The 144,179-nt window shown below is 46.9% G+C and overlaps 1 protein-coding gene across 1 annotated transcript; it reads right to left on the bottom strand.

Annotated features, from left to right (window-relative positions):
• Window positions 1–62,054: 62,054 nt before the first annotated feature.
• On the bottom strand, window positions 62,055–128,117 carry LOC147709796 (uncharacterized). Its single transcript, XM_086928263.1, has 5 exons — window positions 128,008–128,117; window positions 105,630–105,733; window positions 69,078–69,137; window positions 67,375–67,401; window positions 62,055–66,820 (listed from the first exon to the last, which is right to left on the bottom strand). Exon 5 carries the CDS (start codon window positions 66,407–66,409, stop codon window positions 64,367–64,369), a length of 2,043 nt encoding a protein of 680 aa, XP_086784389.1. The 5' UTR covers window positions 66,410–66,820; window positions 67,375–67,401; window positions 69,078–69,137; window positions 105,630–105,733; window positions 128,008–128,117; the 3' UTR covers window positions 62,055–64,366.
• Window positions 128,118–144,179: the final 16,062 nt, after the last annotated feature.

Genomic DNA, 144,179 nt, shown 5'->3' with positions numbered 1-144,179 from the left:
AGCACGTGACACACTTCAAAAATACGACACAGAGATTCATGCACGCATAATTTATTAAAGAGAGGCCTAGGAGGGCCCCGTGACGCAGGAGGAAAACATATTACAATCAATAAGAATAGAGGCCTGGGAAGGCCATGTGAGGCAGTAATAAATATTAAAAGTCATGGGAGAATTAGGAGGGAGCAAATACGATGAAGCAGAAAGCACATACCCCACAAAAATAAAGCAAAGCAGAGCTGAGAGGGCCACGTGATGCAGAAAAGAATACCATCAAGCACATAAAATTTATAATAACAGAGACGAAAGCATGTGACACACTTCAAAAATACGACACAAATTCATGCACACACAACTTATTAAAAAGAGGCCTAGGAGGGCACCGTGACACAGAAGGAATTAAATATTAGGATCATCCAAGTATGATCAATAAGAATAGAGGCCTGGGAAGGCCACGTGAGGCAGTAATAAATATTAAAAGTCATGAGAGAATTAGGAGGGAGTAAATACGATTAACTACAAAGCACGTACCCCACAAAAATAAAGTAAAACAGAGCTGGGAGGGCCACGTGATGCAGAAAAAAATACCATCAAGCAAGTAAAATTTATAAGAACAGAGACCAAAGCACGTGACACTTCAAAAATACGACACAGAAATTCATGCACGCACAATTTATTAAAGAAAAGCCTAGGAAGGCCCCGTGATGCAAAAGGAAATTAATATTACGATCATCCAAGTACGCTCAATAAGAATAGAGACCTGGGAAGGCCACGTGAGGCAGTAATAAATATTAAAAGTCATGGGAGAATTAGGAGGGAGCAAATACAATAAACCACAAAGCACGTACCCCACGAAAATAAAGCAAAACAGAGCGGGTAGGGCCACGTGACGCAGAAAAAAATACCATCAAGCACGTAAAATTCATAAGAACAGAGACGAAAGCACGTGACACTTCAAAAATACGACACAGAAATTCATGCACGCATAATTTATTAAAGAGAGGCCTAGGAGGGCACTGTGACGCAGGAGGAAAAAAATATTACAATCAATAAGAATAGAGGCCTGGGAAGGCCATGTGAGGCAGTAATAAATATTAAAAGTCATGGGAGAATTAGGAGGGAGCCAATACGATGAAACAGAAAACACGTACCCGACACAAATAAAGCAAAACAGAGCTGGAAGGGCCACGTGACGCAGAAAAAACATGCCATCAAGCACGTAAAATTTATAAGAACAGACACAAAAGCAAGTGACACACTTCAAAAATACGACACAAATTCATGCAAGCACAACTTATTAAAAAGAGGCCTAGGAGGGCACCGTGACACAGAAGGAATTAAATATTATGATCATCCAAGTAAGATTAATAAGAATAGAGGCCTGGAAAGGCCACGTGAGGCAGTAATAAATATTAAAAGTCATGAGAGAATTAGGAGAGAGGAAATACGATGAACCACAAAGCACGTACCCCACAAAAATAAAGCAAAACAGAGTTGGGAGGGCCACGTGACCCAGAAAAAAATGCCATCAAGCACGTAAAATTTATAAGAATAGACACGAAAGCACGTGACACACTTCAAAAATACGACACAGAAATTCATGCACGCATAATTTATTAAAGAAAGGCCTAGGAGGGCCCCGTGATGAAGAAGGAAATAAATATTATGATCAATAAGAATAGAGGCCTGGGAAGGCCACGTGAGGCAGTAATAAATATTAAAAGTCATAGGCGAATTAGGAGGGAGCAAATACGACGAAGCACAAAGTACATAGCTCACAAAAATAAAGCAAAACAGAGTTGGAAGGGCCACGTGACGCAGTAAAAAAAAAAAGAATACTATCATGCATGCACAATTAATAAGAATAGAGACCAAACCATGTGGCGTACCACAGAAATACGACACAGAAATTCAAGCACATACAAAAGATGCGTGGCTGCTGGGCATGGGTTGAGGATGGGACTGCCTGAGAGTAGGGGCTGGGCCGCTGAGTCTGGCGTGGACTGGGCCTGGAGCGGAGGCTGATGGTGTGACAGCTTCTCCTACCTTTGCTTCTGTTGTCTCTGGTCTGGTCTTCAAAGGCTGGGTCTTTAGCTGGGCCTGAGGCTGGGCTGGGCACAAGCGCCACCGCCACCGCCACCGCACCTATGGTAGCTTGGCAGTGCGGCAGCAGCAGACACACCACGTCGAGCGTCACGAGTCCTTCTCAGCTCCAGCAAACAGTTCGTAGTACAATCAACGACGACGAGAGTCTGTCTGTCACCGCAGCACAGGCAGGCATAATAGAGCGTGCTCACGTCAGTGCCCGCATTATATGACAACCGCAGGGGCTAACCAAACAATGCCCAGGGCCATCATTGGTAGCGTTTTCGCACGCTACAAGGATGACGGCCCTAGGGGACCTCCTATTGGCTAAATTTTTGGCTTCCACGCTTAGTAATAGCAAGAAAGCTCGGTGGTGACATCTAGGGAGTGTGGGCGGGCGTGCAGCGCGCATGTGCAAGTGTGAGTGTGTGCACCAAAAAATGAAAACAGAGTCAGGGGCAGGGCTATCATGTGCACAGAGGCAGGTCCAGAATCGGACCTCCAATGAGTGACCACTTTTAACCACTTTCGTTGCGCGCTTTCTGCTCGGATTTGACACTGAGAGGGTGTGATGGCATCACACCACGGTATCCTCTTGTGGGCGCTCCCCAAGCCATTAAATTGCGCACAAACACTACAATGTAGTCCAAAAACTAGCCCACCGCTAGGCATGGGTTTTTCCCGCACAACTGGGGGAAAAAAGTCACCCTAGTATGTGGGAAATAGCGCAATCTGTTAACCTTGTCTACAAAGATGCGATGTTACTTAAAAGTTTACTTGTACAAGGATGGGAGGTTACTTATAACTTAGGATGACAGTCAATGGTTAACCAATATGTTCGAGGGTTTCAGAGCTGTGATTGGTCAAACAGGATGTCAGATTGATGGACGGCGCACAGTGCCTTTTCTAAAAAAAAATACACGTAAGCGCACAGTGAGTGCGACCCTTTGGGTTACACACCCAGATGGAGGGGCAGATATGGCGCCTATGGACACAACATCCTCCGAAACATGTAGACGGAATGCATGTGCAAAGTGTAGGGGGTACACAGCTAGATAAGGTACACAGTTCGATAGAACACTGTCTCCCCCGACGGTCTCCAACGTTTCAGTTGAGCCCCGAAACATTCTGGTACTGCTATTTTAGTATTGTAGTGAGTCATACAGCAGTATGTTCTTATGTATGCACTGTTCTAAAAGTGAAGGTGCTATATATTCAGCCAGTTTCCTTGTAGAACTGTAATTACTCAGTTGGTTCCCAAGTACTAATACACCTTAGTAGGCCTTAGGGCATGGACTGCTTCAAATCCCTATAGACTATGTATCCACTGTTATATACACTGGACAACTTGCCTTTTATACTTTCAATTCCCGAATCTGTATTGTTAAACTTTCACCAAACACTCTCACACTACTGTTTCAGGATTTGTAATGAACCATACAGTAGTATGTGCTTATCTATACATTGTTCTAAAAGTGAAGTTGCTATACATTCAGCCAGACACTCTCCTTGCAGAATTGTAATCATTCAGCCAGTACCCAAGTACTCATGATGCAAAGTGGGCCTTAGGGCATGGACTGCTTCAATCTCCTATAGACTATGCATGCACTGTTCTATGCACCCGGAAATTTGCCTTTTATAAGTTCAATTTCCCAATCTCAATCCTTACACTGCCAGCAAACACTCGGTCACTCCTGTTTTAGTTTTGTAGTGACTCATTGATCAGTGTGTAGTAATCCATTCACTACATTAAAACACTAATCAGCAGATATACAATAAGTGGTACATCGCCAGAGATATGCCAGTTATTGTGCACTTCGATATCAGCACCATTGATGCACCATATTTACAATGTGGTGCACTATGTTAGGTTATGTTAATAGCTATTTCAAGAGCGCACGTACACCCATAGTTTTGATGGCGGTATTTGTACACGACACTAGGTACAGTTCTAAGCGTAAGCCTGTTGGAAAAGCCACGTTTTTAAAGACTTTCGAAATGCCAAAAGATCATTGCTCTGTCTGATAGGTAGCGGAAGGGAGTTCCAAAGAGAGGCGGCCAGATAGTAGAAACCGCTGCCACCCTGACGTTTCTTCTTAAATGGAGGGACAGTTGCAAGGCCTAAGTATGTAGAGCGTAAATTGCGCTGTGGCTTATAATTAGTGATAGACTTCCTAATGAATATAGGGCCATTGTCGTGTAGTGCCCTGAAAGTAATACATCCTGCTTTAAAAGCAATTCGCCGGGCCACTGGAGTTTGCCCAGCCCAGCCCTAATTGATTGCCACTTGGGTTTTTTCCAGATGAGCCTTGCCGCCTGGTTTTGGACCATCTGGAGAAGTTTTAATAGGCCAGTTGGAAGGCCCAAATAAAGACTGTTTGAAAAATGCAGGCGGGAGAGTACAAGGGCTATCACTACTTGAATAAGTGCTGAGTGTGTTAATAGGTGGGCTATTTTCCTGATCTTTCTAAGTTGGAAAAAACTGGAAGAGACCACCATTCCTACCTGTCCTTTAAGAGATAGATCTTCATTAAGAATGATCCCTAGACTTATAACCGAGTGGGTCTGTGTGGGGGGGACTCCGATATCGGCTTGCCAAAAATGCTGACCCCAGCTCAGTTCCCTTTCCCCGGGCAAGATCAATTCTGTCTTAACGGGTTAAGTTTGAGATGATTTAGGGTCATCCATCTCTGTATATGTGACATAACAGCCAGGCATTCGGCAGCTGAGTCCGATGTGTTTAGAGGAATGATTAACTGAAGGTCATCGGCATAGTTAAAAAGAGTAATTTTATAGTTTTTTTAAAAATAAATCAACGGACGGAGATATAAATTAAATAATAAAGGAGAAAGTGATGAACCTTGAGGTACCCCACAGGTAGATGTCATCCTGGGGGCTGTGAAAGTCCCTAATCTCACTGACTGTGTCCGATTTGTAATAAAAGAGGCAATCCAGTTCAGCGAGGGGCCTCTGAGGCCGGCCTGCTCGACACGGCTAATCAGAATGTTATAGTCAACCGTGTTGAACGCGTCCGACAAATCAAGGACCACCAGGGCCTGGTGGACGCCCTTATCTGCATTACATCTTAACGTATCCTGGACAGCCAAAATTACAGTTTCTGTTGAGTGAGATGGTCGAAAACCCTCTTGGTTTGGTTCTAGGTATTCAGAGTTTTCGATAAAATTGGACATACACCTAGATACATGAGCCTCAAGGAGTTTTTAAAAAAAAGGGAGAAGGGAAATAGGCCTATAATTGGCTGGGTCTAGGGGGTCTGCTCCTGGTTTTTTCAAAAGTGGGATCACAGTGGCATTTTAAAAATTGTCGGGGACCTTGCCTTGTACAAGTGATTCATTCAAAAGAGAAAGGATTCCTGATGGAATGGCTGAACACACCTCCTTTAAAATATGGGGTGGGCAGCTGTCGTTGGGCGAGCCAGATTTGACACGAGAAAGGAGTTCTGAAAAAATCTTTCCATCAATAGATGGAAATGCATCTAGAGTAGCTGGATTATAACGGATATCTTCAATGGGATCCCAGCAGGGAAGGCTTTGAATACTCTTTTTTATGGTGACAATTTTGTCTAGGAAAAAATCGTTTAGTGAATTGCAAAGTTCCTGCGAGGGGGCCAAGGGAAGAGCAGTTCTTTCGCTATTACACAGATCATTCACTATATTGAAGATGTCTTTAGATTTATTTGGGGAATTTAAAAATTTTCCAGAGAATTAATCAGTTTTACTTTGTAAAATAATCTTTTGATAGTTTCTGCAAGCAACAATGTATTCCTCCTTGTCTTGGGGCTTATATTTTGCTCTCCACTTTCTTTCTTTCTGGCGCACCTCAAGCTTTAAATTCTTAAGATCTGAGGAGAACCACTTATGAGCATCCATGTTACGTGCGCGAGTGAATTTTACTAAAGGCGCGTGTGTGTCAGTAGCCTTTAGAAGCCATTGTGAGATCCCCTCCTCCATAAGGTCTACCTCCTTACAGGGTGCTGGCAGCGTAGATGCCCGTGTTTTCATAAAGGCAGGACTATTAATAGCTTTCCATTTCCTGGTTTCTCCGCCCACCAGGGGCGGTGGTTTAGTGTGCCCACTAATAGTTATTGTGAACTAAATTAAAAAGTGGTCAGACCAGATGCAGGGCATAATGGAGAGTAATGAAAGAGGAAGATTGTGGGACCATACTTGGTCCATAGCAAGACCTTTTACATGAGTAGGAAAGTGGATAAGCAGAGTCAAATTGATGTCTGAAAGTAGTTCTGAAAGTTCCATTGCCTGGGGATCGCCAGTGGTATTATCAAGCCAGTAGTTTAAATCACCGACCAAGAGTATTTTCAGATAGTTAGTCACAAGAGAAGCAATCTGTTCTGCCAGGGACATGGGAAAAGTAGTCATGGTTTGAGGAGGTCGGTAAAGCAGGACAAGTAATAAAGCCCCACTAGCCGTGTCAATTTTAATTACTACATTCTCTGTGTTATTCAAAATCAGAGAAGGCAGTAACACAAATTTGTAGTCTTTACGAATAATGGCTGCTACCCCCCACCCCTTTTGCCCATCGGACGATTCTCTGCTATGATGTAATACTCAGATGGAAGAGCTGCAAGAATGTCCGGTAGTGAGTCTTGGGTGAGCTAAGTGTCTGTGACCAAGAGGATATCAGGTCTTTCGGTGGTGATTAATAGAAATATATCCGTTTGGTGCTTAACCATAGATCTAGTGTTAAGGTATAAGCACCGTAGTTTTAGTTGAGGATCAGTCAAAGACGGAGTATTATTATGTTTAGTGTTTGAGTGGATTAGTGTATCCTGAGAAATGCCTCAAGTTGCGGTACGTCTCAGTATATGAGGAGCAAGAGAAGGGCAAAGGTGGGGAGGAGGTCTAAGAAAAAGTAGCTTACCAGCCGGATATGTGTATTTTTGGGCATAGTCCATGGCCCCAGGTCCCAGTCGGGCGCATACGGGCTTGCCTTAGGCGCGCCATCGGCGCGCCCGCTGCGCTCATCCGCTGCGCGTAGGCGCCGTGGTGTCTATGTACGTATGTGGCTGGTCAACCACTAGAGCGCCACCCTGCCACAATGGCCTCTCTGCGCGGCTCCACCAGGAAGTGAGTACCTCCCTCCACACAAACAGCACGAGATTGCTGCGGTGGACCGGGGAGAGCAGTCTGATCAAAATACACGCTAGCACAAAGTATACAGGTAATTTCCAAAAAAGTATTTTAAAATAAGCATTAAACATACAGCAATTTAAAAGTATCACAAGCGGTTTCAAGTTCGTGGAGCTAGCGAGCGAAGTTGTGCTTTGTTCTCAAGAGCGTCGGCCCGTCTGAAACTTTAAATACTCTAAGGCTGGTCGACCACTAGAGCACCACCATGCCACAATGGCCGCTCTGCGCGGCTCCACCAGGAAGTGAGTGCCTCCCTCAACACCAACAGCACGAGATTGCTGCGGTGCACCGGGGAGAGCAGTCTGATCAAAATACACGCTAGCACAAAGTATGCAGGTAATTTCCCAAAAAGTATTTTAAAATAAGCATTAAACATTCAGTAATTTAAAAGCAGTTTCAAGTTCGTGGGGCTAGCGCGAGAAGTTGTGCCTTGGGTAAAATCGGCACAGATATGTGATGTATTTGTGTTGTGCAGGCGGCACCTTGCTTGACCTGCGTTGCAAGCGCAATGCAGCTCCAGCAATGCTCTTGGGGCCCTATGCTCAAAATGCTGTGTAAATCCTTACACCTGCTTCAAGCAGGTGCAAGGTTTTGACGCAGCATAAGTCCAAAAGTGACTGAATGAAATCTTATAGATTTCACTCAGTCACTTTTAGGAGGCGTTCAAACGCCAGAACACCCCGCCCCCTATAAATACTACACACCATGGCACATCTTTTGCACCAGCGCTACGTCACAAAAGTGACGCAACAACTGTGTAAAAGAGGCACAAGGGGGTTGTAACTCTGCCCGTAACTCATACAAATTCACCCAAGTAGTTACGCCAGCAGTGCAAATTGAAGCATAGACTTGTAACAAATTTATGTCCATATGTTACATTCAAGTGCTACGGAGGTACTAAAATATACTATAGGTAAACACTTTATAGATTTATACTGTAGTACTTCTTTATAGTTCTGCACTTTCACATTCACCATACACTACTAATGTATTCATTTATTCATTTATGCACTACACATTCATTCAAAGTTTTACATAGAAATGTAGCTCTTTCTTTGACCAGTGGAGGTAGTACTGACAAGAACTGTTTTTTTTGTCTTTTTAGTTTTGTATTATTTTGTATTTTTTAACAAGTTTTTTTTTTTTTAAAGAACCTTAAAAAAATGGAACTGGAACCAAAAAACTGTCCAACAAGGATAAAATGGAATGTGAAAAAATAACTAATGACGAGGACAATGATGCTCACGCTTCCTGCAGGTCGATAGACTGTTCCCTGTAGCATAAAAGTTCATCACAATAAATGCAAAGGAATTTAAGTTCACCAAAATCAGGTTTGATCTGTGGGTGTGGACTGCTTCCCACACGTGGTGGTGGTGCAGTTGATGTACTTACTACAGCACCAGATGGATCCTCTTACAACCTCCGTGTTGCAGCTCTCACAAAATTGTTGGGGTGCAAGTTCTTCACGTGCCGCACCATACTTGCAGTGCCAAATGAGTATTTTTTGCAGGATTGCCCCTGGAAAGTGTTGTTTGGCAATTTTACAGTTCACAAGTGGAGCATTAACCTTTTTTTCCCCTTCAGGGAAAGTAAAAAACTTTCATACAAGTGCCTCTTTTTTCTTCCTCCGAGGTGATTCTGCAATGAATTCTCCATCAGAGGAATGACTGGATGAAGAGTCCATAGGTATTGTCATGTTTGTCTTCCTTCTAGTTTGACAGGCTTCAGAGAAGAGATGCTTCTTCTTAGAAAGTCAAAGTAGAATGTCTAAAATAGGAGGGGTTTGATAAACAGTTAGAATAGGAAGTGTTATGAACCAATCAAATCTTTTCTTTTGAAGTCACATGGCTTTGCGTACACTTACGGAGCGCTTACAGTTCTCTTATGCTGCAAGTACGAACGACGTACCTCTGTGATTTGCGTACTTGCTTTTACAACTAATATACGGTTATTAAAAGTTTGAGTGATGTAATATGTGACGGCATCAGCAGTGCATTGTGTGCGCGCGAGTTATAGTTAGCTGAACTAACTATAACAGGGGAATTTCAATGGTTTTGTATGAGTGAAATGTCTAAGCATGGGCGGAAAATCCGTTACGCTCGCGGATTTCCGGTAAGTTCGCAATCCGCGAGATCCGCGAATTTCCCGCAAAATCCGCAAATTTGCACGCAGCAGATTTTTTGCTGCGTGCGGTGTAATTTCGCAATTGCGAACTTACACAAAACCCTCGCGAACTGGCAGAAATCCTTGCGAACTGGCAGAAACAGTGACACATTAATAAATCAACCCCAAATTAATTCATGTCAGTTGAAGCAGGCAGGTGTGCTTGCTTTTCCCCCCCCATAATCTACAGTGATGATGAACCAGAGGGTGGCATTGATGCACCAGAGGATGGCATGGGTAAAACAGAGGGTGGCAGGGGTGAAACAGAGGGTTCTGGGAACCTGTGATGATGAACCACACGTAGAAACAACATAATCGTGACCGTTGCGAGCCGACATATAAGTTCGCAATTGCGAACTGGTACAAAACCCTTGCGAACTGGCAGAAATCCTTGCGAACTGGCAGAAATCCTTGCGAACACAAAAAAAGCATTCAGTAGGTTCAAAAGTTCAAACTCATCATTAGTAACCATTCCCTGTAGTGCTTCCTGACAAGGGCCCCTCCAGAGTTCAGTTGCTAGTTGCAACAATTATATGACCCTGCTCTGACCCTCACAGCAGGCTCATAGAATAGCTACAAGTAGGCCACAAAGGTCCTGGAAAAAAAAATTGCACTGCAACAGAAAGCAAATTACAGATAAGGAAGCAGGTGCCAGACTGGAATTTTAAAACAGTGACACATTAATAAATCAACCCCAAATTAATTCATGTCAGTTGAAGCAGGCAGGTGTGCTTGCTTTTCCCCCCCATAATCTACAGTGATGATGAACCAGAGGGTGGCATTGATGCACCAGAGGATGGCATGGGTAAAACAGAGGATGGCATGGGTAAAACAGAGGGTGGCGGGGGTGAAACAGAGCGTTCTGGGAACCTGTGATGATGAACCAGACGTAGAAACAACATAATCGTGACCGTTGCGAGCCGACATGTAAGTTCGCAATTGCGAACTGGTACAAAACCCTTGCGAACTGGCAGAAATCCTTGCGAACTGGCAGAAATCCTTGCGAACACAAAAAAAGCATTCAGCAGGTTCAAAAGTTCAAACTCATCATTAGTAACCATTCCCTGTAGTGCTTCCTGACAAGGGCCCCTCCAGAGTTCAGTTGCTAGTTGCAACAATTATATGACCCTGCTCTGACCCTCACAGCAGGCTCATAGAATAGCTACAAGTAGGCCAAAAAGGTCCTGGAAAAAAAATTGCACTGCAACAGAAAGCAAATTACAGACAAGGAAGCAGGTGCCAGACTGGAATTTTAAAACAGTGACACATTAATAAATCAACCCCAAATTAATTCATGTCAGTTGAAGCAGGCAGGTGTGCTTGCTTTCCCCCCCCATAATCTACAGTGATGATGAACCAGAGGGTGGCATTGATGCACCAGAGGATGGCATGGGTACAACAGAGGGTGGCAGGGGTGAAACAGAGGGTTCTGGGAACCTGTGATGATGAACCAGACGTAGAAACAACATAATCGTGACCGTTGCGAGCCGACATGTAAGTTCGCAATTGCGAACTGGTACAAAACCCTCGCAAACTGGCAGAAATCCTTGCGAACTGGCAGAAATCCTTGCGAACACAAAAAAAACGCAAATTCGTGAGAATTCGCGGATTGCGAGTTCGCAAATTCGCAAAATTCGCAAACGCCAGATTCGCAAAATTCGCCCATGCTTAGAAATGTCCAGCTAACTAGGACATGTGTGAAACCTGTTTTTTTTAGTGAATTTTTAAGGTGTTTTAAATGCTAATTCCTAACTATAACGTGTGTGAAACCGATGTTTTTTTCAGTGAATATATAAGTATATATATATGCCTTTCATTGTTTATTTAATGTTGGTGTGCACTTATTCAAAACAACGATAGTTTGTTTTTTATGTCTATACACCATGTGACTCACTGAGAAGGTGGAGCATCACATAGCAAAAAAAGTGTATAAAAATGTTTGCTGACCAGGTGGGCGGTGTGTGAACAAGAGCACTAGTTGCTCGAAACGCGTCACCTGAGAGGTTGGAATTAAATCTCCCTTACTGCATCCTTCTGGGTCCGTGTCTTCATTGTTGGCAGGAGTGTGCTGATTGAAGATTTGTTTGTACGTTTCACAGAGGAAAGCTGTCCCCGTTCACGGTACCCGCTCGTCAGCAAGAGGTCTGGCTGTCTACAGCTAACTGCGCTTTTTTCCGTGGAGGAAACTTTGCCTGACCCCCTGAACCGAAGAAGAAGCCTCGTGAGGTGGAGGACGAAGACGCACTAACGGCTGGTCTGATAGGCGAGCTGAAAGTGAGTGGCGTCCAACCGCAGCTGAGGTGTTATTCCGGGATTTTCAGGTGACGAGTGTGAGGCGTGCAGTAAGGAGACCGATAGTGGCGTTAGTCATCGGTGCAACATTTAAATCAAAACCCTCTCGTAAAGCACCATGTCAGCAAGTTTGGAGAGAGACGCAGCGGAGACGCTTTTTAACAATATACGGAAAAGCGCTTCAAACACTACCGCGGCCAGCAGTCAACCGAGCGGTGCACATCAGGACGCCAAGCAGTTACTCAAAGTACTGGAAAAAAAGACCAAGTCAGAGATCACTAAATGGTGGGAGCACAAATCGCTCACCAAGTACGTGGAGGCAGGTCGGGTTCCGCGTGGTCTTCGGATCATGTTGGCACCTAGCTTCGAAGACCCCAATCCGGCAATGTTAAAGGAATGGGGAGAGTTAAACTTGGATGCATCAATGAACCTGGTGAAAGCCCTTATTAAATATGCTGTTATAGATCGGGAAAAGCTGTTGGAGGACATTAAGGGCTTGAATGAGCAGCTGGATGCTATCACTGAACCTGATATTAAACTTTTGATAACAGCTACTCGCAAGGAGATAAGTGAAAGGCTGCACAAACACGAAGAGCGCATTAAAATAAGAAAAGTGCATAAATTTGCGAGGGATTTAAAGGACTATGAGACCGGTCAGATTTACACATTCTCCCGCAAATATGACCGAGCCAAGCAGGTTAAACTAACCAAACAAACAGCAAGCGGTGGTGGCAGCATGGTTAGAACCAACCAGCTGGAGGAGCCTAATGAAAACTCTAATGCGGAAACAATCTCTCTGGCCAGTACATCAAGTACGTCCCTCTCAGAAATCAGTAATGTGGAGGGCCAAGCAGGAAGAATATTAGATCTCGGAGAAGAGATTGATTTTTTAGTGGAGGACCGGCTGCAAACATTGCGTCCGAGACTGAGAAAGAATCAAAACGCAAAAGGCGCAATGCAAGACGTCACGCAAGACGTAAGAAAAGAAAAGCCTCAGCAGCAGCAACAAAAAAAGAAGAAGCAATGGTTCAACAAAAAGAAACAATGAAGGATTGCACCATTACTAATCTTTCCGATGTAACATTAACAGCAGCAGAAGAACAATTACTAGCTTTAGGACGGAACTTTTGCCCTGAAAGTTCATTTAATTACACCAACACCAGAGCGGATGTCTTCAAGTTTATTCGCAAATTAAAACTAAAAAAGTTTTTTTCTTCGAAATCCTTATCCAAAGAAAAGGAAAGTAATGCCAAACGGAATACCAAGATGGTGACCAACGTTACAGCCCCAGCAGCACGAGATGCTAGGCTGCTACTTACCTTATGTGATCTGGGGGAAGCTGTAAATCCAATGCCAAGCAATGGAGCCATTCCGAACACACAGAGTGAACTCTTCAATGTGGATATTTGCCAAAAAGGAGCTGGAGAGAGTCCGTTCAAACCGGTAAGCACGTTTATGCCTGTTATGCCAAAAGACGCGGTAGACATATATCACAAATGTGTTATAGAAGATCTGAAAATGTTAAACCGTGTGGTGCAGGCACAAACACACAATAACAATGCCATGGTGAATCAATACAATATGCTAATGAAAAAACTGAGTCAAAACCAGGAAGTGGTAATAAATAAATCGGACAAGGGTGGGAATATTGTTTTATGGAGGAAGGATGATTACACTGCCGAAGCCATGAGACAATTAAATGACCCTAATTGTTATGAAAGATCGAACGGGATGGCATACAAGAGAGCAAAAGACGATTTGAAAAAAATGCTTATCTCATACAAAAGAAACAATTCGATCTCACAAACTGAATTTGACTATTTACATATCGAACATCCTGTGATACCCATTTTGTATTTGATCCCAAAAATACACAAACAGAAAGTTCCTACACCGGGCCGACCTATCATAGTGGCAATCAATAGTGTTGGAGAAAATATTTCTCGCTACATTGATTTCTTTCTGCAGGACATTGTAAAAGACTTACCTAGCTATCTCAAATATACAGGGGACTTTTTAAACAAACTGAACTCCATCCAGTGGCAAGAAAATTGGTGTCTGTTAACTCTTGATATAGAGTCATTATATACATCAATAGATCACTCTAAGGGTCTGGAAGCTATTAGACACTATCTTGGTTTACGATCTTGTGAATACTATACACACAACAAAATGTTATGTGAACTAGTGCACTGATGCCTTCATAATAACTATTTCATGTTTGCTAAAAATGTATGGAGACAAGTCCGAGGTGTGGCGATGGGATCGTGCTTCTCCCCCAGCTATGCGTGTTTACACGTAGGCTGGTGGGAGGAGCGCGGTCTCATCAACACACCGGGATTTCAACATGTTCAATACTGGAAACGGTTTATTGATGACGTGTTCTGTATATGGGAGGGGGATGAGGAAAGTGCTCGTTCCTTTGTTGATGCACTTAACAAGAATAATGAAAATCTTTTCTTTACGGCTAACATCAGTAAAGTGCAGGCGGACTTTTTAGACGTCCATATAACCGTTGAGAATAATGCTGTCACTACATCTTTATTTCTCAAACCTACGGCTGGTAACAACATACTTCATGCCAGTAGCAAACACCCACAACACGTGATTGCGAACATTCCATACGGTGAGTTGCTGCGTGTTAAAAGGATCAGCAGCACTCCTGAATTATTTGAGCAAGAAGCTCAAAATACTATCAGCAGACTTAGAGCGAGAGGCTATAATGAAAACATTTTGAATAATGCCCTGAGACGTAGCCGTGACAAACCTAGGGAAGCGCTACTGAGATCAGAAACATCAGAGCTAGAATCTGATAACAATGCCCCTCGCATGATTCTGACCTACAGCAAACAAGAGAGACAAATCAGGTCTATTGTTAAGAAACATTGGTCCATCCTTATGACGGACGGTTTCTTGAGTGATATACTTCCCAGCACTCCTACAATAACTTATAAGAGGGCCCCTAGTATGCACAACAGTCTAGTCAAAAGTAGTCCAGAGCTAGGTAGTGGCAGTGCCTGGCTTAAACAGAAGGGTTTCTTCAAATGTTCCTCGTGTAGGACGTGCAAATTTGGTGTCCACACATTACAATACACCATTCAGTTCCATCAGAAAAACCATCCGGGGTAACTATAACTGTCACAGTGAGTATGCAATATATGTCCTGACATGCACCTGTGGCCTTCGTTATGTGGGCAGTACCAAACTACAGGTGCATGTCAGGATTTTGCAGCACCTACGTGCGATAGTGAATAATGACAATACTTACCCGGTAGCAGGCCACTTCAGGTCTACCCACAACAATGACTTGTCCAAGTTAACATACTTTGTCATAGATGTGGTACCTCCCCTCAATCGAGGAGGAGACAGAGAAAGATTGTTGAGGAAAAAAGAAACCGAGTACATAATGGAGCTGGACAGCAAATATCCCAATGGATTAAATACAACGGAACATTTGCATCACTTGTTGTGATTTTGCACATGATCATTATTATCTGTTTGTTCATCTGACAATATTTCACTAATAAGATATAGAGTGAATATTTATGTGGTCTTTCATGTTTATTTCTTTCAAGGTCTTGCAGAACTTAAGAACAAGTACAAACACAGAAAATTCTAACTGCGCTGAAGTTGCACCCTGTTTGAAACATGTTAAAATATTTTATCTTATATGATCTAGATAAGAATATATTTGTCTTTGCAATTATTTGTCTCTCATGCAAACTTCATGTATATATTGTTGATGAGCCAGTTTTGGGTATCAACAAAGGTTTTTTTGCTTTCACTATTTCACATTATCACTTATATGTAAAAATCACTTATGGGTTGGTCGTATGAGTTGAGGCACTGGTAGCATACACTCTTTTTTACTCCAGTCACAAGTCTAATTCCCTCCAATGAATTTTGTGACAATTTGATGTATTAAGTATTTTGATACTGGGTTATGGAGTCATGATTTTTGAAAGTTGTAAATAGCAATGTAAATAGATTATATGTAAATCTTTGTACATAGGATATGAGTATATATATATTTATATATTTTTCTATGTGTAAATACTTATTTTTGTATTTAGGTTGGAGTATTGTCCCAACTAATTTATTTTTGTCATGACTTTACATACCTGGAGTATTTGATGTCAAAGTTAGTGTTTTTGCATTCATGCAGCTATATATTTTTTCAGTGCCTTTCATTGTTTATTTAATGTTGGTGTGCACTTATTCAAAACAACGATAGTTTGTTTTTTATGTCTATACACCATGTGACTCACTGAGAAGGTGGAGCATCACATAGCAAAAAAAGTGTATAAAAATGTTTGCTGACCAGGTGGGCGGTGTGTGAACAAGAGCACTAGTTGCTCGAAACGCGTCACCTGAGAGGTCGGAATTAAATCTCCCTTACTGCATCCTTCTGGGTCCGTGTCTTCATTGTTGGCAGGAGTGTGCTGATTGAATATTTGTATATATATATATATATATATATATATATATATATATATATATATATATATACACATACGGTTCACAGTCCTGCTCCGCTACTTCAGAAAATGGACAAGAAATCCAATCCGCAACCAACGGAACCCACAGGTACAGACCACTCCACAGCGCAAAAGTGAATTCAAAGGTGGTTTATTCACACGCAATCGCCAGCATGACGCGTTTCGGTCACTACACGGTGACCTTGATCACATGCCAGACAAAACCAATGAGAGTGCATTTATAGGGTGACTAATTAACACAGTGGCAGGGCGTACATATAATAGTAACTGAAGAAACACATAAATTGTAGTTCATCCACGATAGAAAACAGACCCATATTTACAAAGATTAAAAATGATTATATACAATCTGAAAATAACCAAAGCATAAATGCAATACATTACCAAAATTATATAATGTTTTCGTTTACCAATTTTTACAATTTATACAGGCTGCAAATCTGCTAAATTCATAACTATTTACATATAGCATATATACATTTGTGATTCGATATTTGAATACCTGGTCTGCAGGATGACAGTGTGTTACGCTTGGAGCGGGTTGCGGCGCAGGAGAGATAGGTAATAGGCGTGCTCTTGGTAAGGTAGGCTTTATTGTGGCATACAGTTGGTCCGTACAGCTTTTACGGGCGGGATATTTCCTCGGTGACCTGCTTCTACTCCTACGTCTGTGGACGGTCTTTTCTTTCTTCCGTGTCCCTTCTGGTCTTCGGACAGGCGGCTCCTCCTCCTCCGAGTCCGTCCCGACTGACGGAGTAGCTCTCCAGCGATCACACAGCCCGAAGGAAGGAAAGAGAGAAAGAAAGTGTCAGGGGGCTGTACAACTTCGCTCACGGTGCAGGGTAGGGGAAGTGAGGGGACTCCCAGTGCTCAGTTTAACGCGTGAACAGCAGTGAAGGGTAATTGACAAATTCCCGTTAAACTATACGTCCCTCGGGGTTGTACCTAACGTACGCCGACCTCCTACCCAGCCCCTGAAACGATCACGTACCTGGAGGAGCCACGCACCTCCCCTGGGTGAGTGGCTGGGCGGCTCGTGGAAACGGTGGCCTCCTGGCTTTCCTCCGTCCTGGGCAGGCGCCGACTCTGCTCGCTTTTCCTCTCCAGTCGTCCGACTCTCCACCTCTTCTCCCGGTCCTTGGGTCTCAAGGTCTTCCGAGTCGTCTCGCGCTATCTCCTTCCGATCGTCGATGTTCCTCCGTTCTAATCCTTCCTTCTCCCGAATCTTCGTCCTCCTTCCTCTTTCGCCTTCCGTCCTCCAGGTGAACAAGCACACCTGAGAGGCTTCGGATTCTCCTTTTAATGGGCAGGGCTGAAATGCGGACTCCTCCCACTCGGTGTTGTCCTCGCAGTTAAAGGGCCAGTCCATGGGGTTCGACTCAGTCCATGTTGTCGCTGGTTCCTGTGGTTGAGACAGAGAGAGGGGAGGGGAGGGGACAAAAGTTAAGTCGGACCTCCCCTGGTACGTTCCCGTGTCGATGGGTAGACCCGCACCGATATCCTGCTGTCCCCTACTGTACACCCCGTTACACACCTCCCCCCTAGGACGCTCCCGATCGGGGAGCGGATGGCGAGACAGGAAGTCCGCATTAATGTTCTCAGTCCCCTTTTTATGGTGCACCGTAAACGAAAACGGCTGGAGCGCCAGGAACCAGCGCATGACCCTGGCATTGTTGGACTTGTTCCTAGACATCCATAGGAGGGGAGCGTGGTCAGTGTACAGGTGGAACGGACGGCCCTCGAGGTAGTAGGCCAGTTTATCAATAGCCCATCGGACAGCTAAACACTCTTTCTTGATTGTAGCATATTTCAATTCTCTGGGGAAGAGTTTTCGGCTGACATAAACTACAGGGTGCTCCAGCCCGTCCTTGCCTATCTGTGACAGAACGGCGCCTATGCCGTATTCTGAGGCGTCGGTATGGAGGAGAAATGGGACAGAGAAATCCGGGGAGGCGAGGACAGGAGTCGTAGTAATGATGCGTTTCAGGTGGGAGAAGGCATCGGTCATGCACTCAGTGGGCTTAATGGGAGTGTTGGATTTCCCTGTATGTCGTAAGGCGTCTGTAAGGGGTGCTGCAATGTCTGCAAAGAGAGGGATGAACCTTCTGTAATATCCCACCAATCCTAGGAAGGCCCTCATCTCCTTCCTGGTGGAGGGGAAAGGGGTGTCTGCTATAGCCCTGACTTTCTCAATCTGGGGCTCGATCATGCCATGTCCCAATACATATCCGAGGTACTTCACCTTCTGGAAGGCCAATCTCGATTTCTTGGAGTTTATTCTTAGTCCGGCTTTCTCAAGTTCCTGAAACACCAGATGGATGTGTAGTAAATGTTCCTCCCAGGTCTTGCTGTGGATGACTATATCGTCTAGATAGGCGGATGCCATGGAAGCTACAGGGGCGAGAACGGTGTTCATTAGTCTCTGAAAGGTGGCGGGAGCCCCGTGTAGCCCAAACGGGAGGACGGTAAATTCATAATGCCCTTCGTGGGTGCTGAACGCGGTCTTTTTCTTGTCCTCCTCCCGTAATGGCACCTGCCAATAGCCTTTTGTAAGGTCAAGTGTCGTGATATATCGGGCTTCTCCAAGGCGTTCTATGAGTTCATCCACACGTGGAATCGGGTAGGCGTCAAATTCTGAAATTCCATTGAGGGCTCGGAAGTCCATACAAAAACGCCGACTACCGTCCGGCTTTGGAACCATGACGATCGGACTAGACCACTGGCTGGTGGACGGTCTTATTACCCCTAGTCCCAACATATCCTGTACTTCCTTCTTTATGGCATGTCTTCGGGCTTCGGGAACTCTGTAAGGTTTGATGTTAATGACTTTTCCGGGAGGAGTGTTTATTCGATGTTCGGCCAGGTTGGTCAGTCCGGGCTGGTCTGAGAACAGTCCCTCATGTCGGTGGAGGACGGTTTGAATATCCTTCCTTTGGGCTTGGGTTAACTCATCATTGATGTTCAGTTGGTCTTGAGTGGACGGCGACGTATTACTGCCAGTCATGACTCGTACGTCGGATGCGGGCGGGGCTCCCAACCATTTTTTTAGGGAGTTGATGTGGTAGGTTTGCGTTTTTCGGGGTCCGATTTGTAGCTCTTAGGTGGTATTTCCAATGGTACGTACGACTTGAAATGGTCCTGTCCAGCTGGCACGGAACTTTTGAGTGGAGGAGGGCAACAATACGAGAGCCCATTCCCCTATCCTCAACTGTCTCCACTTCTTGCCTTTATCGTAGCATAGTTTTTGTTTCTGTTGACTGTTTCCCATGTTCGCATCTGCCAGGTCTCGGAGCTTTCCTAGTTTGGATTTAAGGCTCCGGGCATAGTCCAGGGTGGCTGAGGTTTCTTCTGGAACCTCGTTCTCCCACGCTTCCCTAGTCATCTCCATCAGGGAGCGGGGTTGTCGACCATACAAAAGCTCAAATGATGAAACGCCGAGACTGCTTTGGCGTTGCCCTCTTATCACATATAGAGCCAGGGGAAGTATCTGGTCCCATTCGCTCCCATTCGCTTCCATCATTTTCCTCAGTGTTGTCTTTAAGGTGCGATTATAGCGCTCTACGAGGCCATCCGTCTGCGGGTGGTAGGCTGAGGTCCTGATTTGGTGCACGTCCAGACACTTGCACACTTCTTTCATCAGCCGTGATACAAATGGGGTCCCCTGATCCGTTAGTAGTTCCTTTGGGAATCCCACACGGCTAAATAGTTCAATCATTCTGTCCGCGACTTGCTTCGTCGTGGTAGCCGTGAGGGGGAAAGCCTCGGGAAACCTCGTGGCGTAATCCACCAGAACCAATACATATTGGTGTCCTTTTCGGGTTTTTGGTAATGGACCGATGATGTCCATACCGACTCGTTCAAACGGTTTCCCGATAATGGGGAGAGGTTGGAGAGGCACTGCCGGTGGTCTGGTCATGTTCATGGTTTGACATATGGTGCACTCCTGGCAATAGCGTTGAGCGTCCTTATATATACCGGGCCAGTAAAAAAACCGTAAGATCAGCTGAGTGGTTTTTTCGCTCCCGGTGTGCCCCGCTACTAGATGTGTGTGGGCGAAAAAGAGAATTTGTTCTCGGTAAGATACCGGCACCAAAAGTTGTTCGGGTTCGTCCTCCTTAGCCTGCCGGTAAAGTAGCTCTTTGGAGATGAGAAAACGGGGGTATCTGGGGTGAGGGTCGTCCATCTCCCGGTGGGCCTGCTCCCATGCATTAAGGAGGGTGGTGTCATTAATTTGTGCGAACTTGAAACTCCGGTCCATTACCCAGGGTTCAGGAGTCAAAAGGGCCGGCTTCACTGACTGCATGCTGTGTTCCCCTGTTCCCAGACTCTGCCTGAACCAGTGAAGAAAACTCGGATTGTCAGTACCTATGATCAACGGCTCTGGGAGGGTATTGAGAACACCTACTCTCACTCGCTGTGGGGGCCCTCCCTTGGGGACTATGGGAATCAGGGCAAGGGGGTATGTCCTAACATCCCCATGTACGCATCTTATTGCCACGTTTTGTTTCTCGAGGTATTGAGACTTTAGCACATGAGGGGCCTGAATAACGGACTGCCTGCACCCCGAGTCTAAGAGGGCCTGAATAACCGCTCCGTTCACCTGCACACTCACCCTATAAGTGCTCCCCATCTCCGCGGAGTAAAGCACGGTCCGTGGCAGGTATCCCACCTCCATCGGTTCCTCTTGGGTCTTCTTCGTGGGGCAGAACCGGGCGATGTGGCCCCAGTTCCCACAATCAAAGCATTGGGGTCCAGAGCTAGATGGACCCTCAGGTTTCCAGCTACGGGGCTTCGGGGGGTCGACGGGTCGCTGGACGGGGCGTCTCTCATGTTTCATGGGCGGCTTTGGGTGGCGCTCATTTTCCCACCCGGTGGAGCGGGGTTGGGCTCGGGAAAAGGTTGTGGCCATCTCCACGGCTTCCGCAGTCGTCAGATTGTGGTGTTGTCGAAGCCAACGCTGCGTCGCATAGGGAAGGGCCTCCAGGAATTGTTCGAGATATATACGGTCCATAATCTCGGTCTTGGTGCTAGTGTTAGGGGTCAGCCATTTATCGGCGGCCATTTTCAGCCGCACGAATAGGGTTTTAGGGGTCTCTCCTGTGGTGCCCCGTTCTTTCCGAAATCGTATTCGGTAGGCCTCAGTGTCTAACCCTAAGTGATCGAGAATAATCTTTTTTATCTCCTGGTAGGCCGTATCCCCGTTAGGATTAGCGACCTGGTAGGCGGCTTGGGCCTCCCCTGAAAGGAGGGGTGCCAGGAAGAAGGGCCATTTGCTGATGGGCCAGCCACAGGCCCTTGCGGCCCTTTCAAAGTTTAGCAAGAAAGCATCTGGGTCGTCTCCGGTATGATACTTCTGTAGAGCCACTGCTGAGGAGCTATGGGGAATGGTTCCTTCACCTCTAGTGCCCCCGGTGGCGACGGGATCTACCCAGGGCTGTTGAGACTCCTCTCGGGCGGCTAGGGCTTTCTTTAGGATCTCCCGGTCGGCCTGGGCCGAAGTCAGTTGCTGTTCCGCCACCCAGCCGAGCTTCTCCTGTCCTTTCACGAGTTCTTGTAGTATGGTTTCCATCTCTGTGTCGAGACTCAGACTGCCCGAATTCTCCACCACTGTTACGCTTGGAGCGGGTTGCGGCGCAGGAGAGATAGGTAATAGGCGTGCTCTTGGTAAGGTAGGCTTTATTGTGGCATACAGTTGGTCCGTACAGCTTTTACGGGCGGGATATTTCCTCGGTGACCTGCTTCTACTCCTACGTCTGTGGACGGTCTTTTCTTTCTTCCGTGTCCCTTCTGGTCTTCGGACAGGCGGCTCCTCCTCCTCCGAGTCCGTCCCGACTGACGGAGTAGCTCTCCAGCGATCACACAGCCCGAGGGAAGGAAAGAGAGAAAGAAAGTGTCAGGGGGCTGTACAACTTCGCTCACGGTGCAGGGTAGGGGAAGTGAGGGGACTCCCAGTGCTCAGTTTAACGCGTGAACGGCAGTGAAGGGTAATTGACAAATTCCCGTTAAACTATACGTCCCTCGGGGTTGTACCTAACGTACGCCGACCTCCTACCCAGCCCCTGAAACGATCACGTACCTGGAGGAGCCACGCACCTCCCCTGGGTGAGTGGCTGGGCGGCTCGTGGAAACGGTGGCCTCCTGGCTTTCCTCCGTCCTGGGCAGGCGCCGACTCTGCTCGCTTTTCCTCTCCAGTCGTCCGACTCTCCACCTCTTCTCCCGGTCCTTGGGTCTCAAGGTCTTCCGAGTCGTCTCGCGCTATCTCCTTCCGATCGTCGATGTTCCTCCGTTCTAATCCTTCCTTCTCCCGAATCTTCGTCCTCCTTCCTCTTTCGCCTTCCGTCCTCCAGGTGAACAAGCACACCTGAGAGGCTTCGGATTCTCCTTTTAATGGGCAGGGCTGAAATGCGGACTCCTCCCACTCGGTGTTGTCCTCGCAGTTAAAGGGCCAGTCCATGGGGTTCGACTCAGTCCATGTTGTCGCTGGTTCCTGTGGTTGAGACAGAGAGAGGGGAGGGGAGGGGACAAAAGTTAAGTCGGACCTCCACTGGTACGTTCCCGTGTCGATGGGTAGACCCGCACCGATATCCTGCTGTCCCCTACTGTACACCCCGTTACACAGTGCAAATTAGCTTTTACCATCAATGTCGCCCTCTAAAGTGCTAGTGTTAACTGGTTTTATCCCTGAAGTGCAAAAACCATAGTGCAAAGTTTAAAGTGCTAAGTGCAATTTCAGCCAGAGTAAGAGTCAGATCCCTGACCCTTAAGTACCTCATATGTAGCTGGCCGAAATATTAAATAGAAGAAAACAGGAAAGTTAGGGGGAAAGCTCAGGCCCAACCATGTTACACCATTTAGGAGGTTTACATGTTATGGAACCATTATTAAAGACTACCTACAACCCTATATAAACACTGTAAATACAATGGTTTACATACAAGTATCCTAAAATCATATTGCAAATCACATGTGTTTGTGGGAGCCAACATTAGGACATAGTGCCCTGATAATCACCCCAATTGGATACTGAATGTGAACTGAACGATACAACCCAGAACGGATCAATCACACCCTCTCTTATGAAATATTCTGTACCTATTAGTTTAAAAATGTAGGTAATCTCAAGACGGGGGAAATGGATTACAGACAACGGTTGTGCAAAGCAAACAACTCAACCCAAAATAGATACCAGGAGAATAATCCTCCAGTTTATTTACAGAGTTACTAGATAGTCCTCCATAAGGTCATACCAGGATTATAGCTGGGCTTGGGGAGGATTGTACCTAAGTTACAGATGGAAGGCTGGCCTATAAGGTTGTCTGGCCAGACTTAATGAATAGGTTTATAGGAAACAGTGAAGGTCCTCTCCCGTGTTTAACCCATTAGGGATCCTCGTATCTAGTAGCAAGATATACTTGCTCTCCAACTGCCTGAGGGATTTTTCTCTGTTACCACCTCTGATACTCTTGGGGACTCCGTCAATGATAAAATAGCTTAAATCATTCACATTCCTCTGATGGACCAAGCCAAAATGTCGCGCAACCGGGTATTTTTCATCGGAATTGACAATGGCCCTGAGATGTTGGAGGATGCGGTTGAAGGCTGTAGTTTAGTGCTACCAACGTACTTGAGCCCGCAAGTACATTGGAGCACATAAACTACAAAATCTGATCGGCAAGTGTAATGCCCCTTTATCGTTAGGTTGGAGTATTGTCCCAACTAATTTATTTTTGTCATGACTTTACATACCTGGAGTATTTGATGTCAAAGTTAGTGTTTTTGCATTCATGCAGCTATATATTGTTTCAGTGCCTTTCATTGTTTATTTAATGTTGGTGTGCACTTATTCAAAACAACGATAGTTTGTTTTTTATGTCTATACACCATGTGACTCACTGAGAAGGTGGAGCATCACATAGCAAAAAAAGTGTATAAAAATGATTGCTGACCAGGTGGGCGGTGTGTGAACAAGAGCACTAGTTGCTCGAAACGCGTCACCTGAGAGGTTGGAATTAAATTTCCCTTACTGCATCCTTCTTGGTCCGTGTCTTGATTGTTAGCAGGAGTGTGCTGATTGAAGATTTGTTTATATATATAGATCGTGAGCAAGGGAGCGTGACTCCCGAAACGCGTTGATGAGGATGCTTAATAAATAAGCTTTTTTACAAAACCTGTTCGTGAGTGCCTGGATGCTTTTGGTGTAATCGTGGATCTGAAAACTTATTTTGGATATATATACATATATATATATATATTACCTACTGGCGGTCGCCAGTAGGTATATATATAGTTAGGATTTTTTCTCTATGGGACTTTTGAAAATTCTATGTCTAATAACTTTGGCGTTTGTGGACGGAATCGGCTGAAATTTTCAGGAAAATGGCACATTTTGTTTCTGAACAGCCCTCAAAAATTTGGGGGGGTTTCGTCAAGGGGGGGCCGAGAAAAAAGGGGGGTCCCAAAACGCGTTTTTAACATTGAGTTTTCCATAGGGCGTTTGGCTTCACTTTTAGCTCGAACGGCTGAATGGATTTGCACGAAACTTGGCAAAATTGTATGGACTGTTAGCCCGATGTGCCTTTGCTGGGTCTCAATATATGTGCTCCAGTGGATTTTGAGAAATTAACGTTTAAAAAAACAGATATATCTGTGACAGCGTTCCGGGTAGCGCTCCGGTTCGCGAACTTTTCGCGTAACGGAGTTTTGCGAAGCGAAGCTGATTGGCTCTCCGGTGTCTGTCAACATTCTAAACAGTCCGGTGCGGCCGCCATCTTGTCTCTCGGTAGGATCGAGAGACAAGAAGAGGAGAAAAACGAAGGGGGAATTTAATGAAAGGGGGCAAGGTAGACCCTTCTTGACCCCCTAGGAATGATGTTGGGGTTATTAAAGGGTCCCGTGGGGCAAATAAAAAAAATTTGATTTTTTGCTGAAGAAGCGCTTTCCGGTTCGCGAACCGGGTAGCAAATCGGGACGCGAAACGGGAATTCGCCATTTTGTGTTTCGTTTTAATTAAATTACAAGATGGAGGAAATGGGTATAAGGGGGTACGGGAGACGTATCCTGACCCCCTATGTTTTCTGAGGGTGGCTGAGGATGCTCATATATGTTGATACTTGTCTTCCAGCAGCTGCGCGTGAGCGTTTTTTTTTTTTTTGCTGCGTGACGTCTGATAACGTTCCATTCAAAGGAAATCAGGAAGTGTTAACCACCATTTTGACACTGCGAGTAAATATATTGTTAAAAATAATTGTTATAAATTAATCCGTATTGATAAACATTGTCTGCGCCATCTTGCTTTTTTTCCAATGCCACACTTTTGTCGTGCACGGCAGCCATTTTAGATGCCTTGACCAGACCCACTCTCTGCACGCCGCCGATCCTCAGCATGGCTCCCCACCCTCGCAAGCATCTCCCCCACGCATTGGTCACCCCCGCTCTCTCTCTTATGCATGGGCCATAAACCTCCCCCCATCTGCGCTGCTCTTCCCTGAGAATCACACCTCCCTTTCACCCTATTCACTACCGCACCCTCTGACACTCCTCTTCCTTTGTGTCTGATTGTCCAGGCCGGTCTCAGGCTATCACCTAGCCCTGCGAATGTAGTTTATGGCCTCAACTGTAAAGAATCACCTCTCTTCAAAGGAGTTACAGTAGATCAAGGCCCCCACCCCAAGAGATCTGTCACACCACACGCGTTCCTACTATCTGATAACGATCCTGTATTGTGATGGGGAGGGGATTCTCACTGTGAGGGTGTGTGGGACCGAGCCTGAAAAGGAAGATTCCAGGGATGCCTTTTTGTACATCAAAGTCTTCACAATTATGGGTCACATTAAAAATATATAGCACTCCAACAAAGTAGTAGGATTATAACACTTTAATAACTTATAAATATATACAAAGCACCAAAAACAGTAAACACGTTAAAAAAAAAATAAACACAGCAACAATGGTCAGTAGCGGTCTGTTGTGCGAATAGTCCGAAGGCAGCACAACGCGCCGAGATCTGGACGGCACCCCCTTGCCATTCAGCGGTTTTCCGCCCGCTTTTCCTGCACTGTGTTTTGTCAGTAGCGGTCTGTTGTGTGAATAGTCCCAAGGCAGCACAACGCGCCGAGATCTGGACGGCACCCAGGTGATGTCCTTTACTTGCCGCACTGGTTTTGGCATCCTACAATGCTGCACCGAAAAAAGGCGTGGGGCGCCACGGGGGGGGGGAGGCGGCGTGAATGGGCCTCCCCAGGTGGAGGTTCGTCTGCTGTAGTGGGGCGCCCTTTTACCGTTTCAGTCACCAATCAGCAGTTTTTCGCCCGCTTTTGCTGCACTGTGCCTCATCCGCCATTTAGCTGTTTACCGCCCGCTCTTGCGGCTACAGCGTCTCGCTCACCATGTAGTTGAATTGCGCCCACTCTTGCGGTGCAGCGATAGGCGGCTGCCACAGGACTCTTAAAATGGCGGCCGGCTCTTCGGATTTGGGCCTGGTCCACTAAAATGGCCCTGGGACACCTTGGAACTCGGACGCTTGTCTGCTAGGGCTTGGGCCCCATTCTCGAAAGCGTCCCCTCAGCCTTGAAGATTCTACAAAAGTCTTGGGGGCCCCCGACTCCCGCAGGCTTCCGGTGGGGAGCGGCTGCCATGATTGCTTGCGGAATGGCCACGACGGAGCTACGGGATGGTGGTGCTCTCATGCTGACGCCAGCTTCAGTCTGAAACATCCAGAAACACTGTTGACTATCAATTCTATGACTTCCGGTGGAGCCTCAACGTGACCCGGTAGGGAATATATTGCCCTCCCCTTTTTTGAGTGATGGTTCTTGTTGCCTGTCCCCTCTGTTGTCATCTAACGGAACCTTTTTGGATTGCCGAGTGAGAAAAAAAAAGGTGGGGCTTTCATCGTTTGGGAAAAAAAAAATGTTTCAATCCAATGAAAAGTGTTATTTTTAGGTCATATGATCAAGCATTTCATTATTAGGAAACCAAAAGTAAAATAAACCAATGAAAAGTTTTATAAACAAGTCACATGACCTGTTATGCGGCTTTGGGCTATAAAAAGCCTACAAAATCCGTTGGCCTGTGAGGCGGTGTCAGTAGCAGACCGATGTGCGAATAGGCCGAAGGCAGCACAACGCGTCGAGATCCGGATGGCACCGAGGTGGTGTCCAGCAAGTTGCCGCACTGGTGTGGCTATCCTACAATGCTGCGCCGAAATACGGCGTGGGGTGCCCGGGGGTGAGGGGGGGAGGCGGCGCAAACGGTCCTCTCCCGCCTCCCCAGGTGGAGGCACCTCATGTGCAGTGCGGCGCCCTTTGCCGTTTCACTCGCCGTTCAGCAGAGTTGCGGCCGCACTTGCGGTACAGTGACTCACCCGCCATCCAGCTGTTTTCCTCCCACTCTTGCGGTACAGCGACTCACCCGCCATCCAGCTGAGTTTCGACCACTCTTGCGGTACAGTGACTCACCCGCCATCCAGCTGAGTTCCGCCCGCTCTTGCTGTACAGCGACTCACCCGCCATCCAGCTGAGTTTCGCCCACTCTTGCGGTACAGCGACTCGAACGCGCCGTGATCCGGATGGCACTGAGGAGGTGTCCAGCAAGTTGCCACACTGGTGTGGCTATCCTACAATGCTGCGACGAAAGACGGCGTGGGGTGCCCGGGGGGGGGGGGGAGGCGGCGCAAACCGCCCTCTCCCGCCTCCCCAGGTGGAGGAACCTCATCTGCAGTGGGGCGCCCCTTAGCGTTTCACTCGCCTTCCAGCTGCATTGCGCCCGCTCTTGCGGCACAGTGCCTCACCCCCCATCCAGCTGAGTTGCGTTTACTTTTGCGGTGCAGCGAAAGGCGGCTGCAACAAGACTTTCAAAATGGCGGCCGGCTCTTTGGATTTGGGCCTGGTCCACTAAAATGGCCCGGGGACACCTTGGAACTCGGACGCTTGCCTGCTAGGGCATGGGCCCCATTCACGAAAGCGTCCCCTCTTTTGACTGATTGTTCTTGTTGCTTATCTCTTCTGTTGTCATTTAACGGAACCATTTTGGACTGCCGAAAGGGGTTCTGGTCCGACCGCTGATTGGTGGAGACGTTTTGACTATATCCTGGACTTGCCCGGCCTCGCCCAAAATGGCGCCGGTATAAATGGGACTCGTAACTCCTTGTTGTGTACTGGTTGCCCAACCTTGATATCACGAGATACATATGCAGTTTGAAGCACATGGCGGGCGGGGACGAGTACTGATTGAACATTTGGACATCCCTATTGATATTAAGTTCTGATGTGTTATTGATTACTGTACTATTGAAAGTTCGAATTAACGTCACCCATGGTACTTGCCCGCAAATGTATATCTAGATAATTTTATTGTAACTGGCCCTGTCGTACTCTAATTATAAAATGTACGTCCATCGATTCCGCAACTGTTAGACACCTTACTTCTTGCAACCTAATGGCCCGCCCATTACGTTCTTCTACAGTGTAAATGTCCCCTCATCATATACGATTACAGTTTGCTCCGTGGCCGGCCCACGTGGTTATAGGCCCATATTTGTATACTGACATTTTCACAATAAAGGTTTTTAAAACAAAACATGGTAGTAGTACCTTTTTTGGTGAAGTTTTGAATAATAGCCACTGTTTTCGAATCAGTAAAAGGCAAGTGAAATAAAGCAGCCCGATTACATGACGGTTAAAAGGTATAATACGCAGGAACGCAGTAAAGATAAATGGTCAAGGGCTGTTGTGTTTTCCACTCCTGCAACATAAAGTGATTGATAAGAATCCGATATTCATGCCTATCAGCGACTAAGACAGCAGGCCGAGCCTCTTTTGCTCAACGGCTCCCTCATGGGACGAAGAAACGCCCTTTTTCTCGAAATAGGAATATTTTACTTGCAGGACAGTTGTAAATTTCCCGGGAAAATACATTAGCCTGGAACATTGTTAGTGATAAACTGTAAATGCATCTGGGTCCTTTGCTTTACAAGTCAGAGCGAGAAAAAAAAAGGTGGGGCTTTCATCATTTGGGAAAAAAAATGTTCGAAAGCAATGAAAAGCGTTATTTTTAGGTCATATGACCAAGCCTTTCATCATTAGAATAACAAAAGTAAAATGAACCAATGAAAAGTTTTATTAACAAGTCACATGACCTGTTATGCTTACGTTAAGCGCTGCGCGCCGCGCTCTGGATCGTTTCCGGGAAGCTGCGCCTTGCGCACCAGAGCACTTCCGGGTGCGCTAACACGGCGCGTCATATGACGGATTACGCGACAACGCAGGTCCAGAATATAGTCAAAATGTCTCCACCAACCAGCGGTCAGAATACAACCCCTTTCAGCAGTCCAAAAAGTTCTGTTAAATGACAAGAGAAGGGACAGGCAACAAGAACAATCAGTCAAAGAGGGGAGGGCAAGTTCTTCTCTACCGGGTCACGTTGGGGCTCCACCGGAACTGATCGAATTGGTAGTCTACAGTGTTTCTGGATGTTTCAGATTGAAGCTGGCGTCAGCATGAGAGCACCCCGTGGCTACGTCGTGGCCATTCTGCGAGCAATCATGGCAGTCGCTCGCCACCGGAAGTCTGCGGGAGTCGGGGGCCCCGGTGACTTTTGTAAAATCTTCAAGGCTGAGGGGACGCTTTTGGGAATGGGGTCCATGCCCTAGCAGTCAAGCGTCCGAGTTCCAAGGTGTCCCAGGGCCATTTTAGTGGACTAGGCCTAAATCCGAAGAGCCGGCCGCCATTTTGAGAGTCCTGTTGCAGCCGCCTATCGCTGCACCGCAAGAGTGGGCGCAACTCAGCTGGTTGTGTGAAGCGCTGGGGTGTACCTGAGAAACCTCCACCTGGGGAGGTGGGGGAGGCTCGTTCGCGCCGCCTCTCCCTTCTAGTGCATCTCACGCCGTCTCCTGGCACAGGAGTATGTGATGGGCGGACTAGGGCACCGCAGGACGTGTCTTCAGGTCAAACGGATTGTGGGACAATGTTCAGAATGGAAGAGTCACCAAAAGGAAAAAAGTTCCGCTTGACCCCGGGAGCAGGCCGCCTATGTCGGGGGCGATCTCAGGCCACACCAGGGCAACAAGACTTGGGGAGGGGGTCGGCGCCATCACACCGCCCCTCGGGGGCCTCCGTCAAGCGGTTCAGGGCGGGACCGCATCACATTGAATTCCAATGCAGTCAGGTCCACAAACACCCCCACTTACTTTGAGAATAGTGAAGCTGCAGCAGGTGCAAATAAACTTCAGACAGTGTTACAAGCGCTGCTCGGAACCCTCAACTATGGCACCCAACATCCAGGACTTATGCCATTTGTGCAAGGCAGTGACATCGAAGTAACTCAGGGACCAAGGAACATACCATATCCAGAGTCCCTCCCACAGCGTCTGCCTTCCTTGTTACCTAGTTATGGTTCTTTCACTCCCACTCCAGGCTTTTAGTCTGTGGATGGAAAACCATGAACCTACACTCACGTATGAAAATGTTACTATTGATGCTTGACTGAGGCCAAGGAGATCAGAGTGCATGAGTCTCATGCTCGATCAATTGAGCTAGCCGAATCAGGCAACAAAAAGGTGGTGGTGGGGGTGGCGGCATCAGCAAGGCATCCTCACACACAAATAAATGTCAATAGTTATTTATTAAAACGTTTTACCCTGTTACTTTGCTGGTGTGTTGTATATATTTATAATATTTGCATAGGGTTTGTCGTTATTTTGGGTGGGGTGGGCGGCGGAGCCGAGCTGTCTTGCAGCCATCATGGTGTCGAGCTCAGTTCCTCTCACTAGTTTCGTATTTGTCATGAGGGGTTGTTCATAATGTTTCTATTTTAGCGAGGTCAAAAAGAGATCCCATTAGTGGCCTACTGATTTTGCTTGATTCCTTTTGTTTTTTTAACGATTTTTCACTATCTGCAAAGACTAAACAGAGTATTGCGACTCTGTGCTTGTTTGTAAATAGAGAATGAACCAAAGAGAACCAATTCCAAAACAATAAATGCTAGGATAACAATCAATCAAATGGAGAGGGAAGCAGGCACGACGGATTACAACGGGGGCAAAGGCCTGTGTTACCTACCCTTCACTATCTGCAAAGAGAGAATACTCCTAAAGGAAAAGAGGAGGGGGGGGGCAGCGTTCAAAGCACATCAACGTGCATAAATATGAAAATGTTTTTACCTACCACGTACTTGACATTTTACAGCTTTTGATATTTGCTATTAAAAAACCATTGAAATTCACTGAAAAAACCATAGGTTTTAGACCATATTTAGTTAGGAATTAGCATTTACAAAACCTTGAAAATTCACTGAAAAAACCATAGGTTATAGACCATATATAGTTAGGGATTAGCATTTACAAAACCTTAATTTACTCGCACAAAACCATTGAAATTCGCATATATAGTTAGTTGCACTAACTATATATCGCGCGCCCGCAATCCACTGCTGATGATGTCACATATTACATCATTCATGACATGGTCAGTGACATCACTGATGACATCACTGATCACAACATCCAGTGACTGTATGTTTCTGTAAAGTTAAAATATGTCTTACATATTGAAGAATGAGTGGATGTATAAGTGTCTGGATGAAGGATTTAGTAGGTGCATGACTGACTGTATGAGTGAGTGATTAAATGTGTCTCACTGAGTGCATGGGTTAGTGACTAAACTATCTTAATTTGTGCATCATTATGTCTGTTGTTCTGTAAACTGCTGCATGTGTTGATCAGTAGCTATATGAGTAACTATATGGGTTATTGATTGGTTGCCCAAGTATTTGTATGGGAGACTGAGTGTGTGTGTGGGTGGCTGGGAGGTGTGTGACTCTGTGCATAGATGTGTGAGTAGTTGATTCACTATATGTATGGGTTCAAAAGTGCATGTGGAAACAGCTGTATGGGCGGTTGACTGTCTGCATGAGTGTATTGGTGAGTGAATGGATTTGTAAAACACAGTACATGTGAGAGTTGACATATATAAATAACTGTGCATAAGAGCCAGTGAATGTGTGAGTGGCTGTAAGGATCATTGTGAACATGTATCAGGGATTGTATAAGAGAGTAAATATGTGTTAGTATATGTTTGAATAAGTAAGGTGTGTATAACTGTATAGTTGAGAAAATGGAGGTGTGATTGATTCTTTGCATGACTGACTAGGTGTGTGAGTAACTCCAAGGATAAGTGACAGTCTGTGAGTGTCTGATTATACTGATTGTATCTAAGGTTATATTAGAGTCTGAAGATGTTCATTGTATTATCACATAAATGATATCATCAGTGATGTGATCAGTAATGTCAAATGAGATGTCATCAGTGATGTCATCAGTGATATCATTTGAGATGTCATCAGTGATGTCATCAGTGATGTCATCAGTGATGTCACTGACCATGTCATGAATGATGTAATATGTGACATCATCAGCAGTGGATTGCGGGTGCGCGATATATAGTTAGTGCAACTAACTATATGTGCGAATTTCAATGGTTTTGTGCGAGTAAATTAAGGTTTTGTAAATGCTAATCCCTAACTATATATGGTCTATAACCTATGGTTTTTTCAGTGAATATATATATATATATATATATATATATATATATATATATATATATATATATATATTAAAGCTCCAAAGTTACCCACGTGGCGGGAGTGCACTCAGGAAACAGCAAATGCTATGTAGTTGCCACCAGTTCAGGAAATGCAGCCTGACGCGTTTCGAGTACAATCTCTTTTTCAAAGGCTGTTTGTCCGCATCCCACTGAGTGCACTCCCGCCACGTGGGTAACTTTGGAGCTTTAATATGTACGCGGCATGCCCGGCCGCGGGGAGTGCACCACCGCTAGCAACGAAGCGGAAAAAGAGACCAGCGCTGGAACCCAGATGCCCCGGCTCAGGAGGCCCATCCAGGGCATGCATTTGTGACTCTGTACTCCTCGACACCTATCCAGGGTTAATGTATGCCACACTACAAGGACCACAATCCTGTGGGATAAGCCAGCCTATCAGAAAGCTGCTGATCGTCCTTTAAGGTGTGGCTGAGTCGTGGGATGCGGACAAACAGCCTTTGAAAAAGAGATTGTACTCGAAACGCGTCAGGCTGCATTTCCTGAACTGGTGGCAACTACATAGCATTTGCTGTTTCCTGAGTGCACTACCGCCACGTGGGTAACTTTGGAGCTTTAATATGTACGCGGCATGCCCGGCCGCGGGGAGTGCACCACCGCTAGCAACGAAGCGGAAAAAGAGACCAGCGCTGGAACCCAGATGCCCCGGCTCAGGAGGCCCATCCAGGGCATGCATTTGTGACTCTGTACTCCTCGACACCTATCCAGGGTTAATGTATGCCACACTACATATATTCACTGAAAAACCATTGATTTCACACACAGTTTTTTATAGTGCAAGCCTCAGCCCCACGACACCCTTCCTTGATCGAAGCACGTGATATAAACGTGGACTAATTACGTCCAAGCCTGAAAAGCAGTCAAGTTCATATTTGCAAAAAAAATGATTCGCTGTTTAATAGAAAGCAGTAACTAAATAATAAAGAATAGGTAGAAAAATCAGAGTCTTAATCCAACAGCGTATAAGCACAGTATGTAGCGACAGCCCTCCAATTCAATGGTGGGAATGAACAGACATGTTCCTCAATGACCGGAGCCTCTACCATCATTGGAGGAAAACTGGGATCTTCTTCAATGTAACTGCTTGCCAAGAAGTCATGCGCCACTGCAAAAACATTCCAACGTCCCATTATTCCATGTATCGCTGCTAAGGCCATAATCCCTCCCCCAGAACAGAGCAAGTCATGAACCACTAAGGGGCTCATCAACTGGTTATAATCCGCAATGAGAGATACCGTACTGCAGAGAAATAAATCCAGGGCCCAGTCGAAATCGTAGCTCAGGCAACGGAAGACAGGTTCAACGCATGTGAAAAAGGAAAATCAAAACGATAATCCATAAGCTGCACTCAATGTAGCCAGAGGCAGCGCTCCGTGATAAGTAAGGATTCGGTTGCACACCAGCAACAACCGAGAAATATTGTCGTGTGCTGCAGGATGTGCATTCATATTTAAGTAAACAAATTAATAGAAGCACACCTGCAACTAATGCGAGTATTAAGGGGAATCCACCAATGATGCTGGAAAAAAATCGAATGGAAAAATGCAGACAAGACACGAATATAATTTGAAAAGAAGTCACAAGGCCACTGCTTATAACTTAAAAAAAGTAAAGTAACTCCGTAGTTAAGGACGCATTAAAGATAATCTAAATTAACTCCCCAAAATACAAGGGCAGGTCAGCATTTAATGATGCATGTACTTCAGTGCGGGTATTTGCCACATGAAGGACAAATGTTTCTCTACCAGATTTTAGAGCGACCTCTTTTTGAAACAATAGCACTCTTATACGGCTTATTTGGTTGACTCTGCTTTCAAGGTTGGAATCGAATGCCAGATAGAAACATCCAGCTTCCCATGCAGAGGAGTAAACACAACTTTTTTATAGCAAACGACACGCTCACTTACTGTAATCATGTAACTGATGCCTGCTAACATTGCACAACAATCTGCATTATTTCAAATTAAATAACTCATGTTTCCAGTAAACTGAACACTGGTATGATAGCAGGTGTCAGAGTGCCTTTCAAAACTCAGGCCAAATTAGGCGCATCTAGTACGTGTCTACAAATTAAGGTGTGGTCTGGTGCTATTGTGCAATCCTCGCCATTCAGATAGACTTCTTTTCCCTCCCTCAGGCACCTATATGTAAATCATAATAACCAACCTTCATGGAGATAAGCGCTGCCTAAAGATCCATATCTGCCTATAGCATACTATTTCATGTAAACCTCAAACTTAAACAGACTAAAAAGTAACGTTATGATACCGTGGATAAGCCAAATATGGAGCAACACGTTAAAAACCTACACCCCTACAACTTTGCTCGAGCTGCAACACAGAGGTTGAAGGACAACCCACCTGCTACTGCACCAAACACATCAACTGCTGCAGCAGCATTTTCAGCAAGCACTCCACACCCACAAATTAATCCTGACTTTGGTGAAGTTAAAATTCTATGCATTTATTGCAATAAACTTTTATTTTATGGGAAACAATCTATTGACCTAATAAAACGCAGGAACCAGGAGCATCGCTGCCCTCGACATTAGTTTTTTTTCATTCCTTTGTTCCTCTTGGACACTTCCAAGCCCCCATTATAGAAAAAAATTGCCCCTGGGATTTAGCCCTCCGGGAGCTAATTAAGGATAAAATGGACTTCAATTTTTTTTTACACCGCGTACGAGTACAATACGCGTACCATGCATTTTTTTTAATTTAGAAAAAAAAAACCATTTGGGCCTAAAGATCCATGTGGGACCCCCTAAGCAGGCCTAGAGGATCAACATGTTTCTACCCTGCCCCCTTTCCTTATTTTTCAACTTTCTTTTACTGTTTTCTTGTGACTCGGTGCTACCGAGGCACAAGATGGCTGCCAACACTTCCTGGTTTGGTATATATCAATCAATCTGCCTTCAAGAGTGAGTGGATGTATAAGGGTCTGAATTGAAGATTTAGTAGCAATGTGATTGTCTAAGTGACGAATTTAAAGTATCTTACTAAATATATGGGATGGTGATTAAACTGCGTGAATACATGTATCACTCTATCTCTTGTTGTGTAAACTACTACATAGGTTAGTTACTAGCTATGTGAAAGTCTATATTAGTTATTAATTATTGAAGTGAATATTGGTATGGGATAGTGAATGAATGTGTGTAGTTGTGAAGTAATCTAATAGCGATTAAATTAAGCGTTAGCAAAAGACATTCTATGTATAACTGTCCCGACTGTTAAGTTGACATAAATCGAGCCTCCATTTTTGTATTCGTGGCGGCCATTTTGTCTGCCCTGTGCTGCCTCGTATCGACCATGTGCTTTGTCCTATGTCTCTTCCCATGATACTTGAATCTGCCCAGCGACAGGGAATTTGCCCAGCAACAGGCTATTATTAGCTTCCTCGTGTTCTGCCACTGACCGTTAGGGTCCGCATCTTTTAAAGGTTAGCCTAAGATTGGAATGTGTTAGCCGAGACCCCAAGTCTGTTAACTCCTCCCACTGATCGATCATGCTTCTCGATATTGCCTTATATGTACATAACTTGTGCTCTTGTGTTCTGTACCACCTTCTTTCTGACCCCTGTGTGGGTATAAACAAAGCATGCAGCCTTTGTTCCGTGTGCTACTTCTTGCAGGACCGAAGGGTGCTGTTCGAACTGTAGCACCACCTCATGAGGTGTAATAAACGTTTATGTTTTGTATTTCCAGTTTCGGTGCCAATCTCTTCCTTTCGAGTCTGAGGACTCTTGTGCACAGAAGGGCAAACCCCTTATACCAGCGGGCTTAGCTGAGGCCTGCACGACAAAGTGGCGCCCGTCGCATGGGGCTCATCGGCGACTCGGTTGCCCAAAGGATTGGTTGTGACGAAGGTTTGGAATATCGCCAAGGAAGCGTACGCTGCCAGAGGAGACCCAAGTATTGGCATCGGAGGCGGTTCTTCCCTTCTTTTTGATCTTACCATCCAGGTGGCGCCAGTCCTCGACTGAGATCTCTTCTGTGGGTTAGCCGTATAGTGACCGTTTGGTCGAATTTAGAACTTGGCAGTTGGATTCTGGACAGCCTATGATTGGTAAGAGCCGTTTTACGGTGCCTATCGTTGGTTCTGTATCGGAATTAGACTAGTCTGAATCTGAATCTGAATGTATATATGTGTTGCAACTCATATAGGCGGGCATGTGAAGATATTTCTTCATTTATCTGATCTGAACGGCGCAACGTACTAAGAAAGTACCTTAAGTGCTACTTTAAGTATAATACTGCATATCTTGCATTATTCCTGACATGCCTGTTTTTAGCGCACTTCGAATGTTGTACTGCTTCTGTAATGGTACCAATTTGCGACTTGAGGAATCACAGCCGGCTCCCCCGGAAGGGACGCCGAATAGAGTTATGTATTTAAAATGTGGTCTTTCTGTCATAATGTACAGCAATTGTGGCACAAATATACCAAAAAGGATCCTGAGTTACGGTGGCCATTGCATGGGTCGTTTGGTGTGCGAAAGATTGAGTGTGTGGAGCGATGTATGTTTGAGCAAAAATCTAGACATGATATGTTTGAATGTTTGCGTATGTGGGAGAAAGAGGTGCAACAGCAAGAGAAGTGTGAGCAAGCGTTGATTGAGAAAGAGTTGCGAAAGGATGAGTATGAGAAAGCAGGGAAGTCAAAAAGAAAGAAGAGAAGGAGAAAAAGGAGCGAGAGGAGAAAGAACGTTGGTAACAGGTAGCTGGCCAGTATCCTGTCCGACAACCTCTCTATCCTGTCCTTAATAAACCGCAAGATGATTTTTTGTTATTAGATCGATCTCCGCCTCCGTATGCCGTTCCGTTCGCTCCAGCCGCTGGTGACAAGGATTCTGATACGGACAGACAAAAATCACGGGACACGCGGTCTATGTTGACTACTGGACATGCAGCGGATCTTCGACAAGCTGCTCGTAAAGCATTGCGTAGTGTTGATTCTGCCTCTGACCTATTTGCTATGATAAAGGGTTGGTCAGAAAAGGAACAGATATATTTCACTTCGACATTTGCTGATGAAGTTGTTGACGTGTTTCGTAAATATTCCCCAACACTTGAACCTAATGACGTAGCAAATGATTGTAAACAGCTTTGTGACGGTACTTTTGTTTATTCCCAGGTCGAAGACACAATTAGACGACTGGTTAAGGTACGAGGTGAAGCAGCCCATTTGAAGGAGCAGAAAAAGATTGCGGATAAAGAGAAACAGCCCAAACCGACTGAAGAGAAGCAGTCTCCTATCTTCGTGACGGATAAGATTATACCAGTTGAAATGAGACCTATGCGGGAAGCCGCACCTTTGTATGTCCCTCCTAAAGGAGCGGATGATAGTGATGATAAATTTTCTGGGGATGCGAAGGGGTATTTCATTTATAATTGGGTGTATACTCCCTGGAATAGAGCAGATGTCATGGCACTTAAAGCAGCGTTGCCTGATCCACGTAAAAATCCAGCAGCCTTCTATGAGGAAGTTGAGGGCGCCTTAAATTCGTGTATTATGACTTTAGCTGACATAGCTCTGTTCTGTGGGTTAATTTTGCCTCCAGACATGTGGCGGACTGTTTGAGAAATTGATGATCATGCTATTCTGGGCGCCGAATGGAATGATTTAGAACAGGTAGACGCATACAGAGAGCCCGCCCAAAAGCCACATAGGTTGATATTAGATCTTCCTGCAGCGATTCTAGTTAAACTTAAGACGGTTATACCGCCTAAAAAGATTGACTGGACTGTTTTAGCTTCCTGTAAACAGAAAATAGGCGAATCGGTTTCTGACTTTTTAATACGTTTCGAGGTAGCCTTTCATGACTTTAGTGGACAGTCTTTAACGGACGATACGGGTAGGCATTTGTTTGTTGATAAATATGTTACCAATCTGTTACCCGAGATAGCCAGCCGTTTAAAAGCTAGTTAGAGTTCTTGGACTACATCTTCCCCAGCATCTGTTTTGACAATGGCTCAGTATTACGAACGATTGGAATTAGAAGCAAAAGGTAGCGAAGACAAGAAAAATAAAGAATTAAAGACAAAAGCATGCTGGCTCAGGTTTATAGACCGCCCTCTAGAGGTCCTGACAGAACGTATGATAGAGGGTATGAGAAAGGCCGACGAGGATTTTCAAACACCCCTTATGCTCGTACGGTTTTGCACGTAAATCAGTGTGCGTATTGTAAGGAGTTTGGTCATTGGATGAGTGCTTGTCCGCTGCATGTTCAGCTCACGACGAGAGGGCGGGGACAAATGAGAAATCGCTCAGGGTTTTCGGGATCTAGAGGGATGATTGATCGTGCCCGGTTTGATGTGAATGGACGTGCGCAGAATGGTCAGAATACTTTTGATAGAAGAAATCAATGTAGAATGTCTGATTCTGACCAGCCTGACTTTTAGGATTCTGCTCATGCATAGGATTGCGTAGGATGGGGTAAGGAATCAGGTGAAGTTCCAGTAGATCAGACGGGTCCCTATGTTACAGCACATGTTTTGGGTACTACTGATCAGTTTCTGGTTGATACAGGAGCTACTCGTAGCGCTTTGTCTCAAAAATTGGTTCCGAGGGCTCCCCTGTCTGGTACAACTATTACTTCGATAGGATTCGATGGAACGTCTTCCCTTAGCCCATTATCACAGCCACTCCCACTGCACATTGAAAAATTTAGTGCTCCATTCCCATTTTTGCTTTCCCCTAATACACCTGACAATATTGTGGGTTTGGATATGCTAAAATATTTCAGAGCCACAATACGCTGTTCTCCTGAAGGAGTACGTGTCATATTAAATGATAATTACCCGGAACCCGACAGAATGTGCTTGTTCAAGAGGATGTTGCCTTAACCTCTCTTCCTAAAATTTTGTGGGCCACTTCCGATACTGATGTGGGCCGGATGGTTATCCCGCCGGTTCAGATACGGGTCAAGGAGGGTGCTGTGCTACCTCGCCTGCCACAATACAGGATTTCACAGGAGGGTAAAGAAGCACTCATACGAATTGTACGTGATCTTATCACAGTTGGTGTTGTTGAGGAAGTCCCATTTAATGTTTGTAACAGCCCAATTCTTCCGATCCTGAAGAGAGACACTGATACACGTGTCTATCGGTTTATTATCGATTTGAGGGAAATAAATAAGATTGTCATACCGCAATACCCTGGGGTTTGTGACATTACCACTCTCCTTACTTTGGTCCCTCCGACTGCTACTACATGTTCTGTGATTGATTTGAAGAATGCCTTCTTTTCAATCCCTATTCATCCTGACAGCCGATATTTGTTCGGTTTCACCTTGAATAATCGATCGTATAGATTCTGTCGAGTTCCCCAAGGCTATACTGAAAGTCCGAGCATTTACAGCCAAGCATTGAAAAGAGAACTTGATTCCTTTGTCTTGCCGGAGGGTGTGGCTCATACAATATGTCGATGACATCTTGTTGGCGGCCGACACCCCCGAACAGTGTGAAGAATGTACATTGTCTTTGCTTTCCTTTCTTGCTCTGCATCACCATAAAGTTTCTTGATAAAAGTTGCAATATTGTAGATCAAAGGTAAGCTACCTGGGTCACCTTTTGTCTAAGGAAGGGCGTGCACTGACATCAGATCGTATACAAGCCATTTTAGACGCACCAGTCCCTACTACACAGAAGGGAGTACATGCCTTTCTGGGTCTTACTTCCTTCTGTAGACAGTGGACTCTGGGATTTTCACACATTGTTAAGCCCTTGTTAGCGCTTTTGACGAAAGACACTCCAGTACCCCTTCCATGGACAGAAGAGTGTGAAAGTGCTTTTCGACAGTTGCGGCAAGCTCTTTGCTCAGCACCAGTGTTAGGTACACCAGATTATACAAAGCTCTTTACATTGTATGTCCATGAGAAAGATGGATGCGCTTTATCAGTTTTAGTTCAGTTACATGGTGATAAGCAACGTCCTTGTGCTTATTTTTCAGCAGTACTTGATCCTGTTGCTAGAGCATTACCTGGGTATTTTCGCTCAGTTGCAGCGACAGCTGTGTCAATACCGCAAAGTGAGGGAATAGTGTTGTCACATAAACTATTAGTGTTAGTGCCCCATGCTGTTGATGCCCTTTTGAATCAGACAAAGACCTAGCAAATAACTTGTGCGCGTCTGACAGGATATGAATTGACACTGTTAGCTCCCCACATTACATTGAAGAGATGTGCAACTTTGAACCCAGCTACTTTGTTGCCGTATCCGCCGACTCAGCCTCAGTCGAAGGAAACGCATGATTGTATTTTCTTGACTGAGGAACAGACAAAGGGTCGCATTGATCTACAAGATACGCCCTTTCCAGATGTGGATGGCGAATTGTGGGTTGATGGGTCCTGCTTGAAATTATCTGATGGTACGACGTCAGCTGCGTATGCAATCACTACGCTTGAGACAATAGTGGAGACAGCTCGCATACCACAGAAATCGGCTCAAGCAGCCGAATTGATAGCTTTGACACGAGCGTGTGAGCTTAGTGCTGGTTTATGTGTAAATATGTATACAGGTAGCTGCTATGCTTTTGGAGTAGCGCACAATTTCGGCCTGCTCTGGAAGGAAAGAGGCTTTCTGACATCTCATGGAATGCAGATAATGCACGGAGAATTAGTGCATAGGCTGTTGATTGCATTAACATGCCCAAAGAAAGTAGCCATAGTGAAGTGTAGTGCACACAGAAGGTGACAGACAAGGTTGGACAAGGAAATGCCTTTGCAGACCATGTGGCACGAGAAACTGCAATGCAAAGAAATACTACTGCTATGTACGTAGTGAAGTCACAGGCTGAGAGATGGCATGATGCTAGGCAGGATGTACGAGAGATACAGAGGACAGCCTCTGACCAAGAACGTGAGAAATGGTTTGAAGAGGGAGAGCTGGACGACTAAGGTTGTTGGAGGAATAAAAAGATGGACAGATGGAAGCTGCCTATAGCTTTCGTACAGCCTATGGTTCAGATGGCACATGGACTAGCACATGTTGGAGCTTCCGCAATAACGAAAATGCTTACGCAAGTTTGGGAGCATCCTGAGATTGCTAGTACAGCTAAAAGAGTAGTACAATCTTGCTTGATTTGTTTACAGTATAATCCTGGAAAAGGAACGCGAGTTCCGTCTGGAGGTTTTGCTACACCGACTGCACCATTTGAAGTCCTGCAAATGGACTATATTCAGCTTGAGCGTTGTAACAGCCTGAAGTATTTTCTGGTGGTGGTTTGCACTTTCAGTAAATGGATTGAAGCATACCCCACGAAGGACAATACTGCTATTACTACTGCTAAGGTGATATTGAAGGAATTCTCCCAAGATTCGGTGTTTGCAGGCTCCTATGGAATGATAACGGACCTCATTTTGTTGGGGAAGTTATCAAGTATGTTTTGAAAGGATTAGGAATCAAGCAAAAGTTCCACGCGGTGTTCCATCCACAATCAGCAAGATTGGTGGAGAGGTATAATGCTACTCTGAAGCTAAAGATCGCAAAAATTCAAGCCTCTATACGCTTGACTTGGCCAGATGCGTTGCCATTGGCTTTGATGTCCATTAGGTCAGTGCCTCATTCCAGAAGGGGTCTTACCCCGTATGAGGTAGTATTTGGGCGTCTGAAGAATATTTGGGGAGTTCCGAAACCGAGCTCTGTGTATGATGTACCTTGTATCTTAATGAGTGACTATTTGGCACAATTAACTGACAGTTTGGTTTCTATTCACCAGCAGGTTCGAGAAGCACTCCCTGATAGATCCGAAGGTGAAGGCTATGAGCTCCTTCCTGGTGATCATGTCATGGTAAAGGTCTTTGAGAGATCCAGCAGTTTGAAACCGAGGTGGCGTGGACCAGAGCAAGTCCTCCTTGCAACGAGGACGGCAGATCGAGTCACCAACAAGAAAAACTGGGTGCATGGCACCCATTGTCGCAAGGTGGAACCTGCCGTGCTGACCGATCACCGGGAAATCTTGACCGCGGAGAAGGGCCCTGCTGTATCACCTGATGAATCTGAGGAGTTCTTCCCGGACCAGACGACTTCTGGAGCAACGCGATACAATCTGAGGCCAAGAAAGTGATTCGTAGTTTTGTTTTTGGAGCAAGACTGGTTGAGCAACCCCCCTGGATAGTGGAAACGGAATGCCAATATGACAAGGGAGGGGGATCAGCTCTGCGTAGTGTAGCGACACCTGTCTTGATCTGTGGTGAAGAAATCAACATCTATCCTCGGGTTAAGAGCTCATTGACTATTTTTCATTTTTGTTTTTGTAGTATTTCCAGAGACAATAGACAATTGGCTTTGCTACTATGATATCTACTAGGAAAAAGATTTTTAGGTGTGATAGGTGTTTTTGTTGGTTTGACCATTATAGCTGTAATTACTTGGTCTATTGAGGTGATGATTCCGGCTCGTGAAATTCTTGTAGTGTCCACTACTCCCATCCCAGAGGAGCATCTGCATTTCACTCTTCCGTATCATGAACGAAAACGTAATAATATGTTTGTTCAAATGCTCCACCACACTCACAATGCAACTAATGCCACAAATTGCTGGATATGTGGTATGATTCCAGCACATCAGAAGAAAGGTGGAACGCCGTTTATTCCACTTCCTTTTTCACATAATGGTTCTTGTCGAAATTAGTACACTCTTATTTTTGCAACTAGAAAACCTGCAGTAGGTGGACTTCTTTTCCGGTTGAATAAAGTGTGTTATCAAGATGAACATGGGTATCCTCAAGCAAATGGAACTATATGGGAGTGGGAAGAATACCGACTGGACAATGTTTCTACGCCATATGTTTTCACCCATACAAGAGACTCTACCACGATTAATGAATCTGTAATTGTTGTTACACGGACTAAAGCAGACTTTTGCGTACAAAGCACTGGACGAATTCCAGTTGGAGTCAGTGACTGTATTACTGTATTAAATTTAGATGGAATGAATGATAGTTCCTTTTTGTTTCACATAACACATATCTAGTATGTGGCAGTCATGGTTATCATAAACTGCCAGTAGGGTGGTCTGGTGTATGCTATGTATCTTTTCTATTGCCTCCTGTTTTCCTGGCACCTGCTTCATAACATCAAGATTTTAAATGGTTGAGAAATATATCAATGAATCGTTACAAGAGAACTGTAAAGATTGATGAGGTAGATCAGACTGATACTAGTTTGCAACAATATATTGATTTCAATCTAGGTCTGTTCTCTTTTGTGGGCGCTGCATTACATAGTAGGAAAATTTGACGACTAACTAGAGTTGTGGAAGCTGTCACCAATTAAACTGCTGTAGCCCTTGCTAATATCACAGAAGAGTTGCAAATTGCTAGAATTGTAACTCTCCAAAATAGAATGGTATTAGATGTAATGTTAGCCGATAGAGGAGGAGCATGTAAAATTATTGGTAGTAGTTGTTGTGTATTTATTCCCGACAATTCGCCTTCTGTATATGATGCCATCCTGAAATTGCATAAAATAGCCACAAATATTCATACCAAAAATGGAAGCTGGACTTTTGCTGGGTGGTTCTGGTCATTAGCTTCTGCTTGGGGTTGGAAATTATTGACTGTATTATGTATTGCTATTGCATTAATTATTTCTTGTTGTGTATGTATTCATTGCGGTCCAATGCTATGTTCTATGTGTATAACTGCTTATACACCCTCCAAGAGAAGTGCTGCAAAAGTACAACAGACCTTGGATAAAGAAGTTGTTGATATGATGAACATAGATATATGAGATGTGAATTCAGATTACCCTAAGAGAGCATATGTCTTTAGCTAACGCTAAAAGGGTCGTCTGAAGTAATCTAATAGCGATTGTTGACTTTAACCGAGCCTCCATTTTTGTATCCGTGGCGGCCATTTTGTCTGCCCTATGCTGCCTCGTATTGACCATGTGCTTTGTTCTATGTCTCTTCCCATGATACTTGAATCAGCCCAGCGACACGGAATTTGCCCAGCAACAGGCTATTATTAGCTTCGATTCGAATGTGTTAGCCGAGACCCCAAGTCTGTTAACTCCTCCCACTGATCGATCATGCTTCTCGATATTGCCTTATATGTACATAACTTGTGCTCTTGTGTTCTGTACCACCTTCTTTCTGACCCCTGTGTGGGTATAAATAAAGCATCCAGCCTTTGTTCCGTGTGCTACTTCTTGCAGGACCGAAGGGTGCTGTTCGAACTGTAGCACCACCTCATGAGGTGTAATAAACGTTTATGTTTTGTATTTCCAGTTTCAATGCCAATCTCTTCCTTTCGAGTCTGAGGACTCTTGTACACAGAAGGGCGAACCCCTTGTACCAGTGGGCTTAGCTGAGGCCTGCACGACAGTTGGGTGGGACGTGTATGACGGTCCAAAGATGTTTAAATAGATCATTTAGTAGGTATATGGGGTTAAGAGTGTATGTGGGAACAGTTGTTTGAGTGAGTGAATCTCTTTATGGGTGTAGTGATGAGTAAATATATTGTTGAATAATATAGATCCTAGAAACTAGAAATATAAAAGGCAGTGTATGTGACAGTTGTATATAAATAAGTGTATCTAAGACTCAGTGATTGTATGAGTGACTGTATAGATAACTGTGTACTTGTAATAGTGATTTTATAACACACTAAGTATGACTATGAATACATTAAGTGGTGTTTGTGTAAGTGTATAGCTTATTACATTTTAGTATGAACAATTGTTTACATGAGTGAGTAGAATATCTGCATAAGTGAATAGGATGTGTGCTGGTGTGTAATGTTGATGTAGGTATATAAGTATATTTAATAGTGTTCTATTGATCTTTGTTAGCATGTATGAGTGAATCTATATGTAAGTGTTTAGAAGTGTGTGTAGATTTAGGAATCACTGAGTGGGTGTTTAGAAACTTGTATTGGTGTGTCAATGGGTTCAAATATGGTACTCCATATTTTATAATGAGTGTTGAAAGGCTATACTGATAAGATGTATTAGATTGTCACGTGGATGATGTCATAAGTGAGGTCATTTGAGATGTCATCAGTGATGTCACTGACCATGTCATGAATGATGTAATACGTGCCATCAGCACTGGATTGCGGGTGCGTTAGGTATAGTTAGTACAACTAACTAGAACGGGGGAAATTCAATGGTTTTGTATGAGTGAAATGTCCAACTACCTATAACACCCCCAAAAACCTATGGTTTTTTCAGTGAGTTTCCAAGCTTTTTTAAATGCTAATTCCGAACTATAATCTGTCCGAAACCTATGGTTTTTCAGTGAATTTCAAAGGTTTTGTTAATGACAATTTTTAAATGTATTAATTCTTATATATTTATTTTTTATACTGATTTACTAAATTTGTTAAAACTTAATTTTTAGATATATTTTTTTTTTTAATTACATTATACATTACAAAATATACTTTCTCAGAATTAATTACTTTAGTTTAAATACTTTGCAAATAGGCAATAGAGTTTTAAGTACAGTAGTTACAGTTGTTGCAATGGACAACACAATTTCAAACACAATGCAACATTGGGCTAAATGTCAATTTCTAGTTAAATGCAATTAGTTGAGTCTCATTACAGACTCATACATAAATACATACATGAGAGAATTCTTCTTCCTAGTACATTTAAACCTATCTCACATTATTATAAAAGGGAGCACAGGTTACATTTCCTTTTTACCTCACAATTACTGACCTGTCCATAACACACCGTCACATTCATTCAGTCATAACCAAGTCCTGGTTTAAGTTACAAAAGACATTTCAGGATGAGTAAATTCCAGAGACAAAGTTGTGTCTCATTACAGTCTCATACATAAATACATGCATACATACATACATACATACATACATGAGCGGATACTTTAATTTTTCTTCCTAGTACATTTACAACGATCTAACATCATTGAAAAAGGCAGCACAGTTTACATTTCCTTTTTACCTCACAAGTACTTACCTGTCCATAACACACACTGTCACATTCCTTCAGTCATTACCAAGTCCTGGTTTGTTTAAGTTACAAATCACATTTCAGGACGAGTAAATGCCAGAAACAAAGTTGTGTCTCATTACAGATCATACCTACATACATACATACATACATACAGGAGAGGATACTTTAATTCTTCTAGTATATTTAAAATGATTGAACATTATTAAAATAAGCAGTACAGTTAAAATCTCTTCCACTTAAACGCGTATGACGCTCTTGTGGAAAACCTCTTAGACTCTTTCAGAATATGCATGCAGTCCTGCAGAAGATTTAAGTGTCTGTATTGTAGAACCTCAAGAGCGATGCTGCCAAGTTCAGTGAGGGACGGCTGGGATGGAGAATCTTCCCGCCCATTTTGGTCACTAGGTCCGCCCTGGAAGGTAGTCTCCTGTGGGGGAGTACCGACAACTGCCGGAGGTCCGGGTACCACCATTGATATGGCGGGTCTGGATTTATCAGAATCATCTTCATGTTGCATCTGATGGGCTTGGACACCACCTTGAGAATCAGATAATACATGGTGGCCGTGTTGTCTGGATCCGGATTGAGTCGGATGTGATCGACAGACAAAAAGCTTTCAGAGCAAGATGGACTGCCCGCAACTCCAACATGTTTATGTGGTAGGACTGTTCTTTTGCAGACCATAGGCCCTGCATTTGAAGGCACCCCATGTGCGCTCCCCATCCTTGTAGAGATGCATCCGTTATCAACAATTACACTGGGACTGGTTGATGGAAAGGGACTCCCACTAACAGTTTTACTGTTGAGTCCACCACATGATGGATAATTTTGCTGCTTGTGATAGCACAATCTGATCCTCCCAGCGACCCGTCGATTGGTCCCATTTGTCCTCTAGATCTTGTAGCAATGGTCTCATCCTTAGCCTAGCGCAGGGGATGAGAAATATGTAGGAGGCCATTGACCCCAGCACAGATGTCACCTGCCGGACTTCTGGCTAATCTGTCTGAAGCAGAGCTTTGCATTTCTGCTGCATTGAGGAAAGTCTCTCCTCCGAAGGGACATAAAGGCTGCATTTGATTTTTTTATTATAAGTCTTAGAATCAGTCATACTTTTCAACAATAATTTTCAAAACTGAATGATTAATATTAAAAAAACTTTCACTTACCAAAAGTATCCAATGAACTCCTGTTTTTGTCAGACAAAGAATAGTACCCTTCAATAGATTACCTTTTACGCTCGAGTTATTAGGCGTCAACATGTCGAGCTTATAAGTTCTACCTAATGGCAGGTTGCTAGCATTGAGTAAATTTACACGATTTCCTTGCACTCTGGCAATACTGTACGGTCCAGTAAAGTTATGCTCCAAAATGCCACCTTTTCTCATTGTTCGCCTGCAATTTTTCAAAAGCACTAACTCTCCTTCTCTGAAGGTGCACGATTTATATTTCTTGGAAACTCTTTTTATATTTTACTTTCTGTTTTTCCTGGACAACCTCAATATTCGGCTTTGTCTGCTTCTGCAACTCTGCTTTCCTAATTTTCTCTTCTGCGATAATACCTGCATGTTCGCTTTCTGTAGGTAGTACAAACTCAAGCTAATAAAGAAAACATTCACAAAAACAACATTCAGCTGTCCATTCTGGGTGATGACACCCCCTTCGCCTATCATTTATTCAAGTCACGAAGTAAGGTGACTTCTCCTTTTGTAGTTAGTTCTCAGGTGCACGCTCAGGGCCTGCATTAAATCGGATTGACCACAACAGCACCTTGGACAAAAAGAAAATGTGGTGTATGTGGAGGGGGCGGGAGGGTCATTATGGAGTGACAGCAGAAGGTGCGAGGACAATGGCAGGAGAGAAGGAAGTTGATGGGGTGGTAAAAATTACAGTGAGGTACATTAAGGGATGAATCCAAAGTCTATAACGGAACCCCATTGAGAACAGGTGAGATGCTGTTTGTATGACATTCAATCAGGCAGCTCCCTGCTGCGCCCCTCACAATATTGTGGCCTTTGGCTTGCCCAACTCACTCAAGCACAAGGCCTGCACTGTATAGTAAGCAAGTTTCCCTATTGAATTTGCTGATATATAAGAAAATCTCTCTCTGGAGATTTTTGATGTAGGTGAGGAGATTGATTTTTTTAGTGGAGGCTCAAATGCAAGCACAAGGCCCTCGGACACGCTCACGCAATGCCGGAAAGGGAAAAACGCAAGGCGGAGGGCAAGAAGAAAGCGCGCCAAAAGAGCCGCAAGTGCAAAAAAAGAAATGGTTCAAAAAGAAAACCAGCAAGCAATAATTGACGCAAGCACAATAGTCAATTTATCGGACATGACGTTAACCACTGCTGAAGAACAGATCCTCAAATTAGGTTTGAACTTTTGCCCGGAGAGCTCTTTTAATTATACGAACACTAGAGCTGATGTCTACCTCTACATAAGAAAATTAAAATAGCAAAAATTATATGCAATCAAATCAAAATCCGACACCAGCACATTGGACTCTAGTAAAAAAGCAACCACTGAGCAGAGTCCCACCCTGGTACCTGCCAATGATGCGAAAACTCTCATCACCTTGTGCAATCTGAGCAAGGCCAATCCAGCAATTGATGATACTGATGCAGATGTTCCTGACACCCAGAGGGAACTACGTGAAATTGATGTCCCCCAAAAAGGTGCCGGTGAAAGTCCCTTTAAACCGAAGAGTAAATTTGTCCCCGTCATGCCGAAGGACGCGGTGGACATATATCATGACTGCATTGTGGAAGATCTGAAAAAACTCAATAGAAAATTCCACTATACTAAGGAAACGCCCAACTTTCCAACCAAGGAATATCACAATCTAATGAATAAACTGTCAAAAAATCAGGAAATCATTGTCAGTCCCTCAGACAAGGGGGGGAACATTGTGTTGTGGCAAAAGGAGCAACACATTGCGGAAGCAAAACGCCAGTTGAACAACGCAAATTGTTATGTACTAAGCAATGGCGTTCAATACAAACAGGCAAAGGAGAGCATCAAAAAAATGTTGTTAGGCTACAAAAGAGACAGCCTAATCACCTCCACCGAATGTACATTCTTACTGAAGGAACATCCAGTTATCCCGCACTTGTATTTAATCCCTAAGGTGCACAAGAAACAAAATCCAACCCCCGGGAGACCCATTATCTCCGCAATCAACAGCATGGGGGAAAATGTTTCTAGATACATAGATTTCTATCTACAAGAACATGTCCAGGGATTACCCAGTTACATCAAGGACACTGGTGACTGGAAGCCATACCATGGCAAAAGGATTGGTGCATAATAACCCTGGACATTGAATCTTTATATACGTGTATCTAACACCATACAGGAATTGAGGGCATCAAACACTTCCTGGGACGCAAGTCATGTGCATACTACAGCCACAACAAAATGATTTGTGATTTAGTATTGTGGTGTCTACATAATAACTTTTTCTTGTTTGGCAAGGATATATGGAGACAAATACGAGGTGTAGCCATGGGTTCCTGCTTCTCTCCCAGCTACGCGTGCTTGCACGTGGGGCGGTGGGAGGAGCAGGAGCTTCCAGGCATTGCAGGTTTTGAGCATGTCAAATATTGGATGCGTTTTATTGACGACATTTTTTGTGTGTGGGAGGGTGATGTCAGCAGTGCTCATATCTTTGTAAATTCACTCAACAAGAATAGGTTTAACTTATTTTTCACTTCCAACATCAGTGAAAGCACTGCTGAATTTCTTGATGTGTCTATCAGTATCATCAATGACCGAATTATTACTGCCCTCCACAGAAAATCCACTGCAGGCAATAGTATCCTCCACGCCAGCAGTGGCCACCCCAAACATGTCATCATGAGCATCCCGCTGGGGGAACTGCTACGCCTTAAGCGAATTTGTAATACACAGGCGAAATTTGAGGAAGGGGCGCCTTCAATGCTTGCGAGACTAGAAGCAAGAGGATACAATAAATCCTGTCTTGCCACTGCATTGAGGAAAAGTGGGGAAAGAACCAGAGAATCTTTGTTATCACCCAAACCCCTTGAGAGCGACACAACCCCCAACTCCAGCAGACTCATAACAACTTACAGCCAGCAGCACCGTAAAATCAAATCCATTGTAAATAAACATTGGGCAGTCCTCAAAACAGATGCAGTGTTACGAAACTTAACTCCCGAAAAGCCTATCATTACATTCAGGCGCGCATTTAGTATGCGCAGTAAACTATCGCGATCCAGCCCAGAAATACCTAGAATGGATCAGTGGTTTGGGAGAAAGGGCTTTCACAAATGTTCCTCCTGTCGGGCATGCAAGTTTGGACAAAATACCACTCACTATCGCACTCCGTTCACTGATACTGATTTTTCCATCCAAGGCAATTACAACTGCCGCACGGAGTTTGCGGTATATGTCCTAACTTGTACATGCGGCCTACGTTATGTGGGCAGCACCGGCGCACAGGTGCATGTGAGGATACTGCAGCACCTCAGAGCCATAGTCAACCACGATGGAGCATATCCAGTGGCGCGTCATTTTAACATCAGGCACAATAGGGATTTATCATGTCTAACCTATTATGTCATTGACGCCGTGGCCCCCCTCAAACGGGGAGGTGACCGTGAAAAATTACTGCGCCGGTTGGAAACCCAATATATCATTAAGCTCGACAGTAAACAACCGAATGGGTTGAATGCAACGGAGGATTTGCACAATTTCCTTTAGGGGTACACATTTTTCAATGTTATTCTGCATAATATTGTACATAGTGGGCAGAACGTGAGCACAATTAATAGAATTGTATATAGCGTGTAAATATATGAAATCCTGTTAAACAGCACCTATTTTTAGGTACCCTGTAGTCTGATCTCTGTATAGACCTGGTTGTTTTTGTCTTCTTGACAGTTCAGTTTTTCTAAACAAACACTCGGAATCTTTTTTTCTGGTGATTTTTTCAACACTGGTTATTTATTCAAGCACTTTGAACAAAACTTCTTTTTGGGGCTACACAACCCTTTGGCGCAGATAGTTCCCATATAATTATGATTTTTGACACACAAATAATGTATAGATGTACATATACTGTGGCGTATATGGGAAATGGTGATTATATTTTGTTTATAATTGTATCATACACTTAGGTGCTGTTTTTGGTGTTTTAAGTCAGTATGTGTAATGGTTATAAACAACATAGTACAGTGCAACACTGTGATGTAAATTAATTAGTATATATTGCCATGACACATCTTCTTTTGAAGTTGCATGTACTTTATATTGGAGTTGTGCATATCATTATGTTCGGTTTAACCGTGATATTAAGGGTTTTTTCGCATTCATGCGGTCATTTTTAAACCCGTATTTGATATGCAACGGTCTACAGAAATATTCTGCAAGTAATCAATACTGCAAACCAATGCAATTAACAACGAGCAGCATTTATGTTGATAATGTGTCTTAGCGAACTGCTTTAATGAATACTCACGCATTCATGCGGTCATTTTAAATATCCAGTTCAAAAGTCATGGTATATGCAAATATTGATACAAAGTAACTTATGTAAATATGTCAACAGACTAACGCATATATCTTTTACTCTGTATTGCAACATGGTTACAACTATAATGTGGCTACAATGCACTGTGCCTTTAACTAAGGCGAGGTTGTTTTAAATGTTTTACCATGTGACTCACGTTTGGAGGTGGGACCCGGATGGGTGTGTCTTCACTGCAAAGAATATAAAAAAAAGTTTCCACTTTGTGCAATGTGGTGTGTGAACAAGACTACATCGTTAGTCGAAACGTTGAATTTTTTGGAAGGCACAAGAACTTAATAAAACATCTTGCCTGGAAAGCGTGGGGTCTGTCTCTTCTCTCGCCGCTGTGCAGTGGAGGTTTGAAGATTTGTGCTGATATATATATATATATATATATATATATATATATACATATACATATACACATATACACACATACATACATATCTCCTTAGTCAAAGTTCGCTAATCTTCCGGCCTCAAAATGACGGCGGGCTTAGAGCGAGGGAGCGACCCCCTAGTATTGCTGTAGATGCTGATTTAATGAAAAAGCAAAGCTCAAGCCCAAATTTCATATAGCGTGGTATTTATTCCAACACAATAGTCAAAAAACCACCTGGCGCGTTTCGGTGCAGCCGCACCTTGGTCACGTGTAAATCGGTTTCATGAGTATCACCATTATAAAGTGTTATAACAAACATAAAAGTAGGAATACCCGTCCCTACACTGCTGGTTTGACATCAACAACGGCGACATCTTTAAATTACCTCCGTATTTTGGCTGCATAGAAAATATACATTGTGATTATTTAGTGCCATAATTCACACGGATTGTTAGCAGTTATTACACAATCTGTATAAACATTCTTCTACTCGCCTCTAGTACATTATTTAAGTACATTATTCCAAGTACATTTTTGAATGTCAAAGAATATCATTCAAGCCTACAAGGCCGTGTGGGCCTTGCAAATTTAAATACATTTAAAACAAATCTCTATGGGCTTGATTAGTCCATTTAAGTCCAATACTGCCCCTGTGGGCTATTGGCTGCAAAGAAAAAAAGTCTATTACAATTCTGCCCCAGGGGCTAAACCACTCCAACTAGCAAGTGAAATGCAACTCAACCACATTCATAATTACAGAACATTCGGTGTATTTCATCGAGTTGCTGTTGGGTTTCCATTCCAGCAGTGTGCGGACTACATTGTCTCCTACAAAAAATATAATAAAATGTGCAATCACTATAAAGTTTGGTGCATATAAAAACTGATGCTTCACATCACACAGCGAATCGAGTTACATCTTCATGATTTCTGCGTGTAATTGTAAACTCTTTCTAACCGAGATGTACTTCAATCTCCTCATCCTTATTTAGACCCTTAGGTTGTACCGTGTCATATTTGATTATAAATCTGGATTCAAGCTGCCGCAACTGTCTAATTCTGTCACCACCCCTTTCAGATAACAAAACCCTGTCTAGGGAACAGAATTGCAGAAGGCCAACATCTTTATTATGGATAATTTTTGTCTTCATTTGTTATGGCCCTAGCATGCTCTAGGACTCTTTTCTTGACCTGGTGTATGTACTCCCAATGTATATTAATGGACATGGACACCGTAAGGCGTATACACAATAAGCCGACTTGCAGGTCAGATGTTTCTGTATTACAAAGGGTTTCTCAGTGTCAGAAATCAGTAGCTCTTTTCTGTTGATACTGTTGTTACATGCTTGGCATGTAAAGAAACCCTTGATTGCATTTGCATTTGTTTTTTCTTTCGGGGTATTGCTACACAAGACATCCTTCAAAGCTGTACACTTTCTAAATGTAATCTGTGGATGACTGCCTACGAGGCTCTTCAGCAGGGGATCCGGATTTAGTACCTGCCAGTACTTTTTTAGACTCCTCCTCACTTGCCATGACTGGTTGCTCTAAGCTGTAATGAACCTTATGGGTTCATTATCCTCTTTCTCTTTCTGATGCAACAGCTCAGTCCGGTCAATGGTTCTTACTTTCAAACAGGCTTGCTCAACCACTTTGTCAGAATATCCTCTTTCTTTAAAGCATGATTTCATGTTCAACATTTCAGATTCAAAATCTCGGTCTGTACCACAGTTGCGATTGGTCCGCAGTAGCTCGCCAAACGGGATGCTGCCTATCAATTTCTGTGGATGGCAACTTTCCGCGTGTAATACGCTGTTGCCAGCAGTGGGTTTGCGGAAAAACCTGCTCCTTAGCTTGCCCCCATCCGCATATACCACTACATCCAAAAATTCCAATGACTTTTTGTCTAAGTTACATGTGAATTTCAAGTTAAAATCATTCACATTTAAGTCAGCCACAAATTGGATGGCATCCTCTCTGCTGCCTCTCCAGACACAGAAAACGTCATCTATGTACCGAGCCCAGAGGACCACATTCTGCGAAAAGGCCAAGATGTTTCCAGCCACCTGCTCCTCCCACCAGCCCAGGAACAAACCCGCGTAACTGGGGGCGAAGCAGGTTCCCATTGCGGTCCCCCGTGACTGGCAATAGATGACGTGGTTGAACAGAAAGTAGTTGTGTGTGAGACAAGTATGCATCATGCTTAATAACATGTTGGTGTGAGAAGAGTGTCTCCCTTCATGTTGTTGCAATACAAATTTTGACTAGCTGACAGTCCCAAGTTGTGTGGTATGCAGGTATATAGACTGTTGACATCTAGTGTCAATAGCCACATATCTTCATCCCACTGAATGGGTTCAATGATTTTCAGAAAAGTCCCTTGTATCTTGAAGATACGACGGTAATTTCTGAACCAGAGGGCATAAGAAATGGTCAATGTACCTGGAGGTATTCTTGTATGTACTTCCCATGGACAAAACAATAGGTCGTCCTGGGGGAATTAAGGCATTTTTATGACGCTTCGGCAGTAAATATAATACCGGTAGCTTAGGATTATCACATTTGAGGAATTTAAATTCGTCAACTGACACTAGTCCCTCTTCTCTCCACTCCAACAACACGCTTTGATACTCATGATTGCTTTTGTCATAACTGCTTTTGTTACTCAGAACATAGTTCTCTTCATCAGCAAGTTGTCTGTGGCCTTCATTGAGGTACATATCCAGGGGCCACACTACCACATTTCCGCCCTTATCAGACATTTTTATGGCAAGGTCAGTGTTAGTTTTCAGTTCTTGTAGGGCTCGGCGTTGCTTAACCTGAAGGTAGCCATGTGCCAATTTTCTAGTTTGTTCAGAATCTTAAATTCTTTGATCATGCCTTTCTCAAATAAGTCTATAACCTCACTATGGATCTGTGGCAGAAATCTGGAATTAGGTTTAAATCTGCTGTTATTTTCAGTGTCGAGATTCCTTTCCTCATTATTTAAACCATCAGTAGTGTTCATTTCTCTTCCCGCCACATCCATGTTAGTATTTAACAAATACGGGGGATCGATGTTAGTTCTTGTGGTCCCCTCCGTACCTGTAGCTACTGCCCCACATTTAGCACTGCCAAACCACTTTTTCAATTTTAATTTATGGACAAAATGAAAGAGATCAAGCCTCCCCTCCGTATAATTGTACTGGCTGGATGGGCAGAAAGCTAACCCCAACGACAACACTTCTATTTGATCTGCAGTTAGAATAAAATTTGATAAATTTACCACAGTGTGGGTGTCCTTCATTTTTTGGCCGTACTGCCTCTTGTTCTGACTCCCACGTAGGCATCCAACAGTCCTTGTTTTTTTGCGCCTCTCGTGATTCCTCCTCTGGCGCCTCTTCCGCAACCTCGATTTGGCGATCCCTGGGGCCCTGGTCCGACTAGCCCTTGTTTGCCCTGCGCCATTAATGAGAATTCTTTTAAAATGTTGTTTTTTTCTCCTTCGCCTCCACTAGGAATTGCATCTGCAGCTTCAGCGACTGTGCTTGTCCCTGGGGTTTCTTCATTGCTGGTAGTTTCATTTGGTGCACTGGGTGGAGTTCCCGTTTGTTGATTGGGAGTTGTTAACTTTTATTTATTTAATTCCCGTAGGTGATCGAACTTCTTCCCAAAGGTAAAGATCTGTCCCCTCTCATAATCTAATTGGTCCCGATGGAATTTGGTCTGTTTTTTCAATATTTATTTCTTCTTCAGCTTTAAAGAGTCTTGTCGTTAGTTTTTTCATTTCAGTTTCAAATTCCGTTTCGGAATAATGCTCTTTAAGTTGTGCAGTGGCAGTATCTATTTCTTCAGCTAAGCGTACAGTATCCTTTAATGCATACTTGATCAACAGCTTCAACATAACAGTTGAACATTTGTGATTATTCTGGACCCACTCCTCGATGAGCTCCGGGTCTGGATCAGTGAATGTCGGGGTTATGAAAATTCGCAGACCTCTCGGCACGCATCCGTGCTCGACATATTTCTGAAGAGTGGTGGCATCCCACCACTTCACTTGTTCCAATTTAACAAGTCTCCATAGTTTATCCCATAGTTCTCTCTTGGTAATCTTGTCTCGGGCTGTAATTCGCCCGGTTTACTTGATGTACTTGATTCCGAGTCAAACGGTACAAACAGCATTTCTGCCGCTTCCCGTCGTGAATTGTTCCTGTTTGACAAATTCATTGTGTTTTATGTTTGAAGTACTCACCGTCCGGGAGTCTTGCAGCTTCTAACTCAAACTGCTCCATGCTTTTCCTCGGCAGCGACCCTGTCACAGATCACGCCGGTTACGTCCGCCTATTCCACACACTTCAGGCGTCGACCACTTTGAAACAAAGTAACCACTGCACGGAGCGGCCCTGTCCAACTGATTGGTTACTTCGAGTTTGCCTCTGCCAATCAGAACGCCGTCAATCCTTCCGGGCACAATTCCGTTCTCGTGGAACCTTGCACTGTGTGTGATTTCTCGTGGATAGGCGGGCCGGGAGATTTTTTCGTGAAGAAATATTATCCTTAGTCAAAGTTCGCTAATCCTTGTTGATGTCAAACCAGCAGTGTAGGGACGGGCAGTCCTACTTTTGTTTGTTATAACACTTTATAATGGTGATACTCATGAAACAGATTTACCCGTGACCAAGGTGCGGCTGCACCGAAACGCGTCGGGTGTTTTTTTTTACTATTGTGTTGGAATAAATACCACGCTATATGAAATTTGGGCTTGAGCTTTGCTTTTTCATTAAATAAGCATCTACAACTATATATATATATAGATATATATATATAGATATATATATATATATATATATATATATATACACATATATACACACATATATATACACACACACACACACACACGCGCACACACCCACACAGGTACAACTATATTATACTCTTGATAACTCCATTCTCACCATCTGCGTCCAAATATAATAACAATAGTCGATTCCCATGCACAATAGCATCGAAAGGAAGAGACAGCCTAACCACGTAACTAGATAAACGTCTTCAAAGAAAAACAACTTGCAAACATCCCAACACAAGATGGCAGGACTATTAAAACCTTGTGAATCTACAGCACTACATGCCAAGAAGAAATGCTTACTGAGTAAGTAACATTTTTCATCTGTAAGATGTAAGATCTGTCAGAAGTAAAGAAACATGTTCTCAGTGAAGTGAAATGAGTTATTCTGATACATTGAAACTATTTTCACAATTTGTTTACTGTTCTAACAGTGCTTGTGGTGTCACATTTAATATTTTGTCCTACACAAACTTTTTACAACTTCTTTACTGTAATATCGACATTTGTGATGCTCACATAAAAAAATGTGTGATACATTGAAACTATTTTAAAAACCTCTTTACTGTAATATAAGTGTTTGAGGTGCTCAGAAAAAAAAAATTAAGATACATTAAACATATTTTTACAACCGCTTTACTATAATATCTGCCTTTGTGGTGCTTACTATAAAAAATTCATATTTATTTTGGAAATGAAGAAACAAAGTTTGTACTTGTGGAAATTTTGAAAACAATTAATATTTTGTGATACATTGAAACTATTTTAAAAATGTCTTTGCTGTAATATCAGTGCTTGAGGTGATCAGAAAGAAAAAAGATGCATTGAAAATATTTTTACAACTTATTTACTGTAATATCAGCGTTTGTGGCATTTACTATAAAATGTATTTAATATTTTTGGGGGAAATAAAGGAACAAAGTTTAATTTGAAAACATTCAATAAATATTTTCAATAAATAAATACGGTATCACTATGCATTGTGTCAAGTGCTTTATTAAAAATATGCAGCCAGATGGTCTCTTTAATTGTTGTGACGCACACAGCCACACAAGAATGGACAGTGCACTGAAGTGCATTACAGAATCGTAGGAAGAATATCATTTGATGATTGGGTATTAGAATGAAATACAGAGCTCACATATAAAGTGATTTCCCAGCCTTCTTACTGTTTCTCTTAAAGGGCTGCTAAGATCTTTTCAAAAGAATTTGAAAGGAGAAAGTAGGAGGTGAAGAACAGAGGTAGGTTACATCTGACAGTGCAAGAATGGATGAAAAGGGAGGACCAAAGTCTGCAAGTACAATGGCAAGTGGAGGCGTTTTGAGGGCGGGTATGACCAAGGTGGTGTATGCCCAAGGGGGTGGATAATGTGCAATATCTGGTGACAGTACCACCACACACAGAGTGGACAAGGGCAGATGAATTGATGGGATTGTATGGGCTTGGACTATGAGGAGAATACACTGGAGGAGGACCAGGTCAAGTGAAGAGATTTGATTGATAAGGCATAAAAAAAGAGGTGGCAACAACGGGAAGGAAAGTCCATGGGTCGTGGAGGCTGGGTTTGTTAACATGTGTCCTACCTACTGTGTTGCAAGCTTAAGACACAGTAAGAATCAGAACCCCATTATTTTGTCAATTAGGGTGGAGGGAGGGAATGGAAAGGAGTAAACTACATGTCTACGGGTGTACTGGTATGTTCAGAACACTGGATCAAGCACTGTGGAACCAAGGTCAGATATAAAAGAAGAAGTTACACAAAGGAAGGCTACAAAAAAGAAAGGCAGATCTTGTACACAAACAGGTAATTCAGCAAAAGAACAACAAGACTAAGAATACTGGAATGAACGGACGCTTTGGAACAGATTGCAATAAGAGGTAAAAAGATACTGTAAACAAAGCAGAGTTCAAATAAAGAAAAGTTTTAAAAGATGTCATATGTGATGACAAAGACGCTGGGGTAACACTGTTGTCCAACACAAAAAAGATATTGTAGAATCTATGTGTCAGAATGTACACAAAACTATGGGGAGAGGCAATACTATTTGCTCTTCATCAACGCCTGCCAAACCATAGTCGACGCACACTGCCAACCGACAATAGCCCTGTATAAGCTTCCTCTAAAACCATGGGAAGCAGAAATAATATCTGCTCCCCATCAACACCAGCCAAACCCTAGTCAACGCACAATGCCAACCTGCAATAGGCCTGTATAAGCTCCCTTTAGACTTCGGGGGGTACACAAACCCATGGGAGCAGAAATACTATCTGCTCCCCATCAACAACAGCCAAACCCTTGTCAACGCCTCTATAAGCGGCCATCTGACATAGCCTCTATTAACTCCTCCTCCACATGGAGAGAACACCGGCCCTGAGGGTGGCAGTCCCCAGGGCCATCAAGGGCTCCAGGAGGGGGGCCACGTGGCCCCCCTCCCACATTTTTGAGAAGTCCCGGGGGTGGCGGTCCCCTGCGCTAGGAGCACCTCAGAGCCCCCCTGCCCAATTTTTTCTAAGGCCCAGGGAGTGGTGGTCCCAGGAGCTGGGGGGGCCTGAGGCCCCGCCCACCCATTTGTTTGAAGCCCCGGGGGCGGCGGTCCCAGAGGTTGTGGGGGGCCCTGTGAGCCCTCCTGCATACATTACAATTGGTCCCCAGGGCTGAGGAGGCCTCAAAGCCCCCCAGTTAACATTTTAGAACCCCAGGGGTGGCGGTCCCGAGGGCTGGGAGGCATGAGAGACCCCCACCCATTTTGAAGAAGCCCCGTGGGGGGTGGCGGTCCCCGGTGCAGTGGGGGGCCCCATGAGCCCCCTGCATATATTAACTTAGAACCCCGGGGTGGCGTTCCCTGGGGCGTTGTGCAGGGAAATGGGACCCCTCCACACTTTTTCTTTTAATAATGCCCCCGGGATTTGGCTCCCCCGGGAGAAAATGAAAACATTTTGTGTGGGAGACCGCTTTTCTTTTTTTTTGTTATCAATAGGACGCGTGGATCCAACGCGCATCCCGCAATTTCTTAAATAAAATAATAATATTAAAAGTGGGCCCTGGGGGTCCTTGTAGGACCCCCTGAGCAGGCCTAGGTGGTCAGGGTATGTCTACCCTGCCCCCTTTTTGAGTTTTGTACACATTTTTTATAAACTTCTTCAGCCTCGCTTCTACCGAGGTATAAAATGGCCGCCAACAGTTCCTGGTTTCCAATGTTTACAACTGCTTGACAGCCAATTAGCATTGAGCGCATGATCGGGATGGTGCGCTTATGCTTCGATGCCAATCCTCGCACAATCCGCGGATCCACCGCACCCATAGATATATATGTACTTTTAAATGTAATTTTCTCAAAAACTACAGAACAGATTTACACCAAATAACCAAAAGGCACAAGTCTGAAACAAGGACTACATCTTTGCGAAATCTGGTGTAATTCCTTTAAGCCATTCGGGCTGTAGCCGTGGCTAAAGGTCCTATGGGAAATTTCATGGCGAAAATACGTTTTGGGACCCCCCCTTTTTCTTGGCCCCTGCTCGACGAATCACCCCCAATTTTTCAGGGAAGGAGTGGAACTGAGCTGGCCAAAAGTTTGGAAAATTTTGCGCACATTCATCAACCGATGTCAAAGTTATTCCAAATGGAATGTTGAGTATTTCCTATGGATAATAGGTCCTAACTATAACTACTTACTGGCGATAGCCAGTAGGTGATATATATCCAAACATTTTCATACACACAAATATACACATACATATACACACACTAGACTAAGGTATATTGCAATAAAGTTTGGTTAATTATTGGCTTTTACTCATGGTTTTAAGTGTTAAAGGTCTCCTTCCCCCGCTGTACCCTGCCAACAAGCGAATAATACAGCACCTCAGAGCGATAACTAATAGAGACCCCACCTATCCTGTCGCTAGACATTTGGAAAAAAAACACAATCGCGACTTACAATTTCTAACCTACTATCTCATAGTGCCAAAAGTAGAGGAGGAGGAGATCTGGAGGGTATTCTGCGTAAGTTGGAGACTAGATATATCATCAATCTCGATAGCAAAATGCCTGGAGGTCTCAATACCACAGGAGACTTATACACTTGTATCTAAACGGTTTCAGCTTCCTCTCTCTCTGCGAGTAATAGGTTCCATATTAACGGGAAAAATATGGTTCAATAATGGTTCTCAAGCTGATTCCTAATCATTTAAATCAGATATATCAGATGTACGATAAATAGAACAAAGGTGGTGAGACAATCATGTAACCACAGGCTGCCGCCAGACCTTAACCAAAACAACTATGGTTTTTTAAGTCCACATTTTTTATTACCACTCCCACACTTATGGGTAGATTTTCTTGCGTGTTTGCACAATTTTAGGTCACTTTATAGGTCCGAACCCAGAGGAGGGTTCAAATTTAATTCGAAAGCAACATGTTTGCACTTAGATAAGGGAGATAAATAAGTTTAAAAAAAGCACCAATATGGATTATAATAATGAGTAAAGACGGGAGTGACATTTTACCAAGATAAACACAATCTTAATAACTACTATCTGCATTTATGCAAGAATTAAATGATTTGTCATGTTTTTATACAATCATTTTTAATTAATATGGTTTCTCCCTAGTGTGGATTTATTGATGCTGCCTTTATTTATCCTTCCTATGGAAGACTTCATTACATGTTGTACGTACATAGTATTTCTCTCCATGAGGAATTTCTGATGTTGCTTTAGTTTTTCATTTTTTACAAATGCCTTGTGACATTCAATACATTTATATGGTTTCTCTCCTGTGTGAACTTTCCAATGTTGAATTACTTTTTGCTTACAAATACATCCCTGGTCCCATTCATATGGTTTCTCCTCAGTGAGGACTTGTTGGTGCTGATTTAGATTTGTCTTGCTTTGAAACAATGTATTACATCCTGTACATTCATACGGGCTGCTCTGCAGTGTGGAATATCTAATGTTGCTTTAGACAGACCCTCCAGGATTTCACGGCAAACTGCGAAATCGGCACTTTTGTCAAAATGAAGCGATTTTTACAAAAGTGCCCGCGAAATCGGAAGAAACAGAAATGAATGTGCCTTTCACATACTATAAAATGTAATTAGATTGACGTTGTGCATAAAAGAAGAATCCATTCTGCTGTTTTACAGCAGCCCGAGGGAGGCACATGCGCGGTCTTAAAAGCGAGGAGACAAAAATATGAGTTACACAGCCTAATAAACGTGACATTTCTGCACGATCACATACTGAGCTCCCCTTACTCTTCTGAAAAATAAGGAGCTCTGTTTCTGTGATATGATTCACTTTGGAGTCCAGAAATATACACGGGGGAAACATTCCTGTTAGCAGATGTCACAATCTTGTGCTTAAAATGTGTTTAAGGCACGAAGGCACAGAGGGAGGATAATAATAGCTAGCACACCTTTACATATGGTCCTGCAGAATGTGGCTGATCTATGGAGCGCTTTATTTGAAAAATGTAGAGATTCCAGTGTGCATGGCCAATATGTTCCTTTGAAGATGCCTCCTTCTAATGTCTACTTGGGGATACAATTTCAATTTGTTTAGTGAGAACACTGTGTTTTTATTGTTTGTTGGCATGTTCAATCATCTGACCTTGTGACCTAGACTGAAATGAAATATATTGGCCTCTCTCCCAGGTGATCTAAACGGGCAGCTTTTCTTTGTATAACTTTTCTCCCAGGGTTTTGGGGCTTCTGACAGACTTGGAGCACAGTCACACAGCAATTATGGCTTGCAGGTGCAGACTTTGATTTAGAAATTCCTGCTCTCCCCTCACCCATTGAACCCTGCCCTCCCCTCATTCACTAGTGCTTAAAAACTGACAGATAATCAAGCGAAACGTGTACAAATATACATGTTTAGGATTCAAGACCCATGCCCTTGAAGGCAAGCTATTCCCATACTCTGGTGCCAGTGTGCACATTTGATGTGTGAATGAATCCTTTACTTGGCACAACTGCACGCTTTAAAGGTCTTTCACAAACAAATGGCTGGATATATTTATGACCCCCTCCCAGCTTTGGCCTTTTTCGATTTCCTGGTGTCACGCTCTGTCAGTTATGAAAACATTAATTTCTCTGTATCACACCCAAAAAGTGTTCTCACTCTGGAAGGAGTGTGCACAATTACGATAATGTTCAAGCTGAAAAAACAATGCAAACCAAAACTCAGACATGCAGGGTGTTCCATGTGTGATGATACACAACCATAAACAAAGCATTTGCAATGCAATAGGTCTCACATTTGCGCGAGTTTGAGCTACTGGCATTGTTTATGTGCTGGTTTTCAAAACAGATAAAAAAGGCATTGCCATTAACAAAGCCAATAGCCTAAACCTTCGCAAATGCAAGACCTAATGACTGCTCAGAAGAACTGCAAGATTAACACAACAAGCATACATGTTCCGTGGGCATTTATTCATTAACACCTAGGCTGCTGCCCAGATTTATCCCCGGTGCTGAGCCCCAATGTTAATGGGTGTGGTCATGACGAAACGGTTCCGTCATGAGCACAGCTCAACCGATGCTCATGACGGAACCGTTCCGTCATGAGCATCGAAGGGGTTAACATGTTTATGTCCTATATGTAGCCTTGAAGCCAAACAAAGTGTTTACATTGTAAATAAACCAAATTAACATAGCTTCATGTTGTTAAATAACTCAAAAATGAAGATATCTGTGTTTGTCGTAGGAAAAACTGCCAAAAAAAATGCCCCAAAATTGCCGCTAAATTTCCATATTTGTGCCGCTAAATTTCCATATTTGTGCCGCTAAATTTGCTAATCCATGCCGCTATATCCTGGGGGGTTTGTTTAGATTCTTCTTCTATCTATACACTATTAAATTCAGGACATTTAGATGGTTCCTACCCAGTGTGGATTTTCTGATGTTGCTTTAGAGTATTCTTCCATCTGAATAGTTCATCACATTCAGTACATTCATAGGGTCTCTCCCCAGTGTGGACTTTCTGATGTTGCTTTAGCTGTGTATTTGTTATAAATTCCTTGTCACATTCTGTGCATTGAAATTGTTTCTCCCCGGTGTGGATTTTCTGATGTTGCTTTAGCTGTCTAATTGTTATAAATGCTTTGTCACATTCAGTGCATTCATAGGGTCTTTCCCCGGTGTGAACTTTCTGATGTTCCATTAGATGTGTCTTTCTAATAAATTCCTTATCACATTCAGTGCATTTATAGGGTCTCTCCCCGGTGTGGACTTTCTGATGTCGCATTAGATGGGACTTTCTAATAAATGCCTTATCACATTCAGTGCATTCATAGGGTTTCTCCCCGGTGTGGACCATCTGATGTAGCATTAGATTTGACTTTTTAATAAATGCTTTGTCACATTCTGTACATTCATGAGGTTTCTCCCCAGAGTGGATCTTTTGATGCCGCTTTAGGATGCGCTTTGTAAAAAATGCCTTCTCACATTCAGTGCAGTTGAATGATCTCACTCCAATGTGAACATGTTGATGTTGCTTCAGGTCTTTATTTGTTATAAATGCTTTTTCACATTCTGTACATTGATATGGTCTCTCTCCAGTGTGGATTTTCTGATGTTGTTTTAGCATTCCATTTGTTATAAATGCCTTGTCACATTCTGTACATTCATATGGTTTCTCCCCAGTGTGGACTTTTAGATGCTGCTTTAGAAGCGTCCCCCTTCTGAACACTTTTTTACATTCTGTACATTCATATGGTTTCTCCCCAGTGTGGATTTTTAGATGTTGCTTTAACTCTCCATTTGATATAAATGCCTTGTCACATTCTGTACATTGATATGGTTTCTCCCCAGTGTGGATTTTCAGATGTTGCTTAAACTCTCTATTTTTTCCAAATGCTTTGTCACATTCCGGACATTGATATGGTTTCTCTCCTGTGTGAACTTTCTGATGTATTTTTAAACTTCGCTTTGCAATAAATGCCATGTTACATTCTGCACATTGATATGGTTTATCTCCAGCGTGGCGTTGCTGATGGTGCTTTAGCTCTCCATTTGTTCTAAATGCCTTGGAACATTCTGTACATTCATACATTTTCTCCCCAGTGTGGTCTTTCAGATGTCGATTTAGATTATTCTTCCATCTGAATGCTTTATCACATTCAGTACATTTATATGGTCTTTCCCCATTGTGGATGTTCTGATGTCGTTTTAGATCTCCATTTGTTCTAAATGCCTTGTCACACTCTGTACATCGATATCGTTTCTCCCCAGTGTGGACCTTTCGATGTTGTTTTAGCTCTCCATTTGTTCTAAATGCCTTGTCACATTGCGTACATTGATATGGTTTCTCTCCTGTGTGAACTTGCTGATGTCTTTTTAAACTTTGCTTTAGAATATATGCCTTGTTACATTCTGCACATTGATATGGTTTGTCCCCAGTGTGTATTTTCCGATGGTGCTTTAGCTCTCCATTTGTTCTAAATGCCTTGGAACATTCTGTACATTGATATGGTTTCTCTCCATTATGGTCTTTCTGATGTCGCTTTAGAGTATTCTTCCATCTGAATACTTTATCACATTCAGTACATTTATATGGTATTTCCCCATCTGTACATTGATATGGTTTCTCTCCATTGTGGTCTTTCTGATGTCGCTTTAGAGTATTCTTCCATCTGAATACTTTATCACATTCAGTACATTTATATGGTCTTTCCCCATTATGGATTTTCTGATGTTCTTTCAGCTCTCCATTTCTTCTGAATGCCTTGTCACAGTCTGTACATTCATACTGTTTCTTACCAGTGTTGACCTTCTGTTCTGTACATTCATAAGGTTGCTCACCATTGTGGATTTTGTAATGCCGCCTTAGATTTTCTTTCCGATGGAACACTTTCTTACATTCTGTACATTTATATGAGTTCTCCTCTACGTGGTCACTCGGACCCTGCATTAGGTCTTTCATTGCAAAGAACACTTTTCCAATCTCAGTGCTTCAATATGGTTTTTCTCCCATATGAATTTATGACGTTGCACTGCTGTTTCTCTGCCTAATAAATGTTTTGCCACATTCTAGATATCCGTACGGTTTCTCTTCTGCATGTTCTTTCTGATACCAGGGTAGCTCTTTCTTCGTAATGAGTACATCATCGGACTTGCTTCAGAATGTCAGTGTTTTGTCTTCTATGTATATCAGCTGATGCCTAAGAGCCAAGTACAGACCTCGTTGAGCAGTTTGGGTTTCTTGCTGTAGAAAGATTTGGCAACGCATTAGCCCTCAAATGAAGAGATTTAGTGGTATACTGTTTTTACATCACCTCCCACTCTTCATAATTAATGCCTTTACCGTCTTAAATTATTACTGCATTTGTTTCACCTGTTAGATTAAGAAAAAGATACACTGAATAACCTTAATTACAGAGCCCATACAGACAAGTGCGCTGAGAAACATTGTAGATTACACTTTCAATGTAAAGATACAGTAGGCAGTTAAAGGGCATACGATCCTTCCGTGATCCCCTTCTATAAAGGAGTGTAGACTGAAGAAGTAAACAAAACACCAGTGAACATTCCTTATTTAAGGAGCCAGACCATCTCCCCATGACACAATTCAATGTTAAATCCATAGCGACAAGATGCCCCTATTCATATCAAGGGAATGCTCCAATTATCACACAACCTAAGAAATAATACAAGATGGAGCATGATAAACAGCATGATAAACAGCATTCCAATAACGGCAAGAAACATAAGTATTTGCTGCAAGGGAGTCCTTTATACTATCAGAGCCTGGGACAGGATCCGTACTGGTACCATGAGCTTCTTCCACATAGTGTAACTCCAGAGATTAGAGTCTCTGACCAGATCTACACAAGAAAAAGGGGTTTACAAACATTTTAAACACATAATGACAACATCAATATGTCTCACCTTTTAGACGTATAGGCTTTCCCAATGCTGCAAAACATCAGAAAAAAAAAAAGATAAACAAAAGTGCAATGAGGTTGCCGTCTGTTGCATGCACATTTTCCTCCACAAACATGCACACCTACAGAATTACACATGCACCATTTTCCGTTTAGTCTAGTGTTAGCTAAAACCTTGTATTTACAAAAATTACATGTATGATAAACTTAAGGGTTTTAGCTCTCCATCCATTGGCTGTTTGCTGTGCTTCATATTTTAATTCCGGCCACTACAGAATACAGCATGGGGCAGTGGGCCTGCCTACTTCAGCTACTGGCTAACCGCAGTGACTGCAGTTTATCAATTCCTGCCTCCTGCTAATGATGTTGTAAATTCCTTCTGGAACTGTCTTTGTTTACACAATTTCTGCTTTCTCAGAGTATAGCAAATGGTGTCCATTTGAACAGTTCCTTTATAATGTAATTCACTTTTTAGAATGCATTTGTGAAAATGGAAAAGGAACAGGAATCAGAAGACGAGCATACCATTCCCTGGCATGTTCTATGCTTACCTGAATACACTTCTCTTCCTCTGCAGCCCGATAGTCATCACAAGGGTCAGACAGAAAAGGAAAACACAACAGCAGGAGAACCGGATGGTGCCGGTCATGAGGTCACCACAGAACCAATCAGAGAGTGGGGGGACCTTTTAAATCCCGAAATACGGAAGAAGGTGGCTTAACAGAAAACACCAAAGGGAAAAACAGCACTGGTGCAGATGCCGGTAAGAGCTACACCTCTGAAGATTGTTTGGAGCCAAAACCAACCAGTTTCCTTGCCAGAGGCTGGAAGCAAGAAAACCAGTTAGTGTTTAATAACTATCATCCCAGCTGCCTGGACCTCCACACTTCCTGGTGAAAGGACCAGAGGAGAAGCAGTAACAGAATTCCCTGCTGCCACCTTCTCGAATTCTTTCATTACTGGCAGCGAACTTGCAATGGCAGAGTGCGACCGAGTCCCTGACCCGGCATAACACCCGCCACGTATCAGGAGAAACATCGCTAAGCCACGTAAGGGGCAGGATCTTGGGGAGACGGGTGAAACCTTAGGTGTAAAAAGAAGAGCGGCAATCTATCTGGTGGTGTTCTTATGTTTTGTATTTCCCTCTTCCTTTTTTTCCTTTTTCATCGTTCCACTTTTAGGGCTTAAAATATTAAATGTCTATAAGCCTTGTATAAATAGTCAGTTGACACAATAAGTGAAATTTGTTTCTTTCAATCTTCCGTTCCTTTTCTTAAGTTGCACACACTAAAGACAAAGACTTCTCGTCCACCATTTTTGTTGGCTTAATCAGGTGGATGTACGGCTTTACGACGCGTACTCTTACACCGCGTGCAGTTACAACACCGTTTTTTCAACACAAGTCATTACCACAACTTGCGTTGGAGGGGGTGCGGACTTATGAATTTTTAAATTTTCTATTCCAACACCAGCCTATGTACAGTAGGGAAGGTGTTGGATAGTAAATTAAAAAATTCCTTGTCCTGCAGCGCCCTCGAGCGCAAGTCGTGGTAACGACTTGAGTTGAAAAGACCGCGTTGTAACGGCACGGCGGTGTAACAGCCGCGTCGTAAAGGCTGTTCCCCTAATCAGGAGCATGGGTGTTTTGCTCTCTGGGAACCAGCCTATCCTCTCTTATACCTAGTATTAGAAAGAAGAGTGACTTACCCTGACAATCTTTTCTTTTCCTAGGGCATCAAGAAGACAGGCCGAGGACTCTGCCAGGACCTAGAAAAGAAAAATAGACAACGTGTTAAAGAACTTTGTTTCTTTTTTGACTTTGTATAATCAAACTGAACTTAAGTTGACCAGACTAAGTGGTCAACCGGCTTTTATAGTGAACTTATAAATAAAACCCCTCACTTAACTTCCTTTGTATCTGGTTATTGGCCCGTTAAGCGACAGCATGCAATTAAATACATTTATAATTGAACTGAATGTATTTTAATTGAGGTCTACAGCTATGCTTGTAAACCAACTTAGTCTGTATGTCTTGCGTGTAGGCCTTTTTAATTTATTTTCAGTGCTCTTGTTTGCTGAGCTTTTATAGGTATTTAATTATTACTTTACTAGTTGAATCTGTGCTGTCTGGTCTGACTTTGCAACCCTATTTATCTATATGTGTCCATCAACTCGTTTATCTAAATGTCCTATATATGTAGCTACCGGTCGATCAACCTATTTACTGTCATTCTATCCATGCGACTTATCTTTGCAAATTAATCAATCTTTTTGAACTCTATCTTTGCAAATTGTCATTCTATCAATGTATCTATCTTTTCAAGTTGATCTAGCTCTATCAGAAAGGTTATCTTTATCAATCTGTTTTTCCAACCCTGTCCATCTGTCTTTATAAGACTATTTGTTTTGCAAGCCTCTATATTTTGCTAAACTTTCAACCATCTGTACCATTTGTAATAAAGACCAACAAAAACATTACAAAAAAGCATTAGCAAAGGCAAAAGGTTGGCAGCCACTACCAGATCAATTACCAAATTTGTGTAAAACACTTCTAATGGTTTTCAGTCAGACGTCATCGATAAGTCTATTCAGTCGTTCACATTTTCCCCTTTTTGGCAGCTGGCTGGGCCTTTGTTCCAGGCTCCAGCCCTTGTGAACTCCCCCTCCGGGCAGTCACGGACCGTGTGTTTGCACAGGTCCAGTCAGGTGATACCAACATTTCCGAATGTGTCTGGAAATCTACCTCTTTCCAAGCCTTGTGCTCAAGGTCATTTCCCAACAGACAGTCGAATGGCACGACAGGGCTCACTGCAATTCGTAGAAGGCCTGTGACCCCTCCCCACTCAAAGGGAATTTCAGCCACGGGATAGTGACCCACTCTACCGTCGACCATCACAACTGGGTGGAGTACATTGGGAATCACATGCTCTGGGGACACCAGCTGTCTTCTTACCATAGTCATACTGGCACCTGTGTCCCGCAGAGCCTCCCCCTTCTGGCTGTTGATGGTGACCCATTGCCTATACTTGGTGGTATTTGGGGGCACTTGGAACTTAGGAACCATCTCACTGTCTACCAGGGACACTAGGGTCAGCTCTGCCCACTCACCCCCATTGTCTAGAGGCAGCTCCTCCCCAAGCACTACACTCGCCACCCCTGGGGGGTTTCCTCCAGTGGGAGGGTGCGCTCTCTTTGGACACTTGGGATCTCCTTTATAGTGTCCAACTTCAGCGCACTCGTAGCACAGAACAATTCTGGGCTGCGGACTACGGTCAGGGTAAGTGGGTTTTGGTTGGCCAGATTTGGCTGGGGAACCAGATTCTTTTCCATACGAGCTATTTTGGGGGCCTTTGTAGAACTCCTTTTTATCTCCCCCTCTCTCTTCTGGGAAGAACCCTGTCCAGGTTTTTGGGAGTCTCCCCCAGATCCCTTAGAAGACACCCTAGTACTAGCCCAGGTGTCCGCCTCCTCTGCAAGCTTCCTAGGGTTAGTCAGCTTGCTGTCCACCAGGTGTTTTGGCGCAGCTCCAAAAAACATTTCTCGAGAAGGTGCTCCTTTAGGAACAGATTGTACAACCCCTCGTAATCAGTAACCTCACTGCCCTGCACCCAGCCCTCTAATGCCTTTCTAGCGTAGTCCAAAAAATCCACCCAGTTTTGCGTCGGAAGCTTGTGGTTGTTCCGAAATTGTTGTCGGTATTTCTCAGGGGTTAGCCCAAACTTCCTGACTAAGGCGATCTTCATTGTGGGGTAATTGGTCTGTTCCTCCTGTTCTAGAGCTAGAAGGGCATCCCTCCCCTCCAGAGGCATGTACTTGTACAGGCCAACCCCCCCCCCCCCCAATGACTTTCAGGAACCCCATGGGCTCTCAACGAGACCTAATAGGCAGCCAACCACTTGCCAATGTCATCCCCTATGCTAAAACTGGAGACTACACCTTTGGGAAGGCAGAGTCTGGGCTCCCTGGTAACTTCCTTAGGTACACTGCCATCAATGGGATTACTGGGGATCCCTGCCTGCAGGGCTTTAAGATCCAGTTCCCTTAAAGTAAGCTCATGGATAAACCTCCTCTCCTCCCGCTCCTTCTCCAACAGTGCTAGCTCCAATTTTAGTTGTCTCTTCTCCCTCCTGTCCGCTAATTCTACTGTGGACAAGCTCCTCCCAGAAACACTACGGCCCGCCCTAGAAGGTGTCCCAGGCTCTGCTAGCAGGTTGCCGCCTTCATTTTGGAACAGTGGTTCTAATTCTTCGGTGGTGTTAGGCTCCCTTCCTTCCTCGTCCCTCCCCCCATCCGGGTGAGCTGCTACCCATGCTCTCAAGCTGGTTTGAAGTTCCGCCTTCTTCGCGCCACGCTTAAAGAACACCCCTTTTTCCTGGCAAAATTCTCCAAGCTGCGTCACTGAGTAATTTTCCATCTCAGCCAGCTCGAACTCCATTTTGCCAGATGGGCCCTCAGACATTTGCATGTGATACTTGTTAGAAAGGCATTAAATAGGAGCTACCTACAACCACCAATTAAGGAAAGATTTGGAAGAACCAAAAAGGCCAATTGAAGAGACTAACTCTAGGACATGGGTACTCCCAAACTTTCTCTCTGGGGCCAAATATACAGTGTGGTGTGTCCGAGGGCCGCACCAGTGAGGGCGGGGTCAGTGGGGAAGGGGCGGGCTAGAGCAACAAAAAAAACACAGGTTCCTGCAGCGGAGGCCTTCGTCCACTGAGCTACCAGACCCGGCCTGCACACATCTCTCTTTCTCTTTCTCTCTCTCTCTTGCTTTCTTTCTTTCTCTCGATTTCTCTCTCTCTTAGTCTCCCTCCCTCTCTGTCTCTCTCCCTCTCCGTCTCCGTCTCCCTCCCTCTCCGTCTCCCTCCCCCTCTGTCTCCCTCCCCCTCCGTCCCTCCCTCCGTCTCCCTCCCTCCGTCTCCCTCCCTCCGTCTCCCTCCCTCCGTCTCCCTCCCTCTGTCTCCCTCCCTCTGTCTCCCTCCCTCCGTCTCCCTCCCTCCGTCTCCCTCCCTCCGTCTCCCTCCCTCGGTCTCCCTCCGTCGGTCTCCCTCCGTCGGTCTCCCTCCGTCGGTCTTCTTCCCTTGGTCTTCTTCCCTCTGTCTCACTCCGTCACCCTCCCTCCGTCACCCTCCCTCGGCTGTCGCCCTCCCTCTGTCTGTCGCCCTCCCTCTGTCTGTCGCCCTCCCTCCCTCCCTCTGTCTGTCGCCCTCCCTCCCTCCCTCCCTCTGTCTGTCACCCTCCCTCTGTCTGTCTCCTTCTGTCTCCCTCTATCTCCGTCCCTCTTTTTCCCTCCCTCCGTCTCCCTCCGTCTCCCTCTCTCCATCTCCGTCCCTGTGTCTCCCTCCCTCTGTCTCCCTCCCTCTGTCACCCTCCCTCTGTCACCCTCCCTCTGTCACCCTCCCTCTGTCACCCTCCCTCTGTCACCCTCCCTCTGTCACCCTCCCTCTGTCACCCTCCCTCTGTCACCCTCCCTCTGTCTCCGTCCCTCTGTCTCCGTCCCTCTATCTTTCTCTGCCTCCCTCCATCTCCGTCCATATGTCTCCCTCCCTCGGTCACCCAGCCTCCCTCTGTCACCCTCCCTCGGTCACCCTCCCTCTGTCACCCTCCCTCTTCACCCTCCCTCTGTCACCCTCCTTCTGTCACCCTCCTTCTGTCACCCTCCTTCTGTCACCCTCCTTCTGTCACCCTCCTTGTCTCCGTCCCTCTATCTTTCTCTGCCTCCCTCCATCTCCGTCCATATGTCTCCCTCCCTCTGTCACCCTCCCTCCCTCTGTCACCCTCCCTCGGTCACCCTCCCTCGGTCACCCTCCCTCGGTCACCCTCCCTCTGTCACCCTCCCTCTGTCACCCTCCTTCTGTCTCCGTCCCTCTATCTTTCTCTGCCTCCCTCCATCTCCGTCCATATGTCTCCCTCCCTCTGTCACCCTCCCTCTGTCACCCTCCCTCTGTCTCCCTCCCTCGGTCACCCTCCCTCTGTCACCCTCCCTCTGTCACCCTCCCTCTGTCACCCTCCCTCTGTCACCCTCCCTCTGTCACCCTCCCTCTGTCACCCTCCCTCTGTCACCCTCCCTCCGTCTGGGACACGCCGCCTCACAACGCCTTCCCTGTCATCCTCCTGTGCTCTATGTTGGTTCCAAGGGTTGTGATGTCACTGAGCACCAGGCAGGGGGTTGCACGGCTCTAGGTCTCAGCTGAATGGGCTTGTGTCCACTGCGCACCCTGGTCCCGCCTGTGTAAATGTAAATGTAAATGTACAGGTATTTATATAGCGCAAATCACCAACCGGTCTCTAAGCGCTTGCTTAGGGAACCCGTCCTGGTATTCCCCTGTGAGATAACCCCGGCAGGGTATCCGCAAGGTGAAAGCCAGGCATCCCACCGCGAGGGGCCGTTGTGGAGATTAAGCAAGCTATTGCCCAGAGTCGCAGAGTGTGAACCTGTGAATCGAGTAGGCACCGGAGCGAGAATTGTCGAGTCCATGGACATTTTAGGACTCAAGACCCCGCTGAGCCGGGAAATGAACCCTGGTCCCGGGCTGACCTCTGCTTCCAGGTCTGCCTCCTCTAACCAGTGAGCCACACTTCTCCACATAGTGCTTGTTGGTCAAGTGGTGGTGGGTAGCAACCCCCTCCTCCTCACTCCTCAGGTTGTTGGTGTGGCCCCTTCCCATGCTTCACAGGTACGAGCAACGATGAATCACTGCATTTATGCCCCCAGGCCACCTATGCTTAGGATATTGCTATCTTGACTATGTGCAGCTGGACGAGGATTGGCAAGGTTGCGATGTATGCAAGTCTTTCCATGGCCCCTTGGCCTTTTGCGTGCAAGGGCAACGTTATTTCCTAGCTCACTGTAATGTTGGAGCGGTTCCTGTGGTCTTTTGTACAGCTAAGCTTGGCCCACTGTATGCGGTCAATGGTGCTTTACAGGAGGACACGCCACTCAGATGCAGGGAGCACTCGCGTCGGGCTGGGACATCCCCAGTATTTTATGCCTTCTTCGGTTGCACGACAAGGAGGGATCCCGCTGCGCTCGCACAGATCACACTGTGCCGTCCAGATCCCTGGAGTGCAGCCGCAAGCTGAGCTCTCTGGCCAGGAATTGCTTCGGAACCACCCTCCTCCCTGCACTATCCTCCGCGCTCACTGGTCTTGGCGGGAGGGCACCCTAGAGCTCCATATTCTCCCCCGACCCTCGCTTCTTAGACAGCATCACGGAGCAGCACAGAGGACTGGGCCTCCTCACCAGCCAGCAGGGGTTCTGGATCTGCATCGTACAGCCCCCAGACTTCTCAGGGCAATCTTCTCCCGAAGGACACCTCCTACCAGCCGCTCCTGGGTCGGACTCCCACTGGGTTCCCCATGACCCCGAGTGCCTGCCGGGTATTGCCATCCACAATTGCAGCAGCTCCACCCAGTTTGTTTTCGGCCGCCTGCATGTGCGTGCCCAGGCTGAGACAGCTTCGAGCGCACACGCACACACACACACACACACACCTGCACCCGAGCACTTCACAGGTCTTTAAAAGACCATTAGCCTGTTAATGGGGCTTTGTTGCATTTCATCTATTCTTAGGCCCCTGCAGCTCTGCTCTAACACTGGAATCGGCCCGGCCCACAACAGAGTCTCTCAGACTTGCGCTGCTGAAACCCTCAGTGTTTTAAGACACTCTAATTATTTTTTTCCTAAAACACGGGTACGATGTCTGCAAGGTCCGCGGTCCGTCAGTGAAGGCTTGACGGGCCGCTGGCGGCCCGTGGGCCGTACTATGAGAACCCGTGCTCTAGGAAGACAAAGTTGCCAGTCCGAGAAAGAACAAAAATTAGGTGTAAGGTGCGTGGTACACACTAAGTTGCTGTAGGGTGTATGCAAGCACAAATCCGATCCCACCGCTGAGCACCAAATGTTGGAACCAGGACTACCGGTTAAATTAGGGTAGCATGGCACTGAGTGGGTAGGCTAAATTTAGAAGGCTTTGGGGTCGTACTTGCACAACACACACTACAGCATCCCAGCGCAAACCCACCAAAAATGACACCACGCCGTCTTTGTTAAATAGAAAATAGTGAGGCTTAATCTCTGTGTATTAAAAAGGAGGAATGAAGGTTCCAATATATAATAGATTAGGACTTAGACATTTCACTTTGTGAATTACTCACATTATTTAAACAATACATCACATTTCCTCACAGTTGTCAAAGCACCAGGTTTCTGAATACCTTCAGCTAAGCAATTAGCCGGGTAATACATCACCCATAATACAATAGGAGCATATGACAGGTTAAACCAGTTGGATAAGTACATTAATTTCTACTTTAGTGGGTGTATATATCCACTTGGGGCAAGCATTTTAATAATTGACATTAAGTTTTAGCAGTCTTCTGAATCAATTTGAGTTAGCTGGAAAATATATTAAGAGGAGAGTAATGACGATTTCTTATACCGAGTGCTCTGTTTCTTTCTCACTCCTGCGCAAAGATGTAATCATGGAGGCTTTACTTCTGAGGGAGAAATTGAAGCCTGGGACCTACTCTCTGAAAAAGAACCACTCACAATGTTCTTAGAGAGGGGATTTACTTAGGGCAAGTTCGTGGCACCCGCAATCACCACAGTTCGCCCCCTCCTTGCATGTTCCTTTTTCTTCAGCCCCTCCCTCCTTTGTACCGCCCCAGATACCTGTGCACCCGATCAGCGCCTTTGTTATTCCTTCTTTGAGGCAAGCTGGTGAGTCCGCACTTCCCCCGCCCTCCCAATCACGCCTTCTGTCGTTTCACCTGAGGTAGGCGGGGGCCGCAGCCGAGCCGCGGCGTGTAGACTCCCGAGGCCCCAAAGCAGACGGGCCTCCGTGCACCCGCTCCCATCCACTGGAGCGACAGACGGTGAGTCAATCTGACCTTCTAATAGTCGCAGCAGCTTCCGGTCCTAGAAGGAGCTCCAACTTCACTGAGCGAGGCGACGCGCTAGGCAGGAGTCCGATTACCCAGCGGCCCCGCCCAGCGTCTCTCAAGGCCTCGCGCCACTCCCCCTCCCTCACGCCTGACGCTTGGATCTCCGCAGTGGCACACTAATGTCTTAGGCAACACACGGCGCAAGTACGACCAGCGCGCTTTACCATGGCAAAACAGGGCTAGGGCAAAAGTCAAGGACCCGCTTCTCTTCAGGGGGCAAAGGTCTCTTGTTCCTCATTGCCCTATAAGCCCACAGCGTCACCCTCCAAGGTTTCTGAGATTGGGACAAAGTCACTCTCAATAGTTGAAATTAGTTAAGTTTTCTTGATGGATGGCCACACTGGGATGTGATGCTCGCAGATCTTCCCTCATAGGCAGGGCCAGATCAACAGGAATGAGGGCAGCACCCACAACTAACTCACAGCCCCTAAAAGCTGTCAGATTAGCCTGAGACACAATCCCCCTGGCGCAGTTGTCTACACTCCAGCCAGCCCAGCAGTGACAAAATGACCGCCCAGTGTCCTCTCTTATATAGCCTGGGCCCAGGTCACTAGAGTGGACCGGAAGGTTCTGGAACCCCTAGTGTTATCCTATGGGCCAGAGTTCTGAGGTAATTTCTAGCAGGCGTCCATCTTAGGAACTCTCTCTACCCACCATTTTAGGAAGGTGCAGCTGTGCCTCAGCACTGATTAGCAGTGGTGGGGTGGTGGGGCACTCGGAGACCTAAGGCCACACAAAAAGAATTGGTGGAAAAAGAAATGTGAGGCAGAAAGGGAAAAAAATAAGGGGAGACCATCCAAAAGCTGACAGATCTAACACTCCTTTGGGCAGGGTGCAGTGTATTTGAAAGGTAGAACATGTACTGGTGTGTGTGACATGCCCGGATAGTGGTTGTGGGTTGACTATCCAGCTTCGGAGTGACAGAAGCTGGGGATGTACATTCTCTTCAGACAGCCAACTGGGGGTTGGGGGGGTGGGGTGCGGGTCGAGGTGTGTCCTGCCTTTCCTGGATGACTCGGGCTGGGGTGAATAGGCCTGGGCTGCATTTAGAGTAGCGAGAGGAGATTTCCTCACACCTGAATGGGCCAGGTCTGCCTTGGACATTGCTGTCTCCATCTCCTGCTGGGAAGCTGGGCCAGGGAGGATAGAACATGTTTGCACTAAGCACAGACACTCTCTGCAAAGAGAACAGAGAGAAATGCGGTATAAATATTGGGGCCCAGAATTTGCTTGGATCAAGGAACCTGCCAAGAAGAAGAGCTGGAAGAACTACAGGGAGCAGTACTGCCCCATTGCTGTGTAGTTGCTTTGTTGGGTAGGCCTGCAATTGCTGCTTCAGCCTCGGGGAGTGAAAGGACTGGACTGAACTGAACTGTCTTTACTTGTTGCTGAGTATCTCCAAGGGTTTTAAATAGAGCGCGCCTCCTGTTTACAAGGTCTCAGGTACAGCAAAGCCTTCCCCTACCTCTGGTTGCCCCCTCTGGAACTACAGTTTCAGTTGCCACAGAGGGGGGAAGCAGCAGTCACGGTCACCAACCCTGCTGTGGACTCCATGTCGTGAAGACACCCCAGAGGGCACCAGTGTATTTCACACCGCAACCCTGGTCTCACCCACAACTGCCTCCGCCACCGAGCAGCTGCTTGCACCGCGACCTGTGGGCACCACTCTGCACCACCTCGCTTAACTCTGCTGCCCTGGTCTCATCGAAGTCGCTGCTTGCGACAGCCGTCACTGCACCATGGTTTGGGGGCACTGCTCGTAAGTTACATGATGCACCGCCCCGTTCCACACCGAAGTCTGGGCCGGCTGACACCAGCTCACCTTAACCAGCACTGTTGCTTGCATCGTGACCTGTTCGCACCATGACGAGCACCGCCTCACTCCACACTGTAGCCATGGTCTCACCGACGCCGCTGGACGACTGTCAACGAGCCATTGCCTGCACTGAGACTTGAGGGCACTGCTACGCTTCACACTGCAACCACAACTGACTTACAAGTCTGCTGACACGAACACAAAGTTTCACCAACGCGGTCGGCCTGAACTGTAAGATTCTGTTATTTTCAACACTGCGGTAGCACCGGATAGAGCTACCGACTTCAAGGAACTGTATTCTTAAGTCATACTTGCAACATGCCTATTTTTTTATTACTGTATGTTGGTCTTGTATCGTTGTGGTCTTAGTTGCACAAATAAATACTTTAAATTTTTCTAAAACTGCTGTCATGATTTTTTGTGTAATGTTTTCACTCTATTACTGTTGGTTATATGCAACTGCTTCACACACTGCCCCCAAGATAAGCCGAACTGCTTGTGCCAAGCTACCATGGGGGTGAGAAGGGGTTATTTTAGGAGTGTATCCCCCTTATCCTGACCAGAAGGAATGGTCCCTATTTGGACAAAGGTGCAAACCATTGCAAACTAGAGACCCTCATTTCAAACAGGGGATCATTAGTTTTTTCAATAACTACATCTGGAGTTTGTGTTTGAACAACATTATATGTTTGGTGGATGCACCTCAAAACCAACAGCTAGCTAAGAAACTTTTTGTATAGTGAAGAAACCTCTGTGATGGTGGTTCCTTCACATACAGAGCTGCCGCTGGTCAGCAGTCATCTCCATACAGGATGAACTACTGTCGGTCCGGGTTTCAAGCAATAAATTCTCCACCACCATGAGGGACGGTAGCCCGTCCTACATGGTCCACTAGCAATTTAAAAAAAAAAATTGTAAGATATATTAAGATCTTGTAACCAAAAGCAAATCATGACCTCACTTTAAACTTTTTTCTTCTTCAGTGAATTTCTGGGGCTCATTGAAAGTGTTTCTGATGTCCGTGGACTCTAGTCAAGCTTTTTTGAAAACTCTTGCCGGGTTCTGGTCCCTTTCCCTACCTTCCATGCGGTGCACAAAACTGCAGGAGGTCCAACAGAGAATTAGGACTTCTGCTGCATGTTTGCATACCTCGGGAGTCATGCTTAAGCATGCTTTTTTTTTTATTTCAAAAGATTTTATTAGAAGAAGTTTTTACAAAACAGTACAGAGTAAGCCGATCGAAGGCAACACTGGTAAATGTAAACATACGTATCGGTAATAATACATACGGGCTTGTTACGGCGCTTGTGTGCTGGTTATACATAGGCTCCTTGTCATTACATATCTGTAATATGCATTGCCCCCTACGGTCGGAAGAGATCGTGTGTAGAGGTAAGTAGGACGGAGATGAGAAGAAGTGAGAGAAAGGACGGACACAGGTGCGGTGAATAGAGGTGTGTATGGCCAGAGAGAGTTTGCAGACGGGTTACTCCGGGGGGGGTGGGGGGGGGGGGGGATGTTGAGGTGTCTGTGTAGGGCCAAATGGTGCATTCACTGCGGTTCTTGCGAGGCAAGGTATTTGTCCAGGGAGAGCCACATCTCATTTCTGCGTCCAACTTGTGGTGTTCGATTTTTCTTTATGTTGTCTGTTCCCCTTAGGAAGGTGACCCAGTTGAACCATACTTTCAAAGTGGCCTTCCCTGTATCTTTCCAGTTAGACAGGATTGTCTTGGTTGCCGCCGTGAGGAGTAGGTCAATGAGGCTCCTATCGTTGGCAGATTGAATCTCCGGTGCCGTGAATGCGTTTGCTATGCTGAGGAGGTCCAGTTTTGGAGTGTACCCAGTTACATTGTAGATGAAATCTGTTACTTTCCCCCAGAAATTTTTAACTTTAGGGCATTGGACAATCATGTGTTCTAGGTCACCTCTCTGTTTATGACAGTTCCAGCATAGGTAGTTGTCCGTGAGCCCGACCGCTGCTAGGCGTGCCGGGGTCCAGTACGCTCTGTGTAGGAGCCAGAATTTTGTTTGTGCTAGTGTGGAGGTGACTTTGTTCCTGCTTGCCGAGGCCCAGAGGAGGGCTTTTTCTTTTTCGCTAAACCACCCTGCGTTTAGTGTTTCTCAGTGATCTATGACTTTCCTGTTTAAATTGGTTGTTTTGGCCCTAAGTAATTTGTATAGGTAAGATGTTTGGTGCCCAAGTTTGTTGAGATTTGACATGTATTGGTGTATTGTTGGCACCTCTTTGTTTAATTTTGCTCTAGTGATTGCCGCTTTGATTTTGAGGAAGTTATAGAATTCTATGTCTGGGAGGTAGTGCGTCTTTTGTAGGCTGGAGAAGGTGCAAGGGGACCCTCGTTCTTCTAGTTGGGATGGTGTGTGGATACCTCGCTGGAGCCAGGGGGTTATATTAAGTACGCTGTTCTTGTATTTAATTTTTGTGTTGAACCAAATGGATTTGTGTTTTGTGTTTTTTATACTCTTTCCGATTCTTTTGTCTACTTGCAGGAGGGCTTTTTTGGTGTTTCTAAAGATTGTGTTGTTGGCTTCCGGGTGTTTGTTAGCCGTGATGAGGGCTGCCGGGTTTATGCCCCCCAGCAGAGCTTTCTCTAGTTCAAGCCAAGCTGGTGTGTAACCCTGTTCCTGCGTGAGCCAGTATATGCCTTGCCTGGTGAGGCAGGCTGTTTGGAAAGTCTTAAAGTTTGTGACGTTGAGCCCCCCCTAGGTCCTTGCTGAGCCGGAGTTTCTGGAGGCTAACCCTGGCATTTTTACCGCTCCATAGGAACTAGTTTATCATTGTGTTCCATTTTTTGTGGAATTTCTTCTGTAAATATCAGTGGCAGCATACTCGGCAGGTAGTTGACCATGGGGGTTAACATCATTTTAACAGTTTCTACTCTGCCCCACCAACTGACGTACTTGGGGGAACCACGTGTCTAGTCTGTCTTTTATTTGTTTAGTATTGATTTTTCGTTATGCTCATGTGTTGACTTGCGGTCCCTGTCAAAGTAGATACCTAGGTATTTTCTGCAAGAGTAGGCCGGAGGTTCCTATCACTCCCCTGGTGGTGTGGACGTTGAGTGGCTTGCATTCTGACTTGCTCCTGTTAAGCTTGTACCCTGCTACATTGGCATACACTTCGATGGTGTTCATTAGTGCTTCTAGTGAGGGCTCGGGGTTCTCAGTCATGATGAGTATGTCATCGGCATATGCTGCTAGTTTGACCGTGTTCCCATTGACCTCCGCCCCCTTAATCTCGGCATTGTTCCTGATCATGGTCAGTAGGGGTTCTAGGGTCAATAGGAACAGAGCAGGGGATAGTGGGCAGCCTTGTCTGGTTCCTCTTTCCAGAGATAGGGCCTCTGATGTGCCTCCATTCACCACAACTTGGGCTTTGGGTGCCTTGTACAGTGCCATCACCATTGACCTATACTTCTCGCCTAGGCCGAACTTCTGCATACACTGGTCCAGGAAGGGCCATGAAACTCTGTCGAAGACACCTTTTCTGTATCTAGCGCGATCATCACCGCTGGTTTAGTGTTGGAGGAGGCACAGCTAATTATGTGGCAGAGGAGTCTTGTGTTGTCTTCGGATAGTCTGTTTTTAAGGTAGCCCACTTGCGTTTTGTGTATGAGGTTTGGAAGTTGTGCGTTGAGTCTACCCGCTAGTATTTTTGCATATATTTTGCAGTCTACGTTAATTAGAGAGATGGGCCTATAGTTCTGCGGAAATTGCGTGTCTTTGCCTTCTTTGGGATGACTATGATATTGGCCTCTGCCATTGACTTTGTCATTTTCCCTACTTTGATGCAGTGTGCGAAAACCTCTTTCAGAGTGTTTCTAATTTGGGGGAGGAAGTGTTTGTAAAAATTTGGCTGTGTAGCCGTCCGGCCCCAGTGCCTTATTATCTTTAAGGGCAGCTACTGCCATATCTATTTCTGCCCCTGTTATTTCTGACTCTTGTAATGCACATTGTGACTCTGTTAGTTTGAGTCGGTTAAGCTTGCCCAGGAGGGTTGCCCCCCCATCGGGGTTGAGGTCTTTGTCCTCTTTGTATAATTCCTCAAAGAATTCTTTGAAAACACTGAGAATCTCTTTGTTGGTTGTTTGATATTTCTTGTTGGCGTCGGTCATGGCTGCTATGTCATGTTGTCTTTGTTTGCTTTTTATGGTAGGAGGCCAGGGCCTTGCTGTTGGTTGTTTGAGATTTCTTGTTGGCGTCGGTTATGGCTGCTATGTCGTGTGGTCTTTGTTTGCTTTTAAGGTAGGAGGCCAGGGCCTTGCCTGCTTTGTTTGCTGAACAGAGATTTATGGCTTTGTACCGGTTGATCCATGTGCCTGCTCGCTCACTTAGAATCTTATTTAGTTCGTATTTGTTCCTTGTTAGGGTAGTTAGTGTGTTCCTGTCAGCTAGGTTGACACTGTGGTGCATCTCCAGGTCTTTGATTTGTCTCTCTAGTTCTGCTATTGTTTTGTTCCTGTCCCTGTTTATTTTGGCCTTGATGCATATTATTTTCCCTCTTATTGTGGCCTTCATAGCATCCCAGAGTACTCCCTTGTCTATGTTTGGCTTCTTGTTAATTTCTAGATATTCTTTGATGGCTTCCTCTATGGCTGCTGCATTGGTTGGATCCTTAATGACATCGCTATTGAATCTCCATCTACAGCTAGTTTGTTCGTTGTGGCGGCCGCTAAGTGTTAGGCTAATGAGGGAGTGGTCGGACACTGTTCTTGGTGCGACCTCCATGTGTTCTATGAGGTGAGTGTGAGTGGCTGATATTCAGATGTAGTCAATCCTGCTGTACAAGTTGTGGGGGTGAGAGTAAAATGTGTAGTCTCTGGCATCTGGGTTCTGGAGTCTCCATGGAGCTCTTAGGTGGAGTTTGGCGCATAGGTTCCTAAGTATGTGTTGGGGCTGTGTTTGGTGACTGGTCCTTTGTGGGTGTCTTTCTAGAGTTTGGTCCAATACCTGGTTAAGGTCCCCTGCTACTATCAGTAGTTCCTCTTGGGGGAGACTGACAAGTTTGTCTCCCACTTCTCCCCAGAAGGACTCGTCCTCCATGATGGGGCCGTAGATGTTGGCGATGTGTATCGTTTCCTCCCCGCGCTTCAGGCTAGTTATTAGCAGCCATCCATCCTCGTCCGCCTAGTGCTCGAGTAGGGTCAGTCTGGCTTTCTTGTTTATTAGTGTTACTACTCCTCTTTTTTTGTGAATGGCTGGTGAGCACAGGGTTAGTCCAACCCAGTTCGCCTTTAGGCGCTGTGCGTCCTCTTCGGAAAGTTATGTTTCCTACAGGACATATGCATCGCTTTTTAGTTTGGATAGATAGTTCATTATCTTCCTCCTTTTTATCGGGTGGTTGAGCCCTTTGATATCAAGTGAGGTTATTTTCAGGTCTGAGAGTAGTTGGGGGTCACTGTGCGTTGTCATGGTAAGTGTATATTATCGCTCTTGTTTGGGGCTGTCTGTAAGGGGTTGGCTCCTCTGCGTTTTGGTCTATCCACCCCTCTCCTGGTGCCTCCCTGCGTGCCCCGTCTGGACTGTCTGCAATGCGTGATGGCTGGGAATGTGCGTCCGTTGAGAATGTAAGAAGTAGAGAAAGAAAGAGGAATATATGGTCTGTACTGGCCTACCCCCTCTGCCCCCCCTACCCCCACAACCCCCCCTCCCTACCTCCCCCGCATTTCGATAATTGGGCGTGCGACAGCAAAGTTCCCTCCTCCCACTCCTCCCCCGAGGGTTTCAAGTTGTCTACGATATTTGCCCCGGGCTTAACCCGGGATCATCAGTAAAGGATATACATTTGGTCCGTGCGGAATATGATGCCGTGTTGGGCTCCCACTCATCCCAGGGTGGCTGAGGTAGGCGTGCTACCTTGAGGTAGTGTCAGTTTGCAGGGTCAGTGACAGGGTCCACTCCGGGACAGGGGAACGTCTTCTTTGTGAGTTCATGTTCTAGATAAAGGCTATACCGTGAGGTAGAGTGTTACTTGAGGTAGAAACGTTGATCATGTGCTTGAGTTCTTTTGTGTGCATGGTTATTGTCCATTGCAGGCCTGGTCCGTTGCACTCGTGTTATCTGATGATGCTCTTCTCTTCGCAGTCTCTGTGCGTTGCGACTCCATGTCCTCCACTGGGGGGCCGCGTAAGTGTCTTCTCAGTTCTCCCGGTTCATCGAAGATCAGTGGGAGCCCCTTGTCCACGATTCTCAGTCTTGCCAGGCCTGCAAAGCTGAAGGTGATATTGTCCTTCCTCATTCTGTCTCTCAGAGCTAGGAAGCCATTCCTTGTTTCGACAGTTTGGCGCGCGAAGGCTTGGGTGTTTATTATTTTGGTATCTTTCCACTTTAGTGTTTTATTCTTTCTGGCCACTGCAAATATTGCCTCAGTCTGCTGCGATCTAAGGGGTCTGCAAATAACCGGGCGGGGGCCACGTGCGCTTTGGAGTTTCATCGCTGGCACTCGATAGGCCTTGTCTAGTTTGAAGTGTTTGTCAAAGCTGAGACCTGTGATATGTGGGATGAGCTCCTCTAGTAGGGCTGCGCAGAATCCGGGTTTGTCCTCCTACCCTTCTGGTACGCCGAGAAGTCTTATGTTGCCTCGTCTTGTGCAGCCAGCTGTTTCTGTAGGCTGTAGGTGGCTTTGGAGACTGACAGCAGGGCTCTGCTAGATTGCGTGTTGTCGTCCTCGATCTCGCTGATTCTCACTTCCGCTGTGTCAATCCTGGTGTGAGTATTGTGTTGGTCTGCTCTAATGGCTGCAAGCTCTAGTTGCATGTTATCAATTGTTTGTTTGGTGGATCTAGCAACCTCGTTGCCTTCAATGACTTTCCTGAGGATTGTGTCCAGCGTTGTGTCATTTTTGAGCTTCAAGGACTTCTTGGTTAGATATCTCGCTAAGGCGCCTTCTGGCTAGGTAGCTGTCCAATCTGCCGCCCTTACGTAGTGTGGCCAAGCTAGAGTGTTCTCCTCTGGGACCCGGTGTGGCTTTGCTCGTGTGCTGGCGGTCTAGTCTGTATCTGCTAGGCTCTCGGAAGGCCCTTGCCCTTGTTTTTGCTCCCGCCAGTTCCGCTTGAGGGTGCTAGCTGAGGTATTAACGTTCTATGCGTGCTCACTTGCTGTTTATTGGCCAAGGTGGCCTCTTCTCCGCCACACTTTCGGGTTTGCTTCCCCCTCGGTGGGCTCTGCTTGCTGCTGCTGGGCTGGTGTGTTAAGAGTTCCTCTGCTGGTGCCAGAGCAAGCCCTTGTTTGTGTCTGCTGCGCTTTGTTCACCGATTTAGTGGCATGGGATTGGTGTCTGCTGTGCGGGGTGGTTGCTGCCAGTTTGCACCTTCAGTTTCGTATTCGCCGTGGTTACGTTGCCTTAATCGCAGTGGTTCCGTTGTCATTTACACCCACCGGGCTGATCTGCCTTTGTTCGACGAGCTTGTCGCGGTGAGTGAGTTTGTGCTGGCCAAGATGGCTGATGCCAGTGTGCACCTTCAGTTTCGTATTCTCCAAGGGTCTGTTGCTGCAATTGCCGTCTTTTTTTTGCAGTTTCTTACTTTTCTTACTTTGCGCCCCCTAGGCCGGACTGTTAGCTGCTTTCCCACTTTGTGCAGGCGCTCATTTTGCCTTCTGCTCTTGTTCGTCTGCTTTGTCGCACTGGGTGGGTCCGTGTAGGCACCTTCAGTTTTGTGTGGACCGGTTGACTTGATGCTAGCTACGATGGCTGCTTCCAGTGTGCACCTTCAGTTTCGTATTTACTGTGGTTTTGTTTCTATAAATCGCCGTGGTTCTGTTGTCTTTCCTAACGTTTGCACCCACTGGATCGATCTGCCTCTGTTCAGCGAGCTTGACGCGTTCATAGCGTGTGTAGTGCCCAAAATGGCTGCTGCCAGTGTGCACCTTCACTTTCATATTCGCCGTGGGTCTATTGCTGTAATCGCCGTCGTTAATTGCCGTTTCTTACGTTCCTTACTTGCGCCCACCAGACCGGACTGTTAGCTGCTTTCCCACTTTGTGCAGGCACTCGTTTTGCCTTCTGCTCTTGTTCGCCTACTTTGTCGCACTGGGTGGGTCCGTGTGGGCCCGGGAGCCTACTTCCTGTGGACACATTCAGTTTCGTGTGGACCGGTTGACTTGATGCTGGCTACGATGGCTGCTTCCAGTCTGCACCTACAGTTTCGTATTCACCGTTGTCTTGTCGTTTGATTCGTTGTACTTGTTTGCACTCACAGCACGCCAGCTCCCAGGGTCATTCATATATCTGGTGGGTGTCTGCTGGCTACGGTGGCTGCTCCCAGTGTGCACCTTCAGTTTCGTATTCCCCGTTGTCTTGTTGCCGTTTGATACGTAGTACTTGTTCGCACTCTCAGGGTCGCAGGCTTGCCGGCTCACAGGGCTGTGCTTTTAGACGTTTCCCCTCCGTTTTGTCCCCGGTGTTGCAGGCGCACTTATGTACTTCTGTGCTTTTCCGTCTACCTTGTTGCTTCCGGCAGGTGTGTGCTGGCCAAGATGGCCACTGCCACTTCAGTTTCGCTTTGCCCGGATTGCTTATTAGTCCTTTTTGTCAGGATCCTACAGGTCGCGCCTGCAATACAGTGCTCTTGTGGCACGAGCGAGAGAAGAGAGAACTCTGTAGTCAGAAACAGAGTTCCGAACTACATTACCCAGAACTCCTGGCATAGTAGGGAGTATTTGTTTGCCGCACGCACGCTTCCTGTTGCGTGTAATTCAAGATGTTTCCGCTTCCAGGAGACGCCGGTCAGCGACGCCGTTCCAAGACGCTGCCCTGAGACGGATCCTGCAGGTAGCGGGTTGGCGTTTTCCACAGCAGCATCAGACTTTGCTCAAAGACCTTCCATTGAGGTAGGAGAGGGATTAGCTTTAGTCCTTGGGGGTCCAGACCTTGCGAGTGCCACTTGCAGCATTCTGCTCGCCTCAAATCAGAGAAAGCGGAGCGCGGTGGTAGGAAGCCACGCGTTGCCGTTTGTCTCCAACACGTAGTGCTTTTAACTACGAGGAGTTGATTTCTTGTTCTTTAGGGTGCAGGGTTCGCGGAGCGCAGTGGTGAGGATAACCACGCGCTTCCGTGCACCCGTCTTAAGGAGCCTGTTTGTTTTCCCTTCAACGGATCGTTTTCACTTTCCATTGACTTGCTCCTGTTGCAGTAGTACCATTAACTCTAGGATTGTTGCACTACAAACGTTATTTGTATTGAAGCCAACCTTATGCCCAGTAGAGCGGAGTGCTGTGGTTCTTGCTTCCCACGCACTGCAGATTCTACAAATAAGGAGGAGAGGAATTCCTGCTTTGGCCTCGGATCATTGTGTAGATTCTCTTATGAAATACCTTACTATCAGATTCCAAGTTACCACTCTCTGGCATTCGTTTTATGGTATGTTAGGTATAAGGGGGTGGAGTCATACTATAATGGTGTCTCATGGGTGTATCTGCTCTTTGACCTACGTTTGTGTGTCCCTGTAGGTATATAGGGTGCCAAGAGAGGTTGCGGTGTTGTACCACGGCTGGTTTCTTCTAATCTATAAGGTACCTATGGTTCATACTAGCGAGAATGAATGAGAGTAGACTGTGGGTGATTAAGTATTAATCGCTGTGTACATGTTCTTGTTGTTACAGGTATATCCCTTTCCCAGCTGCCCCCTCCCTTTCCCTTCCTGGTTCATTTATCCCTCGCCTAATGGCTCAAGGCCTCTGTGTGATTAAACTAGAGGTCTTGTGACGTTTGGAGGTGGACCCTTGTAAGCTACAACCGAGTTCCGTGGAGCTGATCCGGACAGAATTACACGCCCACGAAATAGGCTCCACCCGACTCGATTGTGGTTACAATGGCTACATTAGAGGATGTACTGCATGCCTTAGGTGCTGGTGCAGCAAGAGCTAGCAGCCTCTAAAAGACAGGCGGCCACCTTGAGAGACAAGGTGGACAGACTGAGTAGAAACCCTTTTGAAGCGTCTACTGCACAAGTGCAGGTTACTGTTCCCCCTCCCATACCGTTGGCTAGCCCTGAACGGTATTCGGGCGACCCAACTAAAACACAGGTGTTTCTCACGCAAATAATGATTCATTTCTCCTGCAAGCCGGCCTCTTTTCCAAACCATCACTCAAGGGTAGCTTTCGCCATTTCCGATCTGATTGGAGATGCTGCCAATTGGGCGGTACCTTTGGTGAGGAAGAAGGACGCCATCCTCTCGGATTGGGCTGCTTTTCGTGCCGAATTCGAGAGGGTATTTGACAGGCGTGCCACAACTTTTAGTGCAGATTGAGAGCTGCTCACCCTCCGACAGGGTAGGAAGGATTTGATATCCTATTTGACTGACTTCAACAGATTGGTGGCAGAGACGTCCTGGCCAGAGGAAAAAAGGATGTCGCTTTTTTACCAAGGGTTAAGAGACGGATTAAAGGACATTATAGCCCAGATAGATCCTCAGCCGGTTAACTGCTCAGACATGATAAATCTAACCTTAAGACTAGATGGTAGACAAAGTGAAAGAGGGGGCGAGCGAAGACTGTGGGACCGTGTTCCTGGAGGGTCTGAGTATGTTCCCAAGAGGTCATTGACTTCTTCTGACCCAGGCTCGGAACCCATGGAGGTTGGAGCCGTGAGAGCACCATTGTCGAGGGCAGAAAAAGAAAGTCGTAGAGCCCTGGGGTTATGCCTGTATTGCGGAAAAAAGGACATTATGTCAAAGAGTGCCTCAATAAGCCTAAGTCTTCTGGGGTATGGAGTAAGAGTATAGCAGTCTCTTTGGTTGGTGAGGCAGAAGCAGTGCCAGGGGATAGACACGAAGACCATAGGGAATCCCAACCTTTGAAGATCCCTTCCTTAACGGTTCTGGCTTAATAAGAAACTGAGACACATATCGTTCTTCCCAAGAGCTTGGAGAGTCAGAGGACTGTACATCAGGTCAAAGTCATGATTGACTCCGGGGCCACAGGGAATTTTATAGACAGTAGCCTAGTGGCTTCATTGTCACTGACCCGATATTTGATATTTGATATTTATGGGCATTTGTAAAGCGCAGGCGTTCGCTCCCAGGGGAGCATCATGGCGCTGGGCGAGTTACGGAGGAATAACTGAGAAAGTGGGGTGAATGGAAGATAGAACTAAATGGCAGCCAAGACAGAGGAGTCTGGTAGTTTGTAGACCCATGTCTTGAGAAGTTTTCTGAAATTGTTCTCATTGTCAATGGCTCTAAGGTCGGCGGGTAAGGTGTTCCAGGCTTTAGCTGCCAGAACATTAAAGGATTTTCCTCCTCTGGTCTTATATTTAAATCTGGGAATTTGAACAAGGTTAGTCCCAGAGGATCTCAAGCAGCGCGAAGGGTTATAGCGCTTGAAACGGTTTACAAAGTAACGGGGTCCTGTGTTTTGCATGGTTTTGTGGACTGTGAGAAGCAGTTTGAAAAAGATTATTTTGTGCAGTGGCATCCAGTGAAGTGAATTCAGGGCTGCAGATGCAGATGACCTTCTGGGGAGTTGTAAAACCAGTCGAGCTGCAGCATGTTGTAAGCTCTGCAACTTTCTGAGGGTAGATTTTTTCACCCCGGCCATAAGGCCGTTGCAGTAGTCAAGTCGGGAAAGTAAAAGGGCTACCGCGACTGACTTTCTGGCTGCAATTGGGAGGAAATCAAAAAATTTCCTCAGGGATTTTATTAATCCAAAGCATCGACCGGCAGTGATCTTAACGTGGTCGTCAAAAGTAAGGGAAGAGTCAAATTGTACGCCCAGGTTTCTAGCTGATGTAACTGCACTAGGAGGGGCCTCGGATCCTGTGGGCCACCAATCTTTAGGGGAAAAAGAAGGATTCTTGCCTATTGGGATGATCTCTGTCTTTGCGCTATTGCATCTAAGATGATTAGTATTTAGCCATTCAAAGACATCAGAGAGGCAGTTTTTAAAGCGGAGCTCTGCGTCAGTACGCTGTTTGTCAATGGTGACGACCAATTGAGTGTCGTCAGCGTAGGACGTGACCAGGATCCCATGTGATTCTATCACAGCTAAGAGGGGTGCCATGTAGATATTAAAAAATAGGGGGCTCAATATGGACCCCTGGGGCACTCCAGATGTAATTGGCTTTTCGCAGGAAAGGTGTGGTCCTAGTGCCACAGTCTGGGACCTATTTGATAGGAATGATGAAATCCAGGCCAGGGCTGAGTCTGTCACGCCAATCTCTCGCATTCGATTGATTAGAATAACATGCGAGATGGTGTCGAATGCAGCTGTGAGGTCCAACAGGATGAGGACAGCTTGCTTGCCCTCATCCTGTAGGAATTTGATAGGATCAGCAAGCTCGATCAAAGCTGTTTCGGTGGAGTGACCGGAGCGGAAGCCCGATTGCTGTGGGTGCAAGATGTTATGGGCTTCTGTGAAGGTTTTAAGCTCCTCGTGCACTAGATGCTCCGTGACTTTGCCCAGAAAAGGAAGTAAGGAGATGGGCCGCATATTAGTCAAGTCTGTGGATGGTTTGTTCTGTTTTTTCAACAGGGGTTTGACAGTAGCCTTCTTCCATTCGGCAGGTACAATTCCGGATTCAAGGGATTCATTAATGATTCCATTAATGTGAGGGTTGACTGTGTCAATCAGATGGTGAAGAATGATTGGGGGACAGGAATCCGTGGGTGCTCCTGATTTACAGGCCCGGATTGCCTTGCTTGTCTGTTGCAAGGATACTGGTTTAAAACTGGAGAGAAGAGGGTAGTTAACTGTAACTTGTACGATGGTCGTCGGGGGTGGAGGAAAGTCTTTCTGAATGTTGACAATTTTATCAACGAAGTAGTCTGCAATTTGGTTGCAAAGACTCTCTGAGGGAGGTATATCGATGGTGAGAGCTTTCGGATGAGTGAAGGACTTGACTATGGTGAAGATGGTTTTTTGATTTTGGCGGGCTTCCATTATAAGATTAGTAAAATAGTCTTTTTTAGCTGCTTTAATGTCAGAGAGATATACTTTCCTCTGTTGGACATAGCGTGTTTTGGAGGTCGTGTCATATGTTTGTCTCCAGTGTCTTTCTAGTCTCCGACATTGGAGGTGGCTATCTGCCAGGGTCTTGGTGTACCATGGGGCATTGGGTTTTTTCTTCTTAGGTCCCTTTCCTTGGTTGTTTTTGGGTTCAGAGTTAACCGCAACTATTTGGTGCATCCAGGTGTGGAAGTTGCATGAGTCAACTTCGACATCTCCAGTTAGCGTGGGGGTAAGGGCAGTGGTTTTGACTCAAGCTGTATACGTTCAGCCACTTTCTTCCAATTGACTGTGAAGGTGGCTTGGGTATGTCTAGGGCTGAATAGGGTAGCAGTAGGTGTTGTGAGGTCAAAGGGGATGAAAAAGTGGTCGGTCCAGATTAGGGGCAATGGAGGGGAGGTGGAAAGGGTAGGAATATTAGAACAGATGCCATCAATGGTATGTCCAGCACTGTGGGTGGCCATATTGATATGTTGGAAGAGTCCAAAGATGTTCAAGGACTGTAGGAAGGAGATAGTGTGGGGGTCAGTGGATGATTCCATGTGTAAGTTCATATCGCCAAGGAGCATGAAATTAGGATATTGTAACATGAGTGCGCCGAGGGCCTCATCCAAGGAGTGGAGAAAAGAGGAGGGGTTGCCCGGAGGACGGTAGAGGAGTCCAGCCGAGAGGGAGAACGAGGCAGTGATTTTAATTGAGAAACCCAGGCTTTCAGCGTCTTTAAGGTGGTATAGGTCAAATGTGTGGCAAGGAAATGTATCCTTGATAATTAGTGCTATCCCACCGCCTCGACCTGAGGGTCTGTCCCTCCTAAAAATGGTGTAACCAGGGGGAAGGGCAATAGCAAGGTCAGGGTTGGAGGATTCATTGAGCCAACTTTCCGTGATGAACAAGGCATCAAGCTCTTGGTTTAATATTAAATCGTGCACATCTTGGCAGTGGCAGGCTAAAGACCTGGCATTCACCAGACCTCCCTTAAAGAGGGTGAGGCGGGTCTTTGGAGGGTCGTGCGTATCGGCGACGCCATTTGTGGGTATAAGGGGAGTCCATTCACAGCAAGGACATAACAGGGGGCTGGAAGAGGGGTCAATATGGGGGCAGGCGCGACCGTGGGGGGCAAGTGGAGGGCGTAGGGACAATAAATGATTGTTGTCATACCTGATGTCACCAGAGCGATCCATGAGGAGGTGTTAGCAGTGGATGGGAAGCCGTTAATATCGGGTCTCATAACAGAACAAACTGATGTGATTGAATTGTCTTTCAGAGGGCCAGAGGGATAGCACAGAGAGAAACTGTCTCTAAACATAATAGTAGCCCCTCAGTATGAGGTCATTCTGGGAATGCCCTGGCTAAGCTACCACAACCCTTTGATTGATTGGAATACAAAAGAGGTACGGTTTTTGTCAGAGATATGCAAGGAACACCTGGACTCTTCCCAGACCCAGCCTACGGCAGCCTTCTTTCTTCCAGTGGTAGTGGCTACTGCCGCGGAGCAAGAGGTCATCCTACCCTCAGAGTATCGGCTTATTGAGGACGTGTTTAGTGAGAGTCAGGCAGAACAACTACCCCCACACCGGTTGTATGATTGCCGGATAGATTTGCTGGAGGGAGCAGTGTTGCCCTCATGTCGTGTTTACGCCCTGTCGGTTCCAGAAACAGCACATTTAAAAGAATACCTCTACCAGTATGTCAAGATAGGGTTTATCAGACCCTCCAGATCCCCTGCAGCCTCACCTTTGTTTTTTATTAAAAAAGCAAACAGAGAATTGAGGGCCTGTGTGAACTACAGGGTGTTAATGCAAATGCTACTTACCAGTATGCATCTGTTCTTGGCATGTAGGGCTGCTGACATTCATATCTGTGCATAGATCGCCGCCTAGTGTTGGGTCCGGATGATTGCACATTGTTGTCCTGGAAGAGTCTTCGAAGTATCACGAGATAGGTGGCTCCTCCCCTGGACTACAGTGCGCATGGGCATCGCCTCCATCCCCAGATTGTTTTTAGCCATTGTGGCCGAGATGGAGTGAACTATGTGAGTGATGACCATGCCATGAGCATATATATAAATACTGCAGCTGCTACAGGCGCCGGGGAGGAGGGCGGGCGATATGAATGTCAGCAGCCCTACATGCCAAGAACAGATGCATACTGGTAAGTAGCATTTGCAGTTCGAGGCATGTGGGCTGCTGAATTCATATCTGTGCATAGAATACATAGCAGTCCTCCTATTATTGGCGGCCGCCCGTGCCAGCTGCAGCAGTTTGGAAAAGTGTCTTGAGAACAGCCTGACCAACAGCTGCCTGCTGTTTAGAGTGCACGTCTACACAGTAATGTTTAGTAAATGTATGTGTGGTAGACCATGTGGCTGCTCTACATATATCCTCTAAGGGAATGTTCCCAAGGAAAGCCATAGAGGCCCCCAACTTTCTGGTGGAGTGGGCTCTTGGTGGAATTGTTAGAGTGCGCTTAGCCTTAGCGTAACAGATCTGAATGCATTTCACGATCCACCTAGCGATACCAGCTTTGGAAATAGCGTTACCCTTGTGGTGTGATGCAAAGACAACGAAAAGCTGCTTAGTCTTTCGAAAATCCTTTGTCCTGTCAATGTAGTACATTAGGGCTCTTTTAACGTCAAGGGTGTGGAGCATCCGCTCCGCCAGCGACTCAGGGTTTTGAAAAAACACTGGCAACTCAATTGTCTGGTTCATGTGGAATTGAGATACAACCTTGGGTAGAAATTTAGGGTTAGTGCGGAGCACCACCCTGTTAGCATGGACTTGGAAAAAAGGTTCTTGGATGGTGAGTGCCTGCAACTCACTAACCCTCCGTAGCGATGTAATTGCTACTAAGAAAGCCACTTTCGAAGTCAGAAACTGAAGCTCACAAGAGTGTAGTGGCTCGAAAGGAGGACCCATCAGCCTAGTAAGAACCACATTGAGGTTCCATTCCGGTGCTGGTGGTGTCCGTGGTGGAATGACCCTTTTGAGTCCTTCCAGAAATGCCTTGATAGCAGGAACCTTGAAAAGTGATAGGTGTTGCCTATTTTGGAGGTACGCGGCCATCGCAGACAGGTGAATGCGGATGGAAGAATACGCCAAATTGCATTGGTACAGATGGAACAGGTAACATATGATGTTCTGAATGGAAGCATCCAGCGGGTTAATGTTGTGGTTCGCACAATAAATGACAAACCGCTTCCATTTAGCCGCATAACATGCTCTAGTAGTGGGCTTTCTTGCCTCCCGAATGATGTCCATGCAATCGGGGGGAAGATTGAGGTAGCCAAACTCTAGGACTTCAGGAGCCAGATCGCCAGGTTGAGCTGTTGCGGATCTGGGTGCTGAATGTCGCCATGGCTCTGCGTCAGAAGGCTGGGTGTGAGATGAAGCTTTTGATGCGGTACCACGGAAAGTTCCAGAAACGTGGTGTACCATGGTTGGCGAGCCCACGTTGGAGCAACCAGGATGAGAGTCATCGAGTGCTGCCTGAGCTTGCGTGCCACCAGCGGTATCAGAGGTGCTTGGGGAAAAGCGTACGCAAATCTGCCTGACCAGTTCATCCATATCGCATTGCCCTGCAATTGTGGGTGTGGGAACCTGGCGGCGAAGCTTTGGCATTTTGCGTTCTCCCTTGTGGCGAACAGGTCTATCTCTGGATGACCCCACTTTTGGAAGTACGGTTGGAGTACTGATGGATGTATCTCCCACTCGTGCATTTGGTGGCTGTGCCTGCTGAGCAGGTCCGCCATCTGATTGTCTTTGCCTGGGAGATGTTCTGCCATGAGGAAGATGTTCCTCTGAATGGCCCACTTCCACATGCTCTGAGCCAGATGAGACAGCTGCAGAGAGTGTGTTCCTCCCTGTTTCTGGATATAGTACATGGCCGTCATGTTGTCCGTCCGGATCAACACGACCTTGTTGCACAGATGTACTTTGAACGCCTTTAAGGCCATGAAGATCGCCATCAGTTCCAATACATTGATGTGCATCTTCCTTTGCTGTAGTGTCCATAGTCCCTGCACTGTGTAGTGGAGTACATGCGCTCCCCATCCCTGGAGAGAAGCGTCCGTTGTCAGGATAATCTGTGGTACAGGCTCGTGGAACGGTCGGCCCTTGCAAAGGTTTTGTGGATTCCACCAATGCAGAGAGTTGTACGCCCGACCGCTCACCAACACTAGGTCTGTTAGCTGCCCGCGAGCCTGAGTCCACTGACGTGCTAGGCACTCCTGGAGCGGACGCATATGTAACCTCGCGTGCGGGACAATGGAGATGCAGGAGGCCATCATGCCTATCAACTGCATGAACACCTTCGCTGGAAGCGAGTGCTGAGGTCTGAATCGTTGGATCAGCGTCTGAATACTGGCGACTCTCACTGAATTTGGCTGCGCAGTGGCTGCCAGAGTGTTTATTGTCGCGCCCAGATACTGCCGTATGTGGGCGGGCTGGAGATGGGATTTTGGGTAATTCAGAGAGAATCCCAGATCGTGCAGGAGATGAATGGTGCGGGACACGTGGTCGGCGCACTGTTGTTCCGACTTTGCCTGAATGAGCCAGTCGTCCAGGTAGGGGTAGACGTGGATGTTTTGACGTCTCAGATGCGCCGCCACAGTCGCCAGGCACTTCGTAAAGACCCTGGGCGCTGTGGTGACCCCGAAAGGCAGAACCCTGAACTGGTAGTGCTGGTCTTGAATCATGAACCTGAGGTACTTCCTGTGTGAAGGATGCAGGGGAATGTGAAAGTATGCATCCTTGAGATCCAGAGTAGCCAGGAAGTCCCCCTGCTGAAGCAGAGGGAGAACTTGCTGCAGCGTGAGCATATGGAAATGTTCTGACAGGATGTACCAGTTGAGGGGCCTGAGGTCCAGGATAGGCCTGAGGGATCCGTCCTTTTTGGGGATTAGAAAGTACAGAGAGTAAACCCCTGTTCCCCTTTCCTTCAGTGGAACGAGCTCTATTGCCCCTTTTTGCAGCATGACTTGTACCTCCTGCTGCAACAAGTGCAAGTGCTCGCTGGACATAGGACGGGTTCTTGGAGGTATGTTTGGTGGAGTGGAAGTGAGTTCCAGACAGTAACCGTATTGGATAAGAGATTTGACCCACCTGTCCGTGGTGATGGATTTCCACGCGGGCAGGAACTGCTGGAGTCTCCCCCCGACTGGTGTTGTGTGGTCGGGGGGCAGTGACAAGGCGTCACTGTTTGTTGGCGGTGGAGGACCTGGAGCTGTTATTTCCACGTCCTCTGCCCTTGACGTTGTTGCCCCTGTAACCACCTCTACCCTTGTTGGTGTACGAGGTCTGGGTGTTGCTTTTATAGTATGGCGTGGATTGTGATGCCTGACCCCTTGAGGTGCCTCTGTTATTGGAGCGGCGAAAGGAACCACCCCGAAACTGCTGGGACTGCAGGGCCCCCATAGACTTACCAGTGTCAGTGTCTTTTTTCATTTTTTCAAGGGTTGCATCCACTTCAGGCCCAAGCAGGTGGTCTGGATTAACTGTTTGGTTTAAGATGGTTGTCTGTATGTCTGGTTTAAAGCCTGATATCCTAAGCCAAGCATGCCTACGCAGTAGCACGCTAGTGTTTATAGCTCTGGAGGCGGTATCAGCCACGTCCAGTGCGCACTTAATGGAAGCGTTGGTGATTAGCTTCCCCTCCTGAATTACCATCTTTGTACTGGTCAGGTAAGTGCTGTAGAAGTGTTTCTAGGGTGTCATAATGTGCCCTATCGTAGCGTGCGAGTAGGGCTTGCGTGTTTGAAATGCGCCAAATATTAGCTGCCTGCGCAGCAATACGTTTTCCCGAGGCCTCAAAGATCTTCGATTCTTTGTCTGGGGGAGGAGCATCACCCGTGGCCTGTGAGTTTGCCCGCTTGCGTGCGTTGGATACAACCAAAGAGTCCAGTGGCAAGTGTCCCTTGATGTACGTTGGATCAGTGGGAGCTGCCTTGTATTTCTTGTCAATACGAGGATTGATGACTCTCGCCCGGGTGGGCTCCCTGAAAACCTCTGGCGCGTGCTTTAGCACTCCTTTGAGCATTGGCAATGTCTTGACAGTCTTTTCAGCCACCGAGAAAGTGTCAAACAGAAAATCGACATCCACTGGGTCCGCATGGAGGTCGACATCGTGGTTGGCCGCAGCTCTCTCAATTAGAGCGTTGAAGGCCGCAGAGTCCTCTGTTGGGGAAGTTTTTGCAGCAAACAGCTGCGGCTCCTGTCCCGACTGGTGGTCCTCAGGGTCGCCTCCAGCAGACCATGGCTCAAAAACCTCCTCAGGATCCGAGTACGCTGGATAATTGTACTCCTCCTCCTCGTCTCCGTCACCCTCCCCAGCGTTTGAATGAGTGGGTGAGAGTTCGAGGCCTTGTGGAGATGCAGGCTCCATAGGGGCAGAAGTACCCGCAGAGTCCAACTTCCTTTTGAGCGGAATACGAAAATGTTCCAGCACTGGCTCCGGTGTGATCTTCCTTTTAAGGAGAGAGAGTTTGCCTGTGTTGGCGTCGATGACAACCTCTCGACGCTCTTCGTCAGCGAGTGGCTGGAGCCGAGGCTTCAGCACTCCCAAAGATGCTTTAGGCGTGGACACCAGCTTCAAGGGCACCCCAGCCCCATGTTTCGGAGCGAAAGCCTTTGGCGTCGTCTTTGGCGGCAGCGTGAAGTGGATCGGCGCCTGCGCCTTCGCCGGTTTATGTGGAGGCTTCGGCGCCACATCCTTCGGTTTGGGAGCCACAGCATCCTTCCGAATGCGTTGAAGGGACTCCGTGACCTTCTTCGTGAAGGACGGCGAGGGTTGGACTGTCTCGAGCGATTCCTCCGAGTCCTGATCCGGGTCGGTGATTAAAGGCACGGTCTTCGGAGCCGACACATCACCGCCCTTGGCTTTGTCGACCGGGATCGGCGCAGCCAGAGCTCCGGGGTCGTCCTGACGCTTCTTTGAAGCTTTTTTAGGGTCATCGACCTTCTTGGCGTCGACGCGGCCCTTCAGCGCGCCGACCATCTTCGGTGCCGACGCAGCCGCGTAAGGCGTCTTCGGCTTCGACACCGGTGTCTTCGGGTCGGCCATTTTGGCGTGGCTCTTGATCTCGGCGGCCATTTTGGACTTCTTCGGCGCCGAGGCCTCCGGAGCCTTTGGTCCCACTAGTGCGCCTTTCACTTTCGGTTTAGATACGGATGGTGCGGATCCTGATGGCTTCACTTTCGGTTTCTGTACCGGGAGTGGCGCATCTGTAATGTCCGTGGCCGGGCCCGGAGGCGGGGCCGTGGGACGAGTATTGAGGTCTTGGGTAAGGCCCGAAGGCGATCCCTCGACCTGGGCCTTATGCTGGGGTTCGGCCCCAGAGTCAATAGGAGGATGCTCCTCTTCCGAGCTATCCTCCACGGTGGCAATGGCCCCGTCGTCGTCCCCTACCTCCTCGACGACTTCCTCGAACTCTTCATCACCCGCGTCGTAGTTTTCATCGTCCGACGCTGGCTCCGAATCCGAAACTTGTAGGACGGTGTCGCCTTCAACGTCTTCTTCAAAGATGTTGGCTGGAGGGGGTGCCGATAACTGGGCCTGCAGTCTCGCGGCCCGATGTAGCTTGAGAGTCTTCTTCGACCGGAACTTGGAGCAGGCCATACACCTGGCCTCGTCGTGGTCCGGCGACAAGCATCTGTTGCACACTGGGTGCACGTCGAGGTGCGAATACTTAGAGGCACACACTGGGCACCTCTTAAACGGAGTACGTTCCATGTTGAAGTAGTCTGGAGCGTCGTGTAGGCCCGTCCGCGCCGACAGCACGCGGAAGGGCAGCAAGTGTTCGGAGCCGATAAATAAGAAAACCCGAACGATGGACAATACCGTCGCGAGTCCTAAAGACCTTTTGGTCTCAAGTTAGGAAAGTTAAACAACTATCGATTCCGACAGAGGGAACCGAAACACATCCGAACCCAATGGCGGAAAAAAACAATCTGGGGATGGAGGCGATGCCCATGCGCACTGTAGTCCAGGGGATGAGCCACCTATCTCGTGATACTTCGAAGACTCTTCCAGGACAACAATGTGCAATCATCCGGACCCAACACTAGGCGGCGATCTATGCACAGATATGAATTCAGCAGCCCACATGCCTCGAACATAAAAACACCGTACGAAACCGATACCCTTTGCCACTTATAACGGTATTGTTAGACCAAGTGAGGGACGCCCAGATATACACCCGCTTGGATTTGCGAGGGGCGTATCATCTGGTGCGTGTAAGGGAAGGTGACGAACGGAAAACTGCCTTCAAGACTCGTTACGGGTTATATGAATATACTGTTATGCCGTTCGGGTTGTGTAACGCCCCGGCGGCATTTCAGTATTTCCTTAACGATGTCTTGAAGGAGTTTGTGGATCAATGTGTGGTCGTTTACATCGACGATATTCTCATCTACTCAGAGAGGATAGAAAACCACCAACGCCATGTTTCTCAAGTTCTACAGAGATTGCGGGGGAAAACAAACTCTTTTGCAAACTCAGTAAGTGCGAGTTTGGGGTGTCAGAGGTGGAATTTCTGGGGGTGATCCTAAGTCCTACTGGGTTACAAATGTCTGAAAGAAAAGTGAAGGCTGTCCAGGAGTGGCCAGTGCCGTGCAACGTGAAAGAAGTGCAGAGTTTCTTGGGCTTTGCGAACTATTATCGCAAGTTCATAGCACAGTTTTCCTTGGTGGCATCTCCTCTGTCGAAGTTGCTCAGAAAAGGGGTCTCGTTTTATTGGTCCTTAGAAGCAGACAAAGCTTTCACAACCTTGAAGGATGCCTTCACCTCCGCCCCCATTTTGGCTCATCCCAAACCTGAATATCCGTTTGTAGTGGAAGTGGATGCTTCTGACACAGCAATAAGGGCCATATTGTCACAGCGGAATCAGACCACGGGACAACTGTACCCCGTAGCATACCTGTCCAAAAAACTGGGTCCAGCAGAGACAAACTATACTATAGCGGAAAAAGAGCTGTTGGCAATAAAGAAAGCATTTCAGGAGTGGCGTCAGCACCTGTGGGGTGCAGCATTCCCTGTCACTGTGTTCTCGGATCACAGAAACCTTCAGTACATGAAGACCGCAAGGAACCTAACACAAAGACAGATGAGGTGGATGTTGTTTTTTTCCGAATACGACTTCATCATCACTTACAGGCCTGGGGCAGAAAATAAAAAGGCTGATACCTTGTCCAGACAGTCACAACCTGGTGAAGTTTCAGGTACCAAGCCCTTAGAGGCGATAGTGGATCCAGGGAAGGTGGTTTGTGTAGTACAGGCAAACACCTTTTTGGATTTGATACGTAACTCCAGATCTCATGATGCATGGGTGTCTTGGGCTGCGTTGGGGAAGGATCGCACCCTTCAACAGGGACTGCCTTTTCAGGAAGCCAAGCTATTCATCCCTAGTGTAGCCTTAAGGAAAAAGGCCTTTTCATGGTGTCACGATTCCGTACTGGCAGGTCACTCAGGAGTGACCAAAACAGTGCCGTTATTGCAACGACACTTTTGGTAGGACACCCTCAAAGGAGATGTAATCGAGTGGGTAGGAAGGTGTGAGGAGTGTGCTCGAGCTAAGAACGAGACAGGAAGAAAGAAAGGGCTACTGATGCCACTACCCACACCAAACAGACCCTGGCAAACCATCAGTGTTGACTTTGTTACGGGTTTACCCCCTGATCAAGGCAAGACGGCAATCCTGGTGACAGTTGACAGTCTCACCAAAATGGGTCATTTCATTCCTTGCGTAAATCTCCCCACAGCCAGTCAAACAGCTCAGTTGTTGTTAAGCAATGTGGTCCGTTTGCACGGGGTACCAGAAGTAATCATCTCAGATAGAGACCCACAATTCATTGCCCGTTTCTGGAAGGCCTGGTGCAAGGCAATGCAGATACAGTCCTCCTTCTCCACTAGCTTCCATCCACAGACGGATGGACAGACGGAGAGATTGAACCAAACGCTGAAGAAATATCTCAGATATTATGCCGCGGAAGCACAAGACGATTCAGAAAAGGGGGGGGCGGTGATGAACTGAGTGTCTGAATTAAGCAGACCACTCTTACCCAGTCCAAAGATCAGGGCTTGATCCATCACCGTTATTTATCTCACTGCACCATCCCAGCTCAGAACCTGGCTATATGCAAAATCAGTCTGTCCCTGGCCCAGTGCATCATGGGAACAGGGCAGACTAAACTACCAAGCCAATTCGTCACCAGAAAGGAGACAAGCTACCGGGGACCGGTTTCTGGCATTTCAGCCGTCTTCAGCCCGGCTTGCTTGAATCCTGATGGTGCAGTGAGAAAGGGACTCATGTCTGAGTATACCCTGCCACACCTATAGTAGCCAAAAACGATTCGGAAGCACAAGAGTCATGGGTCTCCCTGTTGTGGATGGCAGAAGTGGCATACAACATCGCCTGGCACAGTTCATTGGGGATTTCGCCTTTCTGCGCCACGTATGGGTTTGACGCACGGATTCTCCCCATTAGCATCCCTGAAGGGGTGGCTGATCAACCTACGGTGATGGCGCAGATGCGCAAAGTACATGCGGTGCAGAGTAAGATCAAAGCACATCTGTTGAAAGCAAAAGCGGAGTACAAAAGAGGAGAGGACAAACATCGGAGGGCAGGCCCAACTTATGCGGTAGGGGACAAGGTCTGGCTTTCCACCAAGAACATCCGTTTCAAACTGCGCAGCATTTTTCACCCTAGATACATTGATCCTTATGTAGTCACAAAACAAGTGAACCCGGTGGCATACAAGTTGAAACTTCCTAGGACTCTAAGAATCCATCCGGTGTTCCACTGTAATTTGCTGAAACCTGCTTACGGTGCCAGGAGACGTGCGCCTCCTCCTGTGTGGTGTGATGATGGGTTTGAGTATGTGGTGAGGAGCATTAAAAACTCAAAGTATTGGAGGGGTGTGTTGTGGTATCTAGTTTCCTGTAAAGGATACTCGGCTGAGGATGATTCCTGGGAGCCTGTGCAGAACATCCATGCTCCTGTGGCGGTACGTGCTTATCACCGTCGATACCCTCGACGGCCTGGCCCTAAAAGGCGCTAGGGGGGAGGACATACTGTCAGGATCCTACAGGTCGGGCCTGCAATACAGTGCTCTCGTGGCGCGAGCGAGAGAAGAGAGAACTCTGTAGTCAGAAACAGAGTTCCGAACTACATTACCCAGAACTCCTGGCATAGTAGAGAGTATTTGTTTGCCGCACGCACGCTTCCTGTTGCGTGTAATTCAAGGTGTTTCCGCTTCCAGGAGACGCCGGTCAGCGACGCCGTTCCAAGACGCTGTCCTGAGACGGATCCTGCAGGTAGCAGGCTGGCGTTTTCCACAGCAGCATCAGACTTTGCTCAAAGACCTTCCATTGAGGTAGGAGCGGGATTAGCTTTAGTCCTTGGGGGTCCAGACCTTGCGAGTGCCACTTGCAGCATTCTGCTCGCCTCAAATCAGAGAATGCGGAGCGCGGTGGTAGGAAGCCACGCGTTGCCGTTTGTCTCCAACACGTAGTGCTTTTAACTACGAGGAGTTTATTTCTTGTTCTTCAGGGTGCAGGGTTCGCGGAGCGCAGTGGTGAGGATAACCATGCGCTTCCGTGCACCCGTCTTAAGGAGCCTGTTTGTTTTCCTTTCAACGGATCGTTTTCACTTTCCATTGACTTGCTCCTGTTGCAGTAGTACCATTAACTCTAGGATTGTTGCACTACAAACATTATTTGTATTGAAGCCAACCTTATGCCCAGTAGAGCGGAGTGCTGTGGTTCTTGCTACCCACGCACTGCCGATTCTACAAATAAGGAGGAGAGGAATTCCTGCCTTGGCCTCGGATCATTGTGTAGATTCTCTTATGAAATACCGTACTATCAGATTCCAAGTTACCACTCTCTGGCATTCGTTTTATGGTATGTTAGGTATAAGGGGGTTGAGTCATACTATAATGGTGTCTCATAGGTGTATCTGCTCTTTGACCTACGTTTGTGTGTCCTTGTAGGTACATAGGGTGCCAAGAGAGGTTGCGGTGTTGTTGATGATGATCTGCAAGATCTCATGGCCCACCACTTCAGCAACTCCCGCAAGCACCCGTGCAGGGCAGGGGTCCTTGGGGGATCCTGACCTCAAGGATTTCACCACCGCTAAAGTATCCTCAATCGAAGGTTGGTGCGAACTCCTTGAACTCAGGGAAGACAGACCCTAGTGCTGGAGAGGTGTCAGAGATGTAACTATTAGAACTGATGGACTAGCCTGAATCCCCGCTATTTTCTGCTCAAAAAACGAGGAAAGGTTCTCACACTAGGCAGCTGAAGGGGGCAATGATAGTTGCTCAGCACAGGGGGAGAGGAAGCTGTTAACAATAGAAAAAATCTCCCGACTGTTATTGTTGGCCTTTTTAATCCTATCAGCAAAATATTCACATTTCGCTGATTTAATACAGGCATAATAGTTCCTCCGTGCTTCGCGAAAGGCCTCCTTGGCCGTAGGGTAATATGCACGGCGCCATGTCCGTTACAACTTTTTGCAAGTAAGTTTAAGATCGTGCAGGGCAGGAGAGAACCAGGGTTTAGACGGGGTTACACGGGATCGGTGACTGTTGTTACCCTTAGAAGAAGAGGCCACCCCTGCTGAAACCCACGAGTTAAAGATCTGCACTGCATTGGCCAACTCGTTCCCCAGCACGGGCCGATTGTCCCTCAGGAAGGCAGACAGGGCGTGCACATTAATCTTCTGAGTGCAACAAGGCTTTAAAGCCATGGAAATCGTTTTATCGGCAGACCATACAAATCTGATCAGACGATGATCAGACCACGTGAGGTCTTGAGGTAATTCAACCCCGAGAGGGACGTTAGAACAGATCACGTCTAATGTATGGCCCCCAGAGTGCGTAGGCAAAGTAACCCATAGTAGAAGATGGGCCAAACTTAAGGACTCCAACAATAATTTACAATCAGGGAGCTTGGCTGCTTCAGTGTGAATTTTAAAATCACCCAAGAGGAGAAATTTCGGAAACCTCAGAGCACAAGGCACCATAACCTCCGATAGGACCTTAAGAAAAGGACCGGGGGGTCCGGCGGCCGATAAATTAATGTGCCACCTAAAGTATAGTGGGGTGAAAGAACAAGGGAAAAATTCAGAACTTCCCCGTCTCCTATCTCGTCTGGGGAGTCTACATGAAGAACCCAAGATTCCTTCAGAACAATTGCCAATCCCCCCCGTCTTTCCTGTGCTTGATCTTTCCTGCAGATCTTAAAACCTCTAGGGATAGCCAGTTTAGCATCCGGCGCACTGGTGCCATTAAGCCATGTTTCCGTCGCAAACAGAATGTCCAACAAGCCATCAGACAATAATTCAAAAATATCGGCAGCATGCTTGCTCATAGATCGAGCATGGACAAGAGCCGCAGAGACGGAATGCAACATACTCGAGTAGCAAAATGGCGCTGTCAGTGTTGAAACATAACTAAAACCGCACAGAGAGCAAGGGCTGAATAAATCAAAAGAACCACATCGTTGAGCAGGACCCGAACAGCTCAGAGAGTTACGGGATAGCAGCTACTCCCGTGTGTAAGAAATCACTGCAGTGGGCGGGGCATAAGGTACTCGGTCAGCAAGGTCTACGCCCAGCGCGCCCGAGGCGCAGACGAGCTGACCTTTGGCTTACCTTCGGCTTACCTTCGGCCCACCCGCTGCGCGTTCGAAAGGGCATGTTAAATTTATACAAGGACCTCCCTCCCCCAGCTAGACCGCAGCCACAGGTTCAGCCGGGGTCCGGGACTAGCAGTAAGATGGCCGCCCGCCCTCCACTCAAACGGCACACCAGCCGCTGTGGAACAGGGCAGGGAAGGCTCACCTCACCCTCAGAAGGTGACCAGGTAGGCCGAGCAGCCCCCCAAATATGTTTAAAAGTTTTTAAAATGTCAGACAGAGAAAATACACAGGCTCGAGAGCGCAAGCCTCCAAGTGTGCAAAAAAATTAAAAACGATTTTTTTTTAAAACAATTAGCTCAACAGTTCGAAATCAATTATGAAATTATGGCCACAAAGCGAAGCGGGTCTGTATGGGAGCTGCCACCAACCCACACTAGCCGCAAAAGCCTCTGCCGACAGCTGAATTTATACAAGGACCTCCCTCCCCCAGCTAGACTGCTGCCACAGGTTCAGCCAGGGCCCGGGACTAGCAATAAGATGGCCGCCCGCCCTCCACTCAAAAGGCACACCAGCCGCGGTGGAACAGGGCAGGGAAGGCTCACCTCACCCTCAGAAGGTGACTAGGTAGGTCGAGCAGCCCCCCAAATATGTTTAAAAGTTTTTTAAATGTCAGACAGAGAAAATACACAGGCGCGAGAGCACGAGCCTCCAAATGTGCAAAAGAATTAAAAACGATTATTTTTTTAAAACAATTAGCACAGTTCGAAATTAATTAAGAAATTATGGCCACAAGCGAAGCGGGTCTGTATGGGAGCTGCCACCAACCCACACTAGCCGCCTTTTAGTTCTTCGGTCTGACCCGAACTTCGGCTCATTCAAAAAAGCTCTGAAAACTCACCTGTTTAAAATGGCCTTTTAGGTCCCTTCTACTGTCCTGCTTTCCTCTTCGGTTTCCCTTCTTGGTCACTCCGCTCCAGGATACTCCGGTAGTAGTTGAGCACGCTATAAAATAGCATATAACATAACATAACATGAACAGCATGCAAGATTATTGACCAGCAAATTAGAGGCAAAAAAAAACTATCCTTTGAGCCTTATAAAGAAGGTCTTAAAAAAAGCAGGTAACAATGTCAGACACTCTTTTACAAACTTTTTGAGAAACCAAAAAATGAACGCCTCATTTTTTTCTCCATCTACGACAAACAAACAAACAAAAAATTTATTTTTAAAAGAGCACTGGAGAATCCGCACGTAGGGTCCCCTTAATTGGCAGAAACCAATGTTTCCTTTTAACATGGTGGATCATTAAGGGATTCACTTATGCACACAAAACTACAACCATAACCAACCAAAAAAAACACCACAAGGTATATGTGGAATCTTCCCCCAGTTTGGGGACATTACCTGTGTGGCCTTTTTAACATCTGCCCACTCATTTAGCAGGCAAAAGGCTTTGATCTAACATTAAAAACACCCTGGAGACTGAAGCAATGTATCAATTTTGACTCAACAAATGTAGACTACATGCTGCTCTGGCCTTGTGGATTGAGGTATGTCGGCATGACAACAAGGAAGATTCATACCTGAATCAAGGAGCACAAAAGCACCTTCAGGTATAAAATATAAAAACAGTCATGAAACTAATGCATTGCTATGTTGAAATGAGACACTCCGAAAATGACTTCACATGGACTGTGATTGACAAATTATCATCCCTTACATTCTGATGTATAGTAAACTAATTGAGTGGATGCTGACACATTAAGGGATGGATCTCAAAATTACACAGCAGTATCAACAAAACATTACATTACAGGTGCGACCACCCTAACAATAAATCTCAATTCCCCACAAGTCACCCCAAAAAAATTGAATTAGCCCCACAGGGATGTGGGCTCAAATATGTATTATCGCTGGGGGCCCTGTTTGAACAATGAGTCCAAAGGAACCAAATTCTAAGTCACAATACCGATCTAGTAATGCACCCAGAACATATGATGAAACATCTCCAAATATCAACTAATTGTGAGATTCAATAAGTGGACTACAAGAAGCATGCCCGGGAATACTACAACTGCCATGAGCCAAGTGTGCAATGTATGCAATGGCTACACTGTTCTGTGTCATCACGTTATGACGAGATTTCACATGCTGCATTGTCCCCATTTTAAAAAACCTGAACGCGTAACATGAACTGTATTGCTGTGGGTACGTAAGGGAACATTCAGGTTTGAAGGAAGGCACGACCACCTTGATGAAGTACGTGAAGACATGGTGGGGAAGGGCTGGCTCACTTACACCACTTTAAAGCAACGGTCTCTCAATTTACGTTGGCCCTTGATATTGTCACGAGCACATCAATATCGGCCAATTGCGAAGCTATGCAGAGTGAACTCTTCCACTTAATGTCACCATATTTTCTTGCCCCAATACCAATGCTTATAATTAGGCTGTCCGTTTTTTGGTTTAAACCTATATTAACTGATAAAACCCCTACCAAAACGGAAATAGCCCTTATTTTATTTATTTAAAGAGTTTTATATAGTGCTGGCTAGACACGGAGGTATCAGAGCGCTATACAAGAGAATAAACAATGTAACAAAGTTCACAATTACACATTAAATCCCCGTCCCCCCCAAAAAAATATGCAATACAATTAGGAGAGGAGAGAGGGGAGAGAAAAGTAGTGGAAGGGGCAGGGGAGGTGAGAAAGGGAGGATAAGGGAAGAGACAATAAGGAGAGACGAAAAGAAAGTCTGTCTTAAGACCGACTAAAGACCGACTGGGTAGCTGAGGACCCAGGAGGGAATCCACGGCCCATCTCACCTATATCGAAACCATGAGGCTCCATCGGGAAGCAGACAAAAAAGTTCTGTCTCAATACTTTGAGAGAGGGGAGAAGGAGAGACATAAATTGAGGGAGGATGCGGGAGGAGACGACAGGAAGTGCAAAAATGTGATTTAACAGTGTAACAGAAAAAGATCAACAATTACAACATTACAGCAGACAATCAGCAATACATTAGGAGAGGAGAGAAAGGAGAGAGAAAGGAAGTGGGGGTAGGGGAGGTGAGAACAAGGGAATGGACAACCGTAGAGACGAGAAGAAGACGGTCTAAAGACCGACTGGGTAGGTGACGACCAAGGAGGGAATTCACGGTCCAACTCCCCTATAGCTAAACCAGGTAGCTCCATCGGGTATCAGACAAAGTAGTTCGCTCTCAAGTGTTAAGGGGAGAGGATCGCATAAAAACAGAATGGGAGGGAGATACGGCAGAAAGACTAAGGAAAGTCTGTCCAGAGACTGGCTGGGTAGGTGATGGTCGAGGTGGAAATCCCAAAACCCAACTCCTCTATAGTTAAACATATAAACACTGAAAAAACACCTGCATAACCACAAACTAAATGCCATTCAAAGAAAGGAAAAGGAGAGTGAAAGAGTCATTGTTTTTCTTCCTGAAGGGGCAAATTCAATGTACCTTTGTTATACAAGCTAACAACAAGGTCTGGGCTAACATTTTTTGTGCTTGGGTTTTATTGTTTAGGGATGCCACTAAAATACTGGTTCGTCTTCCTTTTGCTTTTTTCAGTTTTGTCATCTTTGGTCTAAGGATCCAGGGTTTAGAAGCTTGTTTTAGATCTTGTTTAACTATTTTATAAACTGCAGAGAATCAGGAAATATCAAAACCATGTTTGATATTTTGGCTGCGTTTAATTCTTTTATTGATCGGTAAAATGGCTGGTTCAGAAGAATCTTTCCCAATATGTGCCATCACATTTACCCACAGAGAATGGGTAAAAACCCTCGATATAGCAGCCCTCAGTTTCTAACGAGTCAGTATTGATAGTAGACGAATTGCCAACACCTCAGACTTTAAACAGTCCATGCAAGGTACAGTGACAAGTATGCAAGAAAAGAGTGCTATCACCAAGCATCTGGGATAGTGGTAAAAACATGAGAGGATTGAACATGGAACGCAGTATCACTTAGAATGCTGCTGCAAAAAGGTTCTTCCAAAGTTCAACAAAGATTGGAGCGATACTGTTTGCATTTGCGGGATTCAGGTACGTAAATGAAAAAGTTGTGTGATGACCTATCAAAATGGATACCTGAGCCGAAGTGCTTCCCAGTAAGAGATCCTCGACACTTGTTAGATGGTATGCGGAAAGGATCTTTACAATCTTCAGAGTTAGCATTTTAGTCCATTCCGGTGCACTGTTTTGTTATGCACGGGAACTAAAACACAAATATTCCTAATTTTGTGCTTTCTGTGGCATCAAAGAAAGAGTTATCCCAACTGTCTCACTTAGCTGAAGGTTTTCTCCCCAAGGCGCTGTGAATGCTATATTATCCATGTGGCAACTGTTTACAGAATTTTTGCTGTGTGAGGATGCCAAAGGCAAGAAATGTGAGGATCTTTGGTCGCATATTGATAGTGATGTGAAAAAAGTACGCTCTACTGCATTCTTAGATTTTTACAGGAAGACCCAATTGCTGTAGTGGACATAATAAAAAAACTAGGGTCTGAAAACACCCTTTACTGCCAAATGTTCAGCATAATTGATGTAGATGTGAAACATCTCCTTGAGAGAAGGCTGGGCGACACCTTTAGTGACTTTGGCAATGTAACATGTTCCATGTTAGAGTGCTTGCCACTTGGTAAACAAAGTAATGTTGAAGAGCAATTCGGGAACTTTTATTTTACAATGTATTATTTTACAATGTATGTATCTCGCTGCTTCCCCATCTCGCTGCTTCCTTATGTGGCCAAAGTCGCAGAAAAGGTGGTGAACTCTCAATTAGTTGAACACCTTGAGAGAGCCAATATTCTTCACTCCTCCCAATCAGGCTTTCGAGCGGGCTTCTCTACGGAGACGGCCCTTCTGCGTGCAACTGAGACCCTTAGAGCTGGAGCGGATGCGGGGCATACTATGGCCTTGATAATGCTCGACCTCAGCGCAGCGTTTGACACTGTAGCCCATTCCATCTTGCTACAGTGTCTAAACGAAGCTGGGGTCGTAGGAGCCGCCCTGAACTGGCTGCAGTCGTTCCTGACGGGGCGCTGCTTTCAAGTTCAACAGGGGTCCTGCCGTTCCTCCGAGGTGCCACTAGACCAGGGAGTGCCACAGGGCTCAGCTTTGAGCCCTACACTTTTCAATCTTTACATGGCCTCCCTGGCCAAGGTTGTCCAAGCATTTGGGGTGGAGTTGGTGTCTTACGCCGACGACACTCAACTGCTTATTTCGCTGTCTCAAAACCCCACAGGAGCATCCTCCAATTTCAAGGCCTGCATGCAGGCCTTGGCTGACTGGATGGATGCCCATTGTTTAAAGCTCAATGGCTCCAAAACCGAGGTTTTGGTGGTGGGTGGTAAGAGCAGTAGCTGGTCAGCCGATTGGTGGCCATCCTGTCTGGGCGCCACTCCTGTACCATGTGAGGAAGCAAAAAACCTAGGAGTGTGGGTTAATCCCACACTGTCCTAGGAGTGTCATATTAGACGCCTTGTGGGGAAGTGCTTTGGGGTCCTGAAGGTTCTAAATAAGACTCTGGATCTGCTACCCTTAACTGCCAGAAGGACGATGACGCAGGCTTTGGTCGCCTCTCGGTTGGACTATGGGAACGTTTTGTTCCTTGGTACCACCGAGAGGAGTATGGGCTGCCTGCAGGTCATCCAGAACGCGGCTGCTCGCCTGGTGCTGAGGAGGCCGAGGAGAGCCAATTCACAGAAGGCGCTTGATGCTCTCCACTGGCTCCCCATAAAGAAACGTGTTCTGTTTAAATGCCTGCTTATGTGCCACCGGATTGTCTGGTTGAGGGCTCCCGCCTATCTTCGGGACCTTAATCAGTCCTTTATCTTGACAGGTTTTCAGTCTTATTGATTGCCACTCGCCAAAGCAACTCTATATAAAATTCAGGACAAGCACAGGAGGTAGGTTACTCTTGGTGAATAAAATGTGTAGTGAAATTCACCTTTTAGAGAGGCGAAAAAATATCGTGCATGTATCTCTCTTTTTTAAACAGGATCACTGGATTAGTGACCTCGACTCTTTCCTCCCCTCCCAGCAGGGCCGGATGGTGCACTAGGAGGTACGTAAACGCTAGACATTAGTGTCTGTAAGCTATGAAACGTTGTAGTGTGGCACGCACTCTGACATAGTTTGAGCTTCACTTTTTAGGGAAAACAAAGTTGCAATACAGAGACCCACTAAATAGAGCATCTTAAGTGACAGATTTGAAAATATTCCCCACCTGATCAAAAATATATAGGTAACATTTGATGACTCTATAAACAATGGTTGGTAGACATGAGGCGTACAGGTTGTCAATAAAACTTTGTTTTCTTGCATCCTATACAGAAAAATACCAAAGCCCTGATGAGGGTTTGTGAGCTGGTTACTCGAAACTGAAACGCGTCGGCATATCCACGAGAGCTAATCATTTCATTAATTGTCGCAGAAAAATAGACATTTGCTTTGCTGCTCTTGTCACTTTACGTTGTTTTCTGTTATGGCTTTGGAATAAGAAATTGATTTGGAAACATTGAAAAAATGAATTGAATGTTAATGTCTATTGTTATTTGGATGTATTTTTGCTTTATGTGTATTTTCTTGTAAAGTATCGTTTCGTGAAGTTTTCCTTGATTGACATGTTATGGTGGTATATGTGTAAATATATGTTCTCCTTTTATGCCAAAGAAAGTAAAACTTTCCAAAAAAAGTGTTACTAAAAACAAGTGATAGGTATAAATAAAAGTACCTGACCAGATTTAATGAATTTTTGCATTTGGTCTATGGAATAATTGCATCATAAACAAACAGTGTGTGGGCATCTGTGTTTTCTTATTTATTATTATGGTCCTGCCCACCCTCAGCCTAAAAAAGGCTTGTTAGAACTTGTGCCCTGCATAAGGTATTGTGCAACACTTTATCTACTGAGTTCTACATCTCAGCGGTGTTAATGTGTCTGCTGCAGAAGGTCACACATCTGAATCCAGGCGCGGCTGCATACAGAGGCGTAGCTAGAGCTTGTGGCGCCCGGGGCTACCCCTCACATTGCCGCTCCTTGGGGGTGCGGGGGCGTATTGCTGGGGAAAAAGGACGGTGAGCACTTGAAAGATGTCTGAGTCTCCGAGGAGAGACCCGTAGTATTGCTGCTAACAGTTACCTCGATCATGCAAATTACATGCACCCATTTGAGCAATCAGCAATGAGACACTCTTAAAGAACTAAAACTGGTGCAAATGTCTGTGGCGGCGGACTCATGATTACAATAAAATTATGAAAATATCACACCTAGCAATCTGAAAGCTTGGCAGCTATGCACTTTGGGGCTGCTCTTTACCAACTGACGTTGGAACTACTCAAAACAACAATGTACACAGTAGAAAGCTTCCTACTGTGTATCATCTGTGAGTGACTTGTCCATGCGTGCATTATGCGTGGCATTCTAATGTACAATTCGTCGCACTTTGAGTGACTCTTCCTTGAGAGTAGAACAAGCATTTACATCATGGAAACTAGATGTCCTTTTTAAATTGTGGCGGTCTTTTGTGCAAAATAATGCTCTAGAAACAACAGTAAGGGGGGCGTGGCCAAGATAGCGGCGGAGTAAGATGTCTTGCTCGGTCCCTCCATCGCCGCTTTCTCTATAGCCTTGTTTTTAGCCCTGCGGAACTCCCTGCCCGAGGACCGCGGCCGTCGCTGGGCGCCTGCAAATGCTTGAAGCCTCCCTGCGAAACGAGCGGTCTCCTGGGAGCTACGAGAGCGGAGTACGGAGCGCCGGCCTTCATTGGCGCGAGACCAGGGTGTTGCACCTGGTGCCGCTGGAGCCTGCTTCCGGCGACCTGCTACTGGAGTCCCCGGAGCGAAGGTCCAGCATCAGGAAGGCCTACACGGGGAGCTGATGGACGCCGCGGCACCACGCTGAAGACTAGCTGGCCGCTGCTAGAAACCCTAAGAGAGCGGCGCTGCCTGGAGTACCATCGGGAGAGATTGTGTGACGCCCGAGAAGCCCGGGGAGCCGGGTGGCCGGTCCACCGCGCAGGGTGCGGATCAAATTCAGGTGGCCCTGCACTGCACACCGACAGTCCCAGGACCCCGGGGCTTGGCCCCGCAGGAGGGACCTGCCAGCTTCAGGGACCCACGAAGACGAGAGTGCCTGACACCTAAAAGTCGGCGAGGTGTCCCTGGAGGGTGACCACGCGGTGGAAGCAGCCTGAGCCCACAGCGCGCCATACGCCGGGTGGGCCCCTGGACAGCGGCCCACCCTGGGCCTTGCCTGTGACAGTGGGTCCCGGGCCTACAATTGAGCTCCTCCCGCTTGGGTTTGCGCCGAGACGCCCCAGCCCAGCAGCGGCGTCGAGGAAACGGCAGACGCGGGGATTTGGCGTGGAGCCACTCGCGAGAGGCCCTTACCGAGCTGAACGTTGTGCTCGTGGTGACCGAGCTTAGGGGTCCGCCACACGAAGCAACACTCGGGACTCTTAACTCTGCTGCGACCTTGGGGCCCGAGACGGAGGGTAGTGACGGCATGCCGGCCATCTGCTAGGGAAGCCGAAGGCGAGAAAGCATCATGGCGTCGACCAGGCCTAAGAAGGATAAAACACCAAAGGATGGGGTTCCGAAGAACTCGCCGCTGCGGCCCGCGCCAGTGACCGACAAGCAACATTTCCTGGACGACAGTGAAACCCCTGCCACTAAAGCCTTTATGCGAGAACTCTTCACGGCCATAAAGGAGGATATTCAGGAGTTGCGGACTCAGCTGGCCTCCGATCTAAGAGAGGTGAGGAGGGACGTCAACGCCATCGGAGATAGTCAAAACTCTGGAAGAGCCCGACCTTCGGACGGCCGAGGACATCCACCAGCTTCAACAAGATGTCCTGCGCCTCATGGAGCAGAACCTGGACCTGCAGATGCATACAGAGGACTTGGAGAATAGATCCCGGCGCAACAACGTCAGGATCAGAGCTGTCCCGTGGAAAGGTGAGGGGACCGACCTGCGGGAATATGTTGATAGCCTCTTTCGCCACATCCTGCTGGAAGAAGACCTCCGTGAGATTCAAATGGAAAGGGTCCACAGAGTCAGCCTCCCCCGTGGATCCAATGCGCCTCCCCCGGATATCTTGGTGTGTGTTCACGACTTTCAGCTCAAAGAGCGGATTCTGAAGAAAGCACGTGAGCAAGCCCCTCTTCTGTTTCGTGATCATCGCCCAGTACTCTACCAAGAGAGAATTCCGGCCGATCACCACCTTCTTACGTGAGCAAGGGGTCCCCTACTCCTGGGGGCATCCCTTCCATTTGGTCTTTCAGTGGAAGGGCAAGTTAATCCAAGTGCGATCCCTGGAGGCGGCGCGTGACCTGTTAGGACTAGAGGGTGCTGAGGACACGAAGGAGGCCTCGCCCTCCCCAACAAGACGGCGCCGCCGCTCCACGGAATGGCAGACGGTGGGCAAACCAGCGAAACCCTCGGGCCCGGACTTATCCATTAGCCTTAAGGAGAGGGGAGCAGCGGTTGCCTCTGTAGCGAAGGCGACTGAGACGCCGGAGGGGTCCTGATCTCTACCCTTGAACGCCTGATCTCTGCAGGATGATGGCTGGCATCGGAGGGACCGGAAGTATGGACTCTGATGGGTAATGTAATGCCACGTTCCCCGAACATACTGTCCTGTATCAGGACATGTTCGGCTGGTGGGGTTAATCCATGCCCCCAGCTCTTTGGACTTTTGTGATGAACTATTGTTCCCTCCTCTCGTCTACTACGTGAGAGGGCGCTGTCAGACTGTTGGGGTTTGTTTTTGGGGTGGTTCCTGGGGGGGGGGGGGTTGCGGGAAGTTGGGTCAGGGGGGCTTGGGAGGGAGGGGCGACTCCGCATCAGCCGTTAATTGCCTCCATTTTGAAATTGGTCGATCTGTTGTCCAGTGGTGGTGTGCCCACCCTTAGGAGAGCGATTTGTGATTTGCTTTTACGATGGGGAAGGAGCTGAAAGTTGTCAGTTAGAATGTAAGGGGCCTCAACAGCCCAGTTAAGCGGGCAGCGATTTTGTCACTATTAGAGGGGGCGGAGAGTGATATCTGTCTGTTGCAGGAAACACATCTCCTTTCCAAGGACACCAAAAGAATGAGAGATAGGCGTTTCCTGATTCAAGTGTGGTCCTCTTGCACTGCGAAGAAACAGGGAGTTGCGATACTGATCAGTGCGAAAGCGCACTGTAAAATACTATCTCAGGTGGTAGAGGTCAGGGGCCGTTTTCTAGCGGTCAGGATCCAATGGGGCGACACTCACCTTACAGTGGGCTCCCTCTATGCTCCCAATGTACAGCAGGAACCCTTCCTGACCTCTGCGCTTGCGAACGCTCTAGCATCTCCTGACCCCTGGGTACTGGTGGGGGGTGATTTGAATATGGTGATGGACTCCTCCCTTGATAGGTCAGAAGCACGCTCCCACCAGACTGGGGCCATGTCCAAGGGGGGTCTGCAGTGGCTACAGGAGCGGGGGGCTCCATGATGTTTGGCGCACCTTGCACCCGCTAGAGCGCGACTATACCTACTACTCCGCGGCCCATAAGACCTACGAGCGCCTTGACCATTTCCTCGCCTCTACCTCCCTGATGACCCAGCTCTCTTCAGCGGAGATTGCCCCGCGCTCCTTATCCGACCACGCTCTCATTTCCGTGAGGGTGTCGGGGGCGGCGGCTTGCGATCGCCCGGGGGCTGGTGCCTACGGGATTTCCTTCATCTAATCCGCCTCGGTGGTGGAGCGCTTGCAAGACACGATCACACACTACCTCGCCGCCAACGATGTGGACGGTATGTCACTAAGCTCGGTGTGGGAAGTGCTTAAATTAGTGGTGAGGGGCGACTGTATAGCGGTCTCGGCGTCGCTAGCTAAACTGCGCAAGGAGAAACGGGAGGAACTTGAGCGCGACGTGCGGGGGTTGGAGGCAATCCACAAACGAACCGGGGCGCAGCGGGTCTGGAGGGAGCTGGAGACGAAAAGGCGCATGCTTAAGCATCTAGACCTAGACCGCGCCGAATATGCACTCTTGCGCCTGCGCCACAAGTTCTATCTCAGCGGCGATAAAGGGGGCAGAATGCTAGCCCACCGCTTGTGGGCCCGCATGCAGCAGGCGGCCATCCCGGCTATTAGGGACACGCACGCAGTCGAACGGACGGCGGATGGCCACATAGTGGAGATCTTCCAGCGCTTTTATCAGACGCTGTACACCTGTGAGCCCCCTGAACCCGATCGGGTCCAGGCCTACCTAGCAACCTGTGGAGTCACACCCCTCTCCCAGAGCTCGGCAGCATCTCTTGACACGGAGATACGCATTGAAGAGGTTATCTCTGCTATTTCGCGCTTGAAGACGGCCAAATCACCGGGGCCAGATGGTTTCTAAGCCACTTTTTACAAGAAGTTTTGTGGGGTGCTGGCATCCTTCTTGACGCGCCTCTTCAATTCCTTCAGGGAGACGGGGAATGTGACTCCCACCATGGCCGAGGCTGTAATCACGGTCATCCCCAAGGCGGGAAAGGATGCTAAGGAGTGCGGCTCGTACCGCCCCATCTCGCTCCTCAACATTGACATGAAATTGATCTCTGGTATCCTGGCCCCGCGTCTTAGCCCGTTCATGGACGGAATCATTGAACCTGATCAGGTGGGATTCGTCCCGATGCGACAGGGGGGTGAGAACACCAAGAGACACCTACATCTGATGGACTCGGTACACCGGTCCCGTACACAGGCCTTCTTCCTCTCCATAGACGCCGAGAAGGCGTTTGACCGAGTCGACTGGTCATACATGTTTGCAGTCCTGAGGGCTTTCGGGTTGGGAGACACCTATGTCAACTAAATACGCTGTCTCTATGCCTCCCCTAGAGCGGCGGTGAGGGTCAAAGGCTGCCGCTCGGAGCATTTTCCCATCACGCGAGGGACAAGACAGGGCTGCCCCCTGTCACCCTTGCTATTCGCGCTCTACATGGAGCCATTTGCACAACGCCCCCGGGACAATGAGGCCATACATGGGGTCCGCTTTGGTGCTGAAGATCACAAAGTGAGCCACTACGCTGACGACGTGATCTTGTCCCTCACTCGTCCTTGAGGCACCTCTCTCGCGAGCTCCAGGAGTTCGGAGCGGTGGCCGGATTCAAGGTTAACTTCTCCAAATCCCAAATCCTCAATCTCTCTGTGCCGGCAGAGGATGTTCGAGATCTTCAGAGGGACTTTGACTTCCAGTGGGTCCATACGGACATTCCCTACCTGGGAATCCGTTTAGCACCCACGATTCCACAGACGGTCTCCCTCAATTATAGGCTTCTACTAGAATAAACGGCCAAATCTGTCGCGCAGTGGTCCCGGTTGCACCTGGCCTGGTTCTGCCGACGAAAAAAATGACGATCTTCCCTCGTATCCTCCATCTCTTCCAGATGTTGCCTTTGCGCCCGCCACCGGGAGCCCTGCAGAAGTTGCAGAGATTGCTCATCACCTTTTTGTGGAATCATAAGCGTCCCCGAGTTGCGTTCGCCCGGGCTATAGCACCCAGAGCCGAGGGTGGCCTGGGCTTCCCTTGTGTAGAGGCATACTATCAGGCTTCTTGCCTGCGCTTTATCCTCGAATGGAACAGGCCAATGTCCAGCAAGCACTGGCTCTTCATGGACCAGACGGTGGCGGGCTGCAATATCTGGCGCGAACTATGGCTCCCACGTAAGCACAGGGCATGGGGCTTGTACTCATCGCCGGTCACCTCCTCAACGATGGCGGTGTGGGATCGGCTGGCAGGCAAGCGTGGTTGGACCACCTTCCCGTCGCCTCGGACGCCCATAGCGGACAGCCCGGAGTTTCCCCCGGGCTGTGCCTCGCCGGTATTTCAGCGCTGGAGGAAGTTGGGTTGTAAGAGAGTGGGCCACCTCTTCCAACCGGAGGGGCTGATTTCGTTCTCCACGCTCCGTCGAGAATACTTTGAACTGCGCGAGTCGAACGCCTTCCCTTACTCACAGGTCGCTCACTGGGTTACACTGTCCGCTAATGTGGCGGACATGTCACGCCCCATGACGACACTAGAGCGTTGGGTTGTCTTTAAAAAAGATGACCGCAGACTTATTTCCGAACTCTATGCCCTAATTTTATCGCACCCACATTCGCAGCGGTCCAAGGCACAGGTTCGATGGGAGACGGAGCTGGGCCGCCCACTGACGCGCAAGGAATGGGACAGGGTGCACTATCGCGCACACTACACTGCAACTAATGTGACTGGGGCCGAATCAGCCTACAAAATGGCGTCCTACTGGTATCATACGCCGGCCAGGATTCACGGGTGGGATCCGAAATGTCCAAGTCTTTGTTGGCGGGGCTGCGGTGCGACGGGTACCCTGACGCATTTGCTTTGGCACTGCCCCAAGCTGGTGCGCTACTGCCAGGCGGTGCTGGATGACATAAGACAACGCATTTGGTGTTAAATATCTCAGGGCCCCAGAGCATGTGCTACTAGGTCTCCCTCACCCTAAGGCTTTCCCCTTGCGCTCCCTGCGCGGTAGGCAGATAGCCCTAGCTTTACTGGCCGCGCGCCTAGTTATTCTTGCTCAGTGGCGCTCCCCTGCTGCCCCCGACCCAAGAGATTGGATTAGGCGGCTTTGGGTGTTGTTGGGTATGGAGAGGCTTTCCCTCTGTGTGGACGGCAAAGGGGAGACGTATGCGGAGCTCTGGGAACCATTTATACATCTACTGTCACGGGATATGCGGGAGGTAACATGCCCCAAGTTCCTGCAAGTTTTGCAGCTTATCCCGTTGGAACCGGCGACAGCGAGTTCATAAGGGACTGGAATGGCTTTCTGAGGGCGGAGATGCGATGAGGAGCAGGGGCAGAGTTGGAGGCGCAGGCAAGGCTGGTGCGGAGTGGGAGGGAAAGAGAAGGGGGGGTCCAGGGCGGGGAGGGGGGTGGGGCTGGGTAGGTTTATGTTTCTTTGTTAGTGTTTGTTTCTCCTTTTCTATAAAATGCAGCACTAGCACACGAATTGGTTGCGACATCTGGCCGTCAGTTTATCTTCGCCGGGTCGCCCTCCGGGATGTAGACCCCATGGCTGTGTTTTAATGTTGTCAAATTACGCTCTGCCGGTCGGTGGATGTAGGCAGCCCAGTTGTGTTCAATGGTATGTCACTGCTGAATAAAAAATGTTTGATTCTAGAAACAACAGTAAAACATTTGTAGGGCTGTCCATCTTTGTAACTAACTTCTGGAGCTACTGAGCGCACTATGCGACCTGCCGTATACATTGAATCTAAAATGTCTCCACAGTGTGTGTAATTAATCAATTTCATCAATGCTGCGTGCTGCGCTCGCTCCTCTCTAATACAACTTAACGCACCTGGCACTGCAGCTCTAGGCTAACCTCTTTGTAAATAAATAAAAAACTAAAACTAAGCTGCCTGCTCAGTGCATCTATATGTTAAACCCCTAGTAACGTCATTGTTCTTGGAAATTCATATGTCCTCAGGTCATGTGTCAGTGGCTCAGCCACAGAGATTTAACATCCATACAGGGCATCAAAGCAAATGGACAAAAGAGCCAAGGGCGAAAGCGATGAGACATGAACCGAAACCCACCCATCCCACCACAGTCTTCCAGAAAAGACAGTATCCAACAACATTAGAGTCATTAAAGAGCCAGAGAAAGAGGTGCGCAAAATATGTCTCTCTTTGGCGACTGAAGATTCGTTGCCATCAGTTATTGTTGACAAAAAGTGTGATATATAAAAGGGCATATGCATCAATCTATTTTGTTCTTAGAGCAGCCACATACGCCACGTTCAGTCAGACACGTTTCACACTGTCAATCAGAGCCGAAGAACACCCATTCACAAAATCAACATGAGCATTGCCTTCCATCAGACTTTTGAATGAGGGCCAGAGACTGCCTTGTATTGGTGGTCGTCTAACATCCTAAATAATTATCTGGGCATAATAAAAAGCGCACCAACTCAGCACACAAAGCCTGTACTATTAGTAATACCTAGAGCTCCCTTTGCCAAGGATTAACTCCGGCTAAAGTATTTCAAAATTACAATGCACAGAACTCCATCACTCTAAGTCCTTCTCTGGCGCGGAGACAGGAAATTTAGCAACAATATAATCCAACCACATTACAGCATGGCACAGTCGCAAAATAAATGCCCTGCTAACCCCGACTGCAGTAAAACTGGTCTAACAATACCACCTTCCTCTATTCCACCACAGCGCTATCACCAATACCATAGCAATACCACATGAGAGATCCACATTACCATGTCACTACCAAACTACGATTCCCCATCATTCCACTCCATAATCTCTTTCTATTACCTTGTCATCTCACAAGCAGCAGCACCCCCTCACATTACAACCACTTCACCTCTGACAAACACACTATCCCCGTTACACTGCCACCTGACTCCCAGCTCAGAGTACCCCACACCTACCCCACCACTCCACTAACTTCCAGGAAAGTCTACCACTGAGCCCCAGCATCACACTGCCACCCAGTGAAGTAACGGTCCAACACTGCACAACTGAGGAAGGATGATAACAGGTCAAATTACAAACCATCCCAGGGTATCAATACTGGCACACACAAATACGGGGCAGCTGGGAAACAGAAGGCAAAACCGGGCAGAGAGGCACAGGGGCAGCGAGGGATACAGAAATGAAACCCGGGCAAGGACACGGGGGCAGCGAGGGGTACAGAAGGAAAAAAAACAGGCAAGGACCACGTTCAGGCAGTGGGGGAAGACAGACAACAGCAGTCACAGACCCAACAAGGAAATACAGGCAGTACAGTAAAACATAAACAGATTTACGATTCCTCAGCAGCGGCAGCTGGGACAGGGTCACACAGGCGGAGCTGTGCAGAGGGGGGGGGGGAGCGACCGATCTGGTGGGTCAAGGGTCGCTCCTGGGAGCGAAAGGAGCTCCACAGTGATGAGGAGACAAAGAAACCTAGAGGCTCAGCTTACCCTCTTGGAGATTTATGTTATGTTATGTTATTTTTACTTATACCGCGCACAGCTGCCCCAGCAAAGGGGCGTCCTGGCCCAGGAGGAGAGAAGATTAGCCCTGGAGGAGAACAGGGTCAAGCTGGGGATCAAACCCCATAGACAGTGTGGCAACTGTAAAGAGGCAACTGCATGACCCCAGGCAGCCTAAGAAAACTGTGCCAAATATTTAGGGGGGAGTTGGCCTTGATAAGTGGCGGACATCTATGAGAGCGCTCTTAGGATTAGATGGGTGGGTGCACAACATTGGGGGTCCTTACTGTGGGAGAAAGAGAGAAGGAGAGTGAAAGAGAGAAAGAGAGAGAGAAAGAGAAAGAGAGAAAGAGAGAGAGAAAGAGAAAGAGAGAAAGAGAGAGAAAGAGAGAAAGAGAGAGAGAAAGAGAAAGAGAGAAAGAGAGAGAAAGAGAGAGAAAGAGAAAGAGAGAAAGAGAGAGAAAGAGAGAAAGAGAGAGAAAGAGAAAAAGAGAAAGAGAAAAAGAGAAAGAGAAAGAGAGAAAGAGAGAGAAAGAGAAAAAGAGAAAAAGAGAGCGAGAGAGAGAGAGAAAAAGAGAAAAAGAGAGCGAGAGCGAGAGCGAGAGCGAGAGCGAGAGAGAGAGCGCCAGAGAGAGAAAGAGATAGAGAGAGAAAGAGAGAGAGAAAGAAAGAGAGAGACAAACTACTGAGACTTGAGGAAGAGGTGGCAGAGTCTCACACTGCCACGAAGGATGCAATCTTGAGTGAAACTATCACCCACTAAAGGATTTCACGCAAACTGTGGTGCAGACTGACCAGTACCCCAGCATCTGCTGGTCTGCAACATAGAGATCTTCGAGGGACCGGGATCGTTGTGACCAAGTTTGCCCCAGCCCACCAGTGGACCAAGGAGCACCCACAAAGACATCCCTGTCAACTACACCACAACTGGTGCATCCTTTGAGCATCCCTCAGCATCAGGACCACTCCACTGAGGTCTATGATGGTTGTCGTGTAAAACTTGGATTTTGATTAAAAAATGCTCCTGGGACCAGGAAACTGTGCAGAGGGTCCATTCTAGCTCCCTTCACCTCTGCCCAGCTGGAACTGGTCACCCAACCCAGGCTGAAGTAGCTGAACTAACAGTTTCAAATGGTTCAGAAGTCTTCAAAATTTTTGTTGGCGAACGCTTGTTGCAGGTTTGACTACAAGTGATATCATCTTAAATCTGTATTTCCGGAACCCTCCAGGGTATTTAATACATCAAGGTCTCTAAAAATAAATAAAAATATAATCTATTTTTATAAATTGGTAACTTCTTCCGTATGTTGATTTCTTATTTCATGGTTTGGTGCTGTTAAAAAGCTTTACACATAGTTCCTTATCTGAGTCTTACTGATCTCAGCTACAGCCACCCAGGGTTGGGCTTCAGGTTAAGTAAACGAGTAAATTTGCATCACTGCAAAACATGCACAAATGCAGCAGATAATTGAAAAACTGCACACCTCTGGATAGAAAAAAGCTACTATGTGGAAAGGAAACAAGGAGTAACGTTGTGACCTGCAAGGTGCAACAGACTCACCAACTGCAGGAGAGTGAGAGCAGGCCCCCGAGTAAGCAGGGAGGCCATTGAAGGCAAATAAGACGCTCAAGAGGACCTACAGGCCGAAGGCACTGGAGTCGCAAGAGGACCTCAAGCAACTCACTATAGATGCAGGCCCACGGTGCAAAGGATGCGGCGAGGACAAAGATCTTGACAGGAAGAGATGCTGGAGGCAGGAGCTTCTTGTAGCCCCAAGATCTCTGGAGTAAGTGCCAACAGCCTTGGCAATGGGCAAGTCGACACGGTGCTCAGGGGTTCGGCTCCAGCGGTTCGGACAAGGAACGCTGGCCTCAAAATGGCTGGGAGTACAGGGCAGGCCTCAAGGGAGTTGCAGAACCACCACCTTTTTAGCGAGCAGCAGATTGGTCAGCTTTGTTGCGGTGAATGCAAATGCAGGGGAGGGATTCCTTCACTCCAAAAGGGAGATTACTGTAAGTGTTCTTAATACCAAAAGGCCTGGAGAGGAAACTGGAAGAGGCCCAGATGACTAAGAAGCTTGCAGAACATCGAGACCAGGAGCAGCAGGAGTCTTCCTAGGCGCAGTCTTGGTTCCAGGCAAAATGCAGCGAAGGTGCCCAGGCGGTTGAAGTTAAAGTGGTTTCGGATCTGAATCCTGTCCCGCGACGAATCTGAAGAGCCACCCACAGGTAAACCCTAAAGTATCCTAGGGAAAGGGTTAGGATGATTCAGTGGTCCCTCCCAGAGATGGGGCTGGACAGAGTGGAGAATACTCCCACATCCTTTGTCCAGTTTTGCACCAGAGCAGGAACCAAGGTCTGCCTGAACTGGCTCAAACTGGAGTATGCAAAGAGGGACCCAAATGTGCCCTTCAAAGCAGTCTGGTGGCCCCCACCCCAGCCTAATACACCAAGTCCTGTCTGGGAGGTGGTCACAACTCCAGTGACACGAAACCTATTGTCCTGCCTCCCTGTGCTCAAGAGTAGCGCAGCAGCAGGAGGGCAGAATCGAGTCTACGGTTTGCAGCAGCACTAGCTTATGGTCAGGCCCTGAAAGACTGTAACCGGTAGTACAGGGGGTGGGGGGGAATACCTCCAAGGGAGCACCATGGTACATGGGATCAAACTTCCAACACCGGAATCGGTGCTGGGGTATGATTACTACATGACCGGGTGTGGCCACTATATAGTAAGACATCTGGTAATGACTGATGTCCCCTATATGTTTTTAAATGGCTGAACGCACTTACAAAGCTTGGAGAATAGGCTGTGGTTCATAGGTGTGTCCTGCTCATGCAGTGACACCCTCACACTTACAATCAAACAGCCGCACCTCAGAACTGGAGAGCCTACTATAGACGGGACATAGGTTTTAAGTGTAGTGACCTCTGATATAAGAAGAAATACCTGTCATAAGTGGTGCTAGCACCAGCTCACAGAGGCAGCAAAGGCAGGCCTATAGTCACAGTTTGAGTGGTCTCCAATGGGTGGCATAATGTGTGCTGCAGGCCATGGAAGACCCCTGGTGTACCTATGGCCTGGGTACCTTAGTACCATATACTAGGGACTAACAAATTTACACCAGTAGCCAATTGGAAAGGTACCAAAGTACTTGCCCTAATCAAATTTAGGGAGGAAGACTTGGGTCCTGATTAGCAGGATCCCAGTTAGACTAGTCAGAAAACAAAACAGTGGAACAAACTAGCAACGGCGGACCGGGATAGCTGCACTTCTCTGCTGTATTCCCTATGTGGTAGATCCAAAAGTATTTCGGATTGGTGTGCACAAACAAGCAACTCCTGTACCTGCCGTTCTTGGGTGCCAACTGCAAAGCAGAGAGAGAACTACACCAGAATTTGGAGTGGTGCACTACCCAGGTGGTCAGTTCAATAAGTAAGTTCACTTGTAAAGTTGTATCGAAAATCAGTTCAACAAAACTGGAGTTCCAGCCAACGCGTTTCATTAATTTCATAATGAACTTCTTCAGGGCGTTCGTTTTTCGGTTGTAGGGTGGGAGCAAAAAATACTTTCTAAAACAGTGTCCTGTGGTCGCGTGGTGCGATTCCGCTCCGTTGAGTTTGTCAGTTCAACATGATTAAGCACAAGTATCAAACAATAAAATAAATAAATCTAATAATACAAAGAGCTTAAATAAACACAGAAACCCATGGGAGGGGGGGGGGGGGAGAGAAAAAGCTTGTGAAGCGCCCTGGCAGATGACCTGGCAACTACAATGAAACGGAGGAAAAAACTAAAAATGGCCAGAAAAAAAAACCCTAAATCAGATTGATGTGGTTCTAGAGAGATCCACATTAGAAAACCTTTCTTTGAGGATTAGGGCTCCCGGTTTTATATTATTCATTTTTTTACCATTTCCGTCTGTATTTATCCATATTTATTTTTGTCACAAGCAGAAGAAGATGCTGCAGCTATTATTTGTTCTTATTTGTGCGAGAGAGGGGCTATGGAGAGATTGTAACGACTGCACGCACTTAGAAAGTTACCAAACAAAACTGAAAATACTGAAAAGCAGAACGTTCTATTTCAAAGAAAAAGATGCACATTTATTGTACAGAATTCCAGGGAACGATCAGCAAGTAACGTTAGGCACCGTGTTCGAAGCGGGAGTGGTGGGGGGGGACGCAGCCTCTCTTTTGGCAACATTTGAAATGTTTGTTATTGGGATGGCATCAAACTGTGTTACAAAATCTCTCTTTAAAGTTACCTGCAACCCGTTCTATCCTTTCTTGATTCAAAGAGGAAGCGCAGCGGTATTGCGGAAGATTAGAAAAAGAATAAAGGCATGAAAGCAAATGGGAAAGTATTTCTGCAAAGGCAACGTTAAAGGAAGGAAACTGCGATCCACACATCTCGCCTGAGAGGGCTAGTTGCACAGAAACAGCCGGCATTACACATGCAAACAGTAAAAAAAAAAAAGTTAGAAAGAAAGAACGGATTTCATGTTTCCTTGAAACAGGTCACAATCATGTGTGTACACTAGTGGTATGTAATTTTTTTTAATTCCTCAATGCCTGCCACCTGCAACCGAGCCCGCGGCTACCTTCTAACAGGTCTCTGGATTGCGTCAATGATTGCCATTCACAGGCTACCTTATTGGCACTGACCCCAGCAGGCTCCGCCAGATGATGCCTGTTGGACCCGGCCTCGTGGCGTGGTCCCCCTCCTCCCGCATGGTGGGCCCTGGACGACATCGACCCCTGTCCTCCGGCCTGAGGCTACCCCTTCCAACCTTCATGAGAGTCACCACTCATGGCGACCCCTACTCGCCCCACGCTGCTGGTCCGATCCCTATCCCGGGCCACCCTCTCAGGCCCCGACTCAATCTTGGGCCTTCCACGTCCGGGCCCCGTGGCCTCGGTCCAACGTCGGCCGCGGACCCAGCTAAGCCCCGACATCGAGGCACCAAGATCCGACCAGGTGGTAAAGCGGCCACTTGACGGATCAAGGAGGAGGAGAGTTTCGATGGCCCTCCAGTCGTCCCCACAGTTACTAAGACTTTGAAGATCTCTCGATCTATTTGTACATATTACTGAGGTAACCTGCCTTGATTGCTGATAAAGACGTTACGAATCTATCCTTGTGTAGTGTCCTTCTGTAGTGGTGCGATTGCTTGCCTGTGCGATCCTAGAAGAGGAACCTCGCCAGGAGGCCTCTCGACGGCGCTCAGCCAGTTCCATAAGGAGAGGTGGGTCTCGGGGTGGTCGGCCAGATAGCCTCTGCCTCCTCCCGAAGATCGCCTTTCTAACAATGCCTAAAGCTTTCTATCAGTGCGCCGGCCTGCTAATGCACATATTAACACCTCGTACTCGGCAATTATGCATTCGATGATGGAAACAGTGTTGTTTTAAACCTTCAGTACTCGCACTTCATACTGCGACCCCTCCCCCTTAAGGTGCCTCATCTACAGCCATCTGCTGCCTCGGGTACCTTAGCAGTTCTCTTGGTGTATATTACTGAGAGGGGCTTGCCGAGGTCAACCTGGGCAGGAGTTGGGCTGCGGCGCACAGTTTGTTAGTATTTTCCCGTTTTAACTTCTGTCTAGAGGGTCCGGGTCAGAAATAATATAACCTGGAATCACTGAGATATGGCAGTGCTGGCCTGATACCAGTAAGTTTGAGAAAGGACTTAAAGATCAGTGTGAAGAAGGTGTCTGGTAGGACTAAGAGGAGACCAATATGCCAATGCAAACTGGCCAGGGCCTAGAACCCAAAGAACTAAGTAAAGTGACGAGAGAGATAGCCGAGAGTCAAATACAGGCTAGGTTATTGCATAGAAGATGGTAATGTTATGATGTGTTAGTTTTTCATTGACCATTCTATTAGTTTAAAAACTAAAGGGTTGGGGAATTATTTTTAGTTTTTCCTGGTCTCAAAAATAACGTCACCAAAGCTCTGCAGTTCACCCAAACAAAGACCCACGTAAAGGGTGAGCCTCACACCAATACTTATGTCTTCCAAACATTAATATCGACCCCCGCCAAAAAGGTAAAACAACAATGCCTCGGCAAGGGGATACAAAGCAAGAACATCAATATAGTTTCAGTGATGGCCCTTGTGCACTCACTGTTCAGAAATCAACGAGGGGTTTTTGCCTGAAAAAGGACAAGACTACATGGCCCAGAAGGGATCTGTTTCAATGTCCATTGCTTAAATCCTTACAAAACATACGGAGTATGGTTTTAAAAGAGCACATTCATGAACATAAAGCTGCAGTGCACATTTTATAAACGAATAAAAGGAAAACAGTTGATAAGGATCACATTAAACGTTTTCATCACCACGCATCAACCAGATATCGCATTACCTCCAGGAATGGTGAACTTCCTCATTTGAGGAAAACAATGCCATTCAAAGGCAAGAATAAATGAAAGTAGAGCTTCACTGGCAAAGTCTGTAAAGTGGCACTAATGTGTTTGGGTGTGAATAAAAACAAACTGGGATTGCTTATTTGCGATTAGCTAATTGCTAATCGCAAATAACGAATACTCCCCATTCATTCCTATGGGCTTTTGGCCCATAGGAATGAATGGGGAGTATTCCTTATTTGCGATTAGCAATTAGCTAATCGCAAATAAGGAATGTGTAGGAATCGCAATTTTTTTTGCGATTCCTACATGAATCCCGTTTTGCAAGTCTGTAATAGCGATTCCTTATGAATCGCTATTATAGACTAGCAAAACGGGTCTTTGATGAATCGGGCTGAAAATCCCCGTTTTTTTTAATTCGTTTTATCCCGTGTGAACTCGGCCAGAAGGTATTGGAGGCTTTTAATGAGCGCCAGTTACAGATCTGCCAACCGGAGCCAAAAATCTCACTGTGTGAGGAGGGGGCGGGGCCTGAGGGGGCGGGGCTCGTGCCGAGAAGCACCCAAAAGGCACTATTGCCCCCGCCCCGCCCCCAACCCCCCTAAAAGAAAAACTCGGCAGTTCCGAGTCTCTGCAGCGCTTTTCAGCTCCTTTTGGCACCTTGCGTTGTCAGGTCGCAGTTACATCACACAGGCACATTCACATTTATTTCAGGCGCCGGGAGGGTCTGTGATTTGCCCAGAATCACAGGTTGTAGGACAGACGCCGAGACTCGAACGTGTTTCCCAGCTCCAGAGTCGGCAGTTCAGGCCCTTACGCCACACTTACATCGCAGACAGAAGGAGGGAACAAAACCCTCTCACTCAGCACCTTCCCCGGCTCCAACCCCCTCCATCCCTCCCACCCCGACGAGAACTCACCTGCAGCAGGTCACTTCGGGATGAAAACAACTCGCTGTCTGTGTCTGGCATCCAGGGCTGCTGTCTGCTGCTGCTGCGGTCCCACCCCTGCCATTACCAGTGACGTCAGAGGCAGGGGGGAGGAGCCCCAGAGCACCCGCCAATCACCTCCACCGGAACCGATGATGAGAGATTGAAGCACGGAGGGATAAGGGGCGGGGCCTACACAAAAAAGGCTTGTTTTTATTAACCAATTCAGGAATAATGTATACGCGTTTAGATGCCATTATAGATACATTGTAAACATTAAGGCAGATCTTCTAACGCCCCCAGACCCCCTCACACAGTACCTTCCTCCCGGCTCCATCCCTCCCGCATCCACAACTCACCTGCAGCAGATCACACGGCGCGCTGTTCTCACGCGAAAATAAGTGGACTGTCTGTGTCTGGCATCCAGGGCCTGTGTGGACTCCCCGCCATTACTAGTGACGTCCAGAGGGGGAGCCCCCAGAACCCCGACCCCCTCCAATCACCTCCATCGGACACTACAGGACGGAGGGATAAGGGGCGGGGCCTGCAAAAAGCTTTGTATTTACTTAACAATTCAGGAATAATCTATAAACGTTTAGATGTCATGAAAGATATATTGTATACATTAAGGTAGATCTAACGCCCCCAGCCTCCCTCACACTCTGATTGGCAGGAGTGAGTGAGCCCCCAGCCTCCCTCACACTCTGATTGACAGGAGTGAGTGAGCCCCCAGCCTCCCTCACACTCTGATTGACAGGAGTGAGTGAGCCCCCAGCCTCCCTCACACTCAGATTGACAGGAGTGAGTGACCCTCAGCCTCCCTCACACTCTGAGTGACAGGAGTGAGTGAGCCCCCAGCCTCCCTCACACTCTGATTGGCAGGAGTGAGTGAGCCCCCAGCCTCTCTCACACTCTGATTGACCGGAGTGAGTGAGCCCCCAGACTCCCTCACACTCTGAGTGACAGGAGTGAGTGAGCCCCCAGCCTCCCTCACACCTCGAAGGTGTCAGAGCGCTTCACAATAGGAACAGAACTGATACATGAGAACATTACAAGTGAACAAATTACAAAAGCAAACGTTACATTACATGAGGCAAAAGTGACAATTGTGAGCAAACAAAATACAAGAGGTAGCAAACGGTGCATTACAGGAGGAAAAAGTGACATGTGCATGTTACAAAAGAGTACCAAACACAGGCAGAAGGGTAATACTGCAATAAGTGGCAGACTCTCAAACCACAAGAACACACTGGGAAGGCACTTCCATAGTCATTGAAAGTAGATATTTTCTATACTAGAAGGTTTTTCCTTCAGACAATAGAGAGGGCATGAATTAACTTTGGAAGTGTCTTTGAAAAGGAGAACTTTGAGGTCCCTTTTGAAGGCCTGGGAGGAGGTGGTGGACCGGACCTGGGCGGAAGTGAGTTCCAGATTCTCACCGTGTTGCCTGAAAAGGATTGGGCCATTGATCTTTCCTTCTTGAAAGTGGGAGGTTCAAGCAGTAGATTTTCTGCGTTACGTCATGGTCTAGAGCCTCCAGAAAGTTTCAGTTTATTCGCCAGGTAGCAAGGAGAGGAGGAGTGCAGGGCTTTGTGGGTGATGCAGGCAGTCTTGTAGATAGCTCTAGCCTCGATGGGAAGCCAGCGAAGGTTGGATAACATGGGTGTGATGTGGTCGCTTCTTTTGGCCCCATAAATTAAACGAGCTGCTGAATGGAGAACAGACTTAAGGGGGGACAGGTGGGATTTGAGGAGGCCAGTAAGAAGAGAATTGCAGCAGTCCAGTCTGGAGAGGACCAGCGATTGCACCAGGGTTTTATGGTCATGCTCCGGGAAGAAGCAACGAATCCCCCAAAGAAGGCGCAGTTGGTATCGAGCAGATTTTGAAATTGAATTAATGTGGGAGAGTAGATTGAGTTTTGTGTCGAGTATGACACCAAGCGATTTTGCGCTGTCAACAATGATGGGTTTATTGTTCAGTAGATTCATCTGATCCATCCATGATTGAACCGGGGAAGGAGAAAGTGAGGAGGAGAGGAGGAGGAATTCAGTTTTGGAGGGATTCAGAATCAGTTGATGTGTTGACATCCAGTTTTGAATGGAGTCCAGAGTCGAGCTTAGGATGGAGAGATCGTGAGTGGAGGCAACCTTGAGGTAGATTTGAGTGTCGTCTGCGTAGAGATGCTAGTGGACCCCAGATTTACTTAGGAGATTTCTCAGTGGTTCCAAATAGAGATTGAACAATGTGGGTGCAAGTATAGAGCCTTGAGGAACACCTTGACCCACCGCCAAAGGAGATGAAAGACTGTCCGCTATTTTGATCATTTGGGATCTATCAGAGAGGAAGGAAGCAAACCATTTAGGCACAGTGCCCTCCATGCCCATTCTCTGTTGAAGAGTGTTGAGGAGGGTGTTGTGATTGACAGTGTCAAAGGCTGCAGAAAGGTCAAGGAGAATTAGAAGACAGGACCCCCCCCCGAATCGAGTATCTGCAGCGCGTCATCAATCATTTGCATCAGGGCTGTTTCAGTGCTGCAGTTTTGAATGAAGCCGGACTGAAAATTGTCAAGAAGATCATTGTCCTTGATATGACGAGAGAGTTGTTTCGCTACACATCTTTCTGTGATCTTCGCAAGAAAGGGTAGTTTAGTGATGGGGTGGAAGTTGTTGAGGTCATTCGCATCAGCAGTGGGTTTTTTAAGCAGAGGGGTGACCTGCCCAGTTTTGAAGGAGACAGGAAGGGAGCCTTGACAGAGGGAGAGGTTGACCAGAGTGGTCCAATAGGGAAGAGAATGGGTATAGAAGTCAATGGCAATGGCACTAGGGATGGGGCCAAGAGAATGATTGGAGGGCTTTGTTTCGAGGATGCACTTGAGGAGGACATCTTCAGAGATGGGGTTGAAGTTCTGCCAAATGGTTAGTGATTTGCGCTCCTCTGGAGGGGTAGGATGAGCGACCTGATCCACAAGTGATTTCACTTTTTCGTCAAAGAATACAGCGAAATCCACAGCTTTCTTTGTAGAATCCTCCAACTTGGAGGTTGGGGGAGAGCAGTTAGTATTCTTGATGAGATCAAATAGTTAGTTGGGTCTATTTTTGGCTGAGTCAAAGAGCCCCCAGCCTCCCTCACACTCTGATTGACAGGAGTGAGTGTGCCCCCAGCCTCCCTCACACTCTGATTGACAGGAGTGAGTGTGCCCCCAGCCTCCCTCACACTCTGATTGACAGGAATGAGTGAGCCCCCAGCCTCCCTCACACTCTGATTGACAAGAGTGAGTGAGCCCCCAGCCTCCCTCACACTCTGATTGACAGGAGTGAGTGACCCCCAGCCTCCCTCACACTCTGATTGACAGGAATGAGTGAGCTCCCAGCCTCTCTCACACTCTGATTGACAGGAGTGAATGAGCCCCCAGCCTCCCTCACACTTAGATTGAAAGGAATGAGTGAGCCCCCAGCCTCTCTCACACTCTGATTGACAGGAGTGAGTGAGCCCCCAGCCTCCATCACACACTCGGATTGACAGGAGTGAGTAAGCCCCCAGCCTCCCTCACCCTCTGATTGACAGGAGTGAGTAACCCCAGGCTCCCTCATACTCTGATTGACAGGAGTGGGCGAGCCCCCAGCCTCCCTCACACTCTGATTGACAGGAGTGAGTGACCCCCAGACTCCCTCACACTCTGATTGACAGAAGTGAGTGAGCCCGGGTCATTTCTAAAAGAGAAACAGAGATATGTTCGGAAGCTGGTCGGGGGAAACACAGACAAGAAATGCTGACAACAGACCCCAAAGAGCGTTCCTGAAGATGGATATTTTACCCTATCACAGTTGCAGCTCTGCCAGGGACAGTACAATACTACTGGCTGTGCGAAGAGATACAAACAAGCATTGGCGCTGTGGACAGGACAATACTCCTGGCTGTGAGAAGAGATGCAAACAAGCATTGACACTGTGGACAGTACAATACTCCTGGCTGTGAGAAGATGATACAAACAAGCATTGGCGCTGTGCACAGTACAATACTCCTGGCTATGAGAAGAGATACAAACAAGCATTGGCGCTGTGGACAGTACAATACGCCTGACTGTGAGAAGAGATACAAACAAGCATTAGCACTGTGCACAGTACAATACTCCTGGCTGTGAGAGGAGATACAAACAAGCATTGGTGCTGTGCACAGTACAATACTCCTGGCTGTGAGAAGAGATACAAACAAGCATTGGCGCTGTGGACAGTACAATACGCCTGGCTGTGAGAAGAGATACAAACAAGCATTAGCACTGTGCACAGTACAATACTCCTGGCTGTGAGAGGAGATACAAACAAGCATTGGTGCTGTGCACAGTACAATACTCCTGGCTGCGAGAAGATGATACAAACAAGCATTTGCGCTGTGATTACAGACTGTAAAGACAGGGCACGAGCACTGGGGACTGTGCTGTTAATTCAGAGCCGAGACAGCGAGTCTGATCTTATCTCAGTTGTTTATTCCCGGATCTCCTGCTGGATTACAACACACAGGGAGCTTGGTTACAAGGATTACTGCCTGGCACTCTGCTGGATTACAACACACAGGGAGCTCCGTTACAGGGATTACTGCCTGGCAATCCAGGGGACTGAAATAATCAAGTTACTTTCAGTTACAACCTGAAAATATAGAACTTCCGCATTAAAAACCCGAACAAATGTAAACTGCAGCTGGTGTCCTCAGGGGGTGGGTCACCCCCAATTAAGGCAGAGTCTGAACAAGTTAGAGGTTTTGTGTCTTCCAGCAACTGACATATATGTCAAACACCTAGAGTGGAATTTACAGTGTTCTGATATACTTACATATTTACATCAGACACTTACACTGCGTTCCACAGGGTTCTGATATGTGTACATATCTACGCCAGGCACCTGAAATGCTTTCCATAGGGTTTTGATATACTTACATATATAAGTCAGACGCTGACACTGCTTTCCACAGGGTTCTTGTGTACATAGATATCTACGCCAGACACCTGCAGTGCTGTCCATGGGGTTCTGATATACTTACAGATCTGTGTCAGACACCCACACTGCCTTCCATAGGGTTATGGTATACTTACATATCTACGTCAGACACCTGCAGTGCTGTCCATGGGGTTTTGATATACTTACATATCTGTGTCAGACACCTGCAGTGCTGTCCATGGGGTTTTGATATACTTACACATCTATGTCAGACACCAGCATGCTGTCCATGGGATTCTGATATACTTACAAATCTGTGCCAGGCACTTACACTGCTTTCCACAGGGGTCTGATGTACGTACATATCTACGTCAGACACCACAGTCAGGCCCGGTTCCAGGACTTGGGAACTGGGAGGGCCATGGGAAGTATGGGAGGGCCATGAAGCTACGTGGGTTTGTCCAGAGTCTCCCAGTTGTGCTGTCTGAGGGCGGGGTCAGGGCATGCCGGATGGCCTTGTGAGTTGCATACCATATCTACTGCCGGGTCCTGTCCTCTCCTTTTAATCTTTTATTTCTAGAGCTGTAAAAGTGCGGGCTGCATCTCATCTGCTTTCTCCACCTCGCCCTTCTTTCTCTCCACTCTCCTTTCTCTCTGTTTCACCCTACTTCCCAATCACCCATCCTCTACTTCCTCCCATCTCAGTCTTTTGTCCTCCTCTTTCCTCTCCTCCTTATCCACCTGTTTCCCTGCAGCGCCTCTTTCTCCATTTCACCCTCATCCTCAGCTTTCTCTGCCTTATCCTACTCTCACTCTCTCCTGGCCTCGCCATCCTCTCACCGTGTATCAAGTTACTCTCCCTCCACTTCACCCTCCTCTCTCCACCTTACCATTCTCTCCCTTCCTCGCTCTTCTCTCTTCTCTCTTCCTCGTCCTCCTCCCTCTCTTGCTTGCCCTCCTGTCATTGTCTCACCTTCTCTCCCCTTCACATGCTCCTTCTTATTCTCAATGTCATGGCTCGTGCCTCGGCCTCCCGTCTCTTCACTTCACCCTTCTCTCTCTCCACCTCACTCTTGACTCCACCTCACTCTGGACTCTCCACCACACTCTGGACTCTCCACCACACTCTGGACTCTCCACCCCACTCTGGACTCTCCACCCCTCTCTGGACTCTCCACCTCGCTCTTCTCTCTCTCCACCTCACTCTGGACTCTCCACCTCACCCTGGACTCTCCACCCCACTCTGGACTCTCCACCCCACTCTGGACTCTCCACCTCGCTCGTCTCTCTCTCCACCTCACTTTGGACACTCCACCTCACCCTTGACTCTCCACCTCACTCTGGACTCTGCACCTCACTCTTCTCTTTCTCCACCCCACTCTGGACTCTCCACCTCGCTCTTCTCTCGCTCCACCTCACTTTGGACACTCCACCTCACCCTGGACTCTCCACCCCACTCTGCACTCTCCACCTCGCTCTTCTCTCTCTCCACCTCACTTTGGAAACTCCACCTCACCCTGGACTCTCTACCTCACTTTGGACACTGCACCTCACCCTGGACTCTCCACCTCACTCTGGACTCTCCACCTTATGCTGGATTCTGCACCTCACTCTTCTCTCTCTCCACCTCACTCTTCTCTCTCTCCACCTCACTCTGGACTCTCCACCTCACTCTTCTCTCTCTCCACCTCACTCTCTATCTCTCCACCTCACTCTGGACTCTCCACCTTACCCTGGACTATCCACCCCACTCTGGACTCTCCACCTCGCTCTTCTCTCTCTCCACCTCACTCTTCTCTCTCTCCACCTTACTCTGGACTCTCCACCTCACTCTTCTCTCTCTCCACCTCACTCTCTATCTCTCCACCTCACTCTGGATTCTCCACCTTACCCTGGACTCTCCACCCCACTCTGGACTCTCCACCTCGCTCTTCTCTCTCTCCACCTCACTCTTCTCTCTCTCCACCTCACTCTGGGCTCTCCACCTCACTCTTCTCTCTCTCCACCTCACGCTGGACTCTCCACCTCACTCTGGACTCTCCACCTCACTCTGGACTCTCCACCTCACTCTTCTCTCTCTCCACCTCACTCTGGACTCTCCACCTCACCCATCTCTCTCTCCACCTCACTCTTCTCTCTCTCCACCTCACCCTTCTCTCTCTCCACCTCACCCTTTTCTCTCTCCACCTCACTCTGAACTCTCCACCTCACTCTGGACTCTCCACCTCACTCTTTTCTCTCACCACCTCACTCTTTTCTCTCACCATCCTCAATCTGGACTCTCCACCTCACCCCGGACTCTCCACCTCACCCTGGACTCTCCACCTCACTCTTCTCTCTCTCCACCTAACCCTGGACTCTCCACCTCACTCTCTCTCAACTTACTATGGACTCTCCACCTCACTCAGGACTCTCCACCTCACTCTTCTCTCTCTCCACCTTACACTGGAGTCTTCATCTTACCCTGGACTCTCCACCTCACTCTGGACTCTCCACCTCACTCTGGACTCTCCACCCCCTCTTCTCTCTCTCCACCTCACTCTTGACTCTCCACCTCACCCTTCTCTCTCTCCACCTTACTAATGTTTCTCCACCTCACTCTGGACTCTCCACCTCACTCTGGACTCTCCACCTCACCCTGGACTCTCCACCCCACTCTGGACTCTACACCCCACTCTGGACTCTACACCCCACTCTGGACTCTACACCCCACTCTGGACTCCCCACCCCACTCTGGACTCCCCACCCCACTCTGGACTCTCCACCTCACCCTGGACTTTCCACCTCACTCTGGACACTCCACATAGTTTAATAAAATCACTTTTACTCTGGAATATTTAATTGGTCAAACAAAACTCGAGTCGGAATTGAGCTGGTGATGTGGATTGCTGAATGAGGAAGATGTTCTTATAAACCTTTGATTGGATGTTATTATGATTGAGATTTCGCAACACCTCATAATTACGCAACCATATGTAACAGAAAGCATTAATTGTGCCGCCATGACGAATAGTAGGTGGCAGTAAGACGGACAGCTTAATTTCTTTTTTAGGTCTCGCCTAGGCAGCGCTTGCGCTGTCACTTCGAGACATGCTGTATTCAGGATATGTGCATAAAGCTCCACCTACTTCCCGCCCAACTTTTTAATTGGCTCCTGTCCCTGTCCTTTGTAAATGGTGGTTTTTCAGTGGTCATTACGCTTGTACTTCCTCCTTAGTACCGCCCTGTTTCTTTTTGTAACCTCCCATAGGAACACCCACTATTTCATGTGTTGTTATGCGCTAGGTTTTAATTTCAGCCTCAAGCCACTATTTCCTTCTAGGCCCCCCATGTGAGGGCACAAGGGGACCCCTTTAAGTCCTAAGTTTTTGACGTCGCTGTCAGTTGCGCAGAAGGCTGTGGATCACCTTATGGCAAGCCAGGGTCGATGTCTCCTTTTTTCCTACTACCAGGTGGTTTCTGGAAAGCAGAAGAACATCTTTAAAACAGCACAGGAGCCTCCAGCAGTTCTGGAGGCCACTCAGTGTGTGAGTCCCTGGAAACAAACCAGCCTAAACACCTTCACAAACTGCTCCACTTCCTTGCAGAACCATGGGGTCTTCCAGTTGTACAGGACGGTGCTCACCCACTCTGCCCATCCGAGGAACCTCCACGTTCTCAACAGGAAGGATCGTGCACTCAGAAAGCTGACGTGGCTCTCATCTTTGGTCCTCGGGGTGCTCCTCACGCAGTGGCACACAGAGATTCCCCTCTTGATTGCGGCGATGTCTGGCACTCCCTTGTCGTGGGTCTTGAACATTACCGCCCTCTTCACCCTGTCCGTCTTTGAGCTCCAGATGAAGGAGAAGATAATTCTTGTGATGGCCCTGGCCATTGCGGGACTGCAAAGGCCACACTTGGGTGATGTATTGGAGCACTGGCAGGGTCTCGTTCCGCAGGACAGAAGACTTCCCTTCGATCGTCTACTTCTGGAGGCTCCAGAGTTCCATCTTCTGCCTTGTCATCACCAGTCTCATTTCCCATGTCTTCTCTGCAGCACGTTCTCCGCCAAACCAGACTCCAAGGATCTTGCGGAAGTCCTGCTTGATGGGAATTGGCAGTGGGTCTCAGTGGGGGTTCAGTGGCCAAAGAGTAGGGCACGAGTTGGCGCTGTTTATCTGTGCTCCTGACGCCTTTCCAAACTCAATACAAGTCCTCTCTAGTTCTCTCACAGATGGTCTGTCCGCGCAGAAGACTCAGACGTCGTCCATTACATGGCCCCCCTGGAGAGTGTGGTACTGCCGCTGGGTATTAAAATCATCAGTTATGCTGATGACACTCAGCTGGTGGTAGGCCTCTCCCAGTCGGCGCACCATCCCGACCGGCTGCACGCGTGTCTTGAGAAGATCTACACGTGGATGTGCAGCTCAGCCCTAAAGTTAAATGGCTCCAAGACGGAACTGATGCTGCTGGGGAACTCTTCTCCATCTCTGTCCCCCAGCAGCTGGCCAGACTGTCTGGGACCGGTTCCCCCCCCCCCCCAAGCAGGAGATCAAGAGCCTGGGGGTGTGGCTGGAGCAGGACCTATCGTTTAAAACTCATGCCAAAAAGACTGCTGGCGTGTGCTTTGGCCTGCTCCGCTCAGCCCAGAAGATTCTGCCTCTGCTCCCAGTGGCCACTCGAAGGCTTCTCATCCAGGGACTTATCATCTCGCGGCTGGATTTCAGCAATGCGTTATTCCTGGGCGCACCCGAATCTACCCTGAACAAACTGCAGCAAGTGCAGAACGCGGCTGCCAGGCTTTTGACGGGTCTCCCCAGGCGTCAATCTGCTCGCCCGGCGTTGAGGGCACTGCACTGGCTCCCTGTGAGGGACAGGGTGAAATTCAAGTCACTTTGTATCGCCCACAAAGTTCTGCACGGGGTAGGTCCACCTATTCTGGAGGAGATGGTCCAGCCTTACAAGGCCCCTCGTTCTCTTCGCTCTGACCATCAACATCTCCTTCAGGTTGGCAGGGTGAAAAAGGCAAGAACGGGTGGCAGAAGGTTTTCAATAAATGTGGCCTCCTTGTGGAACTCATTGCCCCTACAACTGCGCTCGGAAGCTAGTCTTCTTCGGTTCCGTAAACTTTTAAAAACTTTTTTGTTCTCTGTTTAATCCCTGCATTCTTTCAGTAGTGTTATGTTCTGGTAAGCGCTGGGATGCCTATTGGTAACCAGGCGCTATACAAAACTCAGAAAAAAAAAAATGTAGGGGGAACACCTCACTTTGCCCTTTCTGTTGCTTCCTGGGGCTATCACTCCTCTGACGTTCGTGTTCTGTCTGATGCATTTGGCAAGGAGTTCAATTACGCAGATGAACAGAAGAGGGGAGAGTGGACAGCCTTGCTTGACGCCTGACAGGACGGGAAGGAGTCAATTTTCCAGCCGTTAACCAATGCCGTACTAGAGATATCTCTATACATTGTGGTCACAACGTCACAAAAGAAGTCTCCCAGCCCAAGTGCTCTGAGTGAACTCGTGGGCAATGCGGTTGAACGCCTTTTCCAGATCCAGGCTTACCAAGGCCATTAGAACCTTGCAGCTCTTGACGTACTCGATCGTGTCCCGGACCAGGGCCAGGCTGTCCACAATTTGCTGACCCGGTATCCCACAAGTCTGGTCTGGGTGGACTATCTTCGCTATTACCTTCTTTAGGCGGTTGGCCGTCCCTTTGCGAGAATTTTGTAGTTGGCATTGAGGAGAGAGATGGGCTTCCAGTTCTTGAGGTCTTCTCTCCCTTCTTGTTGTACAAAAGTGTTATCATACCCTCTTGCAGGGATTGCAGCATACTGTTCTTGCTCACCATTTCTTTGTAGAGGTCAAGCAAGTCCAGCCCAAACAGGTCCCACAGTTCGACATAAAGCTCCGCAGGTAGACCGTCATTTCCAGGCGTCTTGCCTCTCTTAGAGGTTGTAGGGGCCAAGTGCAGCTCTTCCAGGGTAAAGGCTGGGTTCAGGCCCTCTCTTTCTTCCGGACCCAGTGTCTTTGAGATGCCCTCCAGGAAACTATCTGCATGGGCTCTCTCTGACAACTTCGGTGACTAGAGTTCACCATAAAAATGGTTTACGACTCTCATGACTTCCTCCTTCTCACTTTGGAGGTTGCCCTCTGAGTCCCAAAGCTCTACCAGAGGTGTGTGGGCTGAGTGAAGTTTCTTAAAGAAGAAGGAGTTGCATATCTCATCCTTCTCGAGGTTCTCGATTCTGGTCTGTAAGATGATTTTCTTGAAAGTCAATGAGCCCTGTTCATGTTTCCTCCAAGTTGTCATCCACATCCCATTCCCTGAGCTTGAGTTCGTACAGTTTCTGCAGTTTGCTCTGCAGCTTCCTGAACAACCTCTTCTTTTCCCCTGCAACAGCTGTGCTTGCATCCTGGAAGTAGCACCGGAACCTGTCCTTCACCCATTCCCACCACTCGCTGGTACAGTGAAAGAGGTCCTTCATATCTCTCCACTCTACATACGTGGTCCTGAGGTTCACCACTAACTACTCATTTTCCAACAACGAGCAGCTCAGCTTCCACAATCTTGAGCCAGTGGGATGTTCCCTGTAAGTTTGCCCTCAAAACTAACTGCTCTGTGGTCAGCGAAGTGGACGGCGACCATGGAGCTCCACCCAGGCTTTACCGTTGGGGAGGTGAATAAGAAGTCGATCCGTGAATGCACAGATCTGTCTGACCTACTCCAGGAGAAGTTCCTGGCATTCAGGCTCATGCTCCCAATGACATCCTGGAGCGATGCTGTGAGAAGTTGGCCTGGCATATGCTGACCACTATTCTAGTGGGCACCTTGCACTAGTCCATACTACCCTTATGGATGGCAGGTTTAAAGACAGCCTTATAGAAAGCTATCCTAGTGGTAGCTGTGGAGAGCAGCTTTCAGGCTAAGTCTTTAAAGAAATATAAAGCAGCTTGTCTTACCAGTCGATAATCTCATGAATGACCAAATGAAAGGAGAACCACACCAGGTATATATATAAAATATATGTATTTAATCTCAACACTTCCCTCTAGTCTCTTTATGAGGCTAGAGGCAAAAGTACATACAGTAAACTTACTTAGCACACAGTGAATTAGCACAGTATACGTTTAGACCTAGGGGAGTCACAAACCATATACTATACTAAGTAAGTGGTATAAGAACCACAACAGACATAGAGACTAGGCCTAGGTCCTGTAGAACCGCTGGGACAACCAGGAACCACCCAAGGTAGTGATGCAGGAGACCCATCGGGGACGCGTGCAGTGTCTAAACACAGCCGCGAATCACCATTGACTTCTATGGAGAAAGTTGCAATAAGAATTTTAAAGATTAGGGACACTTAGGAGTGGACTTGGAGCAAACCCTTTTAGAACTAGACAGTTCAAGAGTCAAGACCCCTAGGAGCACCGAAGTACTTGTGTTACCTCACCCAGGGAAGCCGAGTGCATAGGTGTCTTTTCGTGTCGTGTTTTGTCATCGTTTTCATTGGCGAGCTGCGGAAAAGTGCTGCAGGCGACCAAGTGGAAAGTATCCTGATGGATCGAAGGGTGGATCAGAGATCGGAAGAACCTGAAAGCAGAGGGGACAGAGTCTGGGTCACTTGCCAGTGACCAGGAAGGCGATGAGAAGATGCCCACCGATGTTGGGTGATTTCAGGTGCAGAAGGGGAAGCTTGTTTCTTCAGCCACGAGGACCAGGAGGCGTCAATGACAATCAGGAGCTGGATTCAAGCTGTCCCATGTTGGATGTAGAGTGCTGCGGTGCCGGTATCCGGATTGGACCCAACAAGCCTTGGCAACAGCAACCCACACAGAATACAAAGATTGGCTTCGCTGTAGACCAGCGAGGTCTGAGGGACTCACCCTTTTGAGGGGGGTCAGGGCACATCGGGAGCAACCAGGGAAGCCCAAGAAACAAAAGAGTTACCTTCGTGGGGCCCACCAGTCGACGGACCAGGGATCGAAAAGGGGCCTCGAGCAGAAATGCTAGAAGCGGGCCCGCGGAACACTCGTGGAATGTAGGCCCACAATCTTCGGTGCAGAAGATGCGCAGGGCTTGGCCTACAAGTAGCCCAATGCACAACTTCGGGAATGCCTGAGAAGTAGGTGCACTAGCAAATGTGCATGGTGTCTAGGAGTTCCGGTTCCACATCTCTCGTGACGGCTGTGGGTCTCAGCTTTGCTGTGATCTCGGGTCGGCCTCGGAGATGTCTGGAAGTTTGTGTCCCGTGTCACAAATCCTTTGGGATCCGGCGGAAGCCTTAGAAATGCAAACCGGCAAGATGCTTCTTTGGTGCCTGTTTGAACAGGAGAGACACTCCTTGACCCCAAAGTAGATTCTTCCGTCTAGTAGTCAAAATAGAATGTTGAAGTTCCAGGATATATGTTGCAGTGTTCCGTCCAGGGTAATCTAAAGCCCTAAGGACTGTTTTCCTCTACTAATACTAAGTTTAGGGTTTGGACTTACTCTAGGGTCCCATCTATGGGAGGACCCACTGGGGGGGTGGTTACACCCCTTCCCCTTTGTCCAGTTTTGTGCCAGAGCAGGGGCTGAGCGTCCCTGCAACCAGTTTGAACTGGGGTATGCACAGGGACACCTAGTGTGCCCCCAGCACTGTCTAAAAAGCATTCACTGAATGCACCCACCCAGCCCCAATACACTAAAGCCTGTCTGAGGAGGTGGTTACACCTCCCTGAGACAGGAAACCTATTGCCCAGGCCTCCCATGCCGGAGTTTCCTCCTGCAGAAGGTGGTCAGACTTGTGCCTGTGGCTGCAGCATCCATTTTGTGATGCTGGGGATCTTTTAAACTATTACCAGTCAGGCAAGTGTGTACATGTCTTCTCCCTCTAGAAGGGTGGAATTCTACCCCAGCTGCCAGGACTGGAGGAGGGGGGTAGGATTCCAAAGTGTTTGACACCAAACACAACATGTTTTGATGCAGCCATTCAAAAGTTAGCTTTTACTGCGAGGTTATAATGCACTTAGGAGTATATGGTATGGCTGTATCACAGAACAGCAGCAGAGAATAGATTCTGAAAGCTGCAGAGGGGTCTTGCTCATGCATGGGCACCCTCTCACACAAAACCAAGAACTCTGCCTTCAGGATTGTTAAGGCCTGCCATAGGAGTGACTTATAGGTTTATATGTGCCTGTCATTAAAGGTAGATATATGTAGCCTATATCTTAGTAAGGGGTGCAAGCATCCCCCTACCCAGGCTAAAGTAGCAGACCTGTTGTGCCATTTTGGAAGGCTTCCCAGGGGTGGCATAATACATGCTTCAGACCCTGGTAGGCCTCTGGGGTACCTATGCCCTTGGTACCTAAGGTACCATATACTAGGGACTCACAAAGGTAACCCAGTAACCAATCAGGAGTGTACCTAAAATACATGCACTCAATTTAGAGAGGAAGCAGCTAGGCTGGGGTCCTGAATAGCAGGGCCCCAGCCAGACTAAAGTAAAAAAAAAAGGTGAAACACAAGCAAAATGTGGGGGTAACCATAGTAAGCAGATCCTACTCTTCTACAGATGCCTGGCTATAATCTCCACCAACTGCCAGGACGTCACATCCATCCCTGCAGAGCCTGACCCAGTGCGTCCATCCAACTCTACTATGCAGTTGAAATCACCACCCATCCCTACGGTTCTGGAGGTCACGAGTTGCATCCTGAGCACCCTGAACATCTTGAGTCGCTCATTCTTCCCTGGGGGGCATAGACATTGATGAGCCTAACGGGCTCACCGGACCACGAGCCTTCCACGACCAGCACTCTGCCGTTGACCTGCTCGGTGACCTTGTCCATGGTGAAATGCCTCCCCTTGATCACATGGCCACTCAAGATAATTGGCACTCGTTTCCTCCAGACCAAAACAATGGCCGTGGCCCATGTGTCCACTGCTGTTCGAGCTGGGTGTACGACTGGGCGCACAGAATCCCGCATTCCTGCAGAAAGTAGATATCTCGGTTCTGAGCGGCCAGGAAGCGCAATGTGCTAACCCTCCTAACCTGATCCTTCACACTGACGTTTAGGGGGAACAATGATATCGCCATTGTCTCAGCTCTAGCAGTCAGTGTCTGGTTTCTGAACCTTTCTGTGAGAGGGCTGTTTAGACCGCTCAGTACTGAACCGTCTGCAAGGCCCTCTTTCACCGGTGCGGTCTCCTCTGGGTTCTCAGTGGAGATCTCCACTGTGGCTTCTGCGTCTTCTATCCACACGATGTTATCCTGCTCTTTCTCTTCTGCTCAGGTCTTGGGGGTTTCACTGACCATCTGGTGCAGCCTCTGCAGATACTACACCGAGAAGTACCATATGTGACCAAAGGTTTTAGGCTCACTAGGGACCTCTAAGCACAGCTTGCGGTACTGCACCTACACATCTCACATTTATATAAGACCTTCTACAAATTTCCCTTCATCAGCTCTACATAGAGTACAACCTAATTGGAATTAATATAATAATTGTTTTGTTACATTTCAAAGCCACTAATTGTATATCTGGACATAATTATTTCAATGTACTTGTGGTACAGTCTTGCATGCAATGCATTATGGGAGTACCATATGTGGCCAAAAGTTTGATGCTCACTAGGGACCTCTAGGAGCAGCGTGTGGTACTGCATCTAGACAAGCAGTGCTGGTGCAATGCTCACTTGGAGCCTCTAGGAGCAGCCTGCTGTACTGGCAGTGCTGGTGCCTTGGTCACTGGGGACCACTAGGAGCAGCTTGCGGTACAGCACCTACCACTTCTCACATTTATATTAGACCTTCTATAAATGTCCCTTCATCAGCTCCACATAGAGTACAACCAAGTCCGGAATTATTATAATTCTTTTGTCACATTTTAAAGCTACTACTCTTATATATGGACATCGTTATTTGAATGTACTCTTGGTACTGTCTTGCATGCCATGTATTATGGGAGTACCATAAATGACTAAAGGTTTATGATGCTCACTAGGGACCTTTAGGAACAGCTTGTGGTACTTGCAGTGCTGGTGTAATGCTTACTAGGGACCTCTAGAACAACGAAGGGGAGTCAGTTCCAAGACAAACTGTGAATTAAAGACCTCCAAGGCAAACCCAGCACAGAGTGGGACAACCCCCCAAGGGTGCCAGGACCCTTAGGAACAAGAGGGAGGTAAGAGAGGTTCGAAAGTAAAGGCAAGCCTCAATCCCAGAGCAACCAGAGCAGAGGGGCACAGGAGTACCTATAGACTGAGCCTCTAAATTG

The sequence above is a fragment of the Lissotriton vulgaris genome, chromosome 6 (genome assembly GCF_964263255.1).
Source record: "Lissotriton vulgaris chromosome 6, aLisVul1.2, whole genome shotgun sequence".
Lineage (NCBI taxonomy): Eukaryota > Metazoa > Chordata > Amphibia > Caudata > Salamandridae > Lissotriton > Lissotriton vulgaris.
This window is presented reverse-complemented; position numbering and strand designations above follow the sequence as displayed.

What these genes read in the sequence shown, in the direction of transcription:
- LOC147709796 (XM_086928263.1), bottom strand. Translation starts at nt 66,409, where the DNA reads ATGAAAGACCTAATGCAGGGTCCGAGTGACCACGTAGAGGAGAACTCA.